The 144179-nt window shown below is 34.6% G+C and overlaps 2 protein-coding genes across 2 annotated transcripts; both read left to right on the top strand.

Moving 5' to 3' along the window:
* Nucleotides 1-34984: 34984 nt before the first annotated feature.
* LOC149568064 (uncharacterized) lies at nucleotides 34985-38267 on the top strand. The gene is made up of 4 exons (XM_089821068.1): nucleotides 34985-35308; nucleotides 35894-36106; nucleotides 36209-36426; nucleotides 36566-38267. The coding sequence occupies exons 1-4, from the start codon at nucleotides 35096-35098 to the stop codon at nucleotides 37941-37943; spliced, it is 2022 nt and encodes a 673-aa protein (XP_089677194.1). The 5' UTR covers nucleotides 34985-35095; the 3' UTR covers nucleotides 37944-38267.
* A 17167-nt stretch (nucleotides 38268-55434) lies between these two features.
* Nucleotides 55435-119467, top strand: AHG2 (Polynucleotidyl transferase, ribonuclease H-like superfamily protein). The gene is made up of 7 exons (XM_089821067.1): nucleotides 55435-55984; nucleotides 62944-63074; nucleotides 100987-101333; nucleotides 117632-117745; nucleotides 117841-117967; nucleotides 118068-118338; nucleotides 118485-119467. The coding sequence occupies exons 1-7, from the start codon at nucleotides 55596-55598 to the stop codon at nucleotides 119377-119379; spliced, it is 2274 nt and encodes a 757-aa protein (XP_089677193.1). The 5' UTR covers nucleotides 55435-55595; the 3' UTR covers nucleotides 119380-119467.
* Nucleotides 119468-144179: the final 24712 nt, after the last annotated feature.

Here is a 144179-nt window from a genome sequence, read left to right as displayed (position 1 = left end):
TAATAATATCTAGTTGTGGGGAAAATTTTGTAGAATACTGATTCCCCCCCTCTCAGTATTATCTATTTCTAACAATTAGTATCAAAGCATAGTTACTTAGAAGAGGCTTAACAACTTGAGTAAGATCCCTATAGATATGGAATAGTTCAAAAGAAATCTTGAAGAAACTCTTGAGTAAATTGCTCTTCTTACAAATGAGAGAGACAACCTGAAAGATAGGTATGCAGATGCAAAAGATTACATTGGTAAGCTAAAAGATAAGATTGATCATTTGAAATCTAGGAAGGAATCAAAAGAGAAAACTAGTGACAATGATGAAGTAGGAACTTGTTAACCACTACACCAAAAGCTCAAACTATTAGTGAGGGTGCCACCAAAGAGGTTAGCCAAAGACTGCACAGGTCCCAAGGAGGGTTGAGGGTCCCATGTGATAATAGAACCCTTAAGAAAGAAATGAGATCTTGAAACATGAGTTGAAAATTGTTGAACTTAAGATGAGTCTTAAGAAAGATGATACCAACACTAAACTAGATCTTAATTCTAAAAATGCAGACTAAAATCCATTTGACTCAAGTAACGTCAGAATTAGATTCTATGAAATTACATTATGTAGAATTAGAAAAGTACAATACCATTGTGAAAGGAGAATTAACTCAAGCCAAACAATAGCTAGAGAAGCTTTATTCTAGTAGTGAGAAAACTGATGAGCAATTACTTTTTTAAGAGATCTTTTTATGATAAGATATGTCTTGGATATATTATTGGAGAGAAATTAGCCAAGAAAATTGAAGTTAGGAAGGAACTAGATCTAGTTATTAAAAAACCTAAGCCAAAATACACTGATCAGAGTAGGATTGAATTAAACACACCTACTGAAGTACCTAAAGAAGTTGAACAAGTTAATCTATCTGTGAAACATGATGAACCTAAGGCAACAAAGCAAGTTAAAGCACCTAAGGAAGCTAGACATGAATTTAAAGATAGATGTTTTATATGCAATAAAGTTGGTCATATGAAGAGAGATTGCATAGGTAAGTCTTTCAAACCTATTACTAATTTCTATTTTTATAATTATCATGGTTATGGACATAAAGCAGTATATTGTTAAGAAATCTAAGTTTGATAGTAATAATGCAAATAATAGAATGTTTAGGAATACTAACCCTACAGGTAATGAAAGAAGGAGATCATCTAGTAGATCTATTGATGGGGAAAGACCTAATGCGAAAGGAAACAAGTTGTATGTTACAAATACAAAAACCTTGGACATCTTGCAAGGAATTATAGAGCACCAGATAATCAGAACTCAACCAATCAGAGAAGGACTGCACCTGTATGTCAATTATAAAATACAAAAAATACTTGCATCCTTATTGTTGGTTGTTTGGAGTTTTACAAGTGTATCAATTCAAGTTTGGCATTTAGTGATGCAGGAGAATCCTGGGTTTCCTTATAATCCTGCACTTTTGTTTAATTCTGCTAGTTGATGACAAGTTCTTAGTTGCTATCAAGTGATTCCTTTGGTTGCTAAGTGATCCTTTGGTTTCCAAGTCCTACACAATTGTCGAGCATTTAGTTGATGTCAAGTTCATAGTTGCTACCAAGTGATTTCTTTGGTTGCTGAGTGATCCTTTGGTTGTCGAGTCCTTCATGGTTACCAAGTGTTGGTGGATGCCAAGTTCGTAATTACTACTGAGTGATTCCTTTAAATTCTGAGGTCGTGTGGATATCGAGTGCTAGTATTTTGTGAAGTCTTCATTTGTTGAGTTGTATGTGCCTGGTTCCAGTTTGGGTCAACTTGTCTTGCATTTAATTTTGGTATAGGTAGTTAATATTTGATGTAAGCCAACTTGTGGTTGTGCATGAATTTAATGTAGGGTTTAATTTTGTGATAGGTCGACTTGTGGCTGCACAAGTATTTAAGGAGGTCTAGGATTGAGTTTTAAGTAGAACTAGGAGGAGGGAAAGAAGGCGATATATGTTTTTGGCAATCTAAACTTGAAGTTGGAACATAAATTCCAAAGTTGTATTTTTGTAATTGGCAATAACCCTAAAGGCCCTATAGCTAGGCATGTATGTTGATTATCTGATAAATATTTAAACATCTTGTCCTCTCTCCTTGGGGTTGTTCTTGTGTTGTGTTTTACACTATGTTAACTCCTGTAGGGTGGTTTGGATAGTTGGGTGTGCCTTTGGCCCTAGTTATTTCGTTCCTCACTACACCAGGTGGTATCAAAGCCTAGTTCATCCTTGTGGTGATTGGATCATGTAGAACCCTAAGTGAATTGGGTTGTAGGGTTGTAGGTCTGTAGATTTGACCTATAACTTGTAGAAGGTTATGATCTTGCAGGAACTTGATTTGTAAAGATGGTCTGAGGTAGAGGAAAAGTTGATAATGCAATATTTGATACATCGAGACAAATTGTAGCCAGATTAGATGTTGTGAAAACATCCCAGAGGAGAGGAGTACATCTTGATGATGTAAGTGATGATGAAGTAGTAGCACCAAACCCTAACCTAGAAGCTGAAGAAGACCAAGATGAAGCAAGGTTGTTGATAGTGTTGTCTAGGGAAAATTCAAAGCCTATTATCAAAGTTGATCCTTATGATGAAAAATTGGACACTAATGTTGTGTTGGATTGGATCTCTGAAATGGAGTTCTTTGAGTATGAAAACACTCTTAACAATAGGAAAGTGAAGACTGTAATTACAAGGTTGAAAGGTCATGCCTCACTGTGGTAGGAGAATTTGCAAACTAATAGATAAAGGAGAGAAAAGGAGAAGATCAAAACTTGGTTAAAGATGGTGAACAAGGTAAAGAAAAAATTCCTTCCTGTTGATTACCAAGTTAGCTTGTTGAGAAAGATGCAAAATTTGAGACAAAAGGACATGACTATGAAAGAGTATAGTAAGAATTCTATAGATTAGACATCAGATCTGGACATGTGGATGATGATGTTGAAAAGATTGCAAGGTATCTAAATGGATTGAGATTTGGATTTCAAGATGAAATAAGTTCTGTGAAATTGGAAAGTGTGGAAGAATCATACCAATATGCCTTGAAGGTTGAGGAGATCTTGACAAAGAAGCATGAACAAAGACAAAGAGGTAGAGGTGGTAGATTCCAGAGAGGTAGAGGTAGATCTTATGGAGAAGGTAGCAAATCTGATAATTTTGTGCAAGATAAGAGCAAATCTAAATGGAAGAATGATGACAAAGGCAAGACCAAGTGGAAAGGTGGTGATTCTTACCGAGGAGGTACTGGTTCTTACCAAGGAAGAGGTAATTCTTATTCTAGAGGTGGATTTCATGGTAATTGTTTCAAATGTGGTAAAGAAGGGCATAGATCCTTTGAATGTAGACCTTCTAAAAGTTGGCAAGGTAACATAAATGTTGTGATTCAAGGAAATGATGAAGGTTTATCAAGTGGACCTCAGGCTGGAGAAAATCTGATGGTGAGAAGAACCTTATGTAATAAGGGAAGTGATGGAGAACCTGTTTTAAGAAGTCTCTTCAAAACCAGATGTAAGATGGTTGGAAAATGTTGCAAGGTAATCATTGACAGTGGAAGTTCTAAAAATTTGGCATTAGAAGATTTGGTTACAAAGTTGCAATTGCAGATGTTGAAGCATCCTAAACCCTATCATTTTTCATGGATCAAAGATGAGCATAAGATATTGGTAAGTGAACAATGTATTGTGAAGTTCAAGACTAGGCATTACTTTGATGAAGTTTTGTGTGATATTATGCCTATGGATTGTTGTCATATTTTGTTGGGTAGATCTTGGAAATATGATACATATGCTATACATGATGGAAGATTGAATCAATATCCTCTTTGGGTGAATGGGAAGAAGCAAATATTGCTACCTTTGATTGAAAGTCCAGATGAGGTGAATTGTACTCCTATAGAAAATTTGCATGGTTAATGGGAAACAATTTGAAAAAGAAATGAAGAGGAACTAAGTTTTTTTTTTTTCTATAATTCCTAGAGGACCGAGTTTCCCTAGTAATGACTGAGTGATAGTAGAAACTAGTGGAAGCCAAGAACCAACTGAAATTGAAAATTCACTGAATGAATATAAGGATATTGTTGCAGAGGATATTCCTAATGGTTTATCTCCAATAAGAAGTATAAGTCATTGTATGGATCTAATTCCTAGATTTAGTTTACCGTACAAAGCACCATATAGATTGACACCTACAGAGAATGAAGAACTTAACAAACAAGTGCATGAATTGTTACAGAAAGGTTTGATCAAAGAAAGTTTGAGTCCATGTGTTATACCTATTGTATTAGCACCTAAGAAGAATGGAGAATGGAGAATGTGTAGTGATTCCAGAGCTATTAACAAGATCATAGTGAAATATAGGTTTTCTATGCTGAGGATGGATGACATAATGGATTGTTTGAGTGGAGCAAAGTATTTTACCAAGATTGATTTAAAGAGTGGCTATCATCATATTAGAATTAGAGAAGGTGATGAATGGAAAACTACTTTCAAGACAAAAGATGGTTTGTATGAATGGTTGGTTATGCCTTTTGGTTTGACTAATGCACCTAGTACTTCCATGAGGTTGATGAATGAAGTTCTGAAAAGATTCTTTGGTAAGTTTTTGATTATTTATTTGGATGATATTTTGATATTCAGTAAGACCAAGGAAGAACATCTTGAGTATGTTAGATAAGTAATGTAGAGATTGAAAGAGGAGAAGTTGTTGATTAATTTGAAAAAGTGTTCTTTTATGCAAGAGGAGATTGTGTATTTCGGATTTGTGATTTCAGTTAATGGCTTGAAGATGGATCTGGAGAAGGTTAAAGCAATTTTGAAATGGCCTACACCTGAGTGGGTGAGGTAAGATCATTTCATGGTTTGGCTAGTTTTTACAAAAAATTTATAAAGAATTTCAGTGTTGTTTGTAATGCTATGATTGAGACAATGAGAAGATATGAAAAGGAATTTAAATGGACACATGGAGTCGATAAGAGTTTTGAGACTTTGAAACAAAAGGTTGTTGAGTTACCTATATTGGCTTTGCCTAGTTTTAATAAAGTCTTTCAAGTTCAATGTGATACTAGTAGTAGTGCAATAGGAGTTGTATTGAGTCAAGAAGGTAAACCTGTTGCTTTCTTTAGTGAGAAGTTGAATGGTGCTAAAAGAAAGTATTATGTGTATGATCAAGAGTTTTATGCTATTATTCAAGCCTTGAAGAAGTGGAGACATTATTTGATTCCTAAGGAGTTTGTGTTGTATACTGATCATAAAGCTTTACAGTACTTGGGAAGTCAACATAAATTGAATCAGAGACATATGAAGTGGGTTGAGTACTTGCAGATTTTTACATTTGTGATCAAGCATAAGAGTGGAGTTACTAACAAAGTTGTTAATGCATTGAGAAAAAGACATTCTTTATTGACTAAGATGAAGGTTGAAGTTCTTGGTTTTGATAAAATGAAAGAGTTGTATGATACTGACCCTAATATTTCTAAGGTATGGAGAGAATGCGGAGCACCAAATCTGATAGATCACATTAGTAAGAATGATGAATATTTCATTCAAGAAGATGATTTGTTCAAAGGTATTCAATTGTGTATCACTAGGAGTTCTATGAGACTGAATTTGATTAAAGAAAAGCATAGTGGTGGATTGGCTAGACATTTTGGAATTGATAAGACATTGAGTTTACTGAAAGAGAAGTATTATTGGACACAAATGTATAAGGATGTTCAAAAATTTGTGAAGAGTTGTGGAGGTTGTCAAGTTGCAAAAGGAGTAAGTCAAAATATTGGTTTGTATAAACCTATTACTATTCCTAAGAAACCTTGGAGTGACCTTAGTATGGATTTTGTTCTTGGATTGCATAAAACAATGAAGGGGTATGATTCTATATTTGCTATGGTTGATAGATTTTCTAAAATGGCTCATTTCATACCATGTAAGAAGACATTAGATGTTGAACATGTTGTTGAAATTTTATTTAAAGAGATTGTAAGATTACATGGATTGCCAAGAAGTATTATTTCTAATAGAGACAGCAAGTTTGTTGGTTATTTTTGGAAGACTTTATGGAAGAAGATGGGTACCGAGTTGAAATTTAGTTCTACATTCCCTCCACAAATAGATGGATAGATAGAGGTTGTGAATAGAAGCTTGGGTAATTTGTTGAGATGTTTAGTTGGGAATAAGCCAAGTAATTTGGAGATGGTATTGGCACAAGCTAAATTTGCATATAATAATTTAATGAATAGGAGTACAGGGAAGAGACCTTTTGAGATTGTTACTGGAATATAGCCTAGAGGAGTATCAAATTTAAGAAATATTTTTGTTGAAGAGAAGAGGAGTGTTGTAGGGAAATAATTTGTTGATTTTATGGAATCTTTGCACAAGGAAGTGAAGTTGAGGTTGGAACAAAGTAATCAAAAGTATAAGGAGAATGTTAATTAGTCTAGAAGAGATCATGATTTTCAAGTTGGTGATGAGGTGATGATTCATCTGAAGAAAGGAAGATTTCCTATTGGAACATATAGTAAGCTAAAGATGAAGAAGTTTAGACCTTGTAAAATCTTGAAGAAGTTTGATAGTGGTAATGCTTATGAAGTTGAGTTAGCTGATGACATAGATATATCTCCTATATTCAATGTTGATGATTTATATAAGTACCTTGAGTTAGATGATGAAGCTGTTGTATTAGAAGATTATCCTAAGAAGCAAATTGAAGAAGTTGAATAGATATTGGATCAGAGAGGTTGGTAAGAGCACAAGAGGGAAAGATTACTATGAGTATCTAGTGAAGTGGAAGAATAGACCAATTGAAGATGCTACATGGATTTCTCAATCTGAGTTGGATTTAGCTCAGGTTGTGACACTTGCATGATTCAAGAGAATCATTTCTTCCAACACTAGTTGTCTGATGCAGGAGCATCCTAGGTTTCCTTATAATCCTACACTTTTGTTCAATTCTACCAATTGATGTTGAGTTCTTACTTCCTACTGAGTGATTTCTTTGGTTGTTGAGTGATCCTTTGGTTGTCGAGTCCTCTATGATTGTCAAGTGTTTAGTTGATGCTGAGTTCATAGTTGCTGCCAAGTGATCCTTTGGTTTTCAAGTCCTCTGTAGTTACCGAGCATTGGTGGATGCCAAGTTTGTAATTACTACCGAGTGATTCCTTTGAATACCAAGCTCATGTGGATGTCTCGTGCCAATATTTTGTGAAGTCTTTGTTTGCTGAGTTGTCTATGTCTAGTTCTAATTTGGGTTGACATTTCTCGAGCACATTTAATTTTGGTATAGGTAGTTAATATTTGATGTGAGCTGACTTGTGGTTGTGCATGAATTTAATGTAGGGTTTAATTTTGTGATAGGTCAAGCTATGGCCGCACAAGTATTTAAGGAGGTCTAGGATTGAGTTTTAAGTAGAGCTAGGAGGGAAAGAAGGAAATATGTGTTTTTGGTAGTGTAAACTTGAAGTTGGATCGTGAATCTGGAAGTTGTATTCTTGTAATTGGTTGTAACTTAGAAGGCCTTACAGTTGGGCATGTATGTCGATTATTTGATAAATATTTAAACATCTTATCCTCTCTCATTGGGGTTGTTCTTGTGTTGTGTTTTTCATTATGTTAACTCTTGCAAGGTGGTTTGGATAGTTGGGTGTGCCTTTGGCCCTAGTTATTTCATTCCTCAATGCACCATTTAGACAAAAAAACAAGATTTAGATCAGTGATATATTACTTGTGTGCAAAGTGTTTGACAAAATTCTAATGTTAAGAAATCAAAAAATTAAAATTAAAATCAAAATTGAAAGGGGTATTACATTATGATAAGAGGCTCCAAGATGTTGGTAGGGTAATGAAAATGGGGATGAAATGGATTTAGGCAAGGGATTGGATAGGCTCGATGAAAGGATACGAAAAATATGTAAGAGGATGGAGGGAGTGAAAGAAGGATTGATGTTTAGTGGATGGTGCAGACGCCTAAATCTGATTACATAAATTAAGTAATCATATTTAGTCATCTCCTAGGGCATAATTAATTAAGTATTTAATATTTAATTAATTTATTGTCATCCCCTAGTTAATTAACTCATTTAATTAACTATAGTCCAATTGATAAATTTAAATGACAATCCAAAGTCTAATTATTAGTTAAATCACTATTCTCCTATTAAATTAAATAATTGTACCATGCATATTTAATTTAATCCCACATCCCCTTTTATTGAATATTTCATTTAACAAATCAATCTCTAACCCCTAAGTATTCCTAAATCCCCATCCTTAGCTTAATCCAACCCATTCACCTATGCTAATCCTATTTAACCAACTAATTAAACCTAATTGAGTACTTAACCCACTTGCATCCTAATCCCCCTCTAATCAAAGCCTAATCCTCACCCTAATCATGTGCACAACTCTAATCCTACATTAATAATTCCTAAGTCAAACCAAAGTCAAACCCCTCTTACACCCCCACCCACATGCATTAAATTCTCTTACAGAGAATTAATGGCTCCTTACATTCTCTTATATTCCTCTTACACACACCATCCCCCTCATAACTCCATTGTCCCCCACTTTCCCTTCATTTTTCCCTTCTTCTCACATCCTCTCTCCTTGTAACACTTGTTACAAGGCTATGGATTTGAGAAAGCACAATCCATGTGATTCCCTCTCCTTGCATCTTATACATCCCTCATCTTTGGATCTTGACCCTCCATCCTCACATCCTTGGCCTATAAATTGAACCTTTTGTCCTTCACAAAAGATCATCCACTTCCATGCTAAAGTTATCATGCTATTTTGAGAGCCTAAAAACTACCAAAATACCATTATAATGGAAAAATTCATCCACACTTACCTTTTGAGTCATCTCCTCCATTGAAGCTTGAGAAATGTTTGAGAACACATCTCCATCCAATGACATATCAACATAATCAAGGAGGCTCATTGGGTGCTCTTCTTTTTCGTTTGCACTCTCTTTTGCACCTCTTTTGTCTTAACTATATGGGATCATTATTTTGGTTTGTGAATGTTGCAACCTTTTGTTAATATTCTTTGCATACTAACTTCATAGCTCTATAGATGGAAGTAGATGCAATAATAACATTGGCATACACCTTGAAGGATTATGGAATGATGGAGGAAAATGAGATTCTAAATTGGGAAGAGGAAAAGATATAGACTTTGGGACACAAGGACCCAAAATGGGTTTGGAAGGTGGAATACTTTTTGATAGAGGGATAGCAATTTTAGATGTCATCTTTGATTGTTCTTTAAGAATTTGTGCTTCAAGAAGATTCTTGGAATCCACATGGTCTTTGAATTTTTCTTTCTTTCATGGGTCCTTAGATTACATTGTTTGCAAAAGAGATTTTGGAACCCATGTTGCTTTTGACTTTTCTTTTTGATTGATGAGCCTTTGTGGCCTATTTGATAAAAAAAAATTCTTTTTGGATCATATTTTTCTTTGTTTTCACATGTCATTTAGACTAGACATGTTGATCCTTGACTACATGTCTTAAAGACCTTATTCTTGGCATCCAAATTACTTGGAGATGGAACAAAATCTATGGATATATAGGAATTGTGTGGAGAAATTTTGGATGGGTGAAGGGTTCTCCAGGATGTGTACCTCTACAGATTCGTATATGGGAAAGGGCAAGTTGATTATGAGCTAGTGGATGGAAGAACATATGGACCTAAAATGGATGGAAGGGGTGAAGGAGGAGGTATAGGTTTGCATTTAGGTTTGAGAGGGATACCAAAATCATGAGAGTGAGCTTTAGGACTAAGGTCATGACCTTTAGAATTTTCTTTGATATGAAATGGTTTTGACATACTTTGTTCTTTAATGTTGGACCATTTGACTTGATAAATATTTTGACCAATGGGATTCTTACTACCAGATGTGAGTCCATGTTTAGTTGTATATGATGTAGCAAAAGTGAAAGGACCAATAATTTGACTAGACTTGGTAGAACTAGGGGAACCCATTTGAAGTGGAAGGGGTTCATGAACATCTTGCGAAAAAAGTGTTTAAACCATTAGGGGGATTAGAAGGAATAATTATATCCTTTAATGGAATAGGAACATTGATAGGATCATCTAGTAGGATGATATCTTATGGAGGATTTGGAGGGATGCGAGGAGAATCCAGAGGGGAAATGGGATCATTTGGGAGACATAAAGGAATGATGGGATCTTTTGGAGGATCTAAGAGTGAAGGGATACTTTGATCTTGACTTGGATTGAGATTGTTAGGAAATATTGATAGGTGATCTTGATCTTTCTTGGGAAGTGAAAGGTCAAAGGGAAATGGATCATCTTGGATGATGGAATTATCATGAAATTCAAGGGAAATGAGGTCTTGGTCAAATATTGGATTGGATTGGACATTAATAAGATTTGACCTTGATTAATTTTAGGGCTCATTTCTTGGCCTTTTGAATCATCCTCTTGACATGGGGTATGTATTTCAACATGTATAGGAAGCTCTGAATAGGGGTCGATGTTTGGTTCTAACATTTGGGAATCATCAAATGGACTTATGTCAAGGATGGGACTAGTTTGAATTTTTTTTATGGATATCCCTTAAGGGGTTTCATTATTGGAAATGAAACTTGAGCGTGATGAAGGAAAATATTGTTGTGAATCTTTAGGTGATGAAGGAATAGAGGGAGATATGGATGTATTTTGAAGGTTCATCTCTTGAGTGTAAATATGTATTGCATCCATGCAAATGTTTTGGGATGATCCATTTCTAGACTTGAGTGAATTGTTATCCTTTCCAAATAATATAAAGAAAGTATTTCTTTGAAGTATATGATTTGTATTTACATTGCTTGTTCGATATTGTTGGTGTTTTAGGGTTGATAAGTACATTGTGTTTAGGTTCATTTGGTTGAAGATGTTCCTTAAAAAGAATTTTATTGATCCTATGAGATTGATGTGAAAACGTTAACATGTTTGAGTTTGTATTTAATTGAGACAATCTTATTGGATTTGTGGACATAAAGTGTTGTTGATCAAATGTTTTTGAAGGCCAAATTTTTTGTGGACTCGATTTTGGTTGAATTATTTGCACACAAGGTTGTAATATTGTTAGGGGATCACTTGATTTAAATGGAATGAATATTTGTTCAAAGTTAAGGGGTGGCCCCCATTAGATTGTTCCACATGTTGTTGAAGTGTTTGGTGGAAAAACCATGTTATAGGTGTCATTGAGAAAGATGAGGCATGTTTTAAAATAGGATTGGGTTGATCATATTCAAAGTCTTCATTGAGAAGTACTTGAATGAATTTTTTCTTTTCCTCTACAAGTTGTGCAATAAGTTTTGGCATTTGTGATCTATCCATGAGACATTTTATGTGAGTATTTGAAAAAATTTGTACTGGACAATTATAAAGTTTAGTCATATCATAGGCTCTTTTTGTAATGGATTCTATTTGCTTCTGAACTTTTTTAGACTCCTTGTCTAGTTTCTTTTGTAAATTTTCAACAAGGAGCATGTGAGATTCAATTGATTGATCATAAGATGTTGAGGGTGTCATTTTCATTTGATCAAAAGAGTTAACTTTATGTGTAGTGTGTGTCATGTTGGGGTCAAGACCTTGTGTTGGAACAAAAGGTGTTTGTGAAGTGTTCATGATGTTTGAGTGAAAACCTAGTTGTTGCAAAGGCTTGTTTTGTCTTGGGTCAAAGGATGTTTGTGTGTTGTTGTCACTTCTTGGAGGATACATTCTTAGTGGGTCTACTACTAATGGTTGTGAAATTTTAGTTTGACTTGGGTCAAAAAATTGTTGAGGTTGCTGGGTTTTTTTTTTTTTTTTTTTAATATCTTGGATGAGTTTTTGGTTTTTTTTCTCTTGAGAAAACAATGTTTGGTATAGGTCTTTTGGTCTTTTAATTGATTGTGTCCTTATGAGAGATGGTATGATACCTATGTATGAAAATGCAATGGGGGATTTTGAAATGGACTTTTATTCTCCCAATTGCACACCTAAAGTACCAACTGTGCCCAGATAGTACCAAGTGTGCCCCTGGGGTGTGCACTTGGAATCCAGAAGGCTGTAATTGGTAAATGAGGTCTTTGGGTGACAAATATGCAGAGTATGTATTTTTTATGTATATTTAGTAGGGGTTTAGGATTTACGCATGCAATGTAAGTTGTGGAGATGTAGTTTGGGACTCTAGAACCTAAAAGGGACTCCCTAGCTACCAAGTGCACCCTAAAACTACCAAGTGTGCCCTTGAGGTATGCACTTGGTAAAAATGGTGTGCAATTGGTAAAATAGGTTGAAACTTGGTAATTTGAAAGGGGTTATGCAAGATATGACATTTTTTGGAATTTTAGGGATTTAGGTATGTGATGCAAGTTGTGAAAGTATAAAATGACCTAGGGTTATGGTATGAAAGGTGAAAATGACCTCTAAGGGAATGATGCACAAATGAAAATGCAAGTAACATTTTGGACTTTTCAATTAAGGGATATGAAGATGATCCTAAGGTATGCTAAGTGTAGATTGCTTTGGGCCTTGGACTTTGGGTTGTCGAAATGAGATTGAGGGTTGATGTATGCAACTTAAGATTGGATTATGCAAAGGGGGGGATATGCTAGGGTTGATAATGATGTTTAGGACAAGCAAGATCTGGATGTGAGCTTATGGAAAGTGTTGGGTTTAAAAAATGATTAGTGACCTGGACAAGTTGATTATTGGAAATGTTTGTTGGACTTAGGAGGATTTTGATGCTTGGAAAAAATGCTAGGCTTTTGGATTGCAACTAGGGTTTAATAAAAATTATGTTTAGGGAGACTAAGGATGTGCTAAGGTTATAACAAGTGTATGCAAGGTTGGAACTTAGGAGAAATTTTTTGGAAAACACCAATCCAAGAGTTTAACCTTATGAAGATGGACTTTGGATCTTGACCAAAATGGAAAAACAATCAAAAAGATCAAGTTGATAAAAAGGACCAAGTCAAATCCATCAAGACATAAATAGAATTGACCCAAGAAAAATGATAAAAAATGATGACAAAAAGACCAAGGTCAAGATCCTTCATCCATCAACATATGGAGATACTCTACGACTCATATTTTGTTCTGATTTTTTACTAAGTTCAAAGGGGTTTTAGGTTCAAAATGAGGTCTATAAGGGGATCAAAATGAGAGCTATGTGAGGTGGGTATGTAAAATTCAGGGATCCTAAGGTACAAAATGAGGTTTAGGACATGATCAGAATAAGGATCTATGTAAGCATCTAAGGGAAAATCTAGCGTCTAAAAGTGCAATTTGGAGGTCAAAATGCAATGTTCTAGCAACCAAGTGCACCCAAACAGTGCCAATTGTGCCTATGGTGGAGTTGGGGACAAGAAGAGTGCAATTGGTAGTTTAGGGGCATAGTTGGTAAAGATGGATTGAAACTTGGGGATTTTGTACCTAATGGCTTTCAGATTACTATGTTGGAAGGTGGGCTGACTAAGGATGATGTTATGATCAGAATGGGGATTGTGAAAAGGTTGAAAATGAGGGCTAGAACATGAAAAAAGAGGACTAGGGTATGCAACATAAGGGCTAGGACATGCAAGAATGCAAGTTAGAGGATGCAAGATGAAGACTAAGGGCTGCAAGATGAAGATTAAGAGATGCAAAGTAAAGACTAGGGGACACACTATGAAGGCTAAGGGATGCTCTATGAGGGATAAAAAATGCAAAATGAGGGCTAAAAGATGAATGTGCAAGGATCAATAGGTAGAGGATGCAAGAGTGGGCTATGAAAAGATGAACTTTATATCATGCCAAGGACTCCTAATGTCAAAAAATTTAATGTTTACAATCTTCTCAAGGTTTTGACAAAAGGTTTGCAATGTTTTGACAAAACTTTTACAATGTTTTGGCAATGTGGATGTTTGAAAGTGTCAAAGGTTCAAATGTGTTTGGTGAGAGTTCATAAATTTTCCATTATATTGATTAATTTTATGCGTACACACACACACACACACACACAAGACACAATAGGCAAGAATAGTCGTCGTTAAACTTAAAAGATAGATCACAACCTAGGCTTTAAGACAATATCCACCGAATTCCCACTTAAACTAAAGTTTAGCCAAATTTATCCAAAGAGAACAACCTAGGATCTTGACACCACAGGCTCACCCTTACAATGCACTCACTTCTCAGGGCTACTAAGATCTACTTCCCAAGGGTCATCACTTCCCAAGAATAGTTGCCTCTACTAAGGACTGTGAGATTGTGGGATGTCTTCATGAGTATGGGTGACCCCCTGAGCCAGTGGATAGAAAGGATTTTGGGCACTAAGACATGGTATTTTGTTTGTGCATCATGTTCAACAAGTGGATGATAAACTTCCTCAAAAGGTCTCCTAGCCCTGAGAACTAGGGTTTGATGCATCATAAGGGTACTAGAGGAGAGTTATCACCCAACAATACTATTGATAGGGAATTAACCCATCTATTCCATTATAGTGGCTAGAGTGTAGACCTAGTGTTGGCCTGTTATAGCTTTGAGGTCAACCCCTAGGACCCACCAAGTGGTGAGTCTTGGTTCCAAGGCAGGCCTCTCTAAAAGAAATTGTAAAGATTTCTCTTACACCCAAGATCTATAAAGGGTGAGAAGAGATGATATGTCCATGCAAGTCTTTGAGTTCTAAACAATTCAGAGACACCAATCAAAAAAGAAAGTTCATTTTAAAGCACCAAACTAAGTGTTTGCTAATCTGAAGAAAACCACACACATAGTTTTGATAAACATGCAAATCTTCGTCAACATCCTACATCAAATACATTAGTAGTTTTCATTGGAGTAGTCTTCTCCTAATGAATGCCACATGCTACAAACAGGTCATCAATAACACAAAAACCTCTATTCTGATTTCTAGAATCAAAATGAAACCCTAGATGCATATTATGACTCAGACTTGACCTTTATGTGAAACAACTATGTAGTGACAGTACCAACTATGCTAGGAGGGCCAAAAAGCTCTCAAAATGCTCCCAAGTGCACCTAGATAGTACCAAGTGCACCCATGGTGTAGTTAGCACCTAGAAGGATGCAGTTGGTTATGTATGTGTTAGAAAATTGAAAGTTAGACAACTAGATTGGGCTCTGAACAAGCATCCAAGAACATAGGCATGCAAAAACAATGGGGTCACTTCCCAGCGGCACCTAGAAGGGTGTAGTTGGTAGTTTAGGTGCACAGTTGGGGCCTTGAGAACTAGATAGGGTGACAGAGAGTTAAAGTGGCACCTACAATAGGCAAAACTCAAACTAGGGTTGCCAAGTGCACCTAGAAAGTACCATTTGTGCCCATGGTGTAGTTGGGACCTAGAATTGCACACTTGGTCACTCAGTGGCATAGTTGGTCATATTAGAGCAGTAGACAGAGAAATTTCTAGGTACTAAGCACCTAAAATAGCTTCCTAAGGCACCCAAGTGTGCATTGACAATGCCAAGCACACGCCTAGGATAGAGAGCTACAAAAATGAATAAAAATGAATAAAAGCTTGTTATTGGACCACCTAATTAGGCTAGGTGTGATCATAATAAAGAAAAAAAAGTGTTAGACTCCTTCAAATGAGCTCCCTCCTTGCACCTACAAGCACAACCAAAGAAAACCCAAGTAAGTAAGCATGTTCACGTCAGGTTCACCAATTGTAGGACTAGAAATAGATTACCTAGCATACTATGAGCAACCAAAAACTCAAATACATATACTAATATATTTTAATCTACCATGAAAACCATTGAAAATAAGGAGATTGAAAACAAAAAAACCCTCTTTTCAAGTGTAATTCACATGTCCTTCTTTCTTCTCCATTGTTGATGTAACCCCAATTGCCTATAGTGCACACACAATTGAAATAAAATGACAAAGTGATATGATGGATGTTATTGAGAATACTAGAAGCATGGTTTGGGTGCAATTTGAGAGAATATGGTTATTAAGGTATGGGTCGAAGACCAAAAATGAGTGCAAAATGGCTCAATTTATAGCCAAAATGCAAAAGGTTAGACATGAATGAGGAGATTGACATTTGTCAATTAAAGTGTGAAACTTGGCACAATATTCCTTGATATATTTATGATAAATATGACGTAATATGTCAAATGTAGGGTTCCAAGACACATACAAGTCAACACGGCTAAAAGTGGAAGAGAAAATATGACAAGCTTATGACACATCAAAGCCACTTGTAGACAAGAATCTATGATGAATATGGTGTATTAGAGTCATGGGTAAGGAATAATATATGAGACATATTAGCCAAAAGTAGAAAGAGGATCTATGATGCATTATGGCCATGTGTTGGGACTAGGTGGATTATCTAAATTAAAAAATCATAATTCCACACAAATAGAAATTAGTAAATTAGAAATTGGAAATGGGAAAATAGGACTTAGGAAATTGAGAATTCCCGTAGTTCATGAAGATAGACAAATTAATTAATATTTATTAATTAATTGAGAATGTTGGTTAATAAGAATAATTAGCGAGATGAAAAATGATTAAAATAATATAGGAATAAATTATGGATTATCTAATCCTATAGGATAAACTAGTAAATGATTGGCCAATTTGATGAAGTAAATGTAGGATTAACCTTTTGATGAAATGTGTTGATTATGCAGATCGACTAGAATGAAGGTGGGTAGATCAAATCCATGATCAAATTGATTGGGTGATTGAGATTGATAACATGTCAAGGACATATGACATGGATTAAGGACATGTGACATTTAACAAACATTGTAAATGCAACATGATCAAAATTGATGATAAGATTGATCATAATAACATCGACACACATTGTCAATGTTATTAAATTGATTAGATAAGTCCACAATCTGACACTGAGGGACTTGAAAATGTTGATGATCAAATGATAAAAATGATAGATTGACCTAGCACTGAGAGACATTGTAGTGATAAGGTCAGATTTGATAGGTTTGATTGATTGACAAGGCATTAAGGGACACAAAAATGCCTAGGGTTGGATAAATGATGATTGATTAGGATGTTTGACACATTTTAGGTTGATAGGGTTGATTTGGAATGGTATTGGATTGATTAGAGAGGATTATGATGATATTGAAATATTTTAGGGTTGATTGGGAGAGATTTTGATGATGTTGGAATGATTTCAAGTCAGTTCTAAAAAGTTCAGATAAAATAGGAACCAATTCTAAAATGATCTACATTTGATTTGAAAAGGGGGTGTGAATAATGAGGAATATTATTGAAATATGTTCGAATGATAATCAAGTTGGTCAAAAGATCAGAATTAGTGAAATGAGAAAATGGTATGTGTTAGTATGAAAATATGATTAAACATTAGACATGAACCATTTTTTAGCATCTAGAGTATGACCTTGCCAAGCTTCAGTGGACACAATGGGCAGAAAATCTAATTTTTGTTTGCAAGGCTAAGAACTCAATGTGTAGGTTTGGCTCACTCATTGCCTAGCTATTCTTTTGTATTGAGAATTGCTTTCCTACAATTGGAGATGTAGTGTGGGGACAAGGAAAATCTATAACACAATAGATAAATTATTTCATTTGGAAAATAGGTGAGTACTTTGAGAATGTGATGGATAGTTACTTTGAAGGTTTTAAATAGAAGATGAAGAAGAGGACAAGAATTCCAAAGTCATTAGGTGACAAATATTATGATGAAGTTTACTTTTTGGTTGATACTAATTTACATAAGTACAACTTGTAATAACTAGGGTAGCATGGTTGAGACCTTTTGCCTATGAGGTTAATATAGGGGTGACCGCAAGAAGTTGGGTCGCAATTTCGCAGAAGTCAGATCCACGAAATTGTACTTCTCAAAAATGGGTACCCAATTTTTTAAAAATCGGGTACCCATTTCTAAAATTAAGCTTCGGGCACCTGAGCTGAATTTCAAAATGGGTACCTGATATTTAAAAGCGGATCAGGTGCCCAACTTTTTAAAAATTGGGTACCTGATTTGTAAAACTTTATTTAACCTTTTTTTTGGCATTTTTTAGGTCATTTTCATGACCTCAAAAATGGGAGCCCGATTAGAGACGCATACAGGAGCCCAATTTTTAGCTATCGACTACCCCCTTGCTGCTAGTTTTCGATACACCAGGTATTTTAATATGTTTTATACTATTTTACTTTTTTTTTTTCAATTTTCAATTTAATATGTATGTTAATATATTGTTTTTTTTTTCATTTTTAATATACGCAAAATTGTAAATTTACATTGTTAATGAGTAGATGTTTAAATTTTTGTATTTGTTAATTAAAATATAGTTTCATAAATGTTTATTTAAAAAATTATTATTTTAGATGTTTTGAAATGTATTTAATTTATGTATTTATTACAATGTTGAATGATTAGATTAGATGTAAATTCATTGTTTAAATATGTAATTTTACAAATAAATATAACCTCAACCTAGAACCATATAACCTTGACCTTGTTTTAACTATAACCTTGACCTAAATTCATTGTTTAAACTATAATCTCGACCTAACCATATAAATAAAACCCTAAACATATATAACTAAGTACTTAATCACATAACAGCCCGCCAAGGGATCCAAACAAAAAACTTCTAGTATTTAAAATGATTTTACTTAAATTGTATTGTACTTTGTTTCATGGATAAAAAATGGATGATGTAAACTATTTTACAAATGTATATTCTTTCAGCCTTTCATACCCTGTGACATGTACAGTGGATGATTGTGCATTTCGAATTAATTTGCCAAGTGGCATTTGGAACAAATGTATATAAATTATTTAAATGCATTGAACTGAAGTAGTTAATATTCTTTCATGTGGATGTGTTATTTATTTTATTTTTAGTACTTATAATTATTTAAAAATGAAATGTAAATGTGCTCATTAAGGAATGCAATCTCTTATGTTTTTTATACATGTAAATTATTGTATGTATGTTATTGCTTGCTTAGTAAAACTTTTGATTAGTTCTTTGGATCCCTTGGCTGGGCGTCATTTAGGATTAGTTCTATAATGTCAAATTGTATTGAATTTAACTCTAATCATAACCCTTACTATCATCTTAACCTTAATCTTACTTTGCTAAAACCTACACCAGGTAATATATAAATAATTAAATAACTTTCCTATCTTACCTTGAGTACTAATTTTATAAATGTCAAACCCTAAAATTGTAACCTTATTTATGATTTAAACTAAATTATCCTAGAGGAGCATTATATCTACATCTACATGTCATGTACATGTGAATCTAAAAACATTTGTACACATATCTAATTACATCATTTATTGCATAGGAAGGATTTAAATTTTTCATTATATATATTATCCATGCATATCATATCAAAAGAATCATATAGAGATATGTCATTTACGACATGTCCATCATAGATAATCAAGAAGGGTACTTAGGTAAAAATATATATATTTAACACTATATATTATAAGAAAAGAAAAACACCATACATAGGAGCATCTCATGTACATAAACTAAAAAAAATACCATGACACATGTAATGAGATCAAATAATATTTGTAAGATTCATCGCATATAAGTTATCAACATGTATAGGGGTGATATAATCAAAATATCAAAAAATGAGTGATATCGAAGCATTATATCTTAATATTTAACACTAAAATAAACTTACCCCTGGGTTAACCCTAAACCAAATTGAATATATCAAACTAGATTGAAAGGTAACCCTGGCCCTTAACTAATTAATATTATACTTATAAACCAAATTGAATTAAACCGTGATCATAGACCTAATTATATATCCCAACTTAACAGTAGAAACCTTGAATTTAACCTTAAATCATTTTCCCTACCATTAACCAAATTGAACTGTTACCCTAAGATTGAACCAAGTTAAACGTTGACCTTAAGACTAAACCAAATCACCCTAAACTAGAGCTCAATAATATATTGAACACTTTAAAACAAAATTCAAACCTAACTTTTTTGAATTAATGTTGGTTTTTAACCTAAAAGCTCTAACTATAATTCTATATCTAAAACCAAATTTAGCACTTTAAAACTTGATTCAATTTATTAACTCTTGTCCTAATCGAAACCTAAACATGTAAACCTAATCAAATAGTACAAACCAAATTGAACCCTAATCCTAAAACTAATTAAACATTGATACCAAGGTCTCAAAATGATACATCATAATAAAATTAGAAGAGACATGAACAAATCAGGCATCTAATTAAGTAACCCTCCCTCACCATCAAGAGGTGGAGGTGTCCACATCAGTGCGAGTAGGAGCCCAGACTACACCCTTGGATGCCTAAGAATATATCTAAAGAAGTGAATAACTTGTCTTTCCACTGGATGCCTAAACCTTTATATCCTAAGTGAGTATTCATCATGTAATATCTAATTAGGAGGGTATTGAAGCACTCTAACACCCCAATCCCTAACTAGATAATTATGTTAGGGTAGACTAATTTCTATTTATCTTGGGTTGGAAGTGCCTAAAAGTTTTTTTTTGGAGACTAGAGATTCTTTGTTTCCTATTTTCCTGTATGGGTAGCCTAAATGTTTATTGCCTTTGCAGAATGGAAGGCCACATAACAAAATATTGCCTTATTCTATAAAAAGAAATACCCAAACCTAGTGATATATATAGTAAGATCTTTTCCCTAATTTTACTATCAATTTTTTTGGTTAGAAGATGATGATAGTTCAAAATGATTTAGAAGATAGGGATAAAATGAGAACCATCATTCCTAGAATGAAGATGCATTATTCCAAGTGATAAACCCATTTCTATCATAAATCAACTCCTCCATTAGTAATGAGAAATCCCAAAATCAAGTAATCAATGGAGGGCTCATAAAATTGATCAAGTGATCAACGGAGGACTCATAAAATCCCTAGGTCAAGTAATAAATTGATCCCCAAGGGGAGATAAGAATCTCATTAAAAATTAGAGACAGGACACTCCTAAATACATATCATACAAAATTATTGCCAAGGTCTTAGCCTCTAGACTAGAAGATATCCTACCCAAGATCATTAACCCTACACAAAAGTGTTTTGTTAAGGATATTTATGCATATTGGAGAACTTGATAACCTATTGGAAGACTTTGGATTAAGAAACATTTCTAGGATAGAGTGTAGGCATGCTCAAGTAATTGATTATGAAAATGTCTACAAAAGGGTGGAATGGAGTTTCACTATGATGATGTTGCAAGCCCTCCATCCAATATTATTTCAAATGGTGTCCTCTCTTATGATTGGTGTCATGGTTTTCGTAAAGAAATTAATGGGGTTAGATCATAATTTTTAGGACTCTCTAGATCAATTATGAAAGGGTGTCCTCTTGCATCCTCTTTATTTTTTATTGTTGAACATTGACTCATTACATTATCTCCTTAGAGATAACCAGTTGTCTCTAAAAGTTAGAGGATCTACTCTCCAAATAATTAATAAGTATCTAACGTACATAGTTTGTTGATAATATTTGTATTCTTTTTAAGCTAGAAGAGTGCAACACGAGTCATTTAATGATCAAATTGGACCTCTTTTCTTTGTATCGGGTAGTAAGATTTATGTCTCTACATCTATTAAGATTGGGGCTAAATATTGAGTCCCCTACCTTGTGTAGTAAATATGGTATTGGATGGATATTTCATAATTAAGTGGTTAGGTACCTAGGGATTCCATTTGTAGTAAACCCTAACATAAATGAAATGTGTCTTTATATCAACAAGAAAATCTTTGAAAAACTCAACAATTGGAACTCTAATTATATCACTTTGGTTGGTAGAATTCAAGTATGTTAAAAGATTCTCTCCTCGTATTGGGTGTAAGTTTCTCTTCTTCCTACTCATTTTATTTAAATCAGTTTGGTCTTGTATATAAATCTATTAGGAACAATTTGTGGATAGCCAAGGGATTACTCTGGCAATAAAATGGATAGCCAAAGCTTCATAAGGTAATGAATTATGGATTATGATTAGAATTACGATTATTATATGGTTAGGGATAGAGTTCACATGTATTAGTTCATTATCTAACATGATCTACACTTATAGTTTGCATTAAAAAGCGGATAATAGTTAGGATTCAAATTACAATCATAATTTTTTTTAATCAAATCATAATTCTATCTCTAAGCTTTCATTAGATAATTGTAACCTTAACTCTCGTCCTAATGCCATCTATTATATATATCCTATAAACAATAGGACCATAATAAATATCTGAAACCTAAATATAATTCTAACTAAAACCATAATCCTAGGTAAGTTCCCTAACATTAAAGGACCATAATCATTATAATAATCATAAGCTTAGCCATCATGAAAACCGTTAACATAACAAAATTGTAAACCATAACCTTGTTATAACCTTAACTTTGTTTCATTCTGAGATGAACATGTATAATCCATAATGAGTTCATAAAATTCCCCAGTGTCACAAAATAAGTGTACATGAAAGCAAAATTAGCTTGGTGGCTCCTATTTTAAGAAAAGAAACCTTGAACTAACCTAGATATATTTTTTTGGACTATTATTTTATGATTAGACTTAAAATTTTGGTATTTAATGTTTAATTTGACTTAAGTGTTTAACTTTATTTATTTAATTGATATGATTTTAATAAAGATATGCGCATTTATATAGATCTAGTTGATAAATTTTAGATTTAAATTTTATTAAATAGTAATTTTTTCATGTTTTATGTTGTGATGTATTTTTGTCATGTTTTATGTTTTATGTTGTTTAAAAATATATGCAGATTATATTTGATGGACCCACTGCCAACCCCTCCCCCTCCCATACACTCACCTCTGCCCCCTCCACCACCCACCGCAGATGAGCTCCGCGAGACCATGAGGCGTAACCTCGATGACCTCATGCGTGATATAGAGGCTATCCGACATGAGAGGCACCCCCCCTCACCTACTACGTCTTGCAGATAGCATGCAAGGTGTGGTTGACTCCACCCATCATTTTGATTTAGACATTGACTCATTTAGATCATGGAGGGAAAGCATGCGTGCCTTCTACTTTGACAACTTATCATACAAAGAGGTTTATAACTTGCATATAGGTAAAGGGAATTTTCAACATTATTTTGTAAACCCTAAGACGGGTGAAGCAATTAGTGATAAGAAGCCTCGCATTTCCATTAGGTGGTGTACACATCCACGTATAGCAACACATTTTTGGGAGTGATGGTGGATGGTATTTGACCATCCACCACATGCTAACCATGAGGTGCCCATGTACTTCCTTAGGAATTTATGGGCTAAGTTTGAGTTGGGTTTGAAACCCAACTATTTTGATATGAAAGCATTTCAGGGGGTTGGTAGAGGGATGCCTCAGGATAGGCCTGGGGCAAAGCTAAGTGATAGAACGAGAAATCGCAGGCAAGCTGAGCCCCTTGTACCTCTTCCTATGCCTGTTGTGCCTGCTCCTCACCATCATCAAGCAGTTTCATCTACTTTTACCCATTTGAGTGCCCTTTCAGGCAATTTAGTATAGCAGTGGACGCAGGCGGTACATGCTCCTCCACTTGGACATGTTTGTACTAGCTATGGAGGCATATGCATAGGCCCCCAGAGTGATCCTGGTGCAGCACATGATGGCCATTATGCTGAGGGTGCAAATTTTGATGATGATGTATACACTGCTCATGGTGATGGTAGTGACAAGATAGACATGTCATCAATTGTTGACCTCATGCAGCAAGGAGAGCCTGGAGAGAGTCAAGAGCAGCAGGTAAAATTTTTATTTCAATATAAATATAAAGTACACATAATTATTTACTTTTTGCATACATGTGTAATTGTATTAACTATATTAATTTGTACTTTTCAAATAACAGAGGATGGATGATGCTATTCCTCCTAGGAGGCAGTATAGTCTTTTTCCGAGACCTACAGACATTGGCGTCCCTTATACGGTATGCACTTTGAATTACACTGTAAAAATGTACATTCAAATTCGAATTTAATAGCATGTGCTCATATATTCTTTTTATTTGATTTTGTAGGGATTGTCTGCATCTACACAGATTAATGTTAGTACAAGTCCTACTCCAGTTACCACTGAGGCACAGCCTCAAATACATGCGGTATGAACTTTTGACTGAAGACAAATAATTTGTATTATTTTTATGTATGCACATTATTATTAATGTATAATCTGAACAATTTTGACTCACATGTATATATATTTTATGTGTTTTGATTTTACGAACAGGAGCCATATCATACTCATCCATACAGGCCTCGATATAGTCTATTTTCGACTCCATCTTATGATTATCGTTCTAGCATACCTATAGACACATCTATGACATTGGCTACCACTCAGGTATGATATATATATATATATATATATATATATATATATATATATATATATATATATATATATATATATATATATATATATATTATATACATGTTAAATTTATAGTGTATAAAAAATGTAGTGTACAAATTATGTACTTTGTAATTATTCATGTATATTTAATTTTGACTAAACGTTTATGTATGCATAATTTTAGGACTACGTCACCACGAGTGTTGCTGAGAGCACAGGACTTAGCCAGATGGAGGTACCTACATCATCATTTGAGGTTAGTATTTTGATTTATGTACATAATGTATAGTTCATTATGCTCTAAAATCAAATTTTAAAAATGTATGTATTGTAAATTACATGACCTCACCACTGCTACATTTGGTAGTTTTGATAGTGTGCCTCCTCTCGTTACTGAGGGACACCCATCTCATGTGATATAATTTATTTTATTATGTAGTGAATATTTAATTGATTTGCAAGCTAGATTTTGAGACCCATTTCAATTAAGCATGTACATGATGAGACGTGCCTCATGTTACACAGGGTGATACATCTACCTCACAAGGTGTCCGACATGACGAGACAACTCATATTACACATGATGATCCATCTGAGTCTTCTTCACGTGGAGTAAAGAGGACATTCAATTAGATAGATTAGGTCTTGTTGGCACCTACAGGTTGTGTTTTTATGATGTATATTATTTATGATGTATACACTTTGTGTTAGGATAGTTAAAATTGTATGTTAGACCATGCATTTTTTTACTTCATAGATCATGTTATGATGTATGTTAGACCATGTACTATTTTTTTACGACTTCTTATTATGCTTGTGTATGTAGTATATATTATTATGTTTCACCATGTTTTAAGTATATTCAAACCATTTTCTTTATTCTGACATATTTTATTCATGAACATATGACACATTTTGTAAGTATATATGCAAGATGAACAATAATTTTAACTATCTATAGAGCATTATTGGATAAATATCACATCAAATTTATGCATTGAGATTCATACAAATAAAATTGACCTACTAGATTAAAAAATGTATTGATAACGTACCTAACAATGTATCATAAGTGATCTTAATGTGTTGTTTGGTAATGTAAGACTCATTATCACCTAATGAGACCTATTATGTTGTAGTAAACATATGAATACCTACCATAACCTATAATAGACATAATGACCTATTAGGACTCCCATGTCCCCTTAAGACACACATGTATGGATAATGTACCTAACAATGTATCATAAGTGATCTTAATGTGTTGTTTGGTAATGTAAGATATAATCAATACAATAAATACAATGAGTAATGATCTAACATATAATCAATACAATGAGTAATGATCTTTAAATTATTATTAGGTGCAAGTAACTTGTTTTTAATATTACAATCAATAGTAATTTGAAACTTCAAACAAACATTAATTTAAACATGCTAGAATGTAAAAGTAATGGAACAAAATAGGAGGTCATTACTTAAATTGAAAATTAATTTATAATTTATCAAGTGCATACCTTTAACTTTCAAATAGAAGTAAACTCTCATTTTTGAATTAGTTTGTACAACATATTTCACAATATATGTAAGACAATGTCAATGATATATTTATAGTTCAGTGAACTCATTTGAAACATAAAATTGGTTCAACACATCTCTTCAAATGAGGTCCTGTAAAATAAAAATGTAAAACAAAAACACACATGTTAATAAACCCATAAATTAATATTCAAGGTATCTGAACTATGTAAATATATGTGTAATTTGTATGTACTTACTATGTGAAATTGCACAAGATGTTGATGTTCGATCCACTTTAACATTTAAATTTGCATAAATTGTAATTGAGACCTGAATAAGAGGTATATAAGTTCTCTAAATTGGTATTGACAACACAAACATACATGTAATTAAATTATATAAGTACATATATATAAAAGTAATACAATAATGAAAAAACTTACATGTGTTTGATTTAAATGTAGTCATCCCACTGTACCATCTGCATCCTCTCTCTTTTGCAATGCATCTATGATTGTCTCATGCTCATCCATTGAAATTGTCCATAATACCTTATTGGCAGGTCTCCCTTTGTATCTTTCTAATTTGATATTTGTTGCCACAACCAAATGAGAATAGTGTAAAATCTTCTTTTCGGTTTGGTAGTCTTCAAATGTTGGCAAACCATTTCTTCTTGTTAGGTATCTACATAGCCAGGTGCCAGCTACAACAGCAGACCCGATTGGATACTCAAAACCATCATCGTCTACTTGATGACATGTCAATTTTTTCTTAGGTTCCACACATCTAGCTAGCCAATACTTAGTATGTTCATCATTATCACTAGGTGCAATAATAGCATAAACATGTCCTACAAGATAAGATAAAGTATACAAACACTTTAATCACATGAGTGTACATATGCAAATTATATAAATTGAAGCATGAGATCGCAAAAAAAATCTAATTAAATTGTGCATACTAGGTTCTATGAGGTCTAATATACGATCATAGTCTTCTGATGCAAAAGTAACATTCTGGCCTTCATTTACTATATCATCTTCAAAATGCGTGTCAGTAGGTGCTAATGGTCTTTGTTGCCAATCTTGAACCCATTCTGTATTTTCACATTCTTCCCATTCACCTACAAGACAAATTTGACAAAAACAAGCAAGCTCCCTAGTCCATATAGTCCAAGTGTTAGAATCTAAACTCCTAAATGAATGCCATTTAGCTGACCCACTAATTGTATCACAATCATATCTTGAAGGGATATTATTTTCTTCAACTAGGTAGAAGAAACGTTTGATTGTAGAGTTCTGACTTGATCTTGTGTATAAATATTTGTTACACCATTCGACAACCTCATGTGCATTTTTTAATTTAGCTTTTTCCTCAAATTTTAATTGCTCTCTACTAAGGGCTCTCTTCACACATGCACCAGCACCATCATGTTCTCCTTTACCATGTCCAGCCTCAAAAAAACTCCACACATGTTGGATGTTAGTTTGCCTATGTGTCCTACTCAACCAATAGAACATTCTAGCATTCTTGAATCGTTCTGTACAATTATCTGACCATATCCAATGTTGTGTCATTTGAATTTGTCTCTCTTTTAAATTATCATAAAAGACCTTGAAACAATATTGGACAAACTTAGATGAATGGAGTTTATTATCACTTAAATAAAAATGGTACTCTCTCAATATTTTTCGATCCTCCTCTGTACTATCAGGTGCATGCCTATAAACTATATGAACATAAATTGTTACTTGCACTAAATTGTAATATTGTGGTTGTACCTCTTCTTGCGGTGCAAGCGTGTAGTTCTCTGCAAAGTCAACAACTGAAAGTATAGTACCAATTGGAAATGTATTCTTACATATGTGAAATTGTCCATCAAGCCATCTAGAATATTGAGAGTGTCTAACATATTTTGGTATGATCACACTCTTAAACTCATCCATAAATGCATGACAACTAACTTTATCTGTAACTAGATCACACCTTCTTCCAATCTTCCCATCCTTCAATGGATATTCAATAGTTTTGAATCTTTTTACCTCAACTAATTGTTGTCCAAAAGTAGTCAAAGCATTTTCATGCAAACATTCATCTAACAAAGAAAGATTGCCGCACATATCACATGTACTAGAAAGACATGCATTGAAAAGAAAGTATTGATCATTAGGTGGCTTACAAAACAAACCTGATATGATATCTTTTATAGTTTGAGGTGGTATTTTTATACCACATTCTTACAACATTTCTTTATTATGCATGGTACCACGTATAGATCGAAATACATCATAATGGTAATGAAATTGAATATGCGTTTTACAACAACATGTGATTCTTTCCTTGTTAATCCTTACATACCATGGTTTACACTTTTCAAAAGATCTTTGACTAATGGTAATATTTAATACCTTACCATCTACAAATTTTTTAAACAATTCAATTTGAGTCATGTCCAAAAGGTGTTTAGGATGTGGATCACGTATTTTTGACCCAATTCTCAATTTAAGAACATCTCTTGAATTAGGTGATACTCTTGTATTATCATGCCAAAAATTTTCAATCAAACTTTTGATTTCACTAGTAAGTTTCATATCACATCTCGGGAGTCTACCACTAGAAGTCCATAAAAAATTTGCTGGATCACATTCAAAGTTAACCCTTCTCTTTATAGGTCTTTCTAAAGTCTTATGATTCACATTAAGATATCCACTTATGTTGCTAATCAATCTTTTCTTAGATGTTGATTTGTTAACTAAAGTTGTTGTTATTGCTCGTCGTGTTGCATTCTTATCTTTAGACTGATTTCTCTTTCCAATAATATCAAAGGCACTAGCAATAGTGGATACAACTTGTTTTAAAGAATCATTTTTATTCTTGGGTTTTGCATGCATTGCCAACCTTCTCATTACTTTTCGCATTTTAGACATTTTAATTAGTTGCAACATTAGCTGACATTCAAACCCAAATTTTTTATTATAAAAAAAATGCCTATACAATCTATTAGCATGTGTCCTAATTTGTCTCCATGAAACCAATCCCTCAAGATTATCTAACAGATCATTAGGAATATGAAAATTATGTTTAGACACTTTACTATCATCCTGACATGTTTGTTTAGTAGTTGGTGTTTCTATGTCTACATTCATGCAATTTTTATTTTCAAACAGTTTACTATTTTCACTGTTATTTGGGATTTGAATATCATTTTCAAATTTTCTTGGTATTTTTTTTGGGGCAGGCATTTCAATTGGAGTGTTTTGTGCATAATCGTTTGACAATTGCTTCTCATGACGAAAATCTAAATCGTTTAAATCATAACCTACTTCTAAAAAATCACCAATTTCATCATGAGAGAAAATTCGAGGGTTTGGAGACACACCTGTATTGAATGCATGATTAGAATGTGCACCTGAATTTTCTTGTATCGGGTTTTCTTCTTTGACCTCTTCATCCATCGTGGTATCCTCAATGTCTTTCTCCTTTGAAACATTGTTCAAGTCTCTAATTCTCTATCTTCTCTCTCGTTGACATTGTGCTTCATTCTCTTTATTTGTTGTAATCTCCTCATCTGTCAGAACTTTTGCTTTCTTCTTTCTTCGTTGTTTTGATCCCATGTTTGCACCAATTTTGAATTTGAATTAGTAGCTTGCAAATTGTATAAGAGGACAACAAAACATAATAAGCATGACGAAATTCGGTGTTGCAGATCAAAACTGTTATTCAATCATTGAAATTGGGTCGGTGGGGCAATTTTTGGGGCCCAACGGGTACATTAGAAATGGGTACCCGATTGCTTGAAAATTGGGCACCCGATTCTTTAGAAATCGGGTACCCAATTTTAAAAAGAATCAAGTACCCAATTTTCAAACAGTCAGGTACAATGGTTTAAAGCAATCGGGCACCCGATTTTTGAATTACAAATTGAGTGCCCGATTCTTGAGACATGAGCGGGAATTTGGTATGGCTCCTGACTTTTGCATGGGGTTTTGCCTTGGGGAAAGGCATGGCATAGGCTTGGTCCCACCAAGTCATGCCTTTATGATCTTTTTTTTTCTAAGGTATTTAATCGACAATTTTTTGTATTGTCGTAATTTTTTTTAGTCATTCCCTTTGAATTTTTTGACGAGACAAAAACCCATTATAGGTCTTACTGTTCTGATTTCAAAAATGTAAATTTTATGGTGTTATCAGTTTATTTTCTATTTTTCCATTATTTATTAATCAAAACTATCTCCTAAATGTTGAAAAGTGACATTCACTAAAACTTTAATAACTTTTTTATTTTATAATTTTTCTTAAATTAATTTATATGTCATCAATCTAAATACAATTCTTTTGATGTTAATTTTTTTTTTTTTTGAAAAAAGTTAGATCTTGATCAAATTATGTGGTCCGTACACGAGAGGTTTTAAAATTTACCTTTATAGCCAATTAATAATTAATAATAATAAAATTATTCAATAAAAAATTAAGGAAAAATATTCTCATCAATCTTAGGTGTATTAGATAACTCCCTTTAAAAGGATTTGTGAAAATTCATTTATTTGTGTCAAATTATGGCATCCGTACATGAGCGTGGTATGGTCCTGAAATAAGCATTTTGAAAAAGTGGTTTTTAAAGATCCATACCAAAAAATTAATCTATCATATGGGTACACAAATAAATTACATATTCAAAAACTAGATTCTGAACACTTAAAATTTTATTTTTGGAGTTTTTTAATATTCAATCTCTAAATACCTCAAATTTTGACATCAATTGACATAAAATTTCAAAAATAGGAAAAATACTTCCACTTTTTGGCCAAAAGTGAGACCCAACTTCTTGCACTGACCCATAGATGAAGTATCAAAACCTATCATAGCATTGTTGGCAAAAGAAGTAGATAAGAATGTTGAGTACTTTGGAAAATATAAGGAAACCAAAACCAAGATTACAATTGGACTGAAAACAACTAGATTAGACATGAAGAGAAAGAAAATGGTAAAGAATTTTGAGAATTCACTAAGCAAAGGTTAAAAAAAAGGGGTGTCATTACAAATAGCACAAGGCCAAGGTGAGGACCAGTCTAATGATAATGAAGGTAGTGAAGAGGAGGAGGAAGAGAATGTAGAGAAGAAAGGGAAAGAGATAGTCGTGGTCAAGCCTAAAGCTAAGAAGGACAAACAAATTATGATTGTTGAGCCCAAGGTGAAGGAGAGTTTGAAGAAATATATCATTAAACCCAAGCCTACTCCTTAGATCCAAACCACACCGAGAACTGGGGCAACCACCACTACAACACTAGTTGAGTCACATATGAGATTTTATAATTACTATAATAAATGATTTCAAATTCAAATAAAAATGAACATCAATGATAAAATCTCATATCATGCTATTGATTTACTTCCTCAATGCTTTCTTGTTAAACCTTGAATTTCTTAGATTTCCTCCTACATTATATTTCCAGGGTTTTTATACACAACATTAACCCTTGCTAGAGCTAGTATCTTAACATCAAGGTGATATTTAATTCTAAAACTAGCTCTGAAGTAGCAATAATTGAAAATAATCTCTCAAACGTTATTCCATAGTACCAAATTTTATCTTTTATGTTTCAAATCGTGTATCATATTAATTGCTAACTTTATTAATTGTGGGAATACTTTGATGTTTTTTAATGAACCCACCACGACAAAATTCAAGTAAAGAAACACAAAGGATATGCTATAAAATATCAATTAAATTGATTAGATTGGTCAAAAATATTTTTAATGATATGATGCTTATGTGACAACAAACACATAAATTCAATATTGTGTAATTTTTTTAAATTTTTTTTGAGAAAGTAAATAGAAATAACATTATTAAAAAGATTAAATATTAAATCTAAGTATTTGGAAATGGGAGAAACTAATAGTTGATTATTAAGAAAATAATTATAAAGTGTTTATAGATTGGAATGAAGTAAAGAACATCGGTATTAACTTTATAGGAATATCATTCAAGCAAATCTATAATTTGAATAATCATATAGTAAATTATTTTAACTAACAATAATTCTACCAAGAATTCCTATTAAAGTTTACCATATATGTCGAAATTCAAAAAAGTTATTGTAGACAACATTTTACAAAATAAATGACAAATATAATATTTCCACAAGAGTTATAAATGTTAAGTTTAATTTGCTAATGATAAAAAGCATTGATACCACATATATAATTTATTCCAAAGTATAAATTTATGTACTCTTATAATTTTGTTTAAATCTTATCATATTCACTTTTACTTATTTATTTAAATATGCATAAATATTTGTCTGTCTTTTTTATGGCAAGGAAATGAATTAGATATGTGTTTTATTGTAACCACATTCTATACTTTACTATATTATCTCTATTGTATCAAAAATAAATAGTAAGTTGTTATATCTATTAATATTTTTCTTAATATTGGTCTTGACAAAACTGTGTATTTTATTTGAGGCACAAATCTCTCCAAAATTATCTTTAGCTCTAAAATATTGTCTTGTCCTCAAATTTGGTTAGTTTTTACTTGTTTAAAGTTGTAATCTTGTTATAAGTAATTTTTGTTTGATTTATCTAAACTCAATAATATCTTCTATATCAAGGTTTATATGTAGAAATATATTGGTTGTAGTACTTATCACCTTCTCAGTATATTCAAACACATGACCATGTTTTATAGCAAGGATGGTGGTTTCATGTGATAGGTAGTTCTTATGGAATTGAGCACCTTCTTTTTCGAGAACCATTCCCCATAAAGTAACATCTACTATTGTTCTATAATGTTAATCAACCTTATGGCACATCTACAAACCTTTGTTAATCAACCTTATGGCACATCTACAAACCTTTGTTAATCAACATTATGGCACATCTACAAACCTTTGTCTCATCATTTCTCCTTGTTATTAAGTCTAGTTCCACGTAGATGACAAGTCCAATAACATCATCAACTAAAGTATTACTCTTTCTTGCATCTTCATTGATAGGTGTAAAAGAGAAATGATGTTTTGGGATGGAGAGGTTGTCATCATAAAGGGATCAACTCCATAAATCTATTATAGAAAAGTCTAGAACCATAAAGTAAACCAAAACCTTGATTAAAAAATTGATAATAGATTGAATGTTTTTAAGAGATGAGAATTGCCTTTAGACAACTGGTGTAGTATCACATACCTTGAATTTGTTGCTATGACTAAATATTGTCCTATCAACAATAATTGCAATTTATATTTTTATCAATATAGAAATTCAAAAAGAAACTAGAGAATACAAATAGTTGGCAATAAGTTTATCGTTCCTCTGAAGTATGTTTTTCAAGCTTAACTCTTATGAACCCAACAATGGTTTGTGATAACAAACTAAGAAAAAATCAAAACTTAGATTTAAAAATGATATTAAACTAAAATATTTTTAAAATATATGGATGTCAATATCACATATTTTGAACTTCCTAGACGTTGTGTCTAGATATTATCCTATCAACAATAGTCACAATTTATATTTTCTTCAAAACATAGGCCCAAAACAAATAAAAAAACACAAGCTTAACTCTTATGACTTCAACAATAGCTGCAATGAATGCACCAACTAATGAATTATCAAAAAAAATTTAAAAGATTACCTCAAGTATCGAAGACAACTTTATTTTTGCCAATTTTGAAGATAGACTACATAAAAATAGGAAAAATTAATATATGTAAAAAAAATTAAAATATTCATGTAACAACATAGATAAAATATAACATAAACTATTATTGTTAATAAAATTGATATTCCAATTTGTGTTATTTTAAGAATCAAAGTTAAAGATCCTATAAAAATCAAACCTAAAGTATGTTATAAAAGTCAAACTTAAAGCTCCCACGTTCAGTGTCCCCCAAACGTTTCCAAGACACAGACACCTAAAAAAATGTTGAGACCCTTCCGCAAATAATGCCATAAAAAATCTACTACTTCAGTTTTTTTTAACTAAAATTCAATATGTATTTTGAGTTCTAATAAATTAGCCAAACGGTCTTGATAAATTAGGAGAACCTTGAAATAAAATTATGAAATTTTCTACATTCTTCACCCAGACCACAAAATGAGACACGAAAGCTAGAAGTGAACAAAACTTACAAAGTTTTTTTAAAAACATTTCAATCATTCTTATTATTAGCTTAGAGGCATCTTTTGGTCACATACTACCACCACTATGACTACATGGGTGCTGAAGTAAATTTTCCTTCTTGTTGATGATGAAAATAATTAATCCACGTGATATTTTTTCCTTTACTTTTTGACATCTACAATTAACTGAATGACAAAATTTTGTTTTGGCCTCAGCTTGTACAATTTTTAAGAGCCGAGTTTTGGAGCATCGGTGCTACAGAAACTAAAAAACACAGAGTTGATTGATTTGGAGCTCACCCTTGGTGCTACTACAACAAATGTTCTACTCGAGATGTTTTCGAGCCATTTCCATATTTTTATTAAGAATGAGGGATTAGAGAAACGTGTTGAGTTCTTTAACAGGAACATTTCTATAATCAATTCAAGAAAATATTTTCCCAAAAAAGAAGTGAATGATATCACTTGTTAAAAATAAAAATGTGTGCCTTTTGCAAATCAATTTTAATAATAACCTTATAGATTTTTGAACCAATTTTTCTCTTAGACAAATTAAAGCCTTATAAATTAGAACTAACTATAAGATGAACTCCTCTAACCTACACCCAAGAACTTCAAACTCAAATAGTTTAATCCTATAGTAATTAAATAATTGTTTTACTCTTTTCACCCATTAGCTACATAAACAAACAACGGTAATAATAAAACTCACGACTTTTTACCTATAAAATCCCAGCATTACACTACGAGGAATAGCTATAATTCGTCCCCATTTAGTACGTTGAATAAAATGTTATAAAACAAAAAATTAAAATTTTATCAAACGGACAAACTTAGACAAAAAGCTCTGAAATCCACGTGTCGACATGAATATTCCAACGAATAGTAATCACTAATTTAGATATATTAGATTTTCAACGGCTAGTTTATTCCAACGTCTATATCCCAGTCAGCCGATTATTTGAGTCGATTTTTCCAGTTCATTCTGTTCCTACAGCTAGCTACTCTTCTTCATCTGTTTGCACAAGGCTCTTCCGAGTCTTTCATGCATTCATAGGCTCGTAAATTCTGAGGAGTCACAATGGACAGAATGTGGAAGAGACCCAATAACAGCAACAGTAAAAACAATCCTCCAAGCCCATATGTGCAAAGGTTTTGTAAATCTGCACCCTGTTCACCTGCAAAGGCTTTAGTTAAAAAAGCCATTAATGGCCCTGCTAGAGCTGATTCTTTCCACGTTGTGCATAAAGTACCTGCCGGGGATACTCCATATGTCAAGGCCAAGCATGTACAGGTATGCAGCCATTTTGGCTATTTATCTTTTATGGGGTTTCATTCATGCTTTAATTTTGTTGTATTTTGGTGAGTTGTGCTACGAGTCTGTAAGGGTTTTTATGCATGCCATTTTGGTTGTTTATGTGTTTGAGGTTTCATTTCTGCTTTGATTTCGTTCTATTTGGTGAACTGTTGTACGAGTCTGTAATGGCTGTTCATCCTTTTAGGTCTCTTTTCTACCTTGATTTTGTACTGTTTTGGTTGGGGTTTTACATATCAATAGGAGTTTGTAAGGGATGTTTATGTCGATGTCTTGAAGTGGTGAAGGTTTTCATGTTTTTGCGAGGCGCATCTAATCTTTTTGTAAATATGCTTTAAAATTTAGGAGAGGTTGGAAATAATACATGCAAATGGTTATCTTCCTAGTTATGCTCTGTTCTGTGAATTTTGGGGCTAACTGTTCTTGATTATATAGTTTAGAAATATTTATTAAGATTTGGGATAGATTGAAAAGAATGATTGCAAGAGGGTTATCTTCCTAGGTATGGTCTATCGTTGGAATTTTTGGGTTATGTTTTAAGGGGATGCCTTTTCCTTATTGCAGCTGGTGGATAAAGAGCCTGACAGAGCAATAGCTCTGTTTTGGGCTGCAATAAATGCGGGAGACAGGGTAGATAGTGCTCTGAAAGACATGGCAATAGTCATGAAACAGCAAAACAGGCCCGAAGAAGCAATTGAGGCCATCAAGTCACTGAGAAACCGTTGCTCTGATCAAGCACAAGAGTCTCTGGACAATGTACTTCTGGACTTGTACAAGGTAAACTAACTATCAGTCCCCAAATACTATCATAGATTTCATATGAGTATGGTGTCTCGTCTATTGTTTTAACTTGATGGGGTTTTGAACACATCTTTCCAGAGATGCGGAAGATTAGACGACCAGATTGCACTGTTGAAGCACAAGCTCAACATGATTCATCAGGGCTTGGCATTTAATGGGAAAAGAACCAAGACTGCCAGATCCCAGGGGAAGAAATTCCAAGTCTCTATAGAACAAGAGGCTACAAGATTACTGGGAAACTTGGGTTGGGCATATATGCAACAGTCCAATTACGTTTCTGCTGAGGCTGTATACCGGTAGGTACAATAGTCAAGATTCCTCTAGATTAATTAAGGCATCGTATGGGTCTTCTTATATATCTCCTAGTTCAAGTTTACCTTGGAATGTTCAGTCATGGCTTAACATTTCAGTTGTCTTCACTATTTATGAATACAGGAAAGCGTTGTCAATTGAACTAGACAACAATAAGATGTGCAATCTTGGTATATGTCTAATGCACCAAGGAAGGGTTTCTGAGGCCAAATCAATGCTACAGAACGTAAAGCCAGCATCTGCAAATGGGCCATGGGGACTTGATTCTCACTTGAAGTCCTACGAAAGAGCCCAGGAAATGCTAAGAGAGCTTGAAGGGAAACCCACCAATTATAATCCCCTTAAGGAAAGCTCAGCCGTTGAAAGCCTCAAAAAGTCTGTGTGGCAATCCCTGCCATGTCCATGGAAGCATGCTGAAAGTCATCCGAATGAAGAAGAGAAACCAAATCCTGTCTCTGTTGATTGGGACGCCACTGCACTCCATGCAACATCTGGATTTGGACCATTCCCCTGCACTGATTGGGACTCGGACAAAGATGAAGATGGTTTCGGGAATGAAAATATGAATTCAACTAGCAAAATCAATACATCAGCTTCCTTTCAAAGCAGGAACTCGTTTTCATTTGCTCAAAATACAGAAATCTTGAGCCAAAGGCTTGATAAGATTTGCTTGAAAGAAAATGGTATTGCGAAAGGCTCAGGTCTGAATATTGCAGCTCCACCATTTATCTCTAAACATGTCTGTCAAGGAGACCAGCAGTCCTTATTTTCAAAAGGGTTCGGACAAAACATTGATCAGAGGGCATTTGTTGCATCAATGGGAAAAAATGATTACTCTAGGATGCCATTCGAGGAAAAGAGAGTCTTGGGTACAAAAGCAAAGAGACCTATATTTCCAGATCAAAGCTTGGAGAATGAAACAAGTTCTTCATATGTTGAGCAGGCAATGGAGAATGAAATAATGCCTTCTTTTCTAGGCCAGAATGTGGAGAGTGAAATAATGCCTTCTTTTCTAGGCCAGAGCTTCCAAATTAGTTTGGAGAGTGAAATAAACCCTGGCATAGCAACAAGGCCTTGTTCTGCTGGCCAGAATTTGCAGAATGAAGAAGCAAGGCCTTTTTTCCTATGCCAGGGTTCGGACATTGAGTCAAAATCTTCTTTTCTAGGCCAAAGTTTGGAGGAAACAAGGCCTTCATTCAATGTTAGCCTGAAGAATAAAACAAGGCCTGCAACTAGGAGGTCCTTGTCATTTGAGTCCATTGGTGTTGATCTTCCTCCTTTGCCAAAGAAGACCATGAAAATTACAGAGGACAACAATATTGCTGATCCATGGGATACTTTGGGATTCATTGAAGCTCCAGATAGCAAGGACTTTGAACAAATGACGGTACCTGCCTTCTCTGAGGTACCCAATTCAATCCATCCTGCTCAGCAAAGGAAGTGTCATGGCCGCCTTAGAGTCTTTCAGGAGATGACACTTCCCTCAAGCCCTAAGGCCTGAACTAAATTGTAGTGTAGGAGCGCATGCTCTCCCTGCATAAATATTGTTTTTCGCACTTCAATCATAAGCGATTATTTGATATGATGTTAATAGTGTAGTATATTTAGCTTTCTGGACATTTCCAGAGGGCGTGAATTTTCTCATATCAGGAGAACCAAGGATTGTAGGCCGGCCTAACAGAATCAGCGGCAAAGTTGTGAAGAATGTTTGATAGCACAAAAGTGCTCATACAAAAATATTTATTCATTTATTCATTGAAGTGAGGATTGCTGATATGTATGCATCCAAAAATATATGTAATCTATTATGTGTGTCTTGATTTTATTCAGATGGGTTGGTTTCTGTATATAACTAATGTGTAGAGTTTTGAAAGTAGTTTAGTTGTTGATGCCATGACTGCTCAAAACTTCTTGGCACTGAAACATGTTGAACACAAAGCAAAAATCTTCCTACTTCTAGTCATGGTAATGTTTTATGGTAATGGCCAGATGTTTTACAATCTCATTCCAGTTATCACCATAAAGTCCTGAAGCTTCGAGGAGAAGCCAAGTTTCTTAGTCGGACCGTCATTAACACCACCTACTCTCTCAGTCAGAAATTCCGTAGGTACAAAATTTGTTGATGGCATTGAACACAAATCCAAATTCTTCCTACTTCTGGTGACGGTAATGTTTTATGAAACAATAAGCTTGACAAGAACTGCAGCGAGGTCCAACGAAAAACATTTGGAACAATTTCACCTTCAATGTTCACCGTCTAACCAAAGATTGATGACCCATTTCTCTGAACCAGTTTATTTGCGTCATCTGGCATTGTATGGACCTGATTTCCTCGTCTGTTTACATATTAGTAAAAGGATTTTCACGTTACTCACTACATTGTCCGTTATTTCTATAATTTTTTTAGAAATAAAATTGTTGTCGATGGGTCAAATTCCTTACAATTGATTTAGGCCTAGCATCATTGTTCTTTGTAGCACTGGGATTTGTGGGATTTGTTGAATTGTTTCAAGGAGCGCCAGTTTAAGTTTCTTTTACTAATACTATTTATAGGCTGTGTTTAATATGTTTATTTTGTTTTGAAACTGATAGCGTGTCTTTTTTTAATCAATTGTTTCGAACAACAAAAACAAGGAGCATAAGTGCTAATTTAGGTCATGCCTTTAGGGTCCCTTTGGTTGCTGGTATGTATGAATTGAAAATTAGAATAGAAAAATGGAATGAGAATGGAATTAAATTATTATTTTTTTAATAAAAAAACAGATTGGGAATAGGAATGGCTATTCCAGTTTCAACTATTTTTTAGCATAAACATATGCTCATTTTAGGGGCAAAATTAGAATATGTCTTCCTATTCCTACCTATTCCTAGTTCTGATTGAGCGTACCAAACAACGAATATAAAATATATTCTAATTTTCTCTTCCTATTCCAGTGCTATTCCAGCAACCAAACGGACCCTTAGTGTGCTGGGTTTTGAGGTAAGAGTCTAATCAAATTGTACATATAGAATTTTGAACATTTAGTAACGATGACATATTCATAAACTACAAGCTTACTAAACATTGTACACATATTAGGTGCATACAAAATTTGATTTGGTGAAGGAAAGATTAATGAAGAAAAGATTGCATATTGTGATTGATTTTAAATTTATAACTGATGATAATATCATAAAGGTTAAGTCACTTTTGCATAATTTAGAACTCGGTTGAATGTTTCAATTTGGGATGCAAAATAAACTATACATATTTTTGTTAGAAGTATTTTCATATTCTTACATCTTTAGAATGTAAATTAACTATTGCATTAATCCATAAACTTAAATTTACAACTAATAAATAATAAACGGTTTAAACATAAAACAATAGATAATGATAAGAGTAGAAAAATACCTTTTATTGTAGAGTAGATAAATATTAAAATTTAATTTATAATATATTATATAAAAAATTATTTTCTTATTAGAAATGTTAGTATAAAAAATTAGATCATCAATAGTTAACACTATTCACATATTTATATATCAAAAAATAAAAATACTAAAAAATTAAGAAATAAATAGTATTTATAGTATTTTTATCTATTTTTATAATATTATTAAACATTTTATATTTTCCAAAATGAATTTTTTTATTTTTCTTGGTGAATTGTATGTGGCAAAATTGTAGATGAGATAGGATTGTGACTGAGATGAGAACATGTAAAAGAAAAAGAAGTGATTAAGCTCTTTTAATGGTCTTGTACCATAGATAATAAATTGCATTAAATGATGATATGACATTTTTTTGCTAATTAAAGTTTAAAAATACTAATTTTTCATTGTCTTTTTTAAGAGTAGCCAATATAAATTTAAATAAAATCATTATTTATATATTTTAACTCACTAAAATTTACCAAACTTTACCAAATCCAACAGTCATTAAAAAATCTTGGAAGTGATAGGTTCAAATTATTTGTTGTTGGTATCAAACGATTCCAATAGTTCTCTGTCGTAGGCAGGAACTAATAATAATGAAAAATAAATATAATAAAAATTAAATACAAAAATAAAAGACTAACAAAAAATATATATAAATGACAAGGCAAATTAAAAAGAAGGAACAATCAAAGTCATATGGAAGGATCCTTCAGACTTACCATTGGATGAACAATAAAGGGTGTGTTTGAAGCAACTACTTGCGGAATGTACTCTTCTCGGACAAGGAGGGTGTTCTTAGATGTGCCCTAACAAAGAATGGTGAGTACAATATCAAGGAAGGTTATGCAACATCTTGAGAATATGAGGCCTACAACTAGAGCTTACAATTTTTGTTGGAATAATGTAGTGGTACCAAAAGCAGGGTGTTTTGCTTGGTTAGCATTAAAATAGTGAATTCTTACGAGTGATAAATTAACCATGCTCCGAAAAACACAACCTTTTAATTGTGTTCTATGTTGTGAAGAAATTAAAACAATTGATCACATGTTTTTAAATTGCTCATTTGCCACACAATGTTGGCAATTTGTTCTTTCAAAATTATGCTACTGTATGCCTCTACCTAACACTTTATGGGGTCTTTTTCAATCATGGCCATACTTGTTTTCAAAATCATTATTTCATAGCATCTAGAAATGTGTTCCTGTAGTTGTGGTATGGGCAATATGGTGGGAGCCTTCTTTGAGCCACTTGCAAGGTCAACTTGAGGTAAATATTATGGAGACTGTGAATACATGTTTGATAAATAACAGATGCAACCATCATTTTTCTCCTTAGGATGGCAACATGTTGAAAACATGGAAAGGGTTAGATATCCCAATGATAACAACTCCCAATCCTAAGGGCCAACAAGATAGTAGATAGAGCACCTATAAAATGGATTCCTCCTGGACATGGTTTCTATAAAATTAACTTTGATGGCTCATCCTATAGTAATCCAGGTCAATTTGGAATTGGGGTTTGGATAAGGGATCATGATGGGTGACTATAGGTTGTCAAAACTTGCCCATTATCTCAAGGTACAAATAATGTTGCTAAGGCACAAGTGTTGGTAGAAGGAGCAATATTGGTAAAACAAGGTGGTTACGAAAAAGTGCATATTGAGGGTGATTCTCTTATCATAATTAAGGCTTGCATTACAAAAAAAATACTAAATTGGAGGATTGCATACATCATGAATCGTATTTGGCAGCTTATAGACTCCTTTAGTAGATGTAGAATATCTCATGTGTACCGACAAGGCAACAAATTAGTTGATTATCTCTCAAATTTGGGGTGTGATGGTGTCAGTGTTTATTCTTTTAACCTGACAATAGACTGCCAATCATACCCCGCCATCAATGAATTGGAAAATGTGGAAAGATATGGATGAACTCGCATGTGTTTAATAAGTCCAAATTGCTATTAGGTTGAGGCAACAATTATTCCATCAAAGGACATACTGTTTGAGCCCTTTATTATTCCTCCTAAGTAGAAAGAAATGATCGAAGATGTGGATCAATTAATTAGGAAGGAAAAGAGGTGCTTGGATGTTGGAGCAAATTTAATTATGATTGGTGCATACAGTGTAAGAAGACATTCAAATTCCTTGTGTGCTGATGCTATAGCAAAAATAATTGGGTGCCTTGGCCTTGAGAAAACTATGTTTAAAGCAGGTAGTCTAGTACTGCTTGAGTGGTTTGTGGGAAGACATGGATCAAGGGTTAACATCTTTGTGCATCATTCTCATGTAGGAAAGTTGGAATGCATTAGAGATGGAGCCATTGGAATATTCCAAGCTCTTTATCTCAAAGCCACAAACGTGGGCCAACTATCTTTTTTCTAGATATTCAAGGGAGATCAAATTGCAATAAAATCAGTTCATGTACTTATTGTTGTTCAGGATATTAGCATTAAATATGTTTATAATGGTTGACATATTATCTTCACTACATAATAGAAATGTGAGAATCTCATTTCAAAGTTCCCCATAACTTTTTAAGTTACTAAAACTTGCATGAGTAGTGCTAAGATCACTTGCATCGAGTGATCACATAATTCTTTTGCTTGGAAGTGTGTATTGCATGGATTTATATTTTCCTTTGTTGGACTTATTATAAGTTTGACTCAATGTTTGAAATTGAATGGTTTTCTTTAGATTGATGCAAGATACTCTATGAATTATCTTTAGTCCTTTATCTTAGAGCAGTTATGGGAAACTCATGTGTGGCTAATCTTCATATGGAGGTGGCTTCTACTCAGAGGTTTTAAGTGCATTAAATGAAGTGTTTTCAAACTCTTATCACTTTGCCTTTTTTTGAATGACAATGAAGCCAAACATGTCCTAATTTAAACTCTGAGACTTTGGAATATTGGGATTTTGTTCCTGATCATATATATTGTACATGAATAATGAAATAGGGTTTTCTTGCTAGTTCTTTCCCTATGGAGTTTTTGAACTGGCTTTTATAATAATAAATATTATTTAGTGGCTTTGTCCACCTTTGCTTTTTTTTTTTAAAGAAGAAGGAAAAGTCAACAAGTGAAAATGAAAAAGCTACAAAATATGGACAAATTCTAGAGATACAATAAAACCCAAAAGAGAAATAAGAATGGTAAAAATAAGAAAAGAAGCATGAATATGTGTAAATAAGCAACATAAAATAAAAATAATGGTAAGAAAAGAAATTGATATAAAAATTAAAATGTGGATTTAAACATGCAACAAAATGATGTAAATCAATTGATTGACACACACATTATGTATAAATACACGAAAGGCAAAGAAGAAAAGACAAAAAATAGTTGATACTAAGAGAATATCTTGTGTGTTTATCCTCCAAAAATGCATCTTTCAATGGGATGCCTTAATGTGTTGTACACTAAGTTTGGATTTTGTAACAAGTTGTTCAACAATCTCATTCTTGTTATCATTGTAAGCTACCGAAGCTTCAAGGAGAAGCCAAGTCTCGTAGTATATCTAACTACCATTAACATCTACTCTCTCAATCATAAATTCCATAAGTATAAATTTTGTCGATGTGTGCTTGCATAAATATTCTTTGCCTTGAAACACTATGACCATAAACTCAAATTCTTCCTACTTCCAACAATGGTAATGTTTTACAAAGAAAATAACTTTACAAGGATTGCAATGATATTTAACTAAGGGCCCTTAAGGTCCAACCAAAACTTTTAGAATGCAACATCACTCGATTTCATCTTGCATAGTTCTAAAAAGTTAACAACTATTAATTTGGAAGCTCTAGGACCTATTAGGCCCCATTTTAATTGTTTTTTGGATTTTTTACACATTTATGCTTGATTTTCTCACTTATCTTTTTATTTTTCCTTGAACCGCCTAACACTTTTTGAGTAAATTGGTCAAACATATTTTGACCTATACCATGTATAAGTTCAAAACCATTTTGACTTATACCTCAAGGGTTGAATTTTGATTGGTTTCAATCCCTATACAATGTATTTTCATTTTCCTGCCTAGCACAATTGACCTTAATGAATTTGGACTTTGAAATTGCTATATATGGAGGCTTTTCCCCCTCATTTTCACATCTCAGATCATCTCCTTCCAAGCAAACATCACATCACACCCATCAATTGTAATCATCCACTCTCAAGTATTCATGTCAAGGGTGTATTCAATAGCTTTTTGGTGACTTCTATCAAGAAAGCAAGGACTTGGCTCCAAATTTTAAAGGTTGTCATCCATTCAAGATCTCTAGGTCCTTATCCATCTATTCCAAGGAAAATTTTCTATTGATTGTGTAAATTTATCTTCCATGATGGATTAGTAGAGAAATTCCCAATTGAGTAAGAAGGTCCATGTCCATTCTTCTTTCCTCTCCTTCTCTATCCAAGCTATCAAGCATACATACAGATCCATGATCTATGATTTGGTAGGTATAGATTCATTACATTGGTAAACACATCCTACATTATACAATGCAATAATTAAGCAAGCACTCATACATCTTTGTGGATATAGTGGATCAATATCCATCCATAAAGGTTTGACAAGCAAGGTGAATACTTACATCTATCTTCATTTGTATACTTTACTAATTTTATTACAAGGACACTTCTTATACAAGGTCTTGACCAAGGGAACCCCCTTCCTACAACAATTTTACATTCATCTTATGTGGAGGTGCATATTTATGGAGCTATAGATTCAGATTTACAAATTTGCAAACACAGTAATAGTCACAGTCCAAAGATCTTCAATTTTAGCCCTTTCAACCATAGGTCAAACTATTTTCAACATATACTTGGTATAGGTTGAACATGTTTTGACTTGTTCTTACAACCTTGAGATTTTGACAGCCAATAGACACATTGTTTAGGTTTTTGGATCTAGATCAATTTCCAGTTGCATAATCAACTAAAATTGGTACTCTAAACCACGAGCCCCTAATATGAAATATTGATCAATATTATCAAAGTCCTAACCAAAAGATAATCAATTTTCATCATTAATTTGATTAGATCATCAAAATTGCATAATTCATCAACATCTACAATAATCATAAAAGTTCTATTAAGTCCTAAATATTGACATTCATTGATAATTAATTTTTCTAACATAACAATTAAATTGAACCCATTTTCCATTTACACATGAAAAAGGCATTAATTCAATGAAATTGAATTAAATCTCTAAATATATCAATTAATTGAACTAAATATTCAAAATCTGAGAAAATTTAATTGAATGAGAAAAGTATTTAATTATCTTCGAAATTAACAAAAACAAGGATAAATCCAAGATTGAGTGAAAAGTTGAGTTTGCATAAATAAAGAAATTAGCAAAAAAAACATTTAACTCAACTATGCATAAATTGAAAAAGCAAGTTAACTATTAACTCATATTTTATTGATTTGACGATGTTGTTGATTATATGTTATGGGTGATTTGGTTCAAAAAAGTTTATTGCATGATATCTGGTATGTTAAAGATTTGCATATTATTGCAAAGTTTAGTGTAGGTATATTTTGGTGGAGGTGGTTGTAATATGGTGGATTTAATCCCATATGATTGAAGGAGAATGCAAGTTCTTAGAGGAGGTGATCAATTTATGGTGAAGTTGATTCCACCTTGATGAGGTTGAGTTTAGAAGAAATTTATCAAAGAAGGGTGTGTATTTTAGTTAGATATTGGAAGAGAACAAAGAAGAGGTTATTAAAGGTGTTGATTTTAGTAGAGTTTGTTGAGGATTTCTCTCAATCTAAAAGGGTGATACTCCCATTTAACTCAATTTTGTCAATTTTTTTTTACATTTTTTTTCTTATGTTGTATGTTTGATGCAAGAGCATCCTAAGTGAATTCACAATCAATATCAACCAAAAGATTTAGATTTTATGTTGTTTATATAACATAAAAATTGGGGACATAATGGTAATGTACGATAAGGTGTATATTGAGCCCCCAATTTTAGGTGTACATCAGGTTATGAGAAAGAGGAACTTTGAAACACAATATTCAAAAGAGCCCAAATTAGATTAGCATAACCCAAAATGGATGTAAGGGGTGTCAATGTCTTGATTGTTCTTTCCCTTTTATTGTTATGTATTGATTTGATTATGTATTTAATGACTCGTTTTATTGCAAGTAGATTAACCAATTGAAATGCAACTAGTATAAAAGCACATATGATAGCTAAGAACATTAAAAAATCATATTTGATAGATCAAAGTAAGTTCTATGAAATGAAAAATAAAGAATCAGACTCGCCTTGAGGGCTAACAAAGGAGTGTCACTTCAAATCTAAAAATCAATTGTTAAATTCTAACAAAAATAGAAATTGTGCATAATTTTGAACCAAAAGACTAAAGTCTATAGATTATGAGAGTTTTGAGGCTCCATATAAGGGATGACTTGGTATGAGTTGAGGTCATCCTTGATTTTGTTTGTACTAAAAACTTGTAAATCTGGAACATTGACAAAAACCAAAAATATAAATTGTTGGAGGGGAGGGGCTTGCCTTGGTCAAACCCCTAGTTGAGAATTAACCTTGAAATGAGAAGTTATGTAAAAGTAAGACAAATATAAATATTCACCTTACTTGTCAATCCTCTATGGATGGATTTAGATCTCTTATCCACAAAAATGCATAGATGTGTGTATGTAGATGAACGATGTAGAATAATAATGTAGGATGTCTCCACAAATGCAATGAATCTATGATTTCTAAATCATAGATCCATGGATGTAAGTATACTCTTGAATTCTTGAAGGATGAACACTTGAATGCTCGTGCAATGTTGACAAATGTAAATCTTTTTCCTTAATGACAAACTCTACTATCTCCTAGAAGAAATAAGCTAGAACTTGAGAAGGAAATGCATGATTGGTGACATAAAGTGAGGGCTTTCAAAGAATTATTTCTTGTTAGACTTGAACTCCTTTGTTAGAGTAAAGGGCTTGGGTTAATTTAATTTAATTTATTAAATTACCTTAACTCCCTTCTTAAGATTTTCCTTTATGCACTTGCATTTTCATTTAATAATTAAATATTAATTATTAAATGTCAGTTACCTCTTAGGGTTTCCCATTTAGGTTTTATGATCTCCTTCTATAAGGATTGATCAATTGTAAATTTCATTTATTTTTTCAGTTTGATAATATAATTTTCCATATTCTCATAGGAAAACCCTTGCCTCTTCTCTGTCTTTTCTTCTCTATGACAAGTTCTTGCATGCAAGTTTTCTTGGAGTTTTGTGGATTTGTATTGCTCAAATCCTTCATGGTATCTGAGCTTGACCTATTGTAGCTTGTTCTTATTTGGAGAAAAAAAGGAGTGAGGGTTTGACATAACAAATCTGGTTGTTTTGGGTTTTTTTTGTGAAAATAGGGGGCCCTCTAAGATTCAAAGCACTTTGAGGCCAAACAAACCTCACGATTGGTTTAAGAAGACGTCCCTATTTTCATATTAAATTTGTCAATTTTGGACATTGGGCGAATTTGAGGCTTTTTTTTGCTTAACAGGGTCGTATGACCCTCAGCACACATTCTGAGGCAGGAAAATTAAATAAATCATTAAAAATGTATTTAAAAGTGATTTAAAAAACTACAGACAATATTAAAAATACCATTGTAGTTATCAAACTACTTGCAGTTTGTATTTAACTACTAGCAGTCACTGATCAACCAGTGGCCACCGATGTCGTCACTAGTTCACGCTGCCCACACCTGGCCTCTATCCACTCTACCAACTCCACTTAGTCATTGCTACCTCTGCTAGAAATTGTCATCACCTCCATCGATTGAGCCGCTAGTTTGCCACCACCACCCAGCCTATGGTCACATGGAGTCGAGGGCTTATTGTTTAGCCATCTTTCAAATTTTTGTTGAAGTTTGTAATTTTTCTTTGCTTTCTAAAGGCCCTAGTGGTTGTTTGGCTCTAACTTGAGCATACGATATCTTTTTTTGGAAAATAAAATATCACTGGAAAGCTAATTTCGAGACAGACATAATGATCAAGATTTTTTCCTAGTTTGATACATATTTTTTGCTCAAAGTTAGATGATGCTTTCTATTGTCGGGGTGTGTAACTTGCTCTTTTTAGCTCCATTTTTTATCCAAAAAAAGCATTGGAAAGCTCTTCTTGAGTACTTTCCATATTCTCTATCATTTCACCAATATTGTTTACAAGGTATTTGTGATACTCAATTAAAGCTTTTTTCTCTTTTCTTGTATACACATTCCTTCTAGCAGTTAGGGTTCATTTTTTTGCATTATGGGGGGGTGTTTTTCATTTTTTTTGTTACAATATTAGTATATTAGAAAAAATTAAAAACACTTTCTTAAAACAATGGCCGAGACCTCTTCTTGTCTAGTTCTTATAAACCCACATAACTATCACACATGGAAAATTGCTATGCAACAACTTCTCCTTTTAAAGGGTTTGTGGTCTTGTTTATATGTAGTGCAGTCAGTTTTTCAAAGTCAATATCAAACCTTGCAGCACAGGAATAAGATGGGCGAAGCCATGGGTTTGATTTCTTTGAGTGTTTCATACAACTTACAATTTCATCTTGATGAGTGTTCCACTCCTCAACAAATGTGGAACAAGTTCAAGGACTTGTTTGGTACCATCAACAAGTTTAGAGCACTTTAGATTGAGGTATAGTTTACTTCACTTGTACTAGATGCTTTTCCCTCTATTGAGGACTTTCTCATGAGGTTCAAATAGCAAAGAACTTTTTTACAAGGGTGTGGGAAAGAGAAGACAAATAAGGAGTGCATCTATATGATTCTATCAAAGCTTTGAGGAAACTTTTAGATTTTATCTTCTACCTTCCATTCCACTATGGATGCTTTGGGTCCCAAATTTACCATGCTTACTTTTGAGGCTTTTTGTGATCGACTGACTAAAGAGCAGTCCAACCTTACACAGTTGGATACTATCACAGGTTCAAAGACACAAGCATTGGTTTCTCAGACATCTACAGAGAAGCCAAAGCAGAAGCCGAAGCCCAAGATAGATTCATCAGGCAATGAGAGTTCCTCCAAGCCTACTCCTAAATCAGATGCTCAAAAATCCACTTTGAAGGGTAAATCTTCTAAGGCTGGCAAGTCTTCCTCCAAGACTAATAAGTTTACAGGTGATCCTTGTAGTTTTAGTGACAAGGAAGGACATCCAGTTTCTAGGTGTTGGAAACATCTTGAGGATTTAGAAGAGGCCATGCAACAACATAGTATTGCTTCTCCGAAGCCACCACCTCCTCCTTCAAGGAAAACACATGCTCTTTCTACGCGGGCATTGTCTTCTACAGCTACTTGGATTCTTGATTTAGGTGCTTCCCACCATATGACACACTCATCTAATTTGGTTAACTCACTTTCTCAGAGTGTTACTACACAGATTGCAGTTGGTGACTCCACACAACTTTTAGTTTTAGGTTTAGGAACTATCTCTTTAGAGGGTGGTTCCCTAGAAGATGTTGTCTTGGTTTTGGCCATTTCTACAAACCTCTTGTTTGTCTTTCATATTTGTCATTCTGGCTCTGGTAAGAAAGTTGAGTTCTCACCATATGATGTGGTTATTTGAGACCTTCATGATCCTAACTTGGTTGTTGCTACTGGGAGTACTGATCTACAATCTCACTTACATTAGTTTGATGCCTTTGAGAGCTCTGGTTCTATAGGTGTTTCTCTTATTGCTCATGTAGACACAGTGAGAAATATTTGGCATGAGTGTTTTGGCCATGTCAACTACAAATATCTACATCAAATGATTACACACAAGTTAGTGATTAGGATACCTTAGATCTCTTGTACTAACAGTGTTTGTCAAGGTTGTGCACTTGGCAAACATCACATGGATCCATTTCCAGTAGGTAGATCCACACGTGCTAAGACACTGTTGGAGTTGATACACAATGATCTTATGTCATTCCCCACTCCATCCTTTTCAGGTGCTTGATATGTGCTTACCTTCATAGATGACTTCTCTAGACACACGTGGGTGTACTTTTTGAAGTAAAAGTCTAATGTCTTTGGTTCATTTCAAATCTTTCATACATTTGTGGAGAAGCAATCTGGTCTTTCTATTAGGTGTATACGCACTAATAATGATAGGGAATATGTGAATCAGTATTTCAGAGATTTTTGTACTAAGCATGGTTTACAACATTAGTTCATAGTTCCCCATACCCCTCAGCAAAATGGGGTTGTAGAGAGAAAGAATAAGACATTACGGGAGATGGCCAATTGTATGATACAATCTCAAGCTATGAGTACTTCATTTTGGGTTGAGACTATCAATTGTGCCAACTATATTCAGAATTGCATGCCTCACAAGGCATTGCGACATTTGACTCTTGAGGAGGCTTGGACTCATGTCAAGCTCAATGTTTCTACATTTTGCATTTTTGGTAGTGAGGCTTAGGAATTTATTCCAGATGCCCAACGGAATGCCATGGAAAGGAAGAGTTGACCACTCATCTTTGTTGGCTACTGTGAGGATGTGAAGGCATACAGGTTGTTTGATCCTGATTCCAAAGATGTCTTGTTTTGTCGAGATGTCCAGTTTGATGAGTGTTATCTTCAGATGGAGCCTCCATCACTAGCTTCTCCCTCACTACCTAGTACTTTCTCTACTCCTCCACAAGATTATGCATCCTCTGAGAAAGATTTTGATATTGATCCCCCTTCACGACCTCCACCAATTGTTCAACGAGTGCCCAAGTGGGCTCATGATACTGTTGATGTAGCAAGACCCATGACAGGTGATCATTCAGATTCTCGTCGCACTCGTACTCAAACTTTGGCATTGGACTATTGAGTAATGCCATTTTAGATGATCCACAGAGTTTTTCACAGGTGACATACACTTAGAGTGGGAGACTTCAAGTATTGAACTATTGAGTAATGCCATTTTAGATGATCCACAGAGTTTTTCACAGGTGACATGCACTTAGATTGGGATAGGGCTATGGATGAGGAGTACTCTTCTTTGATGAAGAACCACACATGGGATCTTTGTCCTCTTCTGAAAGGAAGAAAGTTGGTTCGGTGTCGATGGGTGTACCGTACGAAGTATGATGTAGATGGTTCTATTGACAGGTACAAGAGACATCTTGTTGTGAAGGGCTTTTTACAGGTTGAGGGTATTGACTACTCCTAGACCTTTGCTCCTATTGCCAAGATGAATTCTATTCACCTTGTACTCTTGCAGCTTCACAAGGATGGACAAATTTTTAAATGGATGTGAAGAGTTCCTTTTTGCATGGAGACCTACATGAGGAGATCTATATGGAGCAGCCTCATGGTTTTGTACAGGGTTAGAGTAAAGGGTTAATTTAATTTAATTTATTAAATTACTTTTACTCCCTTAAGGTTTCCCTTTATGCACTTGCATATCCATTTCATAATTAAATATTAATGATTAAATGCCATTTACCTCTTGGGGTTTCCTATTTAGGTTTTACGATCTCCTTCTATAAGGATTGATCAATTATAAATTTAATTTATTCTTTCAGTCTGATAATATAATTTTCCATATTCTCAAAGCAAAACCCTTGCCTCTTCTTTGTCTTTTATTTTTTGTGACAAGTTCTTGCATGCAGGTGTTCTTCGAGTTTTGTGGTTTTGTATTGCTCAAATCCTTCATCCTTGAATGCACCTTGAAATCTTTCATGGAAATGATGACTTGAATGAAAGTATGAATTGTGATCTCAAGTTGATGACATGGGTAGGTTTCATGCATATGAATAATGGATAAATTGCACATAGAATTGATTACTTGTGTATATAATAAATGATCAAATGAAGTGAGTAAGCCTCCTTTTATACCAATTTTGAGATCAAATCTAAAGGGGGTCCACTGAGCTCAGGTGGGAAAAGATTGCAATCCCTAAAGTAAATATGATGAAAAACTCTTTAGAATCTCAATTCTTACTTGTGGTAAAGGACGACCTAAGACATTACCTAGGGGAATTTTCACATTTGGATTTCCCTCTAGGATCTCAACGGTGGAGGAAAAAATGGTTGAAATGAGCATAAACTTGGAAAAAGACAATAAATCCACCCATGTTCTACAAGATCATTAAAATTGGGGCTCTAAAAGTCTTTGTTTAAGTCAAGAATGTTCTGGAACAATACTTTTACAAACAATAAATTGATTTGTGTTTTGATTTTTTATCCTAATTTCTAGAAAGAGACCATATGTGTATAAGATTTAAAAAATTAAGAATGATTTCACTAAGATATATATATATATATATATATATATATATATATATATATATATATATAAATTTAATTGCATGTGTAAGAGATAATTAAAAGAAATGTAAGTAATTCTTTGATTTCTTTGATTTTATTTTCTAATAAGGTGACATTAATAATACAGTAGTATTTTGACTAAGATTGAAGATTATAAGTTACAAGAATTGATGAAATCATATAAATTTTACAATCTAAGAATGTATATGTATGAACTCATATAATTTTTAGAAAGACATCATATGTGTACAAGATTAAAAAATTAAGAATGATTTCACTAAGAAAAAAAAGATATATATGTAAAAAATATTTAATTTCATATATAAGAGATAATTAACAGAAATGAAAGTAATTTTTGGATTTATTTTTTTGTTAAGGTGATATTAACAATAAAGGAGTATATTTGTAAGAATGAAGATTATAAGTTATAAGAGTTGATGAAATTATAAACTTAAAGTTACAATCTAAGAAAGTTAAAATCTTCTCATAGTTTTAATATCCCTTTTTGAAGATATATATATATATATATATATATATATATATATATATATATATATATATATATATATATATATATATATATATATATATATATATATATATATATATATATATATATATATATATATATATACTTTTTAAAATGCAAAGTTTCTTTTAATATAATTTACAAAATTATAATTTTGATAGTAAAAATTGATAATTTTCATAACAAGATGAATGATTTATTATTTTTATAAATTTTTCTCTTAATTTATTCTATAACATAATTAGAAATTGATAACATTTCATTACAATGTGATTTAAAAGAATTAGAAAGTAATAATATTTCATTTACAATGTGGTTTTTATTTCATAAAATTTTAAGAAGGTAAGTTTCTCTTATTTCTCGCTATAATATTATTAGAAAGTGATAATATTTTACTTATACTAATAATATATTTTTGTAAGAAACAAAATGAATGCTTTTTTATGCCATTATATAATTGGGAAGTGAAATAATAAATTCATCTCCACAATATTATGATATAAATTCATTCTTCATTTGTTCAAATTATTTTATCAAATTCAAATCTAGAATTTGAATATTATGTACTTTTCTTTTGATTTAATTATAAGTTTATGGATGAAAAGATCGAATAAATTGCATTAATGATGACTAAATATATCTTGCATAATAGCCAAACTTCTTTAGGCTCGAATGATCTCCTATTTGCACTTGAATCAAATAGCTTAAAAGTCATCAATTTTTTGCATTAACATTAGCATTGGGGGATTTTAATAATGTTCATAAAATAATAAGACATGAAGCAATCGAAGGGTGAAAGCAAGAACACATTATTTATTATTTATTAAATTTATTATTGTGCAATGCACTTGAGAAGTAAATAATCATAATGAATAATAATAAGGCCAACATAATATGTAAGAAAACTATAATCTTAAATAATTTCAATTTCACTAAAATAAAAGAATATAACTTTCATAAATTATTATCACCGCACTCCTCACAAGACAAATCATTTGAAGAATTTTCAATACAGTTTAGTATGAAAACACACAAGAGTAGAAATCAAAATCATCAAGTAAGAACACTTATAGATTAACTTGAAATTTTTGAAATCATATGCTAACTTCTAAAAAAACAATGAAAAAATAATTTCGGTGTATAGTCAGAAAAGAAAACTTAATGGGAAGAGGGCTAACAGTTTTTTGACAAGAAAAAATTTATTTCTAAAACAGAGTTCCCACATAAAAACTATCGACTTAATAAATATAAACTCGTAAATATAAGATATTATTTACTATCATCATAACATGTTATCAATAATTGTTATGGCAATGGAAAAAAAAACAAACTCATTTATGTTTATCTATAGCTATAGTAACCATTAAATATATACATGGTGGTATACCATTTTTTTTGAGTTCTCGATTAATCCATTTTCTTTTGTTGAGTTATAAGAGTGTTTTAAACAACAAAACTTTAGGTGTAGCATATCTTGCCAACAAGAAATGAGATTATTTGGAAGCCTATGTGATAGAAACAATTGGGCTATTAGAGGTGACTCAACGAAGATCAATTGGACCTAAGCTCTATTCAAATTGAGTATGCATGACACACTTTCTTTGTTGAGTTATAAGAGTATTTTAAAACAACAAAACTTTAGGTTTAGCATATCTTGATAGACAAGCGATGAGATTATTTGTAAGCCTATGTGGTGGAAATAGCTGGGCTACCATAGGCGGCTCGACGAAGATTAGTTGGACCTAAGCTCTATTCATTTCATCAATTTGAGTACGGAGGTTTGCATTTCCACTTCCCTTTTGCTAAATTTTGTGCTACCAAATCATGGTGGATTGAATTAAGTAGCACATAGATGAAACAACTTAGTTCAATTAACAAGAATTACATCATTTATAACAATGATTGTTTGAACAATCAAATATTTCCATATGGACATGTAGGTGAATGGACTTATTGGAAATTCATAATTTTTAGACTTTTGTAGAATTATTTAACACATATAAATAAATTTCGTTAGTTTAGTTAAATTCAATAATATATTTTTAATTAGTATGATTTACACATCTCAAATTTCTTACGCATAACATTATTAACTTACTTTATCATTGTACAAATTGATTTTAATCTATGGAAAGTCAAATTTCTTATCGACTCAACATTGCATGCACAAAAATCTACTACTATACACTCATAATAAATTTTCCTATATATATATTTTTAAAGTCATCCAGTGTTCACAAGATACATAAATCTTATATAAAATTTCAAGAGACATAATTGACCAACTAGGTGAAGAAACCCAGTGGTTGCCAGGGCGTTTGATGATCGATATGGTATCATTATAGATCCAACCAATTATCGATTTTAAAAAGTCCCAAAAAATGACAACACATGTACTAATAGCCGATAACACATGTACTAATAGTCAATCACAAATGTACTAATAGTTGATCATTTTTTAGCTTTCTTGGTTGCTGATTGGTCCATTTGTGAAAAAAGTACTATTTTCTATGAGCGGCTATTGGGGGGTTGAACATAATGGGTTCCAAGTGAACATTTTGAAATGACACTTTTTGACTATTTCACACTCTACAACTTCTAGAGAGAGCTTGGTAAATATGGAAACACCTAAACCTTAGCTTTAAGCTCTTGAGTCACCTGTGAAGATTTGCCCAAAAAAATTACAAATTTTAACATTAAGATTGTTGTTGCATTCATATGATTTATATAAAGAGGTTAGAAGTAAATATAAATAATAATAATAATAACCAAATACTTCAATTTAGGAAACAAAAACCAGACAATTGAGGAATTAATTGTAGGTGTGTACAACTTATTGGATTTGGCAAAATTGGCGAATCCCCACATTTACAGTTCAGCTGGTAGAAGCCCTCATCGGAGGGAAAGATGAGATAAGTATGTGGATTCAAAGCCTTTCGAGGGTTTCATTTCAAGCCCTGGCAAAGGCAAATATTTTGAGGTCTTCATTTGAATGTCGGTTCCAGTGGGGCAGATTATTTAGCAGCTCTGGGTCAGCAGCAGGTCTAGTGATGGCGAATGTGACGAAAGGCAACTTCAAGGTTGCTCTCGAGGGCCTTCGCGGCCTTGTTAGAGATGCAAATTTTATTGCCATTGATTTGGAGATGAGCGGCCTTACCAGTGCACCATGGCGCGATAGTTTTGAATTCGACACATTAGATGTTCGATACTCCAAACTCGCCGACTCCGCCCGCAACTTCGCTGTCCTGCAGTTTGGAGTTTGCCCTTTCAGCTGGGACTCCACCTCTTCTCAATTCGTTGCTCATCCGTAAGCGTTTATATATTCATTCTTTATATTTATATTTGACACCGCAACAAGTATTATATACATGGCGAGCCCCAGATCAAGCTGGTTGCCTTTTCTAGCTTGCAGGCTAATTAAATCTTTTATAATTTGGCGAAGAACCGAGAAAACATTTTTATAGTCTATAACTATTTAAATTAAAATGTAAATAATATAAAAAACGCCCAGAAATGATTTTCCTCAACTGGTTTCGAGTGGGCTGTTGTAAAACGCGAAATGAGTGGTGCTGGTGGCGTTTCAGACTACCTTGCGGCCATGTTACAATTAAAGCGGCATGTTCTACTAGTTTAGATTTTATTCACTATTATGCTTCAACTTCTCGTTATGTGATGGGACATATCAAGATATAGACAGGGTTCAATTTCTGTCAAGGTTAGCGACACCATATTTAATTGGGCCCAGAATTGATCGAGTTATAAAATGGTCCGAGAGTAGGGGTGCGCGTGGCTGTAAGATGAAATAAAGAAAGAAAGACAAATCAATTCTTTTAAGATAGTCTACGGGACAGACTAACTTACAAACTGATTTTGCATTTCAGTCATTTTCCTATGCAACTTGATGATGAGTACCTCCAACTGCTCGATTTTCTCCTTGCTGAATAAATTAACCCAAGAGTTAGCTGTAAAGATATTTATATAACCGTCGCTGCTGTCCTTGAAGACATCACTCTAAAATGAAATGCATTTCTGTGGCCACTTTTTCCAAAGTGCAAAAAATCCTTGCTCTTTCTTCCTAAGCTTTTTTTGGTCTTTTTCAATGTCCAGTTTCACAGTGAAGTTGATGAGAGCTAGGTTTGATTGAGAAGAATTGATTTACTCATGAGCTTTCTCGTGAGGTGGATATCCGTGCATACAAAATTGAACAATACATAAATAATTTGAAATCAATCACACCGTAAACATCTAGAAACAGTGGGTCTTAGATGAAAATGCGCATCTGGCCAAAGCTTAACCACTTCATGGAAACTTCAAAAAATTTGTGACTTTGGACACTTGTATTCCTTCCTATTTTCATGTTGTACTTTGTTGGTTCACTAACTTCCTTCAATAATCTTTCAGGAGTTGCGAAGAATTTCTAAGATTAAGAAATAAGGGTTCTCTTCTAGGTTGGGAAGCCTGTCAAACCCACTGATTTCAAGTAGCTTGCAGAATTCCATTCCAATGAATGGTAGTTATGAAAGTTAAAACATAATCTGGAAGGATTTGTAAAATAATAGGGAGTGGATAATCTATGCCTTTTACCTTTTATGTTTTGATATAAATTTTAATAAAATTACAAGTTGTGATATTGTTATCAGGTTTTAATTGTGTAGTTTTTGAATCAAACTCATTGACCCATATTTCATGAGTAGTGATTCAACATGAATCCATCTCTCATGAGAATAAATGGAACACTTAGCACTCAATTAGAATAAACCTGCTTTGCTCCCCATTTTCAAGCAGTTGAATGGTAAACATGTTGAGTTTCCGGATTGCTGCAAATGTATTTGCACTGCTGTAATGTCTGGTATGTGCGTTCCAATACAACATCCTCTTAGATTTATATATAGAGAATAGGCCATGAATAGACTTGCCCCATCATAGGACATGTCGATTCTATAATTAGATAATTAATAAAATAACTACTTTAATCATATATATATTATGTCATATTATATTAATTTTTCTCATATAACAATAACCTTGTATCTCAAATATAAAGAACACACACACACACACACATATAAGAACACACACACACACATACATACATACATACATATATATATAATCTCATATATAATAGGTTTATTCGACTGAAGCTATCAAACATCAACACTCCCTTTTAGCTTAGGAGATAAACACATAAGAATACATGTTACTTCAATGTAATTTAACAAATAATAATTTTAAGGATATCTCATTTGACATCTTAGAAGATTACCACCATTTGATATCGCATTCAATATCATGAGTATTGGTCTTCGAGAATTTCAATGATATACACCAAATACTCAAAAAGGTTTTGATATCACATCTGATATTAAGAGTATTGGTTTCCCAAAATATCAATTATATTCACCAAGTACTCAAAATAAGGTTTGATATCACATTTGATATCAAGAGTAATTGATATTCGCCAAGTACTCAAAATAAGGTTTGATATCACATCTGATATCAAGAGTATTGGCCTCCCAGAACATCAATGATATTCACCAAGTACTCAAAATAAGGTTTAATATCACATCTAATATCAAGAGTATTGGCCTCCTAGAATATCAATGATATTCACCAAATACTCTTGGAGTAATGGCCATCTAGAATGTTGAGATGCAAGACATCACCATGTACTCAATTTGTTTGATCTCATAATACAAGTTACTGCAAGATTGTCACCTAACAATGACTTTTGCATATACAAGTGACATCATTTTGAAGTCATGACTTCCTCATGATGTAACTGGGGGTAGGCCCAAATAGTCATGACATATATTCATGACTCGTAGTCCTCTTGATTGCTACAATTTATTGATCACTAGAGAGTCCATCTCAACATAGTCTACTCACTCTAAATCAACACGACCAAGATAATCAAAGGTTGACTGAACCATATCCTCTATCTACTCCCTCTCTTTCAAGGTTGCCTCTAATGATATCGGGCTCCCTCTGAATCTCAATCTCCCTTTTTCTATAAAAACATCCTTGGAGAGAAAGGTCAAGGCAAATAGATAACGTAATGTATAGAAATATAAATAAGAGATTAAGTACACAAGTAAATAAAGGTAGTTCTCAAGATATAATAATCAGAAAATACATATCTCACTTAATATCCTTGATGCAAATTTCTCCTATGAGAGTCCATATATCCATTTAGTTCTTGAACTTGAACCTCCAGGATTGCAATCAATGGTTGGCTAAGTCATATACTTTGATGAAATACAATAGCCATGAAATTGAATAATCATCCACTTGAGGTCCATTAGATTTCCTCTTCCATCTTTAGTAACCTGTTAAAGTGTGTTCGCTTTTATATCTCGTCTCATCAATATTCGCACATTTTGACCTTTTAAAAACAACGTGCTTATTAAAAGATCAACATTAATATATACTTAAATGTACTTTTAATCGAATCACTTGGACTGTGAAGCAATTACATCTCTCCATTATTTTACTTGGGTAATCGTTATGTGGGAACAAATAAGTTGACCTCTTAATAAAATTCATTTAAGTCATGTCGTCTCTTTCAAATATTATGTAATGTTAGATTTAATAAACATTATAGCCCTTGTTCTTTTAAATGGTGTTTAATAACATGGACAAGGATGTTCTTCCTCTGCATTCCTCACCTGGTGCATTGGGGTCCATGCCTCATAACATGGTTTATCACTTGACTGAATTCTTCTCTCTTAAAAGCATATCATCTGGTGGTCTTTTCCTTCGTTTCCCACTTATGTATTTTCTCTTCAGTTATGCCTTCAACTTGTGGGTTTGCTAGCTTACCAATGGTGTCGATTATCCACATGGCATAATCTTACAGTAGTGTACTCCACTATCCAAAGTCTCATGCTGCGTATGTAGTGTGTCGACAGATATAAATCTATGAGCCTTTGTATCATAATTAATTTCTTGCCAACTAGGGCGAATTCATTTTTGACTTATTACAACCTTGCCTTGGTTGGGTGGTTGATTAATCTACACACTCAATGATGTGGAATGGCACATAGTTGGCCGACTTAATACCACTGCATTTTGATACTTACGCTGGCTGAAATGTACATGATGATATTATTATTTTCCTTAGGCTTCATCAAAATATTATCACCGACCCTTTTGTTTTGTTGTTCGCACATAACACATTCTGTATAATGTCTCTTTTGCTTGTGGTACTTGACTTGTCTTTCTTTTCTCTGCTGCAGGTACTGAATATCTTTATTTATTATCGCTAGTAGTAAAGGTGCATGAGACTGTCACTTGTTTCTTCTGCAGTCGGGATATCCATGTTGCTACTGGTTGACTATCAAGTAATGCTGGTGTGTCCAAGAGGATGAAGTGTAATGTTAACTAGAAGCACTTGTTAGAGCGTAATCCATTTTCTAATTCTACGCACTGTAATAAAGCTTCTTATAATTACCCTACTAGATATATTGCGAGAGGGTGAGATGTGATGATTAATGGGCAAACATTCGAGCATTAATATGCTAGAGCATCATCTAAGGTTTATAAAGTGGAACCAGACTTATCACAGGGAGATGAAGGCAACCCATTGCCTCACTCATGACACCCTGTGCTATAAGAGATGCTCCTATTGTTTTTGAATCACACCTTTGAATTACATGGTGGGGACTTCTAATAAGTTGTGAACTTTTCTGCATAGTTCTGATGCAAAGAAATGCTCGATGACTTCTTTTGAATTAGTTGGTGCCATTCTATGAAATAAGTACACGAAGTTCTAAGAACTTGAGTACCAATTGGCCTGTTATGTTTATAAGTGGTAAGCGCAATTATCTCAGATTATCCCTTCACTAAGCTTGAGCTCCCAATACTGTTCACTATTTCCACTCCTTATCAGTTCATTCGAGGGCAACTAGAGCCTTGTAATTTATGGCAAGCAATTATACATTCTATCAACTAGGCTCTGATACCATGTTGAGTTTCCGAAATACTGCAAATGTATTTGCATTGCCATAATGTTTGGTTTGTGTGTTCCAAATGCAACATTCTCTTGGATTTATATATAGAGAATAGGGCATGAATAGACATGTCCCTTCATAGGACATTTCTATTCATTAATCAGATAATTAATATAATTAACACTTAGATGTAGACAATGCTATGCTTTAGGGTGTACAATTGAGAGTATTTCAAGATCCTTACCTTTGACCATAAAAATGAATCAAGCAGCTGCATGGAATGGCTCAACCCTAAGTCATGTCACATTTTTCCATTTGAAAGGGAGTTCAACATGGATGTTGCAGCTGCTCAAGCCTTTTTAGTTGACATTAAGCAAGTTGAGCTTCCTTACCCTAGTCTTGAAACCTTAGTTGTTTTAGTGGAGGAGGGTTGTGAAGATTAGCCTTTGATGATTGTGACGAAGCCATGATTTCTCTTGGAGCTCAAGAACTCTCAAAAGAATCAAAAGCTTATATCACATTAAGTAAAAAGAAATCACTTATCTTGATGAATCCCAATTGCAAAATAGCCTTTGCTCACACATGTCAAACAAGATAAATCAATTTTTGAGATTATGTGAAGATGTTAGGCTTCCCTTATTGTAGGATGGCCGATGGACAACTATTTTGTTAGGTTTTAAGATAATCTCTTCACTAAAGTTATCGAGCTCCCCTCTTTCTAAGTGGGACAACCTTTTAGTAGATTCTAATGTCCCTTTGTTTATGGGTCTAATGTAGTTTAATATATGAGTACGACCTTCAAGGCAAGGCCAATTTCACTTATAAAAATATGATTCAACAAAATTTAAATTTAAAACAATTTTATAACTTGAAAATTAAAGAAGCAAAAAATTATGATTTCTTTTTTGTATCGAAGAAGATTTGATCTTAGCATCATCTAGGTGCCTACAACTTGGACTTGCCATTAAACCAAGTGTCCTTGTGTCCTTTGACAAAAAATCATAAATAATATATTATAATTTAATATTTTGTATTATTGAATTAAAGTTTAATTAAGATCTTTAATGTATATGCATATTCTAAAATTTTAATCAACTAGCACTAATTAAATGAGAGTTTAATTTTAATCTAAGAATTTAATGGTAAATTACAAACATTGAAGAATATCAAAATAATTAATATATTTTCTGATATGAATTTTTATGAAGGGGCCACCCACAAGTGTGTGCAAGAAAATGTAATCATAAACATTAGCTTCACCTAAAGCCCAAAAATTATAAAACCCGACATGCAACTCCCTCATCTAGTCTTTTATGCCTTCCCCAACACCCTACTCGATCACTAATTGCTCAATCAATGTAGGATCCTAAATCAGTCCTTTCGGTTCTTTGAGAAAATCCATGTCTCTTGCCGCTTTCATTGTCTCACCTCCTCATCCTTGCGATTTTCGCAAGTGAGGTAATGGTATCCATGGGCTTTGTAGTGAAGGGTCAGCATCAACCACACACTTGTGTGGTGAGCCCAATGCTTACCACCACTTGTTTCAAATGCCAGTTCATGTATTTGTGCCAACACGCCCACACCAACCTTTCCATCATCCTTGTTATCATAACTTTTTTTGTTTGGCAACTTGAGCAGCCATGCCAAGAGCATTGATGTAATGTCTGAGCTGACATGGTATTCAAAAGTTGAGAAAGAGTAAACATCTCTTGGAACTAGCTTTATGGCTTGCAATGTCTCCTTGTCGTTGGCGCAAAAGTCTTTCATCAACTTGTTTTGAATTTCTTTCTTTTGTAAACCATTGACTACTCTCTGTGTCTAAATTGATGGTCCGCTACATTGCAACTCAGTTGAGGGCTATGAAAATCTTGGTGAGCTTATCAAGATAGATTCCTCCAATGGTAGGCACATGTGTGGATGTCACCCTCTTAAGCTGTTATTAGCAATCATTGATCACCTTTAATCCTCATGCCAAGCTTTGTCTTTTCATTCTTTAGCTTGGTGTCTAAGTCCTTCCAAAAAAATGTCACCACCATATTATTTTTCCTCATGTCTATGGCTTGCCTTGCTAGGTAATCACCTCTTGTTTTTCTTCCCCATAAAAATGGGAGATGATAATATCAATAAAGTAGATGGTTAGAATATCTTCAGAAAACCTAAATGAAATAGCAAATGGACAAGTTGTGTCTTATTATATTTAAAGCCTTGTTGTATATGTTGTTAGACAAATAATGGTGTAAATGCAATGGAGCATTGGGTGTGTGATTCATTACACAGTATGGTATATGATATTTCTGTTTTGGTGTCTATGCAGGTACAATTTCTATATCTTTCCGCGCAATGAACTTCCAGCTAATATTCCATCATTTGATTTTCTCTGCCAGACAACATCTATTGAGTTCCTGGCTAAGCATAACTTTGATTTTAATGTTTGCATTTATGAAGGTAAGTTTCTTCAAAACCAACTGATTAATTATTTTTATTGTTATATCAATAACACAAAAATCAGATCGTTTTCAAAATTAAATTGGACTTTCTTTTTATAGACACAACTGTTCTGAAATGATCAACTTTAGGATATGTCTTCTCAGCAATAGTTTGCTTGTATCTTTCACACTGGCACATCTAATTCTTATTTTATATCCTTCAATGCGTTGAAATGTTGTTGCACTTCATTACTGGAGAGCTAAATCTCGAGCAAACAGCTGATGTATTCTTATAAATTATACTGTTTATGGTTTGATGTAAAACGGTGTTCAGTTGTCATCATGTTGGCAAGGGAATTGAAATCTGGACCGAACATAATGTTACAGCCTACAGCCTAGTCCAGGCTAGTGGTTGAAGTTGCCAAAGTAGTCATTTGATGGTTGTATATCACCTCAAAGTTACAACTGCTAATCATATCATCTTCAGAATTTAAACCAAATTAAACTTGGTCATTAAAATCTGATTTGAAATATATTTGAAACTGATACCTGTGTTATTTTCCTTTTCCTTCTGTGCTGTACAATATAGTTCAAAATTAAAAAACTCATCCTTAATGTTTTGTTTAATTCTGTAGATGAATCCTAATGAAGATATTATTTTGCTTTTTCAATAATTTATTAAATAAAAATTGGCCACCTAAGCAGATAAAGTAAACCTTTCAACAATACAAGGAATAAAACTGTGCGAAAGGAAAATATTTTAAAATTACTGACAGCTTTAATTAATTTATTTTGAGACATGTTATTTGTGTGGATGCACATGCAACTATTCTCAATCTTATGGGATGTTTTCCCTATTAATATGATTATGTTTAATTTATAAGAAGTCCCTTGTAAATCATTGTAAAAAGGGAAAGGGAATAAAATGTAATATGACTCCGTAAATATTTAGTAACTCTGTAAGTTAAAAGAGGGGTTACAGTCGAACTAAATTCTTTACAAATTATTTAATCTGTAAATCAGGAATTTAATAGATCCCTTTGTAAAGAGCATACTAAAAATGTAATTAATGTTATGAAAGTGTGTGACAGTTGTGGCAGATATGAGAAACAGTTGAGATCCTCCTAGAGTGAGAGTGGTTGTTCTGATGGTTGAACTTAGATAAACATTTAGAGTATTTTGGAATAGATTGAACAAAAGCTTTTGATATTATATAAATAAAATGGAACTATTGTCTGTTTAATAGTTGATTTTGTTCAATGCTTTTGATCAAATACAATAATTAATCATTTAAATTATCTCTGATTACTTTAGAATAAATTGGAAATTTCAATTAAATTAAATCCATTGCAAATATCAAAATGCTCTGGGAAAAGTAGCATTACATTTTGGTATCAGATAGTTTAGAATATAATGGAGGAGGCTGAATAAATTTGTCAAAGATTGCATTTCATCACAAGAATGGATAGGGTGGTGGAAATATGTTGGATGGTTTATAAGGGTGTGCGTATGAACATGCCATGTAGCATAAGAAATTTGTAGAATGGTAGGCAATGATAAGCAATCTGATCGGGGGGGGCATACAGAGGTAAAATTGGTTTCTTTTCTATTAAAGTCTATAAAATATTTTTTTCAACTATAGCGGGCACTAAAAAATTTCAACTATTTGTTTGCCTTGAAATCTAGGGGTGCTGAATTATTATTGTTCAGCATAGTCAACTATTCTTTTTTGGTAAAAAATAACTACTATGTTCATGGGGATGCATACTCGGGGCGTTTGAGTGTGCTTTCATTGGGGACATAGGGATGACTTTGGCACATTTCTTAGCTTCTTTAAACTAAAATATTTAGGAAGTGTTGTTGATATGTTGAGACGGGGAGCGAAAGCCAAAAGGATGGCATACCAAAGATGAGGGCAAAATGCTGTAGGGATGACCAATTATCCTTAGGGATGTTGGTCATGATTAAAAAACAAGTCACGTTTTAAAAAATGGAATTTAATATTTTGTGTGTGGGCCTCCACACTCTTCTAAGCCCTAAAACAGCAAAAGGATGTCTGCTTATAAAACTTCTATTCATTCAAAAAAACTTGAAGTCAAGTTAGAAAGACAAGCAACTAGGGTTCGACGATGTAGTTGGAAATTTGGCATTGGTTAGTAGTAGAGGTGAGGAGTTAAATGGTGACTAGCAAGGGAAGTGAAAGAACTATGGTAACCTTCCATTTGTTCTTTTTTCAATTATTTTCAGTGTTTAAATGATGAAATGTATGATTATTTTATTTTAACTTTATATTTTTGATTTCCAAATTCCACTTACATATTGATTCACAAAACAAAACAACATGAACAACAACACTAGTGAGAGTAGTTAGAATGATAAGATAGATAAGAAATGAAAGGCAACTTGGGGGTTCTTTAGGGTGTGGGAGTTGTATGGGTGAAGGCTCCAAAATCTTTTTGAATGCCTTTTCAAAGTTCTAAACATTTATGCAAAAGGCCTCTTTAAATCCAAGAAACCTCTTCAATTCATGATAACCCTAGACAAATATAGAAAAGAAAATTATGGTGTGCGAGATTGTGGTTTTCACATGTATTAAATTGATTTTAGAGGGAGCTACACGAGCGAATTGCCATCTATTGGGGTATAGTGAGAATGGGTGAAATGTTTGTAAAGAGATGGAGGAGGATGAGAGAATAGAGTTTCATAGATTGCATATGGAGGTGGAAATCAAGGTCTTATGGGTTGCAAATGCCAACACAATTGGCACATGAGAGGATAGAGTGTCATAGATTGCATGTGGAGGTAGAATCAAGGTTAAGGGATTGACAATACCAACACAATTTGCACAGCCATCTATGCATATGCCTCCTATAGTTGGTAGTGGTGATGTTTCCAAAAGAGGGAAGAGGGAGACAAGTACTAGGGAGCATCAGGTACATTTGCAAGTTTGTACCATGTGCATGCACAAATGTGGTAAAGTCTTCCATTGTGAAATTTTCTATCCCCATGCTATTCCATTCCATGTAGCACATTCTCCTTACTTCAAACAAATGTTCAAAGCTGCAACTTTTGTTGGCTCCTCATTTATCCCTTGGAGAACATAAAATGTACTACACTACGTGACAGATAATATTTTAAGGTGAGTTTGGTGATGACGGGCATGAGACATTTTTGGATTAGGATGGGCTACTCTATGGTCATGGATGAGATCATTGATATTGGACGTCCATCATAGTCACATGTTCAATGGTCTCATATTTTCTTAGAGCTATTGATTGTTCTAGGAAGCAAAAGAATACAAAATCCAATTTCATATTTTGAGAGATGCCCATAGAGGAGAATGGTGCCTCGAGTGTTCTACATGTGGCATCGTTTTGGCTTGTGCAAATTCAGTGGCATGAAGGTAGAGGATACTTATGAGCACAAGTTTTGGATGATGCATTGAACAAAAAGGCATAGGAAAGATAGATTGGGTGTAGTAGGCCGTGATAGAAGCTAGAGATATTCAAATGTTTATTTGCATTCATTATGCCTTGCTCGCTTGAAGACATTTTTAAAGGACTTTCTCAAACTTATGGAGACAAGGTATGCTAGTTATTTAATTTTTGTTAGAGAGTACGCATGAGGTGCTTGAGGCTCTAAAGTTGATAATGGTTTAATTCAGACTAGAATAGATGGCTGATTGCAAACAATGTGGAGGAAAAAGCATCAACCCAAAAAATCTTAATGATGATTGTTTGTTCAATGTGAGGTAAAAAAATGATTTTTACCAACTTAGTAACTTTATTAATAAATTTATAATTTGATTTTATTGTTTTTAACTTGTACTTTTAAATTTTTTTGTTTCCATATAAATCTCTTTCATTTTGCTTCTTGTCTATGTCATTATATGCTGATATTGGATCTAGGCTTGGAGAGATTTACGAGTCATTTAGCAAGTGCTTAGAAAAATGAAGCAAACAATTGGTAATAGGTATCCTGATTCTGGGATTATATGAGCAACACATTAAACCCATTGATGGTGGAATACTGAACACTTAACTTCATGTGTCAAACTTTGCTCTCGATCCCAAATGGTATGCACCAAACATTGGTAGGTTGCTTTCTTAAAATGACAAATATGTGAAAGAAGGCTTAGTGAAGGCCCTTCAAAAGATGCATTCAATTTAGGATTTGAGTATACTCCGCTTACAATGGCTTGTCTTTACTAATCTTTATGGTCCTGCATTTTAAAAATCAGATCGGAAAATAAATCAATCTACATTACCTTAAATTGATCCTATGGATGGTGGACATGGCATGACAAAGACATACTAAAGTTGAGGATGCTCTTTGCCGGTCTCTTTACACAGGTTGCTAGTTCCTTTACTGTAGGTTGATCTAGAAAATTATAATGCCCCCTTCTTGAGCCGTGACATGGAGACTAGTCGGTAGCCTGTACTGTCATGGTCCTGAGGGCTTAGCTAGGACTTTGGAGGTATTTGGCCAAGATGATTATAAGTACAGGGCAAATGGAGTTTGATTGCTATTTGAATTTAATGTGCAAGGGTAATGCTCATAAAGTGACTATTTAAATGTAATACTTTTATTTTTCTCAAGGATCACTTTGTATTATTAAAAACAAGTAGCAAATGTCTTTTTATTAAAACCGTACTTGAGCGATTCACTCTCATGTTATGGAAAAGGAACATGTAGTGATATTTTCCTTATGTAGTTTTTGATGGCAATGGAGACTTTTGGAAAAAAGAACCAAGAGAATATTGTCATTACTTTGGCATTACAAGAATGTGAAGGGTCGTAGGATAGGGGGATGTGTGGAGAGTTGGAAACACAACAAGCATGGGGAGGAGAAAGACAAAAGGAAATTGCAGAGACTTTTTTGGTGTTATCATATATGAGGTTGAGGGACAAAAACCTCTTATGCTAACAATCTTGACGCCATCTCTGTATGGTTTTGGGACTCAGGGATTTACAGTGAAGCTTCAGAGCATTTGTTATTGAGAGATCCTCGCAAACTGACTGCAAGCTTTCTAACTAGATTAGACTTCAAAGTGGTGGCATCGTCTTGTTTAGAGCAGGCACAGTAAGTGTCCACAGTCCTAGGTCGGAAAACCATTTGCTGCAATTGCAGAGACATGTCTGAGTTGCATCAATGTAATTGCTGGCAAAGTTTAACAATCTCTGGGAGTGTTGTTTTACAATTTAGAAAAGAGGAAGGCTTAGCTCATGCAAACTGGTTGGGGAATCTGCAAAGATTTATTTTAGTGTTCCTTTAGATATTTGCCATGTACTGAATTAACTGCATTTGGATAATTGTGGACTGTCTTAGACCACTTGACTTCCTCTCAATGACGTGAACAACAACTTGTCTTGGCACAAATTGTATGTAACCTTTTCAACTAGGACTTTGTTTTGGCATTTCTAATTTTTGATATGAATTAGAGCTCTGAGAATATATATGATATATGCATTTGTAATGTTTGAGATAAAACATAGAGTATTGGAATGTTTAAAGAACTGTTATTCAATTTTCTTTTCTTGCAAATATTGCCCTGTTGAAAGATTGGCTATATCTTTTAACATTTCATAACTGCAACAACTGTTAAAACATTGAACAAAAGCATTGCTTGTGCCATATTAAGGGTCCTTGCAAACAGAACTGTTATCACAATTTCCAAATGATAGAGAAATACCATTAGCAAAATAAGTGGTGGTTTATTACAATGGTAGCAGAGCTTAAAATCTTGCCATCCTTGTAGGTAAACAATTCAATGAATAGGCAGTGATATGGCAGATTGGAGTGCTCATCCGTTAACACATCATTATAATTTGAGAAGAACTAGAGCATAATGAAACGCATGCCAAGAAGAATAGGGAAATCAAGAGGCTTTATTTGATATAGGTTAATAGGTTATTGACAATATGGGAGACAAGAACGTTAGGGACCCCAGAGAAGAAAGATTTTCGCATCTTTTGGACTCGTTGGCACAAGGACAAATACTTAGCTGAACAGAAAGCACATGAACAGAAGTATTGAATGGATGGTATGGTACAGATGATGGCTAGGCAGCTGGGTGTGAATGTGAATGTGGGAGGTGATAATGGTGGACAAAATGGATGGAATAATGCAGGTAATAATGAGGAAAATAACCATGAGCAAAATGGGCAGAATGGTGAAGCACAGGTGGAGGACAACTTTGATCAGGCACCAAAACCAATGAGAACAATATGTTTGAGACCCATTGTACCTACTTTTCCACCTAGATTTCTGGTTCTTCAAGGACAAGAGCCCTAATTGAGTTGCAGGCTCAGTTTAGGATAGATTAGGAAGTGGGAGGAAAGGACTCAGAAAGCTATTACCTTCAAGTAATACATGGACTTGAGGCTGAAACATTGTCATGTCCCCTTTTTCTAGCCAGTGAGTTTTGTTGCGCCATTAGCCCGTTTTGCCTTGGTCCCATGGGCAAACCAGGTTTTCTATGTGGTCAGAGCAGTTTTTGGCCTAGGTCATTTCAGTTGTGGGCTAATTAAGGATATTTCAGTGAGGTTTCCAGATACTCTTATTTTTAGTAAGTCAGCAGGCTTAGCATTTTTGGCATCCTAGGGTTGGACTACGAGCATCTTGCCGAGACCTTTCCAATGAGCTCTCACACATGCATATTTGAGTTCGTTTGGTTAGAGATTTTAATGGCTAAAGATTTAACAGATTTATTATAAAGTGGCTTTATAATTTATCCTCATATTGTAATGTCACTTTATTATCTATGGGCACTTTATTTCCTTAAGTGAGAGAAGTATTATTTTTAAAAGGAAATAAAGAAACAGAAATGGGAATGCTAAGAGTCACCTGTTTGTTCTTAAAAGGGAAGATGGATCTCTTTTGGAGTATGCTTGGTTTATGATTCAGATTTTAGTTTCTCTCTTGAAAGAGTTATTTGTAAAGCTTCAACTTTCATCCAGCCCGAGGATGGAAACCCTTGTGCTGGTAGATAGTGGATGCAACTCCATTGTCTGTGGAGACATCACACCAAGTGTCTCACGTGTGCTTACAGGTTATTTCCTATATTTCCAATTTGACTGAATTTTTGTATACAAGATTGGACTTGATATTCGGTTATTTTATTGCTGATGTATAATGCAATGACATATTTTGAAGCGTTTTATGAGAATTTACTGGTTTATATTTTTGGTTAACATTGCATCATTCATCTGTTTATGTTCTGAAAATTACTTTGAGATAAAATCGAACAAATATCATTGGGGATATTACAATGGTATCAGAGCACAGATCCTGCCATCCTGTTGGGTCTAATCACAAGTTTCATGAATAAATAAGCTATATTCAGGCTGTGGTGTTCATTAAAGAATATAAATTCAAGTATATACAGTGTTAGAATATTTTATCTGATTTGAAAAAACTATATTGTGGAAATTTAAGAAGTTGGTTCATTCACAAAAGAATCATAATGAACAATATTTGAGAGCCTTTGTGGATATATTCTGGTATAATAATTCTTGATTACAATTTGAGATAAGGAATTATTTGATATCGAAACCATTGAAAATTCTAAGTTTGCCGTATGCGGTAAGCTTGCGGAAATACTTTGGTCTATTATTCTGTATCTCCCAAATATGGGAGTTAGTGCAAACAATATTGTTGCCAAGAAATGGTAAATTGTGGGGCCCGACTCAGTATTGGTGTTAGTCTTATAAATTTGATTTCTAATGTTTGAGACATTGATATTTGGGAAAGTTGAATAACAATATGCTCCATTTTATAATGTGTCGACGAGTTTATTAAAATTTTGTGCCCAGCTTTCTGCAAAAATTGTGGATATTGTTAACCAGCCGGCTGCATTGGAATTTGAAGATGCCTTATTGGGGTTGTGAATTTCTGTTTTCAACATTGCCTTGGAGCTGGAAACTTCAAAATTGTCGCAAAAGATTGCTGTATAATATTGTAGTGTCTTCCGATACAATTAGCAACAGTTTGGAAATCTACAGGTCGTTGCCGTTACAATTAGCACGCGATTACTAATCCTGAGCGTTTCTGAAGTTAGAATCTTGAGCACATGAAGGGCTTTATGAATTCATTCCGGTATATTTTGTCAGGATTATTGTTCGACTGTTACAACAGGGGATAATATTGTGAAAGTAACACCAATCAATCCTTGCGGAGATTCAAGACTTTTGTGCTTGTGTACTTGGCATTTTTTTTGCAGAACGGTGATAATCTGGGTGTTACCAGATTTGTTTTGGTTTGGACAGAGTTACAAAAAAACTGGAGTCAGAGTTATAAACATCATTGCCAGTGGTGTGCGGGAACCATCAAAATTGGGCTATGCAATAGCATGGAATCTTGCAGAAGACTATGAACGGATTGTATATGCATTAACCAAAGTTGGGAAGCTGGAAACATTAAATCCCTGAACAGATTATTCCAATTATTCCTGGTGGTGAATTTTCTAATTTCTTGTGCGGAAGCAGTCTTCAGTAGTAGCATCGAGTGTGTGTTATATGTGGTGCATTGAGGATTGGAAGCATTATCATCGCTGAGACTCATTTCTCTGAAGGAGAGTCTATATTTGACTCACGATACTATATATTGTGCCTTGTGGTCAATTCCAGAATCCAAAGGAAGCTGCGATAACTTGCAAGCACAGGGTGGCATCAATAGCTTGAGTAGTGTTGATGAGACCATATTGGAGACCATATTGGATTTTGGATTTTTCTTTTATTTCCCGTGAATGATTATTCCAGCAAAGGCTTTCAGGCAGAGAACAGTGGAGTTGTAAATCCATTGATGGGGTGAGTGATATATGGGTTAAGATAAATATTGGAAACTATATATGCCGATGGAGTTATGTTTTAATACTGACAAATATGTTACTAGCACCATCAATAACCAAATCATATTCAGTCGCATTAAGCTGGATGTAATAACCTCTGATGGATTGGACAGAAAATACAGAATTCGGACTAATGGTAATATCGTTAAACACTTGTTATGAAATCAAGTCCTTAAACATCCATGTTACTGACATGTTATAGTAGTGATTATTAACAGGTATGGTATGCAAAAGATTTCTTAACTAAGGAGAAAACTGAGCTCTTTCAATCAAATCTCTAGATGGAGTTCATAAACTCAATACTGCAATAAGGAAATACAGATATGCTAACAATTTCAATCAGCTGTGATACAATGTTCTAATGACAGATTTTGTGAACATACAGTGATTGAGAGTGAGCGGTGATTAACATACAATTCCGTTACTGAAGTGAATATCAACTGGAAGACTGTTTCAACCCAGAATCTACTCCTAACGTCCACGTCCTGGTCTTAAATGCTGCCTGCAATCTGAAGAATACTGGACTCGACTGCAATAATCGATCAAACCTTTCTTTTGTTATCCCTGCGGCTGGAGTATTGAGATAGGACCGGTCTGAAGGTGATGACGCATTCACACAAACCAGAACTGTTATTCTGTGTTACCTCCAAACGTGCAACTACCCTTGCAGATGCGCCTTCCTCTATTGGGTATTCCTGTTATAACCCCAACCTGCAACTGTTGTATATGGTCACTCATGTGTGGGCGTTAATCTGAAGTCAACCGGACTGCTGTTCAATCCCCATATCTGCTATGTTCTCAACTTGGCATTACGATATTAACCCATGCTATTCCAACCCAACCCAACTGAACCTTGAAGAAGATACATACATGGTAATTACTCTTCTGCTGTAGATGGATTCCTCAACTCTCCTTGCCGTCCAACTCCAATTCTGCCAGTTAACGTCCTGAAGTTGTAATTATCTGAGATAAAAAACATCATTCCAGTCCTTAGTTCTGAAAGTGTACTGTGAGAACCAGGTTTGCGTCCAGTCTCACCTTTTTCCTTAAGGGATTTCGTCCTTTAGAAAATATCCAGTCACATTTAAGCAACCATTAGGATTTTGTAGAAATATCATATAATCGTTGTCTCTCCCAAGACTGAGCCTCTTATTTATAACCTCGAAGTGAGGGAAGAGTGTTGGAATAAGAGATGTGGGATAAACACCAATTTCATCTTCTAGTCACTTAAGTCACTTTATAAAGTGAATGTCTTAATAAAACATAAAGTAACTTTATTAAATTACTTTAATACATTAATTGACGAACTTAAGACAAATCTTCCCTTGTGACTGGCAGGCATCCTTACTGGTAATGTCGTTAATCTATTCAGATGTGGAGATAGATTAATCAGGTGCCAAAAGAACTAGCGCGAAAGAGGGGACATGATATTGGAAGCTTCTTGTGGGTTGTTTTTCCACTAATGATTGCCACTAGTGAAGATTGGGAAAAATCTGGGTTGGTTGAAGAGTTCTGGTCATCAACATTCAAGTCCAGTTTATATGGTGGATGGACTCAAACAGAATCCAATACGATGCCTATAAGCTAAAATTATCACTCTGTGCTTATGCTAGAGAAGATAGGAACTACCTGTTACATTCTGAGTACATTATGAGTGCAGATGTATTAGGCTGGGCAAATGTATCACACATTTGTGCATGAATAAGTCTCTTGTGATCTGGTCGCGGTGGTTTATAACTGCAATATATACATACATACATACATTTCATGATGATACTGGGTTAAAATGAAGAATTTGCTGAACAAGACCGTTTGAACAAATCAGATCAGGAACATCTTCTGTTGTTGTTTTGTAAATCCGAGTCTGCAAAGTTTCTATGGGAGTGAAATTCTTTGAATATTGATGTTAGGGGCAACATTGGTTTTTGTTGTGCCACTAGATGTTTGACTCTTAGTCGCTGGGACTACATGCTAGACCATTGTTGTTACATGCTAATAGCTGCAGGAAATATTTTGAAATCTTTATACCATCAGGTCAGTCCCCTTGACAGTTTGGTTTAGTATTTGGATTGTTGCAATGGGAAAGACACACACACTGTACAAATTAAAAAAAGATCTTATTAAATTACAGCAGCAATTAGCCAAAAATTTCCCACTTGATGCATGCTGAAATATTGAGCATATATGATGAGTACAAAAAGATTCCCTCCACAAGTTCAGAATGAGTTACCCTTGGTGGATTATGTGGATTTCCATCCAAAGCTGCAAAACATGACCAATATGACAAAAAAGAAATATTATGAATTGGCCCAATATCTCCTTGCGAAAGACAAGTGCAAAAATTTGTATGAGGACAATAATCATCTTACTGGTAGTCTTGAAAAGGAAGAGCAGCCAACTACCCCTAATTCACAGCCTTCTTGTGATCACAATATGATGTTAAACATTGTACAAGTTTAGTAATGGGTAGTATGGAGAGGTTTTGTCCGGGGCTGTCGACACTAATGTTCTTGATGGGTATATTATACCAAATTGGAGGAGAATCCATACCATATGTGGAGACCTTTAAGTCTGAATCAAAATCAACATCAGCACTCTCAAAAGATGTTGAGTCCTCATCATGGGCTGCTTGGTACTAAGGATAACATTGATGATGTGGATATGTATGATGAAACAATTTCTCCCACCTCAGCGTTTGACTTATGTCATACGCCTACTAGTTCACCTCATTTGGAGAGTCAAATGAAAGTAACTGAACATAAGATTATTGCAGCTTTATCACACTTCAATGACATTTATGGGATGTTTGAAAAACACCTTTTGAAGGAACAAATGAAGGGGAAACAAAGGGGACTTAAAGAGGATTTTTTACAGCTATTAATAATACAAGAAGGGCTGAAAACTATGAGATCCGATTACCTCCATATTCTTTCAGATCACGATCATCTTGTTGACCTTACATAGATTTACTTAGAAGCATTGAGGAAGAAGGATGTAGAAGTAGACATATGTACCTATGAGCTCATGAATGCCAACGACACCCTTGAAGCTACCTTAGTGGCATTTCATGAAGCAAAAAATCAGATTGCTGAGTTAAATCAGAAATTAGATCTGACATGCTCTAATTCAGCCCAACCTTCAGATATAACCATTGAGGAGGTTGTCAGTGATGATAGTGCGAGGGTTGATCAGGTTAAGTTGGATTCATCCACTTCCAGTTGGCAGATTGTATCGTATGACGAGCCACTGATTAAGGTAGAGGTTATGTAGTGTGACTATACAGTGAGGAGTGCTCATCACTTTTCGTTTGATCCAAATGTGGAGTATTTGATGAGCCGCAGGTGTAGGTTGACTCGGAGTTTGTATCATCCATTGTGGGATGAAGGTTTTCCATCTTTGGAAGATGGTATTAGAGGTTGCAAGTATTTGAATCAGGTGGTGATGGGGAATTACTTGCAAGGGCACTAGTCACCTTTTCAATTTAGTGATATGTATTTGAATGGGTTGCTTACATCTATGTCACAGGGGTGTCATGCGGATATAGGTTTACATAGTGATTATGGTATCAGTTGCCATCGATTGGATTACTTGCAAAGTCAACACATCCATAGGGGTCTTACAGAGGTCGACTATAGTTATGAGGTTGCAAATTCTTTCGGTGGTTTGTATCTCCTTATGGACGATGAATGTGAGAGTTGTTTCTTTTGGGACCCAAGTATTGACAAAGTTAGCAGTATAACTTGGTTGGGTTCCACTGATGGGCTTTACCAATCCTGGCATGGTGAAGATGAGGTTAGAGTCATGCAACAAGAGTTTGATGATCTTGTTAGATTTGTTTTGACTTTGGTGGATTCCCCTTGTGTGTGGAATTTGGATAGTTAGTGTGGTGTATGTCCTTACATAGTTAAGGGAAGCGAGCCATGATGGCTTTCTAAGTCGCTTTGTTTTGAGATGTTTACTCTTTCAACACCTACTATTAGGTTACTCCACAATTTCCAACAGGGTGCTATGGCTTATGAGGTAGTTTGGCAAATGTTATATCCTCTTCATGGGCATAAGTATTACGGGAGTTGGTGGGTGATATCGGGGACATTATGCATGTTTTCACTTGGGATCCAGGTGGAGTTTTTACAGAGATGGTTACAGAGCATGAAGTCAGGAGGAGTGATTTGTTGCATTCTATTTTTGATGGAGATTGGTGTATTGTTGAGCTTTCACCATCTCTTGATATCTGAGGTGTGTGCAATTACTGTTGGAGTGAGGTACTTAGTTGGGTAGCAAGCACTTTGTTTTATGATAGTAATGCATGACAGGCTATTTGGATTGAGCATATACATGACATGTTTTGGATGTCAAGTATCCAGTTGATCAGTGTTCTAGGTTCATGCTGAGTTGTTTTACAACTCTGGGGTTAGAGATGTTTACACTAGTGTAGCGCAATAGTTGGACAGAGTATCATCTTTGAGATAGATTTGGGATCCAAGTAGTTGGTTTCATCTCATAGATGTGGATTGCTTGGGGGCAAGCAATATTTGGAAATGGAGGAGTATCATGTCCCCTTTTTCTAGCCATTGAGTTTTGTTGTGCCATTAGCTCGTTTTGCCTTGGTCCTATGGGCAAAACATGTTTTCTATGTGGTTGGAGCAGTTTTTGGCCTAGGCCATTTCAGTTGTGGGCTAATTGGGGATATTTTAGTGAGGCTTCCAGATACATGCTATTTTTAGCAAGTCAGCATGCTTAGCATTCTTGGCATTGCAGGTTTGGAAAAAGAGCATTTTCCTGAGACCTTTTCGACGAGCTCTCACACATGCATATTTGAGTTCGTTTGGTTAGAGATTTTTATGCCTGAAGATTTAACAAATTTATTATAAAGTGACTATAACTTATCTTCATATTGTAATGTCACTTTATTATCTATTGCAACTTTATTTCCTTAAGTGGGAGAAAAGTATAATTTTAAAAAGGAAATAAAGAAACAAAAATGGGAATGCAAAGAGTCACATGTTTGGTCTTAAAAGGGAAGATGGAGCTCATTTGTAGTATGCTTACTTTATGATTCATATTTCGGTTTCTCTTGGAGAGTTATTTGGAAAGCTTCAACTTTCATCCAGCCTAAGGACGGAAACCCTCGTGCCGATAGACAGTGGACGCAACCCCAACCCCATTGTTTGTGGAGCCAACACATTAGGTGTCTCATATGTGTTTATAGGTTCTTTCCTATATTTCCAATCTGACTGTATTTCTATATTCAAGATTGGACTTGATGTTCGGTTATTGTATTGCTGATGTATAATGCAATAATATATGCTAAAGCATTTTATGAGAATTTGCTAGTTTATATTGTTGGTTTACATTGCATCATTCATCTTTTTATGCTTTGAAAATTACTTTGAGATAAAATCAAACAAATATCCATCGTGGATATTACAAATACATGCCACAAATAGGTAACAGGGGGCAACATATTGACTTGCAAAAGAAAGTAAACTTTCTTTACCTTACTTTGATGGACCTAAAAAGTTTACTGCCAAGGCATGTGTACAAAAGGTAGATATGTATTTCTAGCTAAACTCAATGTTGGAAGAAGAGGCCATTAAATTTTAGTGTTACATTTGGATGGTCTGGTACATGAGTGGTGACACCATGGTATGGTCACTATGGGCCAAAACCCAATTACTTCCTAGATTGACTTTAGAGAGATGTTGATTGAGTGTTTTGACAAGGAGGAACCCAAATTACATTTTGAAGAATTAGCACAACTTAAACAATGGGGTTCGGTGGATACTTTCATAGTAGAGTTTCACAAACTCAATTTTGGTCACAAATATCGCTCAAAAGAGGTTGGTGTTTTTCATGGATGGGCTCGTAGAACCTCTGAAGGGAAGGAGTAAGGGTCTAAATCCAACCACATTGTAGGAAGCCTACAAAAGGCTAGAGACATGGAACCTTCATCTTTTATAGATAAGTTTCATTCTAAGGTATCTACTTCAAGAAAAGATAAGAATTTTTTTTAGAATGTCCCTCTACCTAAGAATGAACAAAAAGGTTGGATAGTGATTCATCCATTGAATTAAGGAGGAAGAAATTATGCTTTCATAGTAGGGAATGTTGGGATCTTTCACACAAGTGTCCTGTAAAGGCAAAGGAAATGCGAATAGAATATTTTCTCAGCAAAAGAATTGTTTGGTCCTAAGTGATTAGATCACTGAGAGGGGGGGGGAGGGATGAATCAGCCAAACAATCAACTTTTAACCTCTTTAACCTTTGACTGATAATCATTTTTAATGCAGAAAATAAAAGCATCCATCACGTTAAATTATTCACACATTCGACACATATTTTAGTTATGCATAAACCCAACTTGGATCAAAACCCTGATGGGGATTAGCACTCACAAATAACTTTTACTCTTTTGAAGTACACCTTGTTAGGAGCTTAACCCTGTTAAGAGTTACAAAGACACTGTTAGGAACTTAGGTGCCACTTTGTTAGGGGATTTACCGCTAGCCCTATTAGGAGCTTTATCTTGTTAGGAGTAGCCTAATTAAAGGACTTTGAGCACTAGCTAAAGTGTCACCTTGTTAAAAGATCTTCAATAAGGATGCACTTGATTAAGGGATTTCACTTGTTGCAACTGTAATTGTTAGGGGGCAACAAAAAGATTGATTTGTGAAATAACACTACCTCTGCCTAATAAAATTCACTTAAGCACACACTCTCATCTTTGCTCACTTCTTCTTCCTAGTTGGACCACACCTTCCACTTCTTCACTTATGCAAATTGGACCACAATCAACAACATCAAACCTATCCTTCTTTCACCTTTTTATAATGGTTTTCCTCTTCCACCGACCTAACTAAACCCTAAACGTATTATCGATGGGAAATCCAAATATCTCGCTTAGATCCAATTGACATAAGATAATATCTTATGTTACAAAACACTTTACATGACCACTCCAAATAATTCATTGTATTTTATGCTAGAGGTCAAACATGTTTTGACCTGTCATGAGCTTCCTCTAGAATCTTTTGCACAAACTGATCTCGATCGTTGTGATACCAAATCATCAACTCAACATGTACATCCATGTTGCTAGATTATGACAGACTCATCTAGATTCATCACAACCTCAACACCTGTCACTGGTGACTAGTTAATCGATTCTCACTCAAGAATTCATTCTTCTTTAACTTGTTTGTCACAACTTCACCTGTCTGTTACAGCTTCATCGATAACCTATCCAACCTAAGACTGTTTCACCTATCACCTTCCGATCTTGGAAATGCTTTACCTGTCATGCTGATGAGTTGCTATCATAACAACATCGACTTCACTGTCTTGTGAACATCATGCTGTGATCATTTAACTTTATTCATCACATATTTGAAAAACCAATCAAATCACCTATTATTTGTCACTTACTGTTCTAGTAGTTACACGCTTAACCTTTCATCTTACTCTTCTCTTCACCAACAGTAATCAACATATACATTTCAAGAGATAGCCCCAATGCTCTCTTGACAATCTTGCAACACTCAATTCTCCATATTTATGCTTTGCAACATATTAGGAACACTAGGTCAATAGTTGACATCATTGACATACATGTGTCGTAACTTTGTATTCCTCATACCCGATTGAGATTTAGGAAAGTTGTGCAATAGAAGCATCCAAGCTGGGATACTTTTCATGCACTATTCCAAGATGTAAGTTTTTATCTTGGATGCTGCTTTGGGTTTGGGTTCGGGTATGATGTACTGTTTGCTGGTACAACAAATTTTAGAAAAGGGTTTTGGGTTCGCTAATACAAACGCACTCACATACACACATACACATTTATGAAGCTGTAATGTCCCCCTTTTTATGTTTTCTTGGACAGTACGCAAATTAATGCAATTTAATGAAATGTACATATAGCTGGTAATTCCAAATGCAAAAATAGATTACATGAATTAATGAATTATAATTCAGTTATGGTTTAATGAACAAATGTATTATGATGCAACGAGTATGCAATCAATGAAAATGGAATAATATATATTTACAACTGTAATTCCAATGCCACAATGGAATACAGTGAACCTTATCAAGGCCGTGACTGCAATGGATACTCAGCAGTTCGAATATCAATATGGCTGTTTCTGATGTAACAATATGGAATATGCACATACCTTGTGAGCTGTATCTGATAGACAAATGTAATATATGCATTATGCTACTATGACAGGATGGTCAAATGGTAGATAGTGTTGTCTCTGATATGCTTGATATGATTTGTGCAATCTGCTATTCTGGAGCTGTCCCTGATATGCAATTACAAAATATGCTTTGTATCTGGTACCGTTGCTAATCTGCTGTGTTAATGCTTGCACTTAAACCTATAAGGTTGCAATAGCAACCAAAATGCTCAGTTTGAGTGTAATCCACAAGGGGATTGGTTTTATGATATCAAATCCCATACACTCTTCTCGTAGCCGATTGGCTTTGGTTGTTTCTAACTGCTGAAAGGGCCCAATGAATCACTTCACCTTTGTTAATTCTTACCATCATAATTAATGTTAAACAACATATGATTGGATTGGCTATCATGAATCACCATTTAATGCGATAACAATACGATTAGTGGTTAATCGTATGTAATGACTATAACAACCACTTTTCCCAGGTCTTAACTAACATCATATCATATCAAGGAAATACAGTTGATACTTCATATTCATAGGAAGGTAGTTATAGCAGATACGTTCATGTGAATGAGATTAATGGTTACAATCAATTAAACGGAAATTTCATAAGTAACAATTGAAGATACCATCAATGAATTTAACAAGGAATTTAAAATCTACATATCGAAATCCGTCTAGGGATGCTTCTGCAAAACCCAGGTTAGTCCATAAATACTGCTTAAGGAACAAATAGCTATATCACTTTATGTTAATGACAAATTGTTACATTCCAATTTTTGACTTTATAGCCGTTGAGGTTCACATGAAGTCAATTGGCAGTTAAATTTGTTATAATCTGACGAAATGGTAAGATAGTCGTTATGATTTCAAGTAAAGATGACATGTTAATTGATCATTAATCACAAACTCATGGAATTGAGAAGATGGTTAACCGTTATGATTAATTAAGCTTAAATAATTCATTATGATAATATAATTTAATTGCGGGGAAATTTCTTGCAGGGAACATGTCGATAAGGGGGAAGCATTGTCAGAAAAGAATTAGGCAGGAGCGTCACCATCACTGGGCAGAGGGCTAGAGGATCTAGCGACTTGAAACAGGATACATCTGTGGAACTGCATGAGTTATTTAAATAAATAATTTAATTAAAATAATCGAGTTAAAATATAAAACGTACCTTAAAGGATTTTAATTTATCTTTCGTTATATTATTTTTAATAAATATTTAATTATGTGCATTTAAATATAAAATGATTTGGCCCCATTATCAATTAATAATTTATTAGTTGTACATTATATAATGTTCAAATTATATTAATTGTATTATTATAATCTTCGAATTTTAATCTTCCAATTCTTTCCAACTTCTTATTCTTTTTATTGTCGATTTAATAATTGGAATCCAATGGTCATCTTGGGAATTTGAAGGGATTCTTGTAACTGATGAAAGTCGTAGAGTCATGCTCTTGTATATTTCTTTGTTTCCCATAACCATATCACATATTCGACTATTTCTTTTCCTTCAGCATTCCAAGCCTTGGCGGCCGGTGACCCAAAAGTGATAGAGCTTTGAAATTGAACTCATTTACGCCTAAATTTTCCTTATCACACTTGCCGTGGATCACAGACCAGAAACCAAGAATTCAATCAAGCGCAAGTCAATCAAAATCATTTGGAGGAGTCACGTACGACACCTATTGCAACTTGTTTTTACTTTCTTTTGTCAAGTTCGACGAACAACAAACCAAGTCTAAATATAAGCTCTTATGTTCCGCGGGTTCTCAGTTCTCCAATTCACATTGTAACAACAGTAGTAAGGAGGTTATAATACCGATTCCAAGTCAAGGTAACAGATAGTTCCATTCGAATGCAAATAATGATGGGTAGAAAATAGAAAGATATGTACTTTAGATTCTAAATCATATAATGGAAAACCCTGTCATGTAGTCTAGCAAATAAGTTTAAATCCAAAATACTTCCTATCATGTTTTCCTTGCATTTAAATCGCTGAGTCTGTAGTATGATACAGAATACCATTATTATGCTGTGTTGTAATCATTGTTTTCCCTGCATTTAAATCGTTGAGTCTATAGCATAGGTATAGAATACCACTATCATACGTTGGGTTACAACTCATGCTAAACCTTGCATCAAAATCATTGAGTCTATTCAGAATATCACTATCTTAAAGCCATGCTGCAAATCATGTGTTACCTTGTATTTTAATTGCTGGGTTTGCAACATGAGTGCAGAATACCACACCCATAGTGTCATGTAACAATTCATGTTTCCTTATTCCTTTTCCATGTCAATAACTCACAGATTCCTTAACACTGTATATGGGTTTGATTCAGATTCGAGAAAATAAATAACAGAATAAGGATATTGCATTGTAATAATGTTTTTATTTATTTTTATTTCTTTTAGCCATGATCGGATACCAATCTTATATCCCTGTTCAAGATATAAATGCATCCTCTTATAAGATAATATTATGAACAATGAGAAATTCACCAAGTAATCAAGATGGAGCAGGTGTAAGTCTATAAATTTGCATGCACTTGAAATCATTGGCATGGTAGCCTGAAATGGTGAGGAGGTGTAGAGGGTTTGCAAGAACGCAGATGAGAATTCAGTTATGATTAAATCAAGTAATTAAGCTTTCGAATTTTGAAATCTTTAGAGAACATAATTTATGTGAATATAGAATGAGAAATGATGGTTGTATATAATCTTCTTGAATAATTGATAGAGTTGTCTGCTCTGAGAATTCCAAATACTTGGGACTCACTCGGCTGTGTAGCCGAGAAGATGGGTTATGAGCTGTGAGAAAGGAATCACCAATAATATGAATCAGTATCAGTTACGACATTTTAATATTTATCATTTAATATGATTTAATTAATAGTTCATGCATATTCCTGCTATTGTGATCTCCTGTTGCCAATTCATGTGGAGAGTTTATACCAGAAAGCCCAGTGAGTGGCAAGATGACCCCTGTCTGTTTTGGGTAGGTAGGGCCTTTCTCATTAGAGATCGTGTGGGGATAAGTTTTGGTCCGAGGTTGGGTGGTTAAGCCGCTGACAATGTTTCACCCCTCCCCAAGATGTCAGATGTTCATTAGACAGAGATAAGCTGTACATTCAATTGTTATTTGGAAAACAGGTAATATCACTTTCATTTAAGAGGAGGTAAGATTAAATTGAGTTATTTCATTGTTACTATTAATCTACACTTAGATATAAGAGGTAGAATCATGGATTTCTTTTCATTTATATTATAAGCATATTTCTAATCTCGAGATATTGTCACAATTAAGTAATCGGAGGAAAAGGAATCTGAAGCCCTAATTGATTGAGAGATGACGGGAACCCTAAATGGCACAGTGGTATCGGAAGCCCTAAATGACACAGTGGTATTGGAAACCCTAATTGAATCCGTGGTATCGGAAGCCCTAATTGAGATAGCAGTATCAAAAGCCCTAAATGAACCGAAGGTAAACAATGACCTAATTGATACAGTGGTATGTGATGCCCTAATTTTAAATTTAGTGGTATTTAATTGTAATTATCATTTGTTTTTGAGATAGCGGTTTTTAGATGATAGTTGTTATGTGATATTATTAAATTGGTATTGTGGACTAACCCTGTTGGTTGCAGAAGCAGCCCTAGTTTTAGTTTCAATCTTAGTTTCCGAGGTATGCATTTGTCAATTTTTGAAGTAATTTCATTTGAAGGTGTTTTAAGTTTTTAGTTAAGAAATTTCGTCTACTGATTTTAACGGTAAATCTTATTCACATGAACATGAATGATGTAACTGTCTTCCTATGAAATTGAAGTTATAATTGTATTCTTGAGTATGATAGATGTTAATTTAGACCTTGGAAATGTTACACAAATACCATCAAATACCACTCTTTCATCTAGGGCATCAAATACCACTGTATCATTTAGGGCATCAAATACCACTGTATCATTTAGGATGTCAAATACCACTGTATCATTCCTTTTCTTCCTATTGCTAACTATGACAATAACATACGGTTAGAAGATACACTCATATTCATTATTCACATAAATGAAAGACTGAAATAACAATCCATCAGATAAACCTATCTCTTTCTTGGCATCTTGTGGAGAGGAAAACATTGTCATGGGCTTAACCTCCTAATCGCGGGCCCTTCAAATATCCCCACATAATCTCATCCGAGAAAGGCCCTCCCTACCCGAAATAGACATGGATCACCTTGACCATCCACTGAGCATCCTTGTACTTGATTCCACCACTCAACTCAACAATTGAGCATACTTTGGACAACCATGAGCTTACTTGAAAGTTCTTGGAGTTTAATTATATATTTTATCATGCTTTAATAGTTCTGATTTTTGTTCTTTCTTTTGCATTGGTTTCCTCCACCTCTGCACCCTCTTTCGTTGGTCCTTTCGACTAGGGTTAATCCTTGGTGATTGATTATGCTGCTGAGCATGGAATTCCTCCATTAGCAGTATATTGCTGACTCCCAACTGAAAACATGAGATAAAACCATTTTGACGGTAAGCTGTTCTAATGAATCAGAAATCATGAAATTAAGATGTTTCATAGACATACATAGATCTGTTCTTTACGAGAGTCACGCTTGTGCATTCCTACTCATTTAAATTCGAAATAGTTGGCATTTAATCATGAAGAAGGAAACAATGAAAGCCGACAGACATGAGCCGAGTGCTTGTACTTTGCTTGTCACATTGAACATAAAATGGTTGAGGAACAATGGCAGATTTAGATTTATCGAGAAAGTTACTGGCATTGATTTTTGAATAAGAAGAAATGAAAGTAAGCATAACCTGATCATTGATCAGTAAGGCTCAGGAAGTCTTGTCGTTCTCGGCTCAAGCCGTCTGAACAATAGAGAACAATGCTAGCAATCTGGTCTGTAAGAACCGTGAGATAGATGAAGCTCGATACTTTAATGTAAAGAAGTCGAGAGGGAAGAAAAGGTTGACTGCCGTTCTCAGCAATAAGAGAGTTTTAATATGATACCGAGGCAGTTTTAAAAGAACAAGATCCTTGGTTTTCTTGAATTCACCAATTAAAAGGAAGAAACGCCAAATGTATTCAACGTCTCTCATAGAGATTTTATAATTTTAAAACAATTGTCAATGGGCTCCTTTGAAGAATTATTGAAAGAAGAGAAAATCAAAATTATATTTACATATATATATATAATTTTCAAAATGATGTCATCATACTATTATTATGTCCAAGGTCATACCTATTAAAATACGCATATCTATATACGTGCATAATTCAGAGAATTATGATTTATTTTAACCTCATATCGTTGCAATAGATATGCATATATATATTTATACATATGTTACTAGAGATGAACTAGAGATTTAATATCATGGTGTATCATACATTTATATACATATATGCGTATGATGGAGACGCCACCGTAGAACAACAAAGGTAATGATTCTGAATATGAATTTTGATAATGATAGCTATATATTTAAATGTTTGACCAAGTAGCTCATGGTATTGTCCAACATACACTCTTGTTTGCCTTGTTGTTTATCATTAACCATGGTGATTCAAGATTCATACTTATTTGCGTAGTGATGTTGTGCCCCTGTGGCCAATTCTTTTTTGACAATGCTTCCACCCCTTTGACATGCTTTCTACAAAGAGATTCTCCACAATTAAATCATATTACCATAACAAGTTATTAATTATAAACAATCATAATGGCTAACCGCCTTTTCAATTCTTGTGAATTCATGATAAATAACCAACTTGCCAAAATAGCATTAAAATATCATCATAATGGTTAACTAGCATGCCAACTTCATAAGAGATTATAAAGATTAACCATCTTACCATTTCACATGATTGTAACTAGTTTTACCTGTCAAAAAACTTCACATGATACCTCAGCGGTTATATGAACTTTTCAAATGGAGCCAAAAATTAAGATGTAACAATAACAACCAAGAACTGATGGTGGATAAACAACCATCCTTGAACATTCTCATTACTCGTAATAATCATTCATTAGTATTAGAAATAATCATAGTGAGCATGAATTTATGGTTTATCCATATATTGGTAGTGACATCCGATCATGGATCATAATGACGCCTTCATATATCTCTGAATATGATACTGAAACATGCTGCTCTATGGATATATCCATACATGATAGAATTTTTTGATGATCTCAACATGGATGTACCCATGTGCATTCATCAATAACCTCAACATGGATTTGATCATGTATGATGTGACCTGTATATGTGCATGTATGCATGAATGTGTATGCCTATGTATGTGCATGTGTACATGTAAGTGCAAGTATGTATGCATGCTTATGTGTGTGTGTGAGAGAGAGAGTGAGTACATACATGTACATATGTATATGCATGGGCATGTATGCATATGTATGGATGCGCATGTATGTGGTGATGCATCATGAGTAAGTGCATTATGGGAATGCTTCTAAGAATGCAGATGTAATGATGATAACTAACTACCATGTAGGAGATATATAAATGACAAGGTATGTTTATTGCTCTTGCCTTTTTTATCTACATGTTATGCTCTTTTTTGATCAAAATAATGGAATATCATAGAAGCCTAGAAGCACATGTTACAAATCAAAATGTCACATATTATCATTATAACTTTTAAACAACAAAAACACCATAAACTTGTAACCATTGAACCATGATCATGCCATCATGGCATCATATACTTCAACATCAAAGATTCAAAGCATTAAAATGTCAATTATAAAGTGATAAATCATGACATCTAGTTCAAGTATCATTGTTACAAGTTCAACTAATGGATTAAAATTTATAGATATTCTCCTTTTTTATCATCTTATTTATTGGCATTAGTTGACTAACAAACAAAGCTAAGGCCAATGGGATCAGTTGCACTAATGATATTATTGGTGTAAAGATCTTCAAATTCATCAAGTGCAAGCCGAGAAGTGGAAGCATCTTAGTTCTAAAGCTTTGCATTTATATCCCACCTCTTCATCTCGCCTTCATTGTATTCTTCACCCTTGTGTGAGACGAGACATAAGTTGTACTGCACAAATGCCAAGTTCTCCGCTCTTTTTGATTGCTACCTATTGTGCTTCACTGAGTGGACGAAAGAATATGTGCTTCATTTTCTTTCTGATGCAAATAAACTAGCAACCTATGAAGACAAGACAACGTATACAATTAAAATAAAATTAATAATCTTATAAAATAAAAATTACTAGCCATTCATGAAGACGAAGTAAACTATTAGAAATAAAAATAAAAGTTACTTGTGATGTAATTTTGATTGCAAGGGTCTGCAACATTGGAATCTGGGCCATGAAGGTACCACCAACTATGAGCGTCCTTCCTAAACCGATGATGAAGAGCATCATTAGTTAGACCTCTTGCATTCACAAACTCTTTGAACTCAATTAGTAATCAAATCTCACATATGATCATCAAAAAATAGTCTTTCAAATGCTGCCTTGTACCCATTATACACTTCTTAATATTTATATGTTGGCAGCCTTCTTGGTTGATCAATATATTGGGTGCTATAGTATTTGGGTGTCAATTCATAAGCAAGCAAATGTAGAGGAGTGTTCATTTTGTACCCATCGCTCTACAACAATTGCTTGCAATTATTTGAAGGTCTCTTGGGGATCTTGCTCTTTTTCATTTTACAAATTACTTGATCTTCTCAAGCATTGAGTCAAATGCCATCAAAGATCTCTTTAAGGTTAGGCCTATCCATGTCAGTGTACCAAAGCGTGTTCATAATGGTCTCTGTAAACTTGATGAGATATTCCACACATTCCCACCATAAGTCATGCAATATCCTTTACTTCAAGTTTGTTACCCTCTCACTTTTGCTTTGCCTCCATATAGACTAATTTTGGCTGATTACCATCTTGCAAAGTGCTTATTTCCATTGCACAAGTTGTCTTAAGGAGATTAAATTTGATGTGAAATAGGTCTCAACAACCTATAACATAAACTAGACAAAAAAATACAACTATTAGAGACATGAAAGTAATGAGAAGCACTGCAATTCGTTCGATTCAGGCTATTTGACTTGACCCACCTAATTTTTCTTAACTCACTGACTTTTGGGGCATAAATCGCCTAAATCACCGATTGAGGCAATTTTTGCCTAAATCATTAAGTTATGTGCCTAATGACTTGGCAAAAAAAAAAAAAAAAACAAAAAATCGTTTTTTTTTATTGGTTTTTGTTTTTTGGTTGCGTCTCAAAGCAATAAAAACCTTTCATTAGATTAGATATACGATATATGATATTATTGTTAGGATTAACCACAGACAGAAATAACAGTTACATGCAAATATAACCAATATCAAAAAATAATAGATTGCACAGTAGAGAACACAAGACACAAAGATTTAACGTGGTTCACCCAATCCCTGGGTTACGTCCACCAACAAGTCCAATAATATTATTATCCAGTGATTACAATCTGCAATCCCTTACAACCCAATATGGCCGCAAGAAGCTATAATATCACCATACATTATTAAATCCCTAAGCCTAAGCCATTTTATACAAGCTTTTGCCACTTACAAAATTAGGGCTAGAATAAGTCGTCCAATAGAAAAATCATAGCTAACGCCTTTTATAATATAAGGTCATTTTTGGCTTCGAGGGAGCACCCCCGAAAACCCCTGCGGGGGTGTTGCCCCTCGACCCCACCCTGTACTGTGATAAGGAGTGCACTCGCAGGGGTGCTGCCCCTTAACCCCGTCTTGGGGCCAAACTCCCGTAGAAATAATTTGCGGGGAAACCGCACCGAATAAACCACCAAGTCTGATGAGGCTCCATATTACAACAATCTCCAACTTGGAGACTGATCAAACTCCACACTAATAATCTCCTACTTGGAGACTGATCATAGCACTGCTAAACTTGTAGCTCCCACTGGAGTATCAAACCACCTTAGACTCTGTTGTTCTTTTATTCTGTTAAGTTTAGAAGACCAACCGAAGCTGAAGAGGAGTTCAACTTTTCCCTTGTTGCTGCTTCAGTAAACGTATTTGTTGGATTATCATTTGTATGTATTTTCTCTAGCTTTAATTGCCCATCATCCAAAACTGGTCGAATGAAATGGTACCGCAACTTTATGTGTTTTGTCTTTGAATGCGGAGCAAAATTCTTAACAAAATGAATGGCACTCTAGCTCTCTGTGAACAATAATTATCCCTTTGTGGGTGTCCCACTTCTTCCATGAAGAACTGAAGCCATATCATCTCCTTGGCTGCCTCTGTAGTAGCAACATACTTTGCCTCTGTATTGGATAAAGCATTAACCTTCCGTAACTTAGAAACTCAACTCACTCCCGCTCCACCAATAGTAAATACATAACTTGTAGTACTCCGCTGGTATCAATATCCCCTGCCAAATCTGAGTCAACATAGCTCTGTAAATCAATGGTAGAGCCCCCAAAATGTAAACACGTACTGGATGTTCCTCTCAAATATTTGAGAATTCATTTAACTGCATTCCAATGCTCAATTTCTGGAGGACTCATATACCTTCTAACGACTCCCACTGCATGTGCAATAGCTGGCCTTGTACATACCATAGCATACATCAAGCTTCCTACAACTGAAGCATAAGGTACCTTGGACATCTTAGCCTCCTCTTCTTATGTCTTTGGACACATCACCTTAGTCGATTTCAAACAACTAGGTAAAGGTGTGCTAACAGCTTTAACATTCTCCATAGAGAAATGTTGCAACACCTTCGCAATATAAATAGCTTGAGATAATGTCAATTTTCTGTTTTTCCTATCTCTCCAAATTTTCATACCAAGTATTTGCTTTGCTTCCCCCAAATCCTTCACAGCAAATGAATGTGCTAACTGTTCTTTTAACCCCTTAATGTGATCCATGTTAGACCCAACTACTAGCATATCATCAACATATAGACATAAAATAATGTAGCTGTCATCATCTAACCTCTTAAAGTAAACACAATGATCTGAATGACACCTACTGTATTCCTGCTCATGCATAAAACTATCAAATTTTAGATACCATTGCCGGGGTGCTTGTTTAAAGCCATATCAACTTTTTTTCAATCTGCACACTAGATTCTCCTTACCTTGGACCTCAAATCCCTGTAGCTATGCCAAATATATCTCTTCATCTAAATCACCACGGAGGAAGGCTATTTTAACATCAAGTTGCTCCAAATGCAAATCTTCAGTAGCCACAATACTTAAAACAGTAAGAATAGAAGTCATTTTAACAACAAGAGAAAATATCTCATCAAAATCAATGCCCTTTTTCTGTGCAAATCCTTTTACAACTAACCTGACTTTAAGTTTTTTCTTACCTGCATCCTCTTCTTTCAACCTGTAAAGCCATTTATTTTGTAAAGCCCTTTTACCTGTAGGCCACTCGCATAAATCCCATATCTTATTTTTCAGCAAAGAGTCCATTTCTTCTTTCATTGCAAACTCCCACTGAATCTTTGTATCCACCTGCATAGCTTCATCGTAACATTCAGGTTCACCAACATTAGTAAGTAAAATAGAATACAAAGGAGAAAATCTTTCTGGAGGTCTATTTAGCTTTGTTGACCATCTAACATTCACCAGGGTGTGTGGTATTTGTTGTTGCAGATCATGAGGAGTTGTTGGAACATCATCTTTTGGAGTATCATCCAACACTACATAATCATTTTTCTTCTTCTCATGCTTTTGCAACAAATCTTTGTACAACACTTACTCATTGAATATGACATCCCTGCTTCTTACAATTTTATGATTTTCAAAATCCCAAAGCCTAAATCCAAATTCATCAATGGCATATCCAACAAATACACATTTCTTTGACTTAGGTTCCAGTTTGATTCTATTTTTCAGAAACTAAATGTGCAAATGCTTAACAACCAAAGGTTTTGAGAAAAGAATAACTCACCTTCTTACTAGTCCATGCTTCCTTTGGAATACCACAAACCAAAGGAGTAGAGGGACCTATATTAATCAAATGTACAATAGTATTGACAACCTCTGCTCACATGTTTAAGGGTAACCCAACATGCAACCTCATGCTCCTTGTACACTCCATTATTGTCCTGTTCATGCATTCAGCCACTCCATTTTTCCGTGGAGTCTTTGGAACAGTTTTCTGTCTAGGAATACCGTTAGTGGAGTAATAATTTTCAAATTCACGATTGCAATACTCACCACCATTATCAGATCTGAGACATTTTAATCTTTTATAGTATCATTTTCAACCAAGCATTTCCATTTCTTAAAAGTTCGAAATATATTATATTTCTGTGTAAGGAAATAAATCCATACTTTTTTAGTTGCATCATCAATAAATGTAACATAATAATGAGATCCACCAACGGAAGATACTTGAGCTGGTCCCCATGCATCAGTATGCATGAGCTCTAATTTCTTATTTTTCTTTTCATTCCCACTCTTCACAAAACTCGCTCTCTTTTGTTTTCCATACACACAACTTTCACAGAAATCCATATTAACACATTTCAGACCTGATATAACTTTCTTTGAATGAAGTAATTTCATACCTTTCTCACTCATGTGCCCAAGTCTGTAGTGCCATAGCACCTTATATCTTTGTACAGGTGATACAGTTCCTTCTACTTTTATTGTTTCAGAGAAAAATAAATGTTCAGGGACAGTTTCTGCAGTTGAGTAGGGAGAACAAATGATTGCTGTAGATTCACCATTAATCACCATTAATCACCATTCAGCAATATCTTCCATCCATCTATTTATACTTAACATAAAATAAAATCCTAAATGTGGAAAGCAACACAAGTTACCACCGTGAAGACCAACACTAAATCAGCAGTCACTTTGATAGCAATATGACAACAATTTCTCCAAGTCTCCTCCTACTCCATTCTAACACTAATCTCCTCTCTAAACAATCTAATCTCTAACCCCTTACGAATGAGAAGCCCTTGGCTTTTTATAGTTGTTCAATTACAATGAAGGGGCAAGATCAATTCAAGATCAAGGGCCAAGATTAATGCATTATAAACCCTAATTAGGGTTGTCACACTATTATCCAATTACATGAAGACATCACCTCATGGCCAATAAGAAAATTACAATGATTTAGAGAGGGCCATTGAGAAAATAGATAAAGTATATGCACTAGATGTCTTCCACATGTACATTTGGCATAATATGATTGAATGTGCTTGAGCACATGTACTGAAGCCCTCTGATTAGATAAAGACAAGTGGACACCACCTCAATATCCTTATGTCACATACTTGATGAATTCTTTGGCGATGAGAAAACATCTCTTGATACTCTACATTATCAAGATTTCAATTATGATGGCATATTCCTAAATTGCTTCATCTTCTCAAAATATCTCCATCTTTCATTTGGAAATCTTCCTCAATGCACGATTTTGAACTTATTTGTACTTGCAAACATGGTTCTCTTTCGATGACTTGACCTCAATCTTCTTGAAGTGATGAAGTCTTCATGTCTTGCCCGAAGTTTTGAGCTTGACATTGTAGCATCCTTTTTTTCGTTTCTTAAACATCTCCTTGCTCCATATTTAACTTGCAAAAGCAATGGAGAAATTGCATTAAGCTCACAGAATGATAAATTAATTTTCAAGTTCAAATATTATCCCCTTTTGCTCATTCATTTTGTCATTAAATTCAACTTGGATCAGCCCCTCTAGATCATGACAGAATTTTGAGAAGCGGGAATTTTCTTGGGTGGAATTCCCAAGAACTTATCACTTATTCAATTATATTTTGAATCAAATTTAGATTTCCCAAAAAAACTATTTGAATCAAATTTCTTCAGCTTAGAGGGCAAAATGATTTATAAAATATAACCTTTAAGTATAAGTTACAATTATACTCTTAAGCTCTGTATTATATAAATACTATTAGGATGTTTGAGTGTGGTTTAAGGTTCATAGGAGCTATAGAAAGATTTTAGATTTTGGGAGTTTCTAAAAAATTCTAGACTTAGCCAAATTTTAGGATTCAACACACCTCTATTTGTTATCTCCCATAACCTTTCTTGAATTTTCTAAGATGAAATTGATACTTAAGAATGGATTTCCAAAGATTTTAACTTGTTTGATCACATCCCTTGATTTCAACTTTATCTCCTTAACTAGTTTAGCCTAGCTTTTGATCTCTGATTGACTTGAGTACCCAATGAGGCAAAGTTTCTCAAACACATCTTTGAGACTTGGAGACTTGAAAATTGTCGCCAACTAAGACCACCACACCTACTAAGCAATAAGAGGGGGTCCCCATTTACAATGGGGCAATGGAGTGAAAACCTCACAACATCCACTTGATCATGTTTGAACAATCTTTCCATTTGTTTCATTGACACTATTCTAGGATCTTCACCAGAACTTCCCCTAAGAACTACCTTCCTTGGTGGTCAAATCTCATATGCAACTTCTCTTGTTGAAGGAGAACTCCACAAGTGACATCTATTACAAGCTAGGGTTGCTGTTGCACCAAAAGATCCTAGACTTATAAAACACAGGAGGTGGTTAAGCCATGTCAGGAATCTTGAAGGGGAACGTTGGTGGTTAGTCCAACAATCCCCCCCCCACCAACGTTATCCTAGGAGATTCAAACTTGTGACCAAGCTAGGGTTGTCGTTGTACCAAAAGCTCAACCTGTCAATGCTTGATACAATTACTAGACTTATAGAACACAAGAGCCGGTTAAGCCATGTCACGAATCTCAAGGGGGAATGTTGGTGGTTAGTCCAACATCATCCATGTCATACCTAAAATGACATCATTGTTTAGCATGTCTACAACAAAGATCTCACCCCTCAAGTCATAATATCCTTGGTTAATATTGAGGTTAGGAATCTTCCGGGTACAAGAATGACCACTAATGCTCATCACCTTCAACCCTTCATATCCTTCGATCTGTAACCCTCCTTTGGCTACAATCTTCTCGTTGATGAATTTATGAGTGACACTTCTATCTATTAGTGCTAGCACTCGCTGTCCTTGTATTTCTCCTCCCACCTTGAATATGATGGCTTTTTGGGCACTTGTAAGATAGGCAATGGTTCTCTTTTCTAGTGTGTCGTCTTCGTCCTTGTTTTCCCCTTAGTCATGATCGGATTGTTTGTGTGAGTTTTCTGTTGTTGACTCCTCAATAGAAAAACATTCCAATTGTTTCACCTTAGCCTTGACACTGCACTTATGGGAAAGTATCGAAGGCTTGTTCCAATGGAAGTAGAACTTCCTCCTCCTGAGGTGACTCAACTGTGCATTGTTCAATCCATTAGATTAACTTTGTGCTTGTTGTCTTTCATTTCTTCTGAAATGACTTAATAGCAACACACACACACATATTGATCTTAGTCAATTAACTTAGAAATGACACATTAAACTACGTTATTCGATTCATGTGTCCGATCGCAGATCGGATTTGGGTCTGTACCAAGTTCACATTCGCAAACAATATTTACCAAATTCATGTAGGGTTTGAATTTGACCTTGTGGATTCATCCAGATGCACTATCTGTGAATTTGGACGAATCCACAAGGTCAAATCTGGACTCTATGAAGTCTTCATGAATCCATGTAGACCTAGGATAATCTATTACGAATCCATGCGGGCTTGGGAGAATTCGGTATGAATCCATGCAGATCCCCAAGGATTTGCAGGCCAAATTTGGGATAAGTACATGCCAATTTCATTATATATGTTTATATATAATTCACATATACATATTTATATATATACACACACAAATCTAGACAAAGCATAATGGAGAAAAAATAATGAATCCATGAATTGGATTCCCATATCCAAACCCGTTTGTGAATTCGAATCGGAACTTAGACATTGATTTTTAGAATTACAAGACGAATTCAGAATTGCAGATTACTTCTTTGATTCAACTCCACTTCCAATGAAATGTGTTTACAAATAGTTTTCAGGCACACCAATTGGTGGCCATGCAGAATCTCAGTCCACAAAATAGCAATATATCCTTCCTCAACCCCTAGGCATTGTAATGTCCCCACTCCCACATTGAGTATCACAAGGTTAAACCTGGAACAAATTGTTAGTACAGCATAGCAAATATATATTGAAAATCCAAAACATGTTAGATATATTAATTAATTAAATATCAACCTAAATATTATCCCTGACTAACCCTCCCAATCCTTCGGAAGGAACTCTTCTCAGATTACCCAACCCCTTAGTGAGAACTAATTCTCAATTAGGTAATCGCCATGTGATGAGTGTCTTCCTAAGGCCTCTAGGATCTCTATTAGTGAGTACACTCATTAACAATATTTGCTTGGCAGAGATCCCACCTCTGACCAAGTCTCTAATCTCCAAAATATGCATATAGTTAACCTCTAATATATATATATATATTGCCTCTAAGAGATTCTCTACAAATCTCTCTTTGGAATTCCCCCCCTAAGGGAGTCTTGACATTCGCTCTTGAATGTCATCTATTCACTGAGTTCCCTTCTCAAGGTACTCGATATTCAAATGAATGCCTTTGGTCAAGCTCTCAATTGGTCTCTTTTTGTAAGATCTCTAATCCATCCATATTCAATGAGAATGACTCTTTAACAATTAAACAATAGATGACAAATACTAAGGTTTTCTCTTACTTTCAATGTTTCTCTTATCCTTTCAAGTGTAGACTGTCTAAATATATATACCCTTCTTACTGATTGTCAGATTACTACTATTACTACTGTTGAGTCACCTATATATATGAGGCGAACTATGACTGTCCAAATCACCTTGTTGTTCTAATCCAAATTCCTTCTTTGTGCTTCTCTGGTGATAACAAGACCTTCTGGTTTATTCCAATTTGAAAACGTGACAACACTAGGTGATGTTGTATCCAGTGCTTCCGTATTCTCCTATCTTGGTTTGCTTTGATGTGAGTTATAATCATCAATCACAGTATCTTGGTCTGGCTTGCCTCTTTGCTATGTTTGCTGGCTTCAGACTTTTGCTATTCCCATCACCTTCGCGGAGATGATTGTTTATATTTCTTCCTTTATTTTTCTTACCCTTTGTGTATTGAATTTCTTGTATATGCTGCACATTTGGCGATGATTCTTAGTATCCATGTTGGTAGGGGATGATTATTCCTCAGTTCATACTTTTTTTTTCTACATCATCTTGTATTGTCCGCTATTAATTTTATGTGTATCCTTTGGCATTATTGCATGATGACTGTGCTTGTGACATTATTGCCACGATTGAATTGCGCTACATCTTATTTGGTTGTTGATTGTTTTTATTATACTGGGTTTGCCTATCAATACATGCCGATGTCTTTGGATACTCTTTTGTTTGCTTGTGATATGTTCGATGATCTTCGATTAGGTTAATGAAGACGTCAGTTAGTGATAAGTGTAACCATACAAAGTTCTTCTTTTCCTTCTATCTTATTCAATCATAAGTTTTTGTGTTCAATTCCCTTGTCTGGGCTTTATAAAATTTGATGATCTTTAGTTGAATGTTTCTCCTTTCCTACCCTTCTAATCATTGCCTCTCTTCGTCCATATAAAGTTTACATTAAAGGAGCAAACTCTTTGGATAGAGGTATCTCTTAAGATTACACCTCTTCGATGCATGAAAGGATCGTTTGGGCTGTAATTATTTTGTTTGCAATATAGTTTCTGTAATATTTTTAAACCATTTTATTATTTATTATTAAATTCTATTGGAGGGGAAAATAGGGGACATGATAGGCATTGCCCTTTCAGCGCCAGTCAGTCAAATATGATTGCGAAGAAATAATATTAGGCAACAATTCAAATGTCCACAAGAGGCTGTTTGAAGTCGTACAACACAATTGATTTCTCCTCCATACCTGAATACCCAATTTCACACTATGAAATTAACTCCAATGAGACAACTAGGTATGCAAGTATGGTTGAATGCAATGTACAACTTACCAAGTGCAAATAGTATAGCCACAACATAGACGTATGGCTAGGTAGGTCTATGGCAACAAATAATATCTCCAAACTCCACAACACAAGAGTGAAACACTTGAGCAACAAATAAGATCCCTTTGATACATGATTTATTACTTGAATGCAAGCACAAGTTAAATCCCCAACCTATATCTTTCAACAACGTAGAGATTGTTGCTAACAAGAGATTTTGTCTCCACAAAACCTTGAAGATGAACTCCCCAAACAATTCATAAATTTCCAATTCAATCTAGCATACTCAAACAAATTCTGAAAAGTCTTATAACACATTTCACTAGTCATTGTGGGATATATAAAAACATTTCCTTTGGATTTTAAGTTTTTTGTCCCAAGTGCCATTAATAAAGGGGAACATCTAATTTTAAATGAGTTTCCCTTTTTACCTTTGTCTACAAATTAATTAAGTTAAATATTTTATATTCAATTCTAACTTTATTGATAAATAAATAATTAACATCTAATGATTATTAAAATCTCTAGTCTATATTAAACAATTACCGTGGACATGATACCATCCAAGAATTATTGATGATATTGGTTTAGCCCAACAGACTTATTGTAAATAATAAGTATTCAATACCACAGCAAAACCCCTTGGATTTGCTTGCAACTGAAACTGTGAAGGCCAAATGTCCTCAATATCACTTAAATCTCCTGGTTAGCCTATTGGCCATGGAGAAATTGGCTAACAACCTCCTCACATTTCATGTACTATAAGGGTCACATTACACTCGAACACCTCTTGAAAAATAGTTGAAATTTACATATTAATAGTTTCGATAAATGGCTTAATTTTTCTATGAAATAAACTGAAAATGCCACTTTTAGGTTATTCGTTTTGCATTTTTTAACTTGAATTGATTTACCAAGGGTTTTTGTCATGACACCCTTTTTAAATGTACTTCAACATACCCATAAAGAAACAAAAAACAATTGCTAGTCCTTAATACCTTTGTGAATCACATTTACATTTTTAAAAATTCCTTGATAAACATCCTACGAATGCAAATTGTGTCTCTGCCATGTCATTCCCTAATAGGTTAGTGACATGAACGAATAGATTCTCTGCCATGCTTTGCAAGCACATAAGGTTTTGCCTGGCTTGACCCCTTGAGCTACGAAAATACCTTTTTGTTTCTTTTCCGTTTGATTAAACTCATCTTTTCACTTGCATCGTAATGCTAGTTTTTTTTTGGTGGGAGCATGTGCTGTGGTAGGTTGTGAGAAACAATAACACTTAAATTTCAATACTTTTAACTAATTAGAATAAATACCATATATGTTTAATTTAATATTATTTAATGCCATATTTAAATAACAATTATAGTTAAATTATAAATTATGATTTATTATGATATCATATATGTTAAAATTTAATATTATTTGATTTATTATAATATATATAAGTTATGAATTATATTTCTGTGGTGATTTTGTTTATATATATAATACATGCTATGTACTCGATATTCTAAAATTTCTAATATTAGAATATTGTTAACATAGGGACTCGCACCACCCTCCCAAACCTCGAAGTACTCGTCCCTGAGACGTCCCAACACCAGGTACTTGAATACCCAAGTACACCCACCTTTGCCATTCCACAATCATGTTGCCGTTGGGATGGGTACTTGAATTTCTATTTGAATTTTGATTTTTGAATGTTACTATTAGGTATGTAACATTTTACTATGTTGAATGTTCAATGGTTCTAGTTCATGTTGCAATTTTTCTATGTTCAAGTATTTTAATTTGGTATGTTCTATTGAAATATCATTTCATAACTAGCATTTCAAGATCTATATGTATACAATACACCACCCCTCACTTGCCCCGTCCTCCCCTTGCTGTCCCTTGCCTGTCCCCTTGTCGTCTTGAAATTGAGGCCCATTTTCCCTGCATCTCGGAAACTCGTCCTGGCGTCCCGTCGTCCTGACATACCCTAGTACTGGTGTTACACTGTTTTAGAATAAAAGTATGCATAATCTTATATGTTTTTGTATGAATGAACCTAAATCTTTAATCACAATGTTTTTTTTTGAATTTTTTTCTTTCTTCTAAAACTTCATCCAAATTTTATTGTTGCCGAACAAGAACACAAACTTGAATCTTGTGACATAGGTTTTTGGGTTGTGTTTTGGGTTTGCCCAAGTTCCTCAAAAATTGTTAGGGTTCTGCCTGAGGCTCGCGGGTCTGCCCCATGTATGTCATGCACCTTGTCTAGAGCCATAGGCTCGTGTAAAGCCTGGGCTAACCCTTGGAAATGAAAGAGGGAATTCAACTTTAGGATGTCCTTAATAAAATCAAAATGTTATCCAGATTCAAAATAATTGTGCAAGAAATCAACATTAGAAAAGTAGATGCTAGCCATCTATTATAACAGATTTTGCATATACAGCATTATAATAATTCTAAAACTTAGATCTTCATTACTTCCTCCTTGTAGTTGATAGATTCTCAAAGATAGAAGCGGTGTTATCACAAATGTGGGTTCGTCGTCTGTCACCTTTTTAACATCTGTAAAGCAAGTAGCATCAATTTTAGGAGCTTGTATCTGTCAGGCAAAAAACAATATTTTTTGTCAAAAACTGTTGGGGGTTGTCTTCATTGGTTTTGTGCTAGCTCTAATACCACTATTAGGGAGAGCTAAGAGCCAATGCTATATTAAGGCCAGTATTAGTTTATTACAATGAAGGAAAGGACTGCCTTGTTCGCCTCTTTGCAGTAGAATTTCTCTTAAAAGCAGTGCAAAAACCATCACATGATTAGCTTGTCAAAATTATTGTAAATTTCATTTTCTCAACTAGTTTAAACTAGTGGCAACACAATTGAGAATAAATTATTGTAAATACAATAAATCAATTTCCTTAGTAAGTGTAAACTTCAAACCAGTTGCAACACAAATGGGAATAAATTATCATAAATAGTAAACACAATAAATCAAATTTAATACGTCTAACAAATTTAAACCATCAGCAACACAAATGTGAATAGCTTGTCAAAATTACTTGTTTCACAGATGCCAATTAATAAGTCATGTTAAACTTTAATCTTGACAGAACAAATACAGTAAATTAAATCTAATATACCTAATGAGTTTAAACTGACAGCAACACAAACTTTTGGATGAGAGCAAAAAATTTGAATAAATGGAATATCAAAATATATATCCTTTTGAGCATAGGCTCCTTCGTAAGCATTGACAAATAGCTGTGATAATGGTTCATAACCTTGTGGGATATTTGAGTTTCAAGTGGTATATAACCATCAAGGGGTCAGAATGTAGAAAGTTGTGCAACTTTCAGATTTAACTTCGATCTTTATCCTTGCAACTATCCAGGATTTGTTTTCTTTAGAGTTTCTTCTCAGAAATAGGGTTTACATGTACAAATCCTTGTCAAGATTTAAGGGAAAAGAAAACTGTAAACATTTGTGCTCTAGGTGTTCAAACAAGATTCTATTCATATTTTAGGGATACTGCCATTGGTTAGAATGGGGATTTTGATGTTTTCTATGTTTGTTGTAAGGATTTTCTATGATGGAAGCCATCCTTTCAAGATTCCATTACATGTCTTGTTCCATTGACCATGTAAATGTCTAAGTCGACTGGTAGGCTGAAATCACATGAAGACCACCCCAGTGTCTTTGAGTTTGGGGGCTTAAACAGTATTCTTGATAAAAGTTTTGAAATTTGAAACTAAGTGATTTGTGACACACTGGCACATACTTGTTTTTGAATTTTCAGTTCTAGCTTTTCCAACAATTACGATGTGTTTTTCCTGCCCAATACAATTTTAAGGGTTTTTAGCTTTTAATGCTGTTTTAAATTTATTTTACTGTTTATTTGTTCACAGGAATATCATACTTGTCCAAACAGCAAGAAGCTGATGTTAGACATAAACTGGGTTTGCCAGATGCTGATGAAAACAAGAAAGGCAATTTTGAGACTAGCATAAATCAAGTAAAAGAATTACCTTTGATTAGTATTGCCGATGTTCTCTTTTCTGAGAGGATGAAGATTAAATTTGGTCAGTGGCGTGATAATCTGCTACGAGACCAAAATAGCGGTCATTGTGCTACAGTTGTTGGAAATGTTGAATTTCATGAGCAAGGATGTGAATCAGAGAACAGCTTTTACAAGAAACGTCCTTCGCTTTTGCTGAATGGATTGAATTCTCACCAAAGCATATTAGTCAAGCAGGTAGTAAATCCAGCATGTTTATGTTTGTTTTCTGCAGTGCGAAGTTTGTGTACATATGGGTGTCCCTCAATTGAATATCTTAAAACATCTATATGGGAACATGTAGGATGTCATAGTTTGAAAATTCGCAAGACACTAAAGCTGACAGACCCAGTTTTTAGTAATAGTGGCAACTTGGTAAATTGAAAAGTACTCTTATCCCTTTAAAAAAGCATAAATTTCATGCAAACTACAGTTACGCAACATATTGAATGTGTCTGTACAATGTTTGGAAGTGTTTTTAATTATACTTGAATAAAAGAGTACAAGATGATAATAATTCACCAACATGCAAATACAATAGCTGATAATATGGTATGCAATATGTTGATTGAATTTTATTTCAAGAATTAATTTGGTGCAAGTAATCTCAATGTATAGTTTTCTCTTCTTCATCTATATCCTAGGTTACTACTTACAGTTGGTGCCAGATCCTCCTTTGAATTGGAAGTTATGACTTCCCAGGCTCATAATCATTATTAGCCATGATGCCATCCAATTGAATGCTTCATTCTTATGTTGCACTCCTTGTGTCCTGCCTAACAAGCAATCTTGCAGTCTGTAAACATGGGGTCCGCTTGATTATTGTCCATTTGTTATATGGATATTGTAATTTCATCCAAGTCAACTGGTTCATGACTCGCTGGGCTCTCCACCTTTTTTGAATTAAGGGTTGTATGCATGAAGATTAGGTCATTGAGTTGTTTTTGTGTCAACTTGTTGCGGTTTATGTGTACGCTAGGAAATAATCTCTAGTTATGCTCATGTTCAAAGTGCTACAAGGACATAATGTATAAAGGGTTAGCTTTTAAAGATTTGAGGGTTCCCTGCCCCACAGTTTCCTCCAAGCAATGGCGGGGAAGGCATTCACAAGTTTGAAAGTTAGCAATCATTGTGCACATTCAAGATGTGAAATTTTGAAGTGGAATGAATATAATTTCTTTGTTAATCCTTAGATGACCAGTGGTGAAGGTAGGAGCCATAATTAGGCATGTCAACTCAACCTTAGACAACACCCTTTTAATGCATGTTGAGAGATTCTCCATAGCATCCCTATTAACATTCCTACAGCTATCTACAAAGGAAAAAATAGGGTTGAGATGGTATCATGCTGCATAGTTGGTTGCTGGTGTTCTCACCCCTGCAAAATTTTAGGTTTTCCCATGGTAATTCAGGGTGTAAATAGTTCAAATTCTTGGAAACTTCAAAATCCATATGCTGTTTGTGGGCTGTGCATTATATTTCGTTGTTGGTTTGTTGTATTCAGTTTCTGGTCATGTTAGTTACTTGCATCTTGTTTATTGTCAAAGTGATCAGCCCTTTATCCCAAGGATTCCTGTGTTTCACTGGTTGCAAAATCCTTCTGAAATTTTACTTAAGATATCCCTGATGATTGTAGCAAGTGGTTTCATCCTTGTCATAATTTGAAGGTTGCATGGGGACAGGGGTACTTGGGTACGGGTATGAGTATGGCTTTTTTTCAAAAGAGGGGACAGGGGCACTTGGGCACATTAATTTTTTTTTAATATAATTTAATATTTGTTGAAAATCTGAAAGTATGAGTCATAACAATAGTTTTTCGAAACAAGAACAATGATAAAGTTTGCAGATGTAATGTATTGTTTTCAGTTTCAGACTTGCAATATGATTGTAATAATAATGTATGCTAAATGTTTACATGCATAATAGGGAAGGAGGACCTTAAACGTGAACAAGAAGATCATAAATCATATAACAATGACACATGGCGAATGATTACTTCTGACTTGAACAGTGATAAAGTTTACTGTTAATCAGTATTGTATCAAGTTTCAAACTGAATACGTATTTAATTAAGCTTTATAAACAACAAGCTGATACGCAAACAAAAAACCAAAACAAATATTAGAAATCTTAATCAAGGCCCTTAGCTATGATGCTCTCCATTGAGTACTTAGTACGTGGGTATGTGTGCCCGGTACTTGGGTACATGTCCTAAGGGTGTGGGTATGTGCACGGTACTTGGGTATGTGTCCTAAGGGTGTGGTTATGTGCACCAATGCAACCTTGCACAATTCCTTTAGCTCCAAAATTGTGCTATTGATTTTAGCCCAGGACTCACCCCTTTTGTTTTGGTGGAGACAATGGGACTCGTTTCCATAGCTGGGAAATTGTGCTATTGGCTGGTGGTATGGCAACCTCATCCTGATCGGTTATGTGGTTTTGTGAGTCAAAGTCTCTTGGAAATACGAGCCTTGAAAAATTACAAAATGGACCTCCCTCTCGGCTCATAAATGATGTGGTCTACTTCTTGAGTTCAAATGATTTCTATTGGCTTCGCTTTTCTGCTAATCAACAGCGGGACTTGTTTTCATAAGCGCAAAACTTTGAAATGATCCCACTAGCGATTGGTTATGTGGTTTTGCGAGTCGAAGTCTCTTGGAAATATGAGTCTTGAAAAATTGCAAAATGGACCCCCCTCTCAGCTTATAAATGGTGGGGTCTACTTCTTGAGTTTAGATGATTTCTATTGGCTTTGCTTTTTCACTGATCAACAGTAGGACTTGTTTTCATAAGCGCAAAACTGTGAAATGATCCCACCAGTGCAGACACAAACCGTGGTATGTGATCTCTACCAAAAGAAGGTTCACACTGCTTTAATAGGAGATTTGTCAAAATTTTGTTCTTGTGAAAGTGTACGATTGTGCCATGTGGCCTAGTTTTGATCATCTGATCTCACAAGGCAACTACTGCCATTTCCAATTCAAGCTTTTCTAAGGTTTCAAAGAAATATCTCGATTGTCCAATGGATTAGATCTATGGTCCAACTTCAGACTCAGAAAACGTCCAGTTCCAATGACTTGTCTTGTTCGTATGGCATTAATGGCACCCTCAAAGAGTTGATTTTAGCTGGGTTTTTTGCATTCAATTGTAAAAATTCTAGGTTTCAAATTTCCAATAAGGTATCCAGTGTGTTAAAATGCTCCATCAGTATTGAAAATACTAATTATAAATTCACAGGTCTGAATCAGAAGTAGAGGTATTCGATCCCCAAGAGGCAAAACATTTATTGATTTCGATGGCCATATCTCTTGTTTGGATCCTTATCTTATATTTGCTTCAAGGTACACAATCATAGATGATCAATTCTATTCACCATATGTCCCTTCATGAAGAGACATGATTGAAGAGCATTTATTAAGGGACCCGATCCTAATCGGGTGTGGTTAGGTTAAACTAATCATCTGAAAACCTCGATCTGGAATAAACAATCATAACCATGATTTGTTTGCTTGATCGAACATGATCCAACAGAATAAATGCTTCAGAATTTATGGTTAGTTTGATGATGATACTTTGGCCAATTTCAAGAGCTATTTCGCTGATGGCAATAACAGTTCTTATTATGTATGTATGTCTATGCATGTATACCAGTTCATATGATGAACTGGTATACATACATGCACATATTTATACAAATTTATCATTAATCCTTGAATTCCAACCGACGCTACCATATTTTAGCACTCCCTCTTAGCTAGGGAAGGTGACTAAGTATGAATTGGTTTAGACATCACCTAACACGTGATATCAAAGCGTATACAGAATATCAAGTCACATGATATTTGTATATCCTAGTTATGGTTTGTGCATTGACATCATGTCACATTATTTCTACCATAACTTATCATGGCATGTCCACAGATTTTAACTCACATAATATCCACCATGATTATCTCATAAAGAGCATATTGATACACAATTGATATCAAGTCAGCATGATATCTATCAAAAGTCTAAGAGATATTAACTATCAAGACATTTCCATGAATATCAAGTCAGCATGATATTCATCATGATAGTGAACATTGTAAAGTCGTCACCTTACAATGTTTATACAAGTGTATATTATTAGAGAGATTGTCACCTTTTAGGAAAGTACACAAGGGGCCCATAAATTCATAGTCACACATATGACAAAGGAGTTTACGTAGAGTCAGCATAGATTCTCTCATGTGGTGTTGTCATGGTGTCACATGCATGAACATCCACCATGAACCATATCAGTGGGTGGATCCATCACAACTACTCCAAAAGAGTGTAACATGGGTCTTGCATTAAGCTTCTTTCTTACAAAGAAGAATCCAATAAGGTATATTTCAAGAAATCACTGAGGCTAAGTTTCCCTCTCAACAATGGCTTCAGTCTTCACATTTCCATATACACAAACTTTATTTTGGTATTAGATTTGGTGAGAATATCAACCATATGTTCTTCAGTGATAATGTAACTCAATTGAAAGTTAGAGAGACCATCTCGACATGGTCTACTCTCTCTGAATCAATATCATTGGATGTCAACAAATGTAGATCCTTATGTTGCTTCCTCTGTCACGGAGGCATGCCCTATTCATATACTCCAATCATAGAAAATATTTTGTTCCAAGGGACTCATCACATGTTACATGATTTATTATTTTAATAATAGCAATTTCCCAAAACTCACATGTCGTTGTCTGATTCCATTGTAATGTGAGTGAATGTAATTAACTGTGGATTTATCCTCAGATTTGGCTGCATCAGGCATTTGGGCTAATTTGGCTTCCTTTTGAAGCTCAAAGTACATTAGCCAACTTCTGAACTCCTCGTCCAAGTTTGCTTGTAATTTAATGCTATTTTCCATTTCTTTGAAGATGTTCCAAGCATCATCTTAGTCCCATGACTGTAAGCATCTAAGTATCAATCTATCCTCAAATATCAATTGAAATTAGATCCTCTAGCTGCTTCCTCCTGTCATAGAATGATAAATTTCTTTAATAGACACATCTTCTAGCATTATCAACATATGACTAAGATCCAAAAAGCACCTTGGAGCTACAGTCCTAAGATTGAGTCCTCTACAATACCTCAGTAGAATACCTAATGCACCACTCTTCTTTTCTTGTAAGATTATCCTTGGAGACAAAGGAAAAACTCAAGGCAAATAGCTCTTTATAGTACATATAGAAATACAAAAGAACTACTATAATAAGTAAATAAATTTAATACTCAAGGATAATAAATACTTATCTGCACTTCAATATCTTTGATACAAGTTGCTCCAATGAAGGTCCATCTAAACTGAAAATGCCTCCATATAAGTATTTGTCAAACAATTTAAGTACATCATTCTCAGATAATTTGAGACATCTCCCCTTCAAGGATGGTTCAAATGGGAATGTAACATTGGTTATTATTTCCCCCCCACAATGTAAAATTCCTACTTATTCCATTATTCAGAGCTTTCTTGGCATCCTTGAGACCAATGGGGTTACTTGATTTATAGAAAATGTTCATGCAATCATAAGCACAGCATGCTACATCCTCCCTAGGAAAGACTGGAATATAATCCAGGCTCCAACCATCTTGCAATCAACTCAGATATTAATAACTTTAATCGTAATTACAAAATGTGATGAGTCAATGATACCAGGTATGACATTTGGAAGTCACTAGTAATTTAATCCCTGTCTTCAACAATATCTTTCGCTTGGGAGGATCATCAAAGTACTAACCTGAGTATCCTTAGCAACAATATACGGGTCATCAATTGTAGCGATTGTTTGATTTGTATGCTGGGGTAAACAAATAAACTGCTCCAAATAATCATATAAGTGTGACATTCTTTCACATTGTTTATCTTTGGCAACATGATCGACCATTAATCTCCGTATAACCTTTTTGATAGAGGGATGCATGGAGAGTTATGTTTGGTGCATGCTTTCTCTGACAGGAAATTTACTGACCATATTTTAAGTGTGTAACAAACCAGACAAAAAAAGCAACAATTTGACTGCGATTCCATCTCAACAAACATAGCTACTCAAATTTGCAGAATAGTTGCTGTTAATCCACCATCCGAGATCTAAAATTTCTGAAATTTTCTCCTTATCGACCACAATATGGCTAAGAAACGTATTGCACTTATTGCTGTCGAGGTCTTTCCACATATAGAAATGCTCTCTTCTGTTTCTGAGGAGACAACTATAGTTGGAGGAATTTCAGCTCTGCTTTTCTTCATCAGAAAGACAATTGGCTATTAACTTAAGATTGAAAGGACAATCGTATAAGGAACCTAGCTTTGGGCAATCCTTAACTAGCAAAATATTTCAAGTCGTGAGAGCATAATGGCCCTGGAACTCACATAGACTGGTCATGGCACTGAAATCCATGGCTGATGTGTAATCCATCGCTTGTGAAATTTTCCACTTGGAATCCTTCCACGGTAATATTACTATCACCGGAACAATTGTGAATGTTTGGGCATTTGCCTCCAAAACTGAAAGGATACGACACCATTTTCGAACTACATTGTCGTTTGCAGGCTTCTTGAACAAATATGAAAATATGAAAGCTTGCCATGACCAGACATATCATGAAACCTTTACTAATTAACATGACTCTGGATACATATGTGATGATTCACCTGATATGATATTGATCTATCTCTGTAAATGTTTAATCCAATGAATTTATATTGATCTATTATGAAACCTCTATATATATTTATCTTCTATTATAAAGATCTCTATATATCCATACATTTTGATCTGTTATATGACTTTTTATATATATATGCATGTATCGAACTTTAATCTTACACTGTATACATTCATTGATCTGTCCTTGAATAAATGTATATCACTCCCCCTATAGTAATCTGCTTGTAGCCTTGTATCAGTTGATCTGCCTTTGATTATCGCTCTGACTTTAATCACATATCTCTTCATATATGTCGATCTGCTATTTTATTGATTTGCTTATAATCTCCGAGCAGAATATGCACAGGACCAGATCTCCATCTAGTGCACTGTTTGACATTCACACCAATAATCCCAATCACAACATGCTCCATTACCAGATCGCTATATCAAACTGAGAAGTCGGATAACCTGCTCTGATACCATGTTTAAATGCTAAATCAGTACTGAAAAATACTGATTATAAATTCACAGGTCTGAATAAGAACTAGAGGTATTCCATCCCTAAGTGGCAGAACATATATTGATCTAATCAAACTGAGAAGTCGGATAACCTGCTCTGATACCATGTTTAAATGCTAAATCAGTACTGAAAAATACTGATTATAAATTCACAGGTCTGAATAAGAACTAGAGGTATTCCATCCCTAAGTGGCAGAACATATATTGATCTTGTTTGGATCCTTATCTTTATATTTGCTCCAAGGGACACAATCATAGATGATCAAGTCTTCACCATATGTCTCTTCACGAAGGGACACAATTAGATATTAAAGAGCATTTATTAAGGGACCCGATCTTAATAGGGTGTGATTAGGTTAAAGTAATCATCTGCAAACTTCGATCTGGAATAAACAATCATAACCACAATTTGTTTGCTTGGTCAAACATGATCCAAGAGAGTGAATGCTTTAGAATTTATACTTAGTTTGATGATGATAATTTGGTTAATTTCAAGAGCTATTTCGCTGATGGCAATAACAGTTCTGATTATTTATGTATGTGTATGCATGTATACCAGTTCATATGGTGAACTGGTATACATACATGCACAGATGCATACAGATTTATCAGATCAATCCTTGAATTCTGACCAATGTTACCATATCTTTAACACAGTGTGATCGAGTGCAAAGGCAAAAGTCGCAGAGTTGGTATTTATCTCCAACTAGGATGTTTTTAACATCAACAAACACAAAAGCTGAATTTTCATGATTTGTGCCCTAATGTGCTCAAGAAAATATATTCTCTGAATCTTGAGTCTCTTGAGTAGAATATGAGGATCTTGTTGCTCGTATTTTGTTTTTTCCTTCTTGTTTGGGTTGTAAGTTTAAAGTTTGTCACCAAATGCTAGTTTCCCTAGTTGTTTGTACAACCCTAGACTGTCAATAATGGCAGAATTATTGAGGAAGTGAAAGGAAAACTTCATGAAAACATAATTGCCTCTACTTACCTGGTTCTTTAAGAGGGCTTGAGGAACTAGAGTTCTTTCAGAGAACTTGGTAGATAATCTTGCTAGTTGTAGGGACACCATTATCCTTCCAGGTTTTTCCCTTTTCAGGCGTGGTTGTAACAAGGCAAAAGCAAGAATGCCCAGCTCAAACATATGACGTTATAACTCAGAAATGGCAGTTCCCAATGTTTTTTTTAGATGTACACCTAATGAGGGCAATTGCGAAAGCCTACAATCTAGATGAGGGTGCTTTGTTTAACAGAGAAGGAAGATGTCCAATGAGAAGCAACAGGACAGTAATTTTTTATACTTTTGGGGTGCACTGTAATGCAATGCTGCCAGTTAATATAGGAGCATTGAGAAGAATGTGATAGATTGAGGGGAGCAAATAGAATGAGTAGGCTAACAAACTTCAGGCCTAATAAATTGAGCAAGGAGGAAAAGAGGCTCACCAATGAATGGCTGAGCCTTATTATTGTTGCATTTTTGAGGAATATTTTAAAGAAATACCAAACAAATTGTTAGTACTTGCCGCTGATATTCAATCTTACGACCAAAATAGGCCATTTGATTATGTTGGTTATGTTGCTGAATAAATTTGCAAAGCTTTGATTATTGTAAAAAGGGATCCTGGTAGAGTATATTAAAAGTTGTACTCTTTGTTGTTATATGTCATTTTTTATTCTGGTTTGGAAGTGTGGAAACCACCACTTATGCATATCATTCTTTATACCAGTTGGAAAATGTTGAAGCACATAGAGAGTATAAATTGAGTTCAGCCTGACAGAATATTGTTTCTGAATATATCTGATTATTACTGTTTGAAGAAAACTTTTCAATGGCCTTGAGACATTCGTAGAGGCTTCCTGGGTGCTTTAAGAATTGGATGCCTATTGTGTTTTAATGGTTTAACTTGTTCTGGAAGTTCTTTTGGATGGAAATAACATTTTCTTATCCAACCATTTATAATTATGAGTCAACCAATGCACTATTTGTCTAGTAACTTATTCTGGTCATATGCTAATTTCCATTTTCCAGTTTTTCCTTGAATAGGGATTATAGAACCAATCTAATGGAAGGAACTCAGTGTTCATGACAGAAATTCAGGATTTATTGTGGAAAGAAGAAATGTATATCTGCTTTTGATATACCCTGTAATCTTACTTTCTAATGTTTAGCAACTTCAGGAGACATCAATATATTTGCAATGGATGTGCAATCTTGTTTGTTGATGATTATCTTGTTCTCAAGCTTTCCCAGTTCGACTTTGGTGTGCTATTCCTTCATACTTCTGTTACTTTCACGAGCCTCTCTGTTTGGTTCTATTATTCTATTGTTTCTTGATTGAGTAGTTGTTTTGCTTGATTGCTATCTGCTCTGTTCTTTCCACCATAATTGTCATTTCCTTTGTTCGTATGTTCAAGCAAGCGGTTGTTTCATAGTTCCAGCTTTTATGTCATTGTATTCTTCCTGCATTTTTTGTCTTGATTCTTTGTAGATGGTTGAAGGTGAATGACTCCCTATGATGACGGTCACCGACCATATTCATTGCTAGTTTTGTCATATGGGAGTTCCGCGCTTGCTGACAACGGCACCGTCAAGAGCATCTTCTATCTTCATTGGAATTTTTTTAGCAAGAGGTTCAATGAAGATTATGAGTATGTGGCTATTCATGTTGATGGAGCTCAGAATGATGTGGATGGTAACTGCCGCCAATCATTTAGTGTGCTTCAAGCGGTGGCTTTTCAGATCCCTTTGATATAGGCATTATCGGCTATGTCTAGTTTGGGTAGAGGTGTTGTTTTTGTGTGATCATTATTTAAGCAAAGGTTGATTATGACAATATTATTTCTATAATGGTGATTATCATCTGCTTTTGACACTTTGTTGTGTATGATTGGTGTTTGATCAATTTTGGCATGTCAATCATCTTACTATTTAGTATCTGTGTGATACAAAAGGTTTCATATATATTGTAGATGCTAAGAAGTTGTTGATCAAACTGTTAAAAGTCACACTTCTGTAGATTTTTAAGAGTTAACAATGTCTGATTAGATTTTGTCTCGGATGTTGAGAACATTATATCCAGATTTTTGTGCATTTAATAAAGAATCTTCTTTGAGTGTGGCTGGGTTTTTCCGCTTAGGCTGGAGGGATTTCCAGGATAAAATTCTTGTGTTGTCGTGATCTTGTTTTTAGTGTTTCAGGTTATTGTTTCTCTGCTATTCTAGTTCTAATTTTAAGATGTTATAAAGAGGGTCTAAAGAAAAGATCCAGAACCAGGACTCTAAAGCTTTGAGATAATCTTTTGCTTGTCTCCTAGCAAAATAATTTCAGCTTCCAACAAGGGTGAATGGACTCAAATTTGAAGACAAACTAGATGGTGCATCCAACTCTACTTTATGAAAATTTAGAATCCACATAGCTCTTGAAAAAAATCATCTTTTCAACTATGTGAAGTCTGATGTATAGAGGAAGAACAATATCATGGCAAGGAAGTGAGTGGAGAAAAGGAAATATCAAGAGAAAAAGAGAGAAGGATTTTGATTCAGCCCCTGAACCGAAGAAAAGAATGATCTCTCCTGAATTCATTTTTTTAGATGTGACAACTATGGTAATTTTGCCAGAGATTGTTTATCAAGACCAAAACATTAAGCTGCTACTGCAAATGTTGATGTTGCTTGACCTCATAAAGAATATAGTGGCAATTCAGAAGGATTCTTATTCTAAAGTATTACTTTTCTGAAATTTAGATGCCATATTCTTATCTTGTGCTAAGTATTGTATTTATGGTTTTGAGAAAGTATTAGGGCTTCCAGTATAAAGTCTGATCCTAATAAAGTCTTTTTAGTACTCACTTCTGGCAGATCATTTTAACATTTCTGAACAAAGGAAATTTGGAATGTGAATTTTCTTTGTTAAATCTGCATTAGATTTCCACATTTTCTAAGAAGTGTTCTCTATATAGATTCTTTCAGGACAAATTTTCTTATTTGGTTTCTATGCTATTGGTTTAAATACTGAAGTTATGATCTAATAATTGTGTTTGAGTTGCATGACTAAAATTAAAGTCAGCTAGATCCATGGATACATTTATGCTGTTCAGATGCAATTGATATAAAAACGAGGATGATCTTAGTCTGAAATTAAAAGGTATTCTGAAGTGATCAGCAAGTTAGTTGCCTTTTGTTGGATACTCAAGTTTTCAGTGTAAACGAAAGCTATATCATTTTTGTGGGAAATTTCTTTATCGATGCAATTGGAGAAGATTGAAAGAAACCTTTTGGTGGTCATTGGCTTGAATAGGGACAGGCTCAATGCAAAGACTTGTTTGGAAACTTGATCCTACTTTGCTGGGAAATTTTTTTGTAATCCGATGTTTTGACTTAAACTGAGTGAATTTTGCTGGCATTGTGTGAAGCCTAGAGACTCTGTTGCCTTGTTTAAGTGGAGTCTGCTACAACATTTTCTAGATTCTAGTTGTAGACCTATTTGTGCTCATTGAAGGTGTTGTACAAGTCTTAAAATCTAGTAAAATCATGAGTTCTTACTCTTTGATCCAAGGGGAAGCTAATGCCATCTCGACTCACTCAATAAAGAAATCAGTATTTTATACCTTGAATGATGGTTATGAATCTTTTTATGTAGTTCATACTTTAGAATAGTAATTCATGTATTCTTGTAGCATTGGTTTGTATATTTCTCTTCAGAATAGTTCGATTTTATGATTTTTTTATTGACCTCTCTAAATTGAATCTTAGGAAGGATCAAGGAACAAAAAGATGATGGATTAATTATCTGAAATCACATAAGAAATTCAAGGGAGGAAGAGATTGTATACTAAGTGGAAGTTATGACAGCTTGAGAAATGAACATACATGAAGACTTAGCTTGCTGTCATGAGTCTAAGTCGATGTTACATATCAAGGTTGGGTTATCCGTAAATGGAGGTTTGCATATGCAAGGAAATTTAGGAAGATGAAGACACTAAATGAAGAACCTATTCAAATTATGTTGTGATTAGTTCCTTTAACTAGAGGAAATGGCATTTAGAGGGAGTTAGATTCTAGGGAATGACTTCGCAATTTCTGAGAGCAGGGATGAAGAGGGAATTCTATGAAGAATTGAAGATGTCAGCTAAGTGAGTTGCAGTGTTGCTAGGTCAGGTGTTAAAGTCTATAGGGAATAAAATTGCACAGTCAATCTGGATTTGACATTGGTAGCTCCGCAAACTTTCCATGTAGTGTGATCTAGGATAAGGTCAAGGAGGACAGTCTTGGACTTGAGCATATCAGAAATTTTAAATGTGTGTGTTGTAATTGTTTCTCTAAGACAAGCATTGTGGGCAACCTTGAACGAGGAGGTCAGGAGGTTGATGCAAGTGCTTGACCATTTAGAGGGAGCTTGAGTTACAAATGGAGAGCATCTTGTCCTTTGCAGAGGATAAACAAGCTTGAAAAGCAGTGTGACATCAAAAGTTCATTGTTTGGCTGAACATTGGAGCCAACTGTAATTTATTGTGATAATCAAAGTTGTGAGAATGTTGTCCTTCTTAGAGGGAGTACTTGATGAGAGGGTGTTTCAAGATCCTGTTCTTATCATGTATTATAATGCATTTTGCTATTAGAGGAATTTTTTTGAGGTGAAAACCTTTGTAATGCATTTTTCTCTGAGATGGAGAAATTGAGGTGCAATGTAATAATCTATACTAGATTATTATGTGTCAGCACTGATTATATTCAAAGTAACCCATATTTCAGACCATTGGAATTCGAACAAACAATTGGTGAATAATCTGATTTATTTATTCTGAGCAATATCCCTCAAATTGGAGAGTTCCAAACACTAGACAAAACAGTTGGTGAACTTCGCACAATTTATTGGTAACCTTTTCAGACTGACTGAATACTCGATTCTGGAAACATACCTGTAATAATCTTAACTAGACTTCAGACTCAGCACACATTATCCTTTAATCACGATTCTGTAGACAGGCATTATGTCAAACAGTTCGTAGACCACACGGTTATTGTATAAGGAGTTCAGTAATTATATATATGTCAATGTACTTCAGAACTGTCGTATTTTTCAGACATGTAGCAATAAGACAAACAGTTTGTAAACAACATATGCATAGGTCTGCAACCTAACATTCGGTTCAAACGTCAGTATTCCCTCATTATTGGAAATAGCGTGCTTCAACTAACTGACATTTTAATTCAATAGCCCAGAACGGCTTACAGACCACTTTAAGTTCGGAAGTCAAAACCTTTACTAGAAGACCAAATGCGATTCTTAAGAAATTCGTGAGAGGAATAGAAAATGCGGAACCTGGTGAGGAAATGAAGCAGCTTGTTATATTGGCAGATTGTATGTCTCCCAGTCGGCAACTGTGCAACATGTGATTGAAGTCCTTTGGTCTGCAACTCGCGGATGTCTATTGGTTGCCTGGACGTCGCTGCCGGTTAAGCATTTCAACCTTAGTTTGGGTTCCCTGTGTATTATCGGCCTGCCTAAGTGCACGTGATCAGTACCAAGTCTGCGGAAATGAGAATCTCTTTCTCCTGCATGAATGCCCTACTGCTATCTAGATGGTGTATTCACACTACCCTTGTTATGTGATTCAAACTCCTTACAGAAAAGACCAAAAAACCCTGTCTGAAAATGGAACTGATATGGAATCACCTGTCACATGAACTGTCTGTACTCCTTGCTTGATTCAATGAATCCACTCTCAAACCAAACTAGAGCTGGGGCTACATCCTGCCTCTAATGTATTTCCCAAGGGGTTTCGTCCCTGAGATTTCCAGTCACATCAAAGCAAGTTGCATTAGGATTTATAAAATAACATATATTCGTTGTTTTAATCCCAATGTAGCTCCATGCTTATATAACCCCGATGAGGGAAGACAAACAACTAGGCAACGTGGGATTAAAAGCCAATTTCGTCTTTTAGTCACTTAAGTGACTTTATAACTTTATAACATTAAAATATTTAAATAAATCACTTTAAACTTTAATATCTCTTGAAATACTTGTCTGATTGCCATGCCGTCTAGAATAGGAATCTCTCCTCATGAGTCATAATTCCCCATGTGACCAAATACGCTTTCTAAGAATAGAAAGGGTCCATCTCGACTATCCTTGACTTACTATACATAGTAAGTATGGAAAATGGAGTCCAAATGACATCGAACGAAGGCCAAATCCATAAATCGCTGAATGTTGGAGATGAACCAATCCTCAAAAGACCCTCTGACCATCCTCATTAGCCTATGAGGATCCAGTATTAGGCTAATCTCTGAAATACTGATGCTGGCAACCAATGGGGACATTACATGCAAGCCTTTTTAATGCATTTTTCACCGAGGGAAAAATTTGAGGTGAAAGCTCTTGTTGCTCTTTCCATTCATGGCAGTAGTGAGAGATTCCATAACATCATCACGTTGAGTAACTTTGTGATGAGAGCTTTTGTTTATTCCACTTTTGGGAGTAGTCACAATGGATGTCATGTTGAGATTCTCCATAACAACATCACATTGAGTGACTCTGTGATGAAAGCTTGTGTTTATTCAACTCATGGGAGTGGCCATAGTGGATGTCATGTTGAGAGACTTCATGACAACATCACATTGAGTGATTTAATGATGTGACCTTCTATTTAGTTCACACATGGGAAGAGCCATGGCGAAAATCGCGTGGAGTGATTCCATGGTGGTCTCACGTTGAGAGATTCTGTGATAATTTTTTTGGTTTACTTGCAATTGGGTGTAGCCATTGTAAATCATGTTGAGAGGCTCAATGACATGAGAATCTGGAAATGATCTCTCCTTTGCCCAAAGGGAGTGTTAATGTTTAGTAGCTTCAACAGACATTATTATACTTGTAATGGATGTGCAATCTTGTTTGTTGATGATTATCTTTGTTCTCAAGCTTTCTCAGTTCATCTTTGGTGTGCTATTCCTTGATACTTCTGTTACTTTATTGAGCTTTGATGTTTAGTTCTATCATTCTATGGTTTCTTGGTTGAGTTGCTGTTTTGCTGGATTGCTGTCTGCTCTACGCTTTCCACTGTAACTGTCTTTCCCTTTGTTTGTATGCTTAAGCAAGCGTCTGTTTCATAGTTCCATCTTTTATGTCATCGTATTCTTCCAGAATTATTTGTTTTCGATGCTTCGTAGATGGTTGAAGGTGAAACGTCTCCCTATAATAACCATCACCGTCCATATTCATTACTAGCTTTGTCGTATCGGAGTTCCGTGCTTGCTGGCAATGGTCTTGTTAAGAGTTATCTTCTATGTTCATCAGAATCTATTTTGCGTGAGGTTCAATGAAGATTATGACTATGTGGCTATTCACGTTGAATGGAACTCGGAACAGCGTGGATGGTAACAGCCGCTGAGCATTTAGTGTGCTTCAAGTGGGGGCTTTTTAGATACCTCCGATATAGACATTATCGGATATATCTAGTCTGGGCAGAGGTGTTCTTAGAGTAATGATTATTCAAGCAAAGGCTGAGGGAGACAATATTGTATCTGTAACTGTGATCATCGTGTCAGTGTGTTATCATTATATTTCCTACATCGATATCTGTATCTGCTTTTGACACTGTACGATCGGTGATCGATCAATTAGTATCAGTATGATACAAAAGGCTTCATATATTGTAGGTGCTGAGCAGGTGTTGCTTGATCTGTTCAAATCATACTTCTGTAGATTGTTAAGAGTTAACATTGTCTGATTAGATTTTATCTCTAATTAAGCTTGAGAACATTGTATTCAGATTTTTGTGCATCTAATAAAGGATCTACTTTGAGTGTTGCTGGGTTTTTCCCCTCAGGCAGGAGGGTTTTCCCAGGACAAAATTCTTGTGTCATCTTGATCTTGTGTTTAATGTTCCAGTTTATTGTTTCTCTGCTTCTCGGGTTCTAAATCTAACATTGTTAAGCTCATTCTAGTGATTGGAACACACCCAGCACCCCTCCTGTAAACTCTAAACCTCCTTTGGAAGTTCTATTTCAATTTGTTTGCTCCTTTTGACAGTTCTGCCATACCAGATTGTTGTAGATATCTAAAAATGACTGAAATTTGAATTTTTTCCTTTTATGTAAATGATGCATGCTTAGTTTTCAGCAGCCTTTTTGCATCCAGTTGTTTCTTATTTCTAAAAATTATTTCCATTTTAGATTCTATTATTTGAAGGAACTTAATTTTAATATGGGGGGTGGTCATATGGCTATATGGATGCCTAGCATACAAGGATCATAATAGCCTGACTTACATATTTGGTAAATTGAATGTTTGCAGACATTAAGAAGGCACTTCAAGGACATTGTATACATAGAAACACTGGATACATCGGCAGCTCTCACAAAGCAAGTAGTATTTACGCATTCTGAACAGGACAGGAGGCAATTAATGGTATTATATTTGAGATTTTTGATTCTACAATCATAATCATGAATTGAGATTGCCCCTGTGAGATTCATTCACCCTTTTGAAATTTCATCATACAGAAACAGATTGACGAAGATAGACACATGATGTTGGAGTCTGAAGTGCAACAAGCAATAGGATTTCGGCATGTAATTGATTTGATTGCTTCCGCAGGAAAGCTTGTTGTAGGTCACAACTGCCTTTTAGGTAACAAATTTTGAACATTCCTTTCTGCAGATGAGAAGTTATATTCATTGCAATAACGTTTTCATATTCCAGTTTATCTAATGTCTAGCATTTATTTCAGATTTTGCTCATATCCATAGCAAGTTTATTGCCCCCCTGCCAGAAACAGTGGTTGAATTTGCAAGATCTCTTCACAAGCATTTTCCATATATAATTGATACTAAGTACCTTCTCAGAACAGAGCCCATGCTACAAAATATGATGAAAAATAAAAGCACCAGTTTGTCCTGTGCATTTACTCACATGTGCGGACCAATTGCTGGTACTTCAGAAGCTGTAAATAAATCTATAAATTCTACTGTCAAAGTTGTGGTTCCAGCTGAACTACAGAGGTATTATATTTTATGGTTTTTATGATCTTGACACTGCTGTCATATTTGATGTGTGAACCTCAATTACGTTTGCTAAGGCCTCATTTCCTTATATTTCTGAGGGTTTTTAGACAAATCAGAATTTTGTGTTTGGAATGTGACTGCAGATACACAGATGCTCATTCTGGTGCAAAGCATGAAGCGGGATATGATGCTTACATGACTGGATGCATATTTGCTCAGGCTTGTAAACATTTCGACATTGACTTCAGCAACCTTCATCTTCAATCTGGTTTTGCTTTGGCCGATAAATTTCAGAGCTATGTCAATCATCTTTACATCGGCTGGATCAGGACAATAGTGCTAGATTTAAGAACAGGAGGGGAAGCAGTGGAATCTAGAACTACATTTCAAAGTCACACACTTTCAAAACTCATACCTGCTAAACTAGTCCTCATCTGGGGCTTTCAAACTGGATCTAGTGAGAGTGACTTGAGAGGTCTAGTGAAAAGTGTGCTTGGTACCGTATATCCTATTAAGGGTGTTTACTTCTTGGATGCAAGTTCTGCATTCATCCAATTTCCTAATGAGCAGATGGCAGCTGAATTTCTTTGTTTAATGGAAGCTAAGATGGAAGAAACCTGCAAATTTTTATCATCTCAGAGCCCTTTAACTTCACTATTAGAAACTGGAAGCGTTAATGCTATAGGATATGATATGTATGAACAGATATGTAAGTCTTCAATGTCCAAATTGCTCTTTGCAGAGCAGGTTGACGCATTGGGAATAAGATGGAAGATCAGTGCTAGTTTAGCAGCGAGTAAAAAAAAAAAAAAAGAGTTGGACTGTGAAACCAATGGTCTTAGAAATAATCGAAATACTGGCAAAATGGGGGAAATTCTTCACGTTTCCCCTGTAAAATATCGAGGAGAAACACTTAATAGTGAGAAAAGACGTGAAAGATCTTTTTCTTTTTTGACTGAAGATGATCATGATTTTGCAAATGATACTGACTGTGCTCATAGGCACGATTTTGCAAAGAAGTCCAGAATGAAGATTTAAATTATGGGTTGCTTGATGCCTTGGAATTTTGGATATTTCATATTTGAAAATTTAATTTCATACGTATAGGATTGTGAATTAGACATAATATTTAGATTGTTTATGCTCCATTTTTTTAATGTCATGACGTGAAATGTGTTCCAAGTTACAGCTCCAGAGGTTTTGACCTTATTTGAAAAAAGGAGTAGGGATAAAATACATCTGGGCCAGGTGGCGATAGAGTTTGTAAGATTAATGTATCTAATCCATGATCAAATAAACCACAAAAGAGAATAGAAGAGAAAACCAATAAATTTGTTTATCAAGTGACGCCAAGAGGATAAAAACACTAAAAAATGAATATGAATGATTTACATTGTTAGAGTGGAAGGCACTAACTACACTCTGAATCTAGTCACATATAGAGTGTGTAAGATAAATGTCTCTAGTCCATGATCAAATAAACGACAATGAGAAGAAGAGAGAATAAATAAATTTGTATATCAAAAGACACTGAGAAGATAAAAGAAACACTACAAAATGAAATCTTCAAAATGAACATGAATGACTTGATGGGTTTACATTGTTCGAGCACAAGGCACTAACTACATCCTTAATCTACATTTAGGTAGGCTAACACATTGAAAAATAGAGCTTAATTTATCGAAGGTGCTACTTATGCATTCAAGGTACATTTACGAGTTATTGATTTTTGTTTCGTTCGAGAGGTGGAGTTGCTTTAGAGCAGCTTCAGTTGGAACAACTTTTTTAAATCTATAAAAGAATAATTATAAGTTTGTTAGGTTGAATAAAATTGAGTGTGTGTGTGAGTGCGTGTGTGTCAAAACATACACTCTCTCAATTTTATTCAACCTAACGAACTTATAATTATTCTTTTATAGATTTTAAAAAGTTGTTGCCAAATATCCAGCTGAAGTTGTTGTAAAGCAACTCCACCTCTCGAACGAAGCTGTGTGTGTGAGAAAGAAAGTGAGGGAAAGATCGTTAAAAGAAAGTGAGGGAAAAATCCTTATCTTGCAAGTTAAGCATTAATTGGACTTTGTACATGCAAGAGTCTTATGACAAACTTGTATTGTACTTTTGAAGAGAATGTTTACTATTAGGCTGAATAGAAGATTCAAATTTTGTAGGTTTTATCCCACACTAGGGTTTTTTTTGGGAATATCCATGTTATTGTATTTTTGTGATTGACTTTTGTTATATTTTCTTTTATCATTATTTGTTGTAAATTAACCCACAATATTGATTGTTATAACAAATAGAATTTCTTTTCTATGAATCCTGTAATTATTTTGTAGTTGAGGTGTAAGAAATTAATATGGTATCAAAGGCCTAAAGTCTCAATACGAAGTCAAGATTTTTGACACATTTTTCAAAAATAAAAATAAAACTAGATTTTTGTCTTCGGTTCCTTTTGTGGCTATGGGAACTAGTGTTCAATATGAGGACAAGCTTGATGGTGTAACACCATACAATGAAAGGTTCAAATTGCATATGTTCTAAAGGAGAACAAGTAGTGGACCTATGCTAACACATAAATGACATCAATATAGGATCATGTTGCTTTGGACTCGCATGAATTCAAGGAGGCCAAGGCTTAGAGGATCATTCTTGATAGAGTATGATCTTTTAGTTCCCCATCTATTAGGCAAAGACATCACTAAGGATATGTGGGATATGCTCACAAACTTTGAGAGTGATTACTAGAGTTGTAAGCTAATGGTTAAAGACAAATTGTATATTACCAAGGTGTTTGAAGGCAAGGGTGTGACCTCTTGCTTGTCCAAGATGACACAAGTTAGAGATGAGTTGGGTGCTATTGAAGTGACAATTGCTCAAAATCAATTAAGCACTAGTATGTCTTTGTCAAGTGGGTTGTTGGAGGAGATTGATTACTTGATTGGGCGAGCTTTGGGATGATTTTGTTCAAGATGAAATCCCTAAAGTTGTTCATTGAGGAAACTAGACGAATAAATGTCAAGATAAAGATAATCTTGCTTTTCGAAGCAAGGGAAGGAATAAGTTTAAATAAAGGGCAAACAAAAGTCTCTTCCAAGAGTGTGAAGAAGAAGGATCCAAATAAGATGTGTTTCTGCAGCCATTAGATGGATCACTATGCTACTCAATGTTCAAATAAGAAAAATAAGGCCACATAAGAAGCAAGTTGCTACTATAGCCAAAGTGGAGAAGTTTGCATCATACTTTGAGAATGCATTTTCACTAATTGCATGTCTTTCAAGTTCAGTTGCCAATAGGGTATTGTCATGCCCAAAATCACAGGGCAAAAACACAACTTTTTTTTTTTTTTTTTTTTGATAAGATAAACTTAGAGTATCACATGTTGGCATGCATGCACGTGCACGCACACACACATGCACACGCACGCACATGCACACAGACACACACATCTATGTATGTATGTTGCAACTAAGTTTCTCACTCAAGTCGAGTTGAAGTCAGGGTTTATAGATAGATGAGTAAACAAGATACATCTATTCTTTAACATTTGGGATTTGACTCAGTTCTCTCAAATATCATTATCCAAATATGAAGTAATACCTTACTGGTTAGATTATAATGAGAAACACTACGTTTTTCACATTACTAGATATCTTAAATAGTTTTAATCTATGTGTTACAATATCGTTGCGATCTATTATTTAATATGTACATATTGCAAGTGATATGCTATGTAATACGATCTATGTATACAGACCCCCAATAACATATTATCATATACGTACATATATGTACCATACTATCCAATATCTATTATATGCTAATTATATTAACCATAAAGTATTGAAGGTAGTAGTTATAAAGTAACATATGATATGCATATTATTTAATTTATACATTATCAGTTATCTATATTAACAACTAAATTCGACTAATTACTACTACTAACTAAAAGACATTATACTCCCATGAGCCACTAACTACTAATAACAAATTACTAACAAAGTTTAGATCACCAATTTATTATATACTATCCACCATGTATAAAATCTAGCATCTAACAATTATTGTGTTTACTAGATAACCTTATTAATCACAATATTATCAACTCCCTATCAAGTAGTCTTATACAATAACAATTCTCATAATGAGAAATCATACCTTGAATACTAATTAAATACATGTCATATAGGTTTTAATTTACTAAAATTCCATTAGCTAAAATTACTATTCCTCCAAATCTAAGTCCTATACACTAACAACACTTAGCTATTTCCTTACTAAAAGAGGGGTAAGTTTTTTTATTGAATACCAAAGAGAGTAGAACAACACAAGAAACAAAGAGAACTACAAAGCTTTATCATGGTCCACAAGTTGAACCAACATCTGAGATAAATCAAGGGGAAGCATCTTATGATCAATAATGTTCCAATCCGGTTCATGCTCAGAGGCCCATTTAGCCAGACAATCAGCCACACCGTTCCACTCACGAGGGATATGCATAAAAGACACAGAATCCAGAGAATTACATAACTGAATGATCTGCTGAATAACCAGAGCCAAATGCCAATCCACGTGCACAAGGTTCCTACTATTTAATAAATTCACAACCACTTGCGAATCGGTCTCACATATAATTCTTTTCCAGCCATGTTGATAGCACTGTTCCACTGCAACCAAGATAGCCAGGGCTTCCATGAGGTTATTAGTATGGTGGCCCTTGTAGATAGAAAATAGAAACTGAATATCACCAGAACTATCACACCCAACTCCCCCAATACTAGCTGGGCCAAGATTTCCTCGAGAAGAACCATCAATGTTGATTTTAAGAATGCTCGCCTCAGGAGGAGACCAATGCCCCTCACGATTAACACGTTGAGAGTGTTGCCAAGCTCTATTCCCAAAATGGTTGTGGGGGACCGAGGGAGTGCTGCCCTAAAGAGGAAAGGAAAGGCATGAGTAAACACTAGCATCTATAGGATCCAAACCTCCACCAATGTCACATTTAGCTAGGAGTGTTTCATGAAGAGAATTAACAAATTTTCCCCATAGGGGCCTGATCTCAAATTGTACATCATGAAAGATCCTCCTATTCCTCTCAAGCCAAACATGCCATAATATAAGAGAAGGGCCAATAGTCCAAGCAACCTAAAGAAAAGAAGTCTTGGAAGGGGGATGGCCCAAACGGTCCCAAAATTTAGATAGAGAGGAAACATGCTAGCACGTGCATCCCCACACACTCCACCAGAAGTGCCAAATTTGTTTGGCAAAGGGGCACTGGAAAAAAAGGTGAGAAACAATCTCTTCACTGTTGCGGCATAAAACATAGATGGAAGCCTTGATTACTGAGATTCTCCTAAGTAAGACAACGATTGTAAACCAGAATCCAGAAAAAAAAAGTTACACTTAGACCATGAAAAACTATTCCAAACTTTAACAACACTTAGCTATTTCCAAATCTACCACTAACACTTAATTAATACTATATCCCTTTTTAAAATATTCTTACAACGAAACTACATTTCCTAAACTACATTCTTCCCTACCCTTAACCCTTAAGCACTAACCACATACCGTCCTACCTAAGTCATCACAGTTTTTTTCTTTCTTTAAATACGAACTCTCTCACTAGTTACCCCCATAATGCCATGTCCTAACTACCAACCCACATGATACCCTAAAGCTTCCCTACTTCAATGCGGGCTGCAAATGTGGAGGGGACGTACACACTAGGGAAAAGCGCACTTTCCATGAGGGAGGCACATTGCGTTAGACAAGTATGGGAAGGTGGAGACCACCCCCTCCCTTCCAAGTACTTTCTTATATCAAGCTGTTCCCATTGACTTGGGCGACCCTCCTATACTCTTGCACTACGTGCTCCTTAGGCCCTCCAAATTCCAACAAAGTTCCAACGTGGACTGGGGCGACTAATCCTAGAGTCAACATGCCAAGGCTATGGGCGGCTAAGGCATTCTGGGAGACGTAACAAATAAAGAGGGAGGGTCAAAATCATAATCAATGCCCTGCAATTCCCGATTCACCATAGTTAGAAGACATGGAAGAGGTGTGATGGGTGGCTGGCTGATCAATGGTGCCTTGGGAAGAGTGAAGCCGCCGACCCAAAAAGGACCCCTCCTCCCATGAATAATACGTTATTCATTATTGTTGTTTTTAATCAAAGTTTCCCCTTGTCACTTGTGTGGTCGATTTCTTGTATGGGGTCGATCCACGAGTTTTACAATATTATATAATAATTAGTTCTTGAATGTGATTTGTTCTAATAAAAGACATGTACATTCCATGGATCACGAGATCTTTATGAATCTCCTTTGTATTTTTTTTTTTGGACAAGGTGAATTCAAATTTTATTATTAATTTATAAAACTAATATTATTTTATTGATTTCTTATTTCAAATATTATGAGGAATATTTTAATGGATTGTATTTGACAGTGAGGTATTATTCTCATCTCCGTACAAAATCGAAAGAACTAAATGTGCATCTACAACACACACACGCACACGCACGCACGCACACACACACACACACACACACACACACACACACACGTTATGAGATTTCATACTATATTATCTATTGATTCATCCTATCTATTTGGCTATAATGTGGAAGGTCTTGGTGTAGTAGTGGTATAATGTTACTTGTTTCAATAAAAATGTCAAATTTACAAGGTTATTTTAAATCATTGAAAGGAACACCATTATCCAGGTAATGTTATGAGATATAGTTTAGGTAACTATTGGATTCTTCCTTTCCTATCATTAATGGCTTGTTTTCTCACTAAATGATTGAATAGTAAAATCTCCTTCATGATCATTCTTTTGAATTTTTTTTTCTTGAATGCATGCAAAAAAGACATATACACTACTTGGGTTCAATAGAAATAGATATTGCAAATGAATCTCTTTTACCTTTCATATGTGTCTACTATGACAAGGTGATCCTTCCATTTCAATGCAACAAGATGCATATCAACAAGTCTTACAATGCAAATAATCAAGAGACTATCCAAATTACTTTCTTTCTCCAATGAAACCATTCTTCACAATGATATACATAAAATAGAGGGCTTCTTTTTGTAGCACAAGACACAAAACAATAAATGAGAACTTTGTCCTTACAATGTTAAAAGACATGGAGGAATGTATCACACAATGCAACCATGGAGATTTTGACTTTGCAAATACAATGCTCAAGACACGGAGGAGGATTTCATCCTTCCAAATGCATTACATAATGACATAATGACACATCACAACGAGGCTTTTGAATCTTCCAAAGATTCACCTTGGCTAAACTGTGTCCACATAAGTTTGGACCATTTTTCCCCAATTAAATTCCATGGTTCAATTGCCTGCACACTAAACTCGACATTAGTAGCCTAATGAAAAAAATCATATAAAATGCATGTATATAGGCGCGTGACAATTTCATCTTAAATAATTTGCCTTAGCATCATACTCAACTTTTATTTTCTAATCATTTTCATATAAAGCATTTAAAACATTAAAATGTCAAAATTTGCATATTAACATTAATATCTAATCACATGATCCAATTAATATTCTGAACCACATCATAATCCAAATCCTATCATAATGATGAAATACTGAATCTATACTATTAAATCGGCCAACATGAAAATTAGTTCCAAATACATATCCTATGTCAAAATCACCAAAATGTAAACATCACAACTAACATCCTTTGATTCAATCAAATATAGTTTGATTACTAGCAGTATCCCGTTATCACTACAAGATAATACATTATAAGGTGTATCAATTATATTAGGAAATCAAGATGTTTGCATAGTTACATAGTTTCAAAATCAATCATAGAATAAATCTATTACATTTTACTGGGCCATACATTTTACCTTTATGAACATCAACATATCCACCTAATACTATTTGCTCAAAAATTGACATTTTACAAAACATCATAATGAGTCCTACCATCTAGACCCTTATCCAATTCGACAACAATTTTCATCTATGACTATTAGTAATATTTACAAGAGATAGAAATGTGACATCTCATCTACCTACTCTTCCTATCTCATCATATTTGTGTTATTAGGATTTATAATATGGTCCTAGGGAAGGGTCCTTATAGGTATGGTATATTAACAATGAGGCTTCTTGCTACATGACAAGAATGGATGAATTTTTCACCTAGATGGAACAAAGAAATTGGATTTCTATATTGAGCTTAAAGATAATGCAAAGTATCATGCAATTGATGTTGGCACTATCAAGTTTTAGATGGAGTTTGGTGAACCCTTGTTGGTAGAGGATGTGTTATATGTGCTTAACATGACAAAGAATTTAATCTTGATTTCTACATTGTAAGACAAAGGTTACATCATAACCTTGGAGAGAGAGGGAGGGAGTTTATATTGGTCCCAAGGATTCCAAAGTTGTAAAAGTGATTGGAGTTGCAAAAGTGATTGGAGTTAGGCACAATAGCTTGTTTCAATTACAATTTGAGCCAACACATGCATTGGTAAGTAGTTGTAGAGGGCAAGGAGAATTGTAGTACAAGACAATGACTCATCTTCACCATCAATTACTCAATGTGCTCAAGGAAATAATGACATGGCTTCTTGAGATGAAGACAAAAGAGTATAGGGTGTGCAAGGGTTGTACTCTTGGGGAACATGCCAAGATCTTTTAGCTCACAATCTATTAGGGAAAGGCGACGGTAAGGAAATGTGGGATATGCTCACAAGACTTTAAGACCGACTACTAGAGTCATAAGATAATGCTTAAAGACAAATTGCATATTACCAAGATGTTTGAAGGTGAATGTGACCTCTTGCTTGTCCAAGGTGACACAAGTCAGGGATGAGTTAGTTGTTGTTGGAGTGACAATTGCTGAAGATGAGTTAATGTAGCCTTGAATAATTTTTTGAAGCACTAGGATGTGTTTGTCAAGTGGGTTGTTGGAGGAGATTGAATACCTAATTGGGTGAAGCTTTGGGATGATTTAGTTCAAGATGAAATCCCTGAAGTTGTTCATTGAGGAAACTAGACGAAGAACTATCAAGATAAAGAAAATCTTGCTTTTGCAAGCAAAGGAAAGAAAAAGTCTAAATAAAGGGAAAACAAAAGTCTCTTACAATAGTGAGAAGAAGAAAGATCTGAATAAGATATCTTTTTGCTTCCATTAGATGGGTCAATGCTACTCAATGTTCAAATAAGAAAAATAAGGACACATAAGAAGAAGTTGCTACTATAGCCAAAGTATACAATTTTGCATCACACTTTGAGAATGAATTTTCACTCATTTCTTGTCTCATAATTTCACTTGCCAATAAGGTATGGTATATTTACAACAAGACTTCTAGCTACATGACAAGAGTCAGCGAATGTTTCATCAAGATGGAACAAAGAAGTTGGATTTCTATATTGAGCTCAGAGATAATGAAAAGTATCATGCAATTGGTGTTGGCACTATCAAGTTTTAGAGGGAGTTTGGCGAACCCTTGTTAGTGGAGGATGTGTTAAATTGGTCCCAAGGATTCCAAAGTTGCAAAAGTGATTGATTTAGGAACAAAAGCTTATTTTAGTTATAGTTTGAGCCAACACATGCATTATTAAGTAGTTGTAGAGGGCAAGGAGAATTCTAGTACAAGAGGATGACTCATCTTCACCATCGATTACACTTAATGTGCTCTAGGAAACAGTGACACGACTTCTTGAGATGAAGACAAAAAAGAATGAGGTGTGCAAGGATTATACTCTTGAGGAATATTGCAAGACCAATTTTTGAAGTAGCAACAATGGATCTGGAGGGATTTTGGATCTCATAGAGTTAGATGTGTGCAGACATGTGCCAATAGGATCCTTGAATGCATACATGTAGTATGTTAATTTTGTTAATGATTTCTCCATGAAGACATGAATTTTTTTTGAAGAACAAAGATGAGGTCCCTAATAGGTTCAAAGAGTTTAAGGTTCTTGTGGAGAACCAAATAGGGAGGAAGGTCAAGGCATCGAGGTTTGATAATAAAGGTAAGTATACCTAGAATTTATTTAAAGATTTTTGTGCTCAAGAAAGTATCAAGAAAGAGTTGAAAGTTCCTTACAATCCTCAACAAAATGGGGTTGTTGAGAGGAACAACATGGCTATAGTTGGAGTAGCCAAGGTCATGTTTATGATCAAGACCTGCCTTGGTTCTTATGGGTAGAATCTTCCAATACATTTGTGTATTTGCAAACTAGGATCCCTTAGAGTGTTAGGAAAATTGACTCCAAAAGAGGAGTTCAGTGGTAAGAAACTAGATTTGGGGTATATTCACATCTTTGGATGCCTTGTGTATTATCACATTCTCGTGGTGAAAAGAACAAAGTTAGATCCAACTACAAAGAAGGATATCCTTTTTGGGTTTAATGAGACTTCTAAGGCCTATTAGGTATACATTTCTTCCCTCAAGATGATAGTTTTTCATAAAGTTGTTAAATTTGAGGAGGATAAATGTCTTCAAACTATGGCATCTTGATGATGATGAGGAACAATCATTAATGATTGAGGTAGCACAAATTCCTCAAACTTGAGCCACACAAGCCAAGAAGAAAGGAAAGAAAGTTTAACAAAATGATCAAGAGGATTGAAGAATTCCTCAACCTCATATTCCTATTAGAGAGAAGATGAGAAACAAGGTGGTTAAGTAGACTTCAAGAGGATTCAATTAGATAGAAAAAGGCTCCATGATTAGAAGATAAATCTGTGGTGGGATCAAGATGGTTGTATAAGATTAAGCATGTTGTAGATGGTAGTGTGGAAAAGTTTAAAGCTTATTTTGTGGTTAAAGGGTTTTCTTATAAGAAAGGAATTGACCATGGGGATACTTTCACTCTAGCTATGTATTCATCTATAAGAGTTATAATTTTAGTAGTTGCATAGATGGGTTGGAAGATTCCCCAGATGGATATTAAAATAACTTTACTCAATGGAGTAATTAAGGAAGAGATTTACATATAGAAACAAGAAGGATTTGAAGCACATTGGAAGGATTCTCATGTTTATATGTTGGAGAGAGCTTTGTATTGACTCAAGCAGGCTCCTAGGGCATGGTATTCATATATTGATAGTTACTTACATAGTGTGGGCTTCATCAAGAATGAGACAAATTTGATCTTGTACTATGTATTGGTGAAGGGAAAACTTCTTATATTGTTGTTGTATGTCAGTGACTTATTTCCTATAGGGTTAGAGTATCTTATAACACACTAAAAGTGAGATCTTTAGGAGAGTTTAAGACAAAGGAGTTGAGGTTTATGCACTAATTTATGGGATTAGAGTTGTGGCAGAAGGAGGGAGAGATCTTCCTTGGACAAGGGAAACACTTAATTCATATCTGGAATCAATTTAGAATGGATAACTGTAAGGCCATGTTGACATTACTTTTACCAAGTGGGAAAAGATTGATGCTTCCAAATTAGAGGTAATGGACTAGACTTTATATAGATAGTTGATAGGATCTCTTTTGTATTTGGTCAATACTATGACAACTATTTATTTTGCAATGAACTCTCTTAGTCAATTTATGGGGGAATCTAAATGTGTGCACTAGATAACTATGAAGAATGAATCAAGATTTCTTTGAGGTACAATTGATTATGGCTTGAAGAATGTTCAACAAGATGAAGTGAAGTTTGAGGGGTTTATTGATGCAGATTGGGTAGACAATACAACTAATACGAAGAACAGTTTAGGGTGAAATTTCAGTTTGGGATTAACAAAAGTTAATTAGATTGATTTCTAGAAAAAATGAGTATATCATGACAATATGGCTACATGTGAGGCTATTTGACTTCAAAAACTTCTTGTGTGTCTCTTTGATCAGAAGCTAGATTTTACAATCATTTACTGTGATAATTAGAGTTATATCAAACTCTTTAAGAATCCGATGTTTCATGACAAAAAACACATTGAGATAAAGTACTACTTCGTCAAAGATTGTGTGGAGAAGGGGATATTGAGACTTCAATACACTCCTATAAATGAACACATAGAAGATTTCTTGATAAAGCCTTTGATAAAGAATAAGTTTTTATTCTTCAGAGACAAGATGGGTGTTGAACAAAAAATTTCTCTTGCTAAGAAGGAGTATTGATTTTTGTTTAGCTTGAAAGGTGGATTGAAGTTCTTTAAAGAAACCAAGTTGATATTTATTAACTTCTTCATTTTTTGTAATTCTTTACAATTTTGTTTCAAGTTTATGAGGTTGAGTAAAACTAAGAGTGATTTTATATATGATTTAAAACCAAGGAAAGAAAGGAAAGTTTCTTTTTATTTCAAGCTATGTAATGTGGATGGGCTCTATACATATAAGGTTGTTGTTGCAAATTTGTATTGTATTTTTGAAGGAAAGTTTGTTGTTAGGCTGATTAATAGATCCAATCTTTGTAAGTTTTTCCCCACACTTGGGATTCCTAGGTATATCTATGTTATTATCATTTTGTGATTAGATTCTATTATTTTTTCTTATGCTATTATTTTTTGTTAATTAATTTTAAGTATTGATCATTTTTTATTTGTTAAAGCAACCAAAGAAGGGGGGTTTCCCTTACAAAACAAAGGCTTGAATGTGGACTACTAGACCATTAACACCACATAGGTAACACAAAAAATGCTGAGTAGAAAGACAAAATATATAGCACAAAGGTTAGAATGCTTCAAAGAAAAGACATGACTACGCTAAATGAGAAGATGAACAACAATTTGAAGAGTAGTTCTTCCTACATTGTTGGACAATTGTTTAGACGATGCTATTCTTAGGCTCATCGCTAAAGGAGATCCCTATAGGACACTTGCCATCATAAAGGCCAGAGTGCCAAAGGTGTTGACAATAAAAACTTTCTATACAACAGGAGTAGGAGAGACATGACCAATAAGGGCCATTGGGCGAAAAAATAACTTAAAGTAGAAGAGGCAACATCTATAGTTACAATGAGAGAATTAAACAAGTAGTAGAAATTCGGTTCAAATTAGTAGCATGAACACAGTTTAGATTTTCATCCAATGTTTTGTCTACATTAACATATCATGAGTTCTTTGAGGAAGGAAAAAAAGAGAACCAAAAGCATGAATTGTCAAATGATCAACACTACACCTCTCCACAAAGTAGTTACACCTTTTGGCACAAAGAGTGCATTTGATAGCCATGCATCCCATGTAGAAGTGTTGAGCTATCATTTTTCATGATGCTTAATGATATAAATCCTTTCAAATCTCTCCCTTGAAAAGCTGAGAAAGGACCAAATCCAAGGTTTTAGATGGCTATTTTTCAACCTATTGGGTAACTCAATTGAGGCCTTTGCTAGTACTAACCAATCTACACAACTCTATTGAAAATGTAACCACAAATGAAGATATATTTTTTGTATTTTATGTTTTATGATGAATGCAATTTTATCAATAAAACTATATGAATTACTAATTTAATAAAGTATTTTGAAAAGAAAATAAAAAATGTAGAGTAACAAGATATTTTTAGCAAATTACTAAAGGGAAAGTCACAATGAACATAACCCAAAGTAACAACACGTCTGCAATTTTTTTTAATCAAAAGGATCTTGGTAGGAAACCAATGAAATTAGGAGCAGTACTTCCTCAACTCCACTAATGCAATTGTCAATGGGAACTTCAATAATAACTGAAAGATGTTTCACGTTTCATCAAATTGCGAGGCCATAGAAAGAGCGCTCACATGAAACAAAATGCTATACAAGAACAAAAATGATCCTTTCCCTAATTTACCACAACAACAAAATTCATTAACATAAGGAAAACACTAGAACTAAAATATCACACAATTATAAAAATGCAATAAAACCATTGGCTCCATTATTATTCATGAACATGCTTTCATAAAAAAAACACACTCCAACAAGAATAACTACACTTAGAATGAGGGCACCAATAACATATATTATTGCATCAAAATAATGGCCTAGAGTACATATTACATCCATGTATTTAAAAGAAATCCTCTCCTCCCTTCGTGTTAGGAGTGAGAGCTCTTCTAATGCAAAATCATGCTAAAAAATTAATAAAATAAAGCTAATTATATACAGACTGACTCTCTAAATGGTGCTAAGTAGGTCTCCACCCTTGTTTATATTAATTAATTTGTGCATGATTCTTTACATGACTTAAAATAATAAAATAATGAGGAGATAAGAAGATAGAAGCCATGAGATGATCTAGGAGTCACTGAGAGCTCTAAAAATGGAAGCTCGACCTTCTCTACGTGTCTCCAGGAGTCAAATTGTCATCAATATGTGTTTTTGATGCATGAAATGCTAAAAAATAGCAATTGATATTAACTATTGGCGCACTACTTCTTCAAAACTGTTGACACATCTTTGAGAAAAGTGCACCTCAAAGAGGTGCTTCTTCAAAGAGCGCACCTACACACCTTGGTGATAGGACCAAAAATTCCTAAAATTCTTATAACTGTCAAAACTGAATTTCCAACATCTGTATTTTCTGCCCCTTTATACCAAAATGATGTTTGGATGTTTTCTTTTGAATTTCTCTATTATCTCCATCATTTCATTAGCCTCTGGTAAATCCAATGGATCATACTTTATTTTAACTACTTGCCAATAGTTGCTTACTTCTATTCTTGTGTCCACAAAATCCTCAAGCTTGGTATCTAGTTCCAACAACACTTCTTCAATTTTAAATGCTTGTCTCACATCATCTTCTGACGAAGCATTTTAAAATGTATCTTTGAACTGTTGAGCTACTATTTGCACTAAGGAAAGCTTGGTATTTTGCTCATCTTTAAAAATCTTAAGGCTAGCAGCATTGTAGTATTTATCCGCTTCCAAAAAATGCCGTTGATCCTTATTCTTAATTTTTTGAATTCGTTCATTTAACCCTTCCATGACCTTATTCCTTGAAGACATTTTCTCTATCAAATCATCTAATTGATCCAAGTCTTTTGTTGAGGATATCTCCATCAGCATTAGGTACCTTTTCCCTTTTATTGATCTGAGTGCTTGTAAATCATTGGCCAAGGTATGCACTTCATCCATTAGTGCAAAATATTGGTTTATAGTGGAAACCAATTTGTCATCGTTAGTCTGGATATTGTGCAACAAGTTCAAATTACCCAGTATTATTTTCACTCCTCTTTCCTTAAAAATGTGACACCATTTCTAACATGCCTCAAAAAATGAATCTATTAATGGCCCTACCTCCCTCTTTTCCAATGCAATTTCAAGAGCTATTTCAAGATTATTTAGGTCTATTGGTTCCACCACTTCATTTGACTATCCTATCAATAGCTCATTCTGCTTCCACAACATTATTAGCTCTGAATCATCTCTATCCATGTGTTTAAACACTTGCTTGAGGCCCATGGTAATCAAGACCTTTTTCGTATCCATTGTGGGCTTTCTTAATATGATCTCCTTCATTTGATAATCTTTTGGAGTCAACTCTTTGGTGTCGGCATGAGGAGGTGGAATGACGATGTGTAATAAAAGGTCCTAATCTTGATTCTTCATTATGAAGACAAGTGTTCTAGCATCACCCTTAGGTGGCTTAGATTTCATTATCACTTTTATTAGTTCCATCATTCCCTCCTCTTTAATTATTTCCATTTACTTCTTTTTTTTGAACATGACCTCTTTCTTCAGCCATGATGGTGTTGTCCTCATTGGTGAAATGTATTGTGCTGAAGAAGTTGGATCTGAAGCAAGCTCCTTTCCCTTATCACTCATCTCTAGAGTTTTCTCATGTCAAGGAAGATCTTCAAAGAGAGCTTCTGTGTTATGTTGGGCTAAGGACCTAGGCTCTATATCTAGAGGAACTTTTTGCCTTTCTTCTGCTATCTATCCTTCCTTGGATACTTCATCAACGTGTAATTATACATATTCTCCTTCCTCTGTATGTTGACATTCTGTTTCTACTTCAATTGTCAGAGGAGGTGGAGGTACTGATCCCTTATCTATTATTACTATTGTGTCTTGTGTTGGTGGAGGAGGAATGCCAATAGGTCCTTGAGGTAGAGGAGGTAATTAATTCCAATCCTCTCCTAATGACTCATTTCAAATAGTGTCCCTTATTTTCCCCCCTACCATCTCGGTGTTGATGGGCATACAAGAAAAATCTGAGAGATAAAAAATGTCTGCTCCCTCACCCTTCATTTTCTCAAACCAATTTTGTACTTGATATTGTAAGGTCTCTACTAGATGGGCTCCATAGGTAGAGATGTAGGTGTTTGAGTGGAGCTTCTCCTTCTCTCTCTTTCAGCCACAGTAGCTGAGTGAGTTCTTTTATTCAAAGGGACAAACTTAATTTTTTCCCCATATTCCTCATCCTCCACTTCTGGGATAGTTTTTTGAACCTGTGGAGAGGGAGTGTTGTTCTTCTTTAATATTCTCTTTTTCACACCTACCCCCATTGTTTCTATTTGGGCTCTCTTGGGCACTAATGGGGAGGCTTTTTTATTTGAGGCTTGGGGAGGTGGAACTGATTCCCATTTTGGTAGTTCATGTTGTTGCTCATGTTGTTTCTCTTGCTGAGCTTGTTCCAAAATTTGTTGGGTGTCTAGTTCTTAGGCAGTTGGTTGTGCTTGTGCCTTGACCATTTTATTTCTTTCCCTAAGGGTTTCTTTTCTCTTCTTTCCCATGCCTTTTCCATTGTCAATTTTACTCGACCTCTAGCTCATGTTGATGTATCATTTCCAACCTCACTGGTGATGTGGTAGGGTAGGTCATAATAGTGACCTTTGTTCCTTTTCCTTTCTTTGGTCAAGCAGTATCCTGAAGAGGTATGACAACGGAATCAGATCCATCCAAAATGGTTTCCTAATCCATTCCCTTGTAAGTTTGACCACATGTTGACCTCAATGATCCATATCATCATTTTCTTCTTGTCTAATTTTTTCATTCATGATGGGTCTATCATAGATCTTATTTTTGTTGTATAAGGGATCCATTATCTCAAGGACATCTTTGTCCCAAGCCTTTAGGGGCATCTCCATGTTTAGCACCTTTTTTGCGAGGTGTAGACTCATTCTACAACAGTCCCTAATATGGACATCATAGTCATCTACTACATTCATCCAATGATCTTCTAGTGTTTCCTCATGTACAAATTTCTTCCCTACTAGATATTAGACCATTACAATATTATCAAAATATGGGTGTGGAGCCTGATAATCCTCCAAGAGATATTGATCCCATTTTGAGTTGAATGTAGGGACATCTTGATTTTGCTTTACTTTGAATGTTGCATTGGTGATCGTCCATACCCATGTTTTTTTATGTTGTTTCCTCACTTTCTCATATATGGAAGTGAGTTGGTAAGCTATCTTAGGTAATATGAGCCTGTCTAATGGGTATCTCGAGAGGTTTGAGGAAACATACGAGTACTAGCTACTCAGAGATAAGTAAAGGTCTTAAATTAGATGTAGTAAACCTTGATTTCTAGTATCCTTGTTGCAACCTCTACTGGCATCCTCTTTGCATAATACCCTTTGATGAACCTAATGATGGTGAATATGAAACCATAATTTACCACCTTGTATTCCACACTTTATAGTGGGATCTTCTTCTTCACAAGCTGTGGATATACTACATATAGCCAAGCATTTGTGTCTTGCATGCTTCCCTTCCTATACAACCCTAGGAGGTCCATGATCCTTGCTACCAATAGATACACCATATAAGAGGTCATGTAAAAATGAGGGTCATTCTTGGCTGAGATCAGTTGCTCATCCAGATAGTCGTTTAGGATAGTGGCCCAATCAATAGGCATATTAGTTGTTTTGATGGTCTCAATAAAGTGTACCATCCATGTATCTAAGTGGCTTGCTATAGGAAGGCCCATGGCTCTACTAAGGAGAACAATTGAGTATATGATATCATCTATCATGTATCCTTGTGTCATATCCACCTTTTTGGCTCTTTGGCCCAAGGGTGTCCTGTCAATTATGTACTTAGATCATACCAATTCCTTGGCCTCTGCCTTATTTTCTATATACCATCTGTTTGCACCTTCATAAGATATTTTTAGGTATTGGTCTTCCCATGGAAGGTGGAAGACCTTTTCAATTTTTTGTGGCCTGAGACCCAGAACAATCTCTCCTATCACACTCTTCACGACCTTTTCCTCAGGTACATAGTGTTGAGCTAAGGTCATGATCACCTCAGAGGATTGCACTGATGTAGGGTGTGAAGTGACATTCACTAACCCACTTTGGATGAGATTTGACACCATCACTAATCTCTCTTTTGGTTTGATGCATAAGGTGAGTCAAACATTCCAATCAATTTGTCCCAATTCAGTATCTCGATTCTCCATGTGTTTCTCCAAGAATTAAGATTTCTTCAAGGCTTCCTGGTACTTGAAAGCCACTAGCTTGGGTGCTATCTTTTCTTCAATGGAAGATGATGATGATTCCATTATATCTACACAATAGAAAGAAATATCAGTATCTCAATGTCAGAAGACCATTATGATACTCATCCATGACCAAGACTGACAAAACATTAAGAAAAAAGAAAATAAATTCACCAAAAATTGAGGGCCTGATATGCACAATAGTGCACCTAACACACCTTTCTAGGTGCACATGGTGCACAAGTGCACTTCAAAATGAGCTACACAACACAATGTGTGTAGTTGTACACCTTGTGCACGTACAAAATTGAGTACATGTGGAGTTTTCCATGTGAAGTGTTTTGGTATTTGTTGTGCACACCTACTAAGGTTGGGTATTTTACGTTTGTAAGGTTTGATGAGTGAAGGTGCGGATTAGTGCAGTAGCGAAGCTTTCTCTAGGGTGCAAAGGTGTGGTTGTGGGGTAGAGATGGAGGCTACATGAGGAGAAGAGGGGGGTTTTGGGGGTTAAATAGACTTGGGGTGGTTCCACAGTGCATACCTTTGAAGGTGCACACATGTACATCCTTAGAGAAAGGAAAGTGCACATGTGCACACTAAAAAGTGTAAAACTTGATTATTTGCCCCTCTCTCCATATATGATATTTCCCAATCGAAGATCTGAGTTTGACTAAAACATAGAGGGGGGTCATAGATGATTGAGGTACCTAACTGGGTGCCTTATAGAGGTTTCGAAACTAGGGGGTCCCCATTTTGTGACTCAAAATGGGGCGTGCGTTGTGGGACTACAACAAATAGCCCCAACAAAAAGGAAGAAATGACAAAGACATTTCTTCATTAGCAAGAATTCTTCTAACATGTGTCATGTGACAACTGGGCTCCAAATTTTTCAAGTAGCTTTCAAGTCCTTTAGAAGTCAAAACTTTAGAATTTCAAATCTTCGGGCTCAGTGTGTGCTTAGTGTTTGACTAATTCTTGTTGACATCTCAAGGTGTCATCTATCATGAGTATCTAGAAACTTGGAAATAAGCTTTTGCTTCAATGACACAGACATTAGAAATCCTTGTAAACCTATTTATCCATCACTATCTAACCAGATGAGAGAATTTATTTTGAGGGCTCTTGATGAGTTATAAATTCAGTTTCTTTGAGTCTTTGGTAATCTTCTTTAACTTGCTTCATAGAGCTCACATGTTTCCACTTGATTCTTCCTTGAAGTCTTTTCGTTCATTTTATAGAATAGGATAGCGATTCAGAAACAAATATCCCTATATTTGATTACATTTTGCAATTGTCTGGAATCTTTAAAAGTAACACCTTTGTGATTATCTTTTTCCTTTCTTTTCTACTCTGACCACATTTAGATTGTGTGACCAAGGCATTGGTGTTCTTTTCCAAATCGATACTTAGTTTGATAACTCTTGCATTCCTCTTTTAATGAACTTTTTGGAAACTCTCATGCCAAATCATGATCTTAGTAGCTATTTGGAGAGACCCTTTATCTGAATCAGAAAGTTTTGAATTATCCCTTACTACTATCAACTTAGATTTGAAGACAATCTAGAGGATCAATACTTGAAATTAGCAAAGTGTTGAGAGTGATCAATCTTAGATTCTGAGTTTAAGGCAAGAAGTCCTCTACAATTGCAAGTAACACCTATTTTTTTAGTTGGTATAAGAAATAAATCATCTGAATGCTTTGACAAATAAATACCTCTTCCCTAAAATTTAGACCAAATGGGTGTTCTTGGTTATGCATCAAGAAGAAATCTTGATTACACCTAACCTCTAGACCAACAAGGAAGCTAAGTCAAATTGAAAGTAAACAGACATGACAAAAAGTAAATACACATGCTGAAAATAAACACATATGTTGAAAGGTAAACACACATGCTGAAGGTAAACACACATTTTTTTTTTGGAAATATTTTCTGTGTTAGGCTTCAAAATAATGTTTCAGAAAATGGTCATTAACTGGTAATGGGACCAATTCCCCTTGTAAATAACTTAGCCTAAAATATTTTCTCCCAAAATTTCTATAATCCGATAAGGGCCAATCCTCAAGCATTGAAACTTGGTATGACTTCTTGGTTTTTCTTTTTCCTTGTTCCATAGAAGAACATAGTCTAAGATTTTGAAATATTTAATCATGGCTCGCTTGTCAAACCAACATTTTATGATAGCTTGGTGTTTTGACATGTATTCTAAAGCTACTGTCCTCTTCTCATCCAATTCAAAAAGATTTATCAATCTAATTTGGACCCTGTCAACATTCTCAACATACCCTCTCATAAATTTCAACACTAAAATCTTGAGATTTAGAGGGAATACTGGTTATTTTCCATAAACTACTAGATATGAGGATGTTCCCAAAATGTTCTTTATCTTGACTCTAGGTGTCCATAATGCATATTTTAATTGAGCGTGCCAATATTTTAGATTCTCTATGAGCAAATTTTTTATCACTGTAATCAAGTTCTTATTGGTGGACTTGGCCATGACATTCCCTTGGGGATAATAATTGGATGAGAACTTGATTATAATTTGATTGTCCAATGCCCATTGAGTAAGGAAAAATGATGCAAAAGATGACCCATTATCATACACCAAGAAGAATGACATTCCAAACCTGGTCACAATGTGCTCTTCTAAGAAGTCAGTAACCACTTTTATTGGACAATTTCTGAAAGTTCTAGTTTTAGTCCACTGTATGCAATAATCTGCAGTTGTAAGGAAAGAGATATGTCCTATTGATGATGATGGGTTTATCAGTCCAATAAAGTCCAACCCTCACCTATCAAAGAGGTGTACCTCAAATACTAGTTGCAATGGCATAGTTGGGTTTCTTTCTCTATTAGCACTTGTTTGACAAGTGTGATAGGAACATACATGTTCAAATGTCTCTTTGAAAATTGTAGGCCAAAAGTAACCTGATCTCAAAATTTGATGGGTTGTAGCCTTTGTTGATCCATGTCTAGTGCTGCATTTTTTATGATATTGTTCCAGTACTTCTCTTGCTTCTTCATGTCCCAAACATTTCAAATAAATCCCTTGACAGTTCTTCTTGTAAAGTTTCCCATCATGAAGCATGTAGGATTCACATTTCATCTTGAGTCCTCTGCATTGGGAACTATTCATCCATTGTGGGTATTGATTTTGCAAGAGGTGATACACAATATCTTGATACCAAACATATGTTATTATTCCTTCATTAGTGTCTACTTGAGACACTATGATTTTTCTTCATTGTCAACTATCATATTGGTTAGCCCATGTCCTCTCACTATCTTCATTGGTTGAGTTTTCAAATCAAATTCTTGTAAGATAGCCAACCATTTTCCTCTTCTTTCTCCTAGCTTATTCTGCATCAACAATGATTTAACTGCAAGATCCCACACAATAGCATATACTTTAATCTTGAGTATGTAATGGAAAAAAATATTGACTAACTTTATTAGGGCAAATGATTGTTTGTCAAGATTGGAATAGTTCAACTCGAGATTCTTTAGTGGGTAACTCATGAATGCGATAGGTCTCTAATCTTCTTTTTCTTTCTTTTGTGTGATAATTCTTGCACATGAGTGTTTAGAAGCAAAATAATAGATTTTGAAAGACAACTCATAATCAAGACTTACGAGTACTAGGGTTGTGGAGATAACCACTTTGATATCTTTGAAATATTTCTTGACTTCAGGAACCTAGTTAGTTTTCACTTCCTTCTTTAGTAAGTCATTGAAGGGGTGAACTATGTCAACACATTTGCTAATGAACTTCCACACAAAATTAATCTTCAAAAATAAATATTTAGGCTCTTTGTGACTACAGGGAGGTGACAACATCATAATCACTTCTATCCTCTCAGGATCAATGGAAATACCCACTTCAGAAATGATGTGACCCAATAGATTTCCTTTGGTAACCCCAAATGAGCATTTTTTAGAGTTAAGAGATATATCATATTTTTGACATCGGTTGAAATCTTGTTTAAGATAAGAAATTTGAGTACTCTAGTCTTTTGAAAAGACCGCCAGGTCATCCATATAGATAACTACGTATTTATTTATCAGCCCCTTAAATGCCTTATCCATCGATCTTTGGAATGTATCTCCTACATTCATTAATCCAAAGGTAATCCTTTTGTAAGAAAATGTTCCCCATTTTTTTGTGAGTGTAGTCTTTAATGTGTCTTCCTCATCTACAATTACCTATTTATATCCTGAATATCTGTCTAGAAAAGACATCATCTTAGATCCATTTACAATATGTAATCAAGTGAAGGCAAAGGGTAATTATCAATGCTTGGTTCCAATTGCAAAATTCTATGCAAAGGCGAATCTCTTCAGTCTGTTTCCTTATATCAAGTTAGCAACCCATGTAGAATGTCAGATTGGAAAGATAATCTTGGCATCAAGCAACTTATAGACCTCTTTCATTATTAATAGTTTGATAATGAGGTTCACCGATATCTGTCTTTGATGAAAAGGCTTACTATTAGGTTTCAACATAATATCGTGAGTGATGATGTCCGAATCATATATCTTGAGTTCTTCATAACTCCATGTAATGACATCTTTGTATCCTGTGAGTAACTAGAGAATAATTTCTCATTCTTAGGGATTACACACCTTTCCATTTCTCACCAACTTAGGGTCATGTTCCATGCCTAGATCATATGAATCAAATTCTTTGATACCCTTTTCTTCAATGGTCCTCTTGCTTCGTTCTGATTCATCTTCATCAAAGATATGCTCCAACTCTATCACCCCCTTAGGAATAGTATTATTTTTCAAATTTATGATCCCATCTTCATCTTCTACTTTATCTTCTTTGAGTTTTTTTATTGTGTGTATCATCAACTTCTTGTCCTTTGAACATACCATTAAACATAATGTACTCAAGGTTATGTTGATTATCTTGGAAGACCTAAAAGTTAGTAATGTTATCCAAAATAGACAGGGTAGCCACAAGTTCAATTGAAAACCTTTTGAGTTTCATTCTTTCAACGGGCTATAATGCACTGGCTGAAATTGCAAGGGCATCAACTACCATATTTATTCTTCTTGGAATAGACGTTTTGTTTAGGGCTTCAAAATCTTCCATTAGGTCCCAAAATCTCTTTTGGTAAACAAGTAGTCTTTTGTCATTGCAAGAGTAAATCAATTTAACTTGTCAAATCATCAAGAGTCTCCTTTAACTATAAGAGCTTTGATGTCCTTTTCTAATGTGAAGAGAAGTCCATGGATCAAGGCTTCATATTCTGCAACATTATTAGTACACCTAAATTGTAAATGATATGCAACATGAAAAGACTTACCTTTTGGATTAAATTAGTTCAATACCTACTCCTACTCCTAACTTGCATTTAGAACCACCAAACCTGAGTGTCCATATTGGTTGTTCTTTTGACTTCCTTGACTTGTGTTTATTTGTCTAAAGCTTTTCTTTTACTTGGACTTTAGAAGATTATTTCTTTGGGACCCATTACATTCTTTCACATGTCAAACTTGATGAGTTACTATCATTTACCTTTGAAATGGTGATTATCCATTTCTTTTGTTCATCTTCAATTTTCCCGACCAACTCTATGATTTTATCAATTTGTGGTTCAAGTTGAACAACCACTAAGGTCCACCCTTGACCATTCACAAAGTGTCTTCTTCTTAGAACTTTAATCATCCCTAGTGGAGAGGAAGACAAAGCTCCACCATTTAAAGAGGTGTCACTATATGATGCATTTAGATCTTCTTTTTCCTCTTCTTCATTATTCATGACTTCAAACATGCAAGCAGGACTGGAATTTCCTTTTGGTATTTCACTTGTGACTTGACCATTTTTTTTAGTGCATTATCTGAGTTAATACTTGAGTAATCACTTGCTAACAATATGCGCTTTCAAATTTAGAATGGCTCCCCTTATGCAACCTACAAAATCCTAGAAGGAACAAAATATTTGGATCCACTTTTTCTCCTAAATACTACAAATTTGCAAGCATCCTATCTATGAATTGAGTCACAATTTCTTCCTGTGGGGTAGGCTTTAGTGATTCTTTATCTAGATTGTCTAATTTCTCAATTGAATTTATGTCAAGAGACATTACCCTGTATGAGCCTAAGTTTGATTAAAGAGATGATACTTAATTTAGAGCATTGTACTCTATGATCATTTTCTTTAATTTTTCCTTGGCATGTATTTTTATCTGGTTATTTGATCCCTTCCATGACAACCATAATTGGGTGAAGTCAATTGAGAACCATCCTCTTAGGCACTGGGCTTATTCTTTGCTCGATAAAAGGTCATTAGTTTCTATAATCTCTACCACATGTATGTTAATGATATCTTGAATCCAAGGGTCTATAGTCAACTATATGCGAACATATTTCAATACCCCAATAACATTTACTTCTATTTTGTCAAGCTGTATCGCTATTTGATTCGTGGGTTGTTGGGTAACTCCCAAATTTTGAGCTATCCAAAGTGACATGACATTGAAAGAAGCTCTTGAATCTATGAGACAATTGTGAAGGTTCCTTCCAAAATTTTTGATACTGAGCAAGAAATGGGGCATTTTGGCATTGTCTTTATACATGGTAGGCATGGCCTCATAGGTGTTAAACTGTATTGATACTATCTTCTAAGGGCCTACACTAGGTTTTGTCTTTGTATGATCAAGAGTTTTCAACAATGTTTCTATTTGACTAGGGATACTTTGTAGCATATCAAACATGGATATATTGTCCTTTGTCCTTTTAAACTCTTCAATGACATTGCACTTTTTAGTTGACCAAACAGGATTCTTTAGTATTGTAGGTATATTTCCTTGGTTTTAAATTTGTTATCCAACATAGGGTTCCCTTACAAGTATTGGATTATTATTTTCTCTTGGATCTGGAGGTGTTAGTTCTAATTGAAGAGGAACTCCACTAGTCATGTATTCCCTTCGATTTCTTAAGTTGTAAGCATTTCAATTGTCATTCTCAAAAAAAAAATCCTCTACAAGTTTAGGGTCTGATTCTTGATTGAATGGAAAGAAAAATTCTTCATTGACTTGCTCCATTATTTAAAGAATCTAGAGAGAATCATAAGATTCTAAATACATGGCATTGAATTGAATAGGGGGCTCATGATTAGTGTATTGTGAATTCTGGTTCACTTATTGATTTTTGTTGAAATACAAGCCACCACCATTCAATACATTTTGATTGATGTCAAGTTGATTGATGTCCATGAATTGAGCATTTTTATTATCTCTAGGGATTCTTCCATTGTTTGGATAGGTATTCCATTATCGATTTAGTCTTTGGAAACCATCATTACGGTCCAGAGGGTTGAAGTTATTCCTTGCATTATTATTTCAGCCAAAATTCTTGTTGTAATTTTGACCATAGTTTTTTTTGTAAGGGGCCACATTTGTTCTTTAAACATTTTAATTTTGTCCTTGTGACAACCT

This window comes from Cupressus sempervirens, chromosome 3, assembly GCF_028749045.1.
Source record: "Cupressus sempervirens isolate cs-2001-9-10 chromosome 3, ASM2874904v1, whole genome shotgun sequence".
NCBI lineage: Eukaryota > Viridiplantae > Streptophyta > Pinopsida > Cupressales > Cupressaceae > Cupressus > Cupressus sempervirens.
This window is presented reverse-complemented; position numbering and strand designations above follow the sequence as displayed.

Excerpts from the sequence above, each read along its gene's own strand:
- LOC149568064 (XM_089821068.1), top strand. The coding sequence starts at position 35,096 with ATGGACAGAATGTGGAAGAGACCCAATAACAGCAACAGTAAAAACAAT. Across the intron at positions 35,309-35,893 it reads TCAAGGCCAAGCATGTACAG|CTGGTGGATAAAGAGCCTGA; the intron begins GTATGCAGCCAT and ends TCCTTATTGCAG. Across the intron at positions 36,107-36,208 it reads TACTTCTGGACTTGTACAAG|AGATGCGGAAGATTAGACGA; the intron begins GTAAACTAACTA and ends ACATCTTTCCAG.
- AHG2 (XM_089821067.1), top strand. The coding sequence starts at position 55,596 with ATGTGGATTCAAAGCCTTTCGAGGGTTTCATTTCAAGCCCTGGCAAAG. Across the intron at positions 117,746-117,840 it reads AGGACAGGAGGCAATTAATG|AAACAGATTGACGAAGATAG; the intron begins GTATTATATTTG and ends TTCATCATACAG. Across the intron at positions 117,968-118,067 it reads AGGTCACAACTGCCTTTTAG|ATTTTGCTCATATCCATAGC; the intron begins GTAACAAATTTT and ends CATTTATTTCAG.